Source organism: Pseudorasbora parva, chromosome 15 (genome assembly GCF_024679245.1).
Source record: "Pseudorasbora parva isolate DD20220531a chromosome 15, ASM2467924v1, whole genome shotgun sequence".
Lineage (NCBI taxonomy): Eukaryota > Metazoa > Chordata > Actinopteri > Cypriniformes > Gobionidae > Pseudorasbora > Pseudorasbora parva.
Window position 1 is genome coordinate 40,311,065 of NC_090186.1, and position 121,896 is coordinate 40,432,960.

Here is a 121,896-nt window from a genome sequence, read left to right on the forward strand (position 1 = left end):
TGCGTGGTTTAATCCCAAAAAAAAGGAGCCAGGAATACACTCAAATAGTCTTTTGTTCACAAACAGAATTACACAGGAGAATCTCAGGAGAATAAAAATGTAAACAACACTAAAAGGCACAATATGTAATTTTCACCACTAGAGGTCGCTTATTCAAAAGGCTTGAGGGCTACTATGAGACACTTGTTGCACACTGCAGTCAGCTAGAACCATTTTAGGCATGATAAAACATGGAACTCGCTGAAAACCAGATTTAAACAATAACTGTTGAGCTATATAACAATGATTCGTTTTCTGATGAACGTATACAATCATTTTTGATGAATGTATCCAAACAAACTCACCTGTCTAATAAAACTCTCTGCAAATGCCTTGTTCTGAGATGGTGCTTATGTTTTATGGGGATAATAAAAGGAGTTAGTGGATTTTTACCATTATAGGGTGGTTGTATACATGCACTTCCAACACACATTTATGTTCAAACACCATGTAAAAGTGAATTTTGCATAAGAGTTGCCCTTTAATCCTAAAATTGTACATATTGTGCCTTTAAGCAACAACAATAACCGACAAGGAACAGAACAAAACAGGAAGCACATATACACAAAGTTAACAAGGGAAACATAATGATTGACAGCTGAACCTAATCAGTAACTAATGAGAATAATTAGGAATTAATCAAGGCTAAACTGAACTGAAGCACAAGAAACAAACACAGGAATGAAAAGACAACTAAACAAGACATAATCCTGACCCCAAGGTCATGGACAGGATTTTCTTCAGTATTGTCGGGTGTAGTGCATCAGGGATAAATCAGCCTTAAAACTCCTGTAGTCTGAGCCCGGCTTAAGAGTGTTGAGCAGACAGATCTTTTCGGTGAATCGGTCATAGTCATGCTTTGTGGCAAACACAGCTATTGACCAATCAGCAGCAAGGACCAGAACTATCTGTTTGATAAACTCTGTATAAGAGGCTCCAGTTGTCTTATTTTTTTAGTTTAATATTATTTTATAGAGTTTATATGGAGTTACCAACAATCCTAATGAACATTGTGTTTCTTACTGCAGGTATTTGGGATCATATTTACAATCTGTCAGGGGAAAATCATGGACTCGTTCAATACTCTGGCTGGAAATCTCTTCCTATGTGCCTTCCTGGTGATAGGAACCTTCATTACAGGTGCAGATCACTCAATGCTCGTCTTCCTGACTAGTAGTTCCTCTTTAATCCAGTAATAAGTTGTGAAACTACGTTGTATTTTTACTTTGGTCCTATGAACTATAGTTGCTTTCAAACGTTTTTTTCCTGGTGATGATATTGCTTCTTGGAAAGCATTGTTCATGCTGCATGAGTGACATTATGAAAGGTGTCCTCTAATGTGTCAGTTAATGTATGAGCTATTAAACAGAAAAAACACAGGATTGTGTAAATATAGAATAAGCGACGTTGTTTTGGCACAGCTACAGCCAAAATCATTCAGGGTACAAAAACTGAACCGGATCTCAATCTATTCAGTGATTTGCCTTTCCCATTTATAAACACTTATCAAATGAAGGTAGATTTTAATCAAATGACTGAACTGTTCTCAAGATATAGCAAATTGTTTTAAATGTTGTTTTAAAATGTTATAAAATTATACAACTCATCTTCGCTGCAGTTATTATGACTTCCTAGTTAATATTCAACAAATTTTCCAGGCAATAAAAGTTCAATACAGTCCTTTATATAACATTGATGTGTTCAAGTGCAAATGTAGTGATTTTATATGGAAGAAATGCCAATTATGTAGTGATTGGTTCTCACGTTATGGCTGATACTCACTTAAGGTCTGGTTATGAGTAAATCCAGTGACCACTTCCACCCTTCTTAATCTGGGGCACGAGTCACATTTACATTTACATCAAGGACTTTAACCTTGGCAGTATGAGAACCCTCTCAACAGGAGGCTGTTCAACCATTTACAACGAATGTAAACTGGAGGGAGTTGGTCAGTTGATTTATCTGAAAGATTGGCGAGATATCGTTACCTTGTAGAGCCTCTTCTACATTATCAACACAAGGAAGACACGGGTGTAATAAATATTTTATTAACAAAAAGATAAACAAAAATAACTTCTAAATTAATACCATGAATGATAAAGGAATAAAGTGCATAAGACAGATAAAATACAAGTGAATAAGTTGGGTTTGGCTAAGGCAGTTCTGTTATCTAAGGGAAAGATTAACAGCTGTTTCTCTGAAACTAAGGTGGAAAACCTTATTATGCATCAAACATGATAAAATACTAAAATAAGTAACTAACATCAGCTATATTATCTTTAATGAAAATAATATACTGATAACATACAGTTTTGCTAAAAAAAAAAATTGCATACCCAATGCAGATTCTGTGAAAATGTGAAGTGGGATCAAACAAAATGCATGTCATGTTTTTTTAATAATACTGTCCTGAATAAGATCTTTTACATTGTTTTTTTATATATATTATTGCTATTAAAGCTACATTATGCAACTTTTCCATCTCCTAGAGGGCACCTATTCAAAACAAAGACATAGTTTGATGATGCCAAGTTTGAGCTCAGAATCTTGGGATATGTTGTCTTCTCCTCACACACAGTCGCCCGTGCCATTTCTGCTTTTCCAGCCATGATTAGGAAGTAACGCAGCTCTGTTTATCATATTAGATACATTTAAGTGTGTTTACAATGATGTTATGACGGTACTCTGTGCGTTTGATCAGCAGCTGCTGTGACACTTCTTCACACTTCTAAGACTAAAGCGCTTCTGCTAAATAAAACCGGAGACCGAGGGTAACGCAGATATGACCCATTGACAGGTGACTCCCTCAGACGTCCCGGCTCATTGGTTAAAATAGTAATTCTCTCACAATTTACAAATGGTTGGAAACATTTAGGATAATGTAAGAACTCAGCTGAACAAAATATATAACACTGGCCTGGTGGGTTTGGGATATTTTACTGCATAAATCCTACATAGTGCACCTTTAAATATATTAAACAAGGAGAAATTTGGACGGCATCTTCCTGTTCAGAACGGGGTTTTTTTTTTTTTTTTTTTTTTTTTTTTATTCTTTTTTTTAACAGGATGATATCATCCACATTATTGTCATTTTGTTTAAATATCATTTTAAAACAACAGAAGCAGCAAAGTATGCATGTTTCCTGGAAACCAAATTACAATTTACCTTGATCAATTTAAAAAAAACCTGAAGTAGGTAGACGCAGACGAAGGAACCTTAAAGTGAAGGTTTGCTCTCCTGAGCTTAACCTTGTTGCAAATATCCTTTGGTCCTCTGCCTCTCTGGGCCTTACACTAAGAGCAAAACATCTGCTTTTCTCTCTGGCATGGAGACACAGGGCGTGCTGTAGTAGTCACTGTCTTGCTGAACGAAGACTCTGAATGTAGTGTTTGTTAATGTCTCTTTCCTCACAGACTGGAGACACAAAACATGGTTGCATCTGTTGCTGCCCGAGCTGTAAACTCAGGGCATGGAACCTGTTTCTGTCTCACCATTGCAGGTTGGAGACTCAGGACAGTGTATCTGTTATGTCTCACCCGACACTTATGGGACACTCAGAACTTTGTCTCTCCCCTTAATGGCAATTTCACACTACAGGATTTTAAGACCGGATTAAGCCGATTTGCAAGTCAAATAGCTCGCAGATAAGTTGGTCTGTGATAGGGGACAAATCAGCCAATAATCATCGCTCTGCAAACAAGTAGTACTCAACGACGTATAAAAGAGGCTCGCTGATGCCTCGCAGACAAATATCTAGCATGATGCATATCTGGAGCTGAAAGGCCAAATCGAAATCCTGTGGTGTCAAGTGTTGTGACGAGCTACGGCCAATGAGAGAGCAAGGCATGGGTTGAGGTCACAGGAATAAAGGGCCAAACCACAACACGAGCAAGTCCTGGAATGTGCTGTTCACCACAAAAGTTTTTACTTTCGCTGTTATATCTCAAACTTTTAACCAGAATGGTCTTCAATGTAATTTTAGCCAAGCCTATTGACGGGTCATTATGGATGGGTCATGTGGAATTAAACCTAATAATAATAATAATTTTCTTTTGATTTTTGGAATTAAATATTATCTGGAAATTTCTTTGAGGTTTTTCTTTTGAGATTCTTTGATGAACCCATTAATATTCACAATCGAAATACTGATTGGATAGACTAGAGCTTACAGGTTGCATCAGTCATATCAGTAGATGGTCTGTGAATGTTAAAGCCGTCCTAATGTGTGTCTTTTGTTTCTGTTCTTTATCTCAGCCTGTATTAAGTCAGATCTGCGCAGACAGTTGGCAAACCAGCAAGCACTGGCAGCTGTAAGTATCAATCCAAACCTGCAAAACAGATACACAATTACACCTTCCCTTCACGGCTCCTCCACAGCATGAGCAGAATAACATGTATGTAATATATTTTATGATAGAAAGCAGATTTAAGTTTTCTTGACCTTCTCATGCAGGAATAAGTTCACGTTTTGTGTTTTCTGAGAATGTGATTTGATTTGATGACATTTTAAAACCTCTAACATGTCCTGCAGATACTAGAGAAACGACTGTCGTGTTGTTTCTTCCTCATGTTTCTGTGTTGTGTTTTAACTCCAGTCATTTCGCTCGTGGACTAGATGGTCGTTTTGGTTTGTTAGCTTTTGTTTCAAAGGTTCACAGCAGTATCTGCGAGGGTCCGCTGCAGCTTCTGTGACGCTTTGAACTTTTCATTGTGTTGACATTCCAACCCTGTGATTGGATAATACATGGGAAATACCAGCCCTATAAACACATTTCACACGCTATGTCACGTTCCCTTGGTCCACTCATCCCATTTACATTTAAAAAAATTATTTCCACACTCAAAAATGTTGTTTTTCCACTCATCTCATTGCTTCTTTCCATTCATATACACTACTGTTCAAAAGTTTGGGGTCTGTGAGATTTTTTTAAATGTTTTCAAAAGTCTCTTCTGCTCACCAAGGCTGCATTTATTTGATCAAAAATACAGTAATATTGTTAAATATTATTACAGTTTAAAATAACTGTTTTCTATTTGAATACTTTATTTTATGTAATGTATTCCAGTGATCAAAGCTGATTTTTCAGCATCATTTCTCCAGTCTTCAGTGTCACATGATCCTTCAGAAATCATTCTAATATGACGATTTGCTGCTCAAGAAACATTTCTGGTTATTATCAATGTTCAAAATAGTTGTGGTGCTTAATATTTTTGTGTATACAGCGATTAAAAAATGTTTCAGGATTCTTTGATGAATAGAATTTTCAAAAGAGCAGCATTTATTTGAAATAAATACCTTTTGTACTATTATAAATGACTTTATTGTCACTTTTGATCAATTTAATGCATCCTTGCTAAATAAAAGTATTAATTAAAAACATTAAGTGATAGTGAAGTCCCATCCTCTTTCTGCTTTTGTTCATAACTTCCACTCATCCCACTTTTTCTGCTCATCCTGATTTCCCTTTCCAGTTTTCCATATCCAAATCTGTTTTCCTCTCATCCTGAACAGGTTGTTATTTATTTTTTTTACTCAACCTGTTTCTCCTGTACTAGTTCCTCATCCACACCCCACCCCAATTTCTGTTCCTCATGTTCTTTCTGCTCCTGTAGTTTCATATCTGTTCAAATCTATTCGTGTTCACAGATATGTGTGTGTGCGTGCACGTGTGCGTGTTTGTGTGTGTGTGTCTACAGGCAGCATCGGGCAGGACAGACGTTCAGGTTCACAGCGGGACATCTTTCCTCCCCTCCACGCACATGTGACCAATCAATCACTGCCTGATTTTATTGCTCACTGTGGTTCAGGTATGGGCGGCGCATGTGATCAGCCGCTCAATGATCACACTCAATGAGCTTCGTCTTACTGTCGCTTATAAAGTGATTCAGATGTGAAGTCCAGTGTTAATGTTTTTCGTCTGCGCTATCTGAACGCTTCGCCCTTGAACTTTGTGTGTGGGTGTTAACTTGTTTGGTTGTTTGGTCTGTACTAACATTTATCCTTCATTTAATCCACTAACACACTGACTGTCCTCCAGGGGATGTGTGCATGAAACTGGTTTGATGCCATCAGGGGGCGCTGCTTCACTGTGATCTCTATTACTAATGACGTGTTTTGTGTTTGTAGGGCCATTTGGAAACCAGCACAACAACATCAGCAGCACAAGCTTTTGAAGCCAAACTCTAATGTGATCATGAAGTGGATTTTGTAGCTTTTTGTTGACACTTTTTATATTTTATAATTTGTAACCAGCCATGAATTTTTCAGACTGAAAAGTTATTTTGTGACATTTGAATCAGGATGCATTATGTGTGTTTGTGTGTTTATTTGCATTGTGTCAAACGTCTATAACAGCCAGGGATTGATCAAGCGTGTGTTTTTGTTCATATGCTGTGATCATCTGTGTTTAATTGAATAATCATCTCATTAGGACATATTCTAATTATCAGTTTTTGATTTAAATTATTGTTAACATGTTTGTCTCTCAACGATTTTTCTATGGAAACTTCTAAATATTCTACAATGAAACCTAATGGACTGTGAAATGTTTCAGTATTGTTTGAACTTAAAAGAAACCGAATCCGTTTCCAAATAGAAACCGAAGCTAAATATGCAATGTTGGTTTCCATCTATGAGTTAGTATGTACTGAATAACTGTTTCTGTATTTTTATACAGTGGTTTTGTATTTTGACCCTACTTAAAGTTAATTTGAACAAATTGGAATAAATAAAACAACTCTAACATCTAAAGCACTTTTCTGTTATATTTGTTTTATTTTGAAATGCCAAAAAGTACGATATTAGTAGCATATGTTTGTATGACAGTGTAGACATTAAAGGTGCCCTAGAATTAATTGAAACAATATTTGAAATTGTTCTCTGATATCCATATAGAGGGTATGTGACTTATATAAGGGCAAAAATTGTCCACGGTTTTACAGGTCCATTTCATAAATTGTCCCTAGAATGAAATGGTCTGTTTTTGCCTTATTTGGAAGGGTCATGAAAATTAATGTAGTTCTGCTCTGATTTGCTGTTTTACTGCACGGCAGTGACAGCAAACACATCTGTCAATCATGACAGTGGAGAGATTTTGCATCCAACTTTGTTTGATCCGGTTTCTAACGGAGATAGATTTTGAGGAACAATTGTTTTGAGATTGAAAATGTACGCATTTGAGTGGTAAGTTTAGTCTTTATTTTCAGTAAGACCTGCAAAACGTAATGTCAGTATAACTTCAGCCTAACTTACATCTGAAATGGCATATATAACTTTAACTTTACACATTAACTCAAGGTCAGAAGTCACATCTTTGTTTTTAGCATTGTAAAAAAAAAAAACTTAATTGTAATGTGTCACTGATTTTACAATGATAGCTTCTTCACTACTTAATGCTTGCGGGATATAGTTTGAATTGCCACTTCAGTATCAGACACTGAAAAAAATCATACAGTGACACATTACATTTTGTCTTCAAAGTTGATGTGTTAGAATCAGGGGAAAGGGGCAAGCAAGGATTTGAGGGCTAAATTATGATGGCTAGAGGCCAAGGCTCATTGATGCACGTGAGAGGCAAAGGCTGGCCCGTATGGTCTGATCAAACAGACGAGTAGCTCAAATTGCTCAAGAAGTTTATGCTGGTTCTGGTAGAACGGTGTCAGAATACACAGTTCATTTGTTGCATATGAGGCTGCATAGCCGTAGACCAATCAGGGTGCCCATGCTGACCCTTAACCACTGCCAAAAGAACTGGACCACAAAGCAATGGAAGAAGGTTGCCTGGTCTAATGGACCATGTTTTCTTTTACATCACATGGATAGCCAAGTGCATGCGTCACTTACCTTGGGAACACGTGGCACCAGGATGCACTACATCAGTGTGATCCTTTGGGCAGTGTTCTGCTGGGAAACCTTGGGTCCTGCCATACATGTGGCACGTGGCATGTACCACCTACCTAAAAATTGTAGTCAGAGATGAGACAGACCATGTACACCCTTTCATGGAAATGGTATTTCACCACCCTGGTGGTGGCACTTTCAGCAGGATAATGCGCCCTGAAACAAAGCAAAAATGGTTCAGGAATGGTTTGAGGAGCACTAGTTTGAGGTGTGGACTTGGCCTCCAAATTCCCCAGTTCTCAATTGATTCGGGCATCTGTGGGATTTGCTGAAAAAACAAGGCCTATCCATGGAGGCATCTTACAGGACTTAAAGAATCTGCTGCTAACGTATAGGTGCCAGATACCACAGCACACCTTCAGGGGTCTAGTGGAGTCCATGCCTCGATGGGTCAGGGTTATTTTATCAGCAAAAGGGGAACCAACCCATCTATAGGACCAACACAATATTAGGAAGGTGGTCATAATGTTATGCCTGTGTGTATGTGTGTGTACTCACCTAAAGGATTATTAGGAACACCATACTAATACTGTGTTTGACCCCCTTTCGCCTTCAGAACTGCCTTAATTCTACGTGGCATTGATTCAACAAGGTGCTGAAAGCATTCTTAAGAAATGTTGGCCCATATTGGTAGGATAGCATCTTGCAGTTGATGGAGATTTGTGGGATGCACATCCAGGGCACGAAGCTCCCGTTCCACCACATCCCAAAGATGCTCTATTGGGTTGAGATCTTGTGACTGTGGGGGCCATTTTAGGACAGTGAACTTATTGTCATGTTCAAGAAACCCATTTTAAATGATTTGAGCTTTGTGACATGGTGCATTATCCTGCTGGAATTAGCCATCAGAGGATGGGAACATGGTGGTCATAAAGGGATGGACATGGTCAGAAACAATGCTCAGGTAGACCGTGGCATTTAAACAATGCTCAATTGGCAGTAAGGGGCCTAAAGTGTGCCAAGAAAACATCCCCCACACTATTACACCACCACCACCAGCCTGCACAGTAGTAAAAAGGCATAATGGATCCAAGTTCTCATTCTGTTTATGCCAAATTCTGACTTTAACATCTCAGTGTCTCAACAGAAATCTAGACTTATCAGACCAGGCAACATTGTTCCAGTCTTCAACTGTCCAGTTTTGGCGGGCTCGTGCTAATTGTAGCCTCTTTTTTCTATTTGTAGTGGAGATGAGTGGTACCCGGTGGGGTCTTCTGCTGTTGTAGCCCATCCGTCTCAAGGTTGTGTGTGTTGTGGCTTCACAAATACTTTGCTGCATACCTCGGTTGTAACGAGTGGTTATTTCAGTCAAAGTTGCTTTTCTATCAGCTTGAATCAGTCGGCCCATTCTCCTCTGACCTCTAGCATCAACAATGCATTTTCGTCCACAGGACTGCTGCACACTGGATGTTTTTCCCTTTTCACACCATTCTTTGTAAACCCTAGAAATGGTTGTGCATGAAAATCCCAGTAACTGAGCAGATTGTGAAATACTCAGGCCACCAACAACCATGCCACGCTCAAAATTGCTTAAATTACCTTTCTTTCCCATTCTGATTTCAGTTTGGAGTTCATGAGATGGTCTTAACCAGGACCACACCTCTAATTCATTGAAGCAACTGCCATGTGATTGGTTGATTAGATAATTGCATTAATGAGAAACAGGTGAACAGGAGTTCCTAATAATCCTTGTGTGTGTGTGTGTGTGTGTGTGTGTGTGTGTGTGTGTGTGTGTGTGTGTGTGTGTGTGTGTGTGTGTGTGTGTGTGTGTGTGTGTGTGTGTGTGTGTGTGTGTGTGTGTGTGTGTGTGTGTGTGTGTGTGTGTGTGTGTGTAATTACAAACAGAACTCTCAAATGAGTATACATAAATATTTTAATGCAGTAAACGTTGCAGAAAAGGTGTCAGCATTTTTATGACAGCATTTATAATATACTGTATGTAAAAAAAGACATCTTATTTCACAATTTTATAACAGCATTTAATATATTTTTCAAACTGTATTATTTGAAGTAGCAAAATTATAAAAGAACCAGCAATAACGTCCCGTACACATTCCAAACAAAGTAAAAACAGCGTAACATTTTTACTCAGAGACAAGTGCATTTGAAAGGGCATTTCAGATAAATGAGGCAGCAGTAGCAGCCTGTTTTCTTTGATAGTCTGTTCGAGCTCTCTGTGGTTTGTGTGGAGGTATTTATTCATCATACAACTGCAATATGTTTTCACGTGTTTGTTTGTGTGCTCGTGACTGAAGTCCAGCGTGACGGTATTAGTAATATCAAGTCCTCGTCGTTGGCCTGCTGTTCTAAGGCACCTTCAGCTGTTTGATTGTCTGCAAGTGTCATCGTTACCAACACACAAGCATTTGAGGCACACCTGTCAGAAGAACAACAGGACAAGAATACATCACAGCAATGGAACATCACCTCCGTGGAATGTGAGGAAAGAAAATGGTCTAAATCGGAGTAAGTGCAGAGGAATCATGTGGATTTGTGGACTCTGACAGTCTGTGTTATATTCACACCGTCTTCATGGTCTTTTACACGATACTGACGACATTACGTTATAAAATCTATTGATAATGCACAAGCAAACCATTGTAAAATTGTAAACCGCAAAGTACAGGCACCTCAGTAGATTGTACCACAAAAGAAAGCGTTTTATGAAACCAGCAAATGGAACGATATCTATTTTTATAACTTAAATTATTAATCTCATATTTATATTAATTTCACTTTACAATATGGGTTTACAAATATATATGGAAAATAAATCGCCCCGCTTTATCGCACATCATATAGAAACTCTTATATATTCATATAAGCGCCAGATCATGAGCCAGTCACGTGATGCGATCTGGCTGTCTCATTGGACGTTTCTGTACAAATCTACGCTATCGTTCGACTTGACTCTGCGCTGCGCAGACTGAAATCAAAGTACCGCGAGAGCGATTCGACAGCATGTTTTCTAATCGCTCTCGCGATAATTAGATGGCGTCCCGATCGGTCTGCGCACTGTCTGCGCAGCGCTGCTTTAAACCGAACACACCTTACATCTGAGTTCATTATTGTCCTCATCCTTAAAGGGACAGTTCACTTAAAAATGCAAAATATGTCATCATATACAAACCAACGTCGTATAGACCTTTATGCGGATGAAACAATAACTGGACGGTCTTGGTATTCACTGTAAGTGCTACATCACATGTCATTACAACTTTTAAAAATGTTTTTCAGAATCGCCTTGAAGCCTTGTTTTTATCCACGACAAAATTAAAATGGCGCTGCCCAGGCAAAAATCTATAACATTTTTAGCAATTAAGCAAGAGAATTACACAGGAATGTTCAGAATGACATGAGGGTGAGTAAATGATGACATAGTATTACTTTTAGGGCAAACTATCCCTCTAGTTAAAGCATATTTTTGCTATCCATTGGACACTTTCCCTCTTAACACACTTACACAGTAATAAAAACCTCTTTATAATAACTATTGATTGACATATACATACCAGCACAACCCTTCCTAGAACTTTGATAGGTTCTCATTAGGTAACTTGTGTATTTGTTAGATATTATTGATTGTATTTATCGCTTAAGTTGAACTGTAAAGGATGATTTGGTGTATTGCTTCTTTGAGCACATTTTGATAATCACCCATTACTACTACAGAGATGCTTTAAACACTGATATAATATGTAAAGTAATACTTCAGTGCATGAGAGAAATCATGTCATTATGCTATGTCTGTGATACATGACGTTAGAATTAATTCATTAAGGCAAACTAATATTTCAGAAAGGTAAAATCGTTGTAAATATATTTTGTTGTTGTTGTTGTTGTTGTGTGGTATATGCCCTCTTAATGAGAAAACATGATGCTTTTCAGTATTTTAAAATCACAAAATTCATATCTGTCTCCTTGTTGCTCTCAAAAATGGCAATTATTGATATACAGGTAGTAAAACCTGATGTTTAAGTTGTTTTTCTGCATTTGAACAAAAAAATTGAGTTCTTTCTGAAGCATCTTACTGGCTTCTGGATTATGTATCGTCACATCTGTTCTGTTCTGTCCTTCAGCTCTGTCCCAATAACACTGATAACAGCAGTGAATCAAGCACAATCCGTGATACACCAGCAGGGAAAGATCAAGATTCGGTTCTGGGATGCGTCAGAGTTCAGAAGGTGTATTAAAGTCAGCACAAATACTCAAACCTATGTGTGGACCTTGAGTATTCTCACAGCTCGTTGCCTATTAAAGCAGTTGTTCCTTCTGAGGGTTCTATTAAGGCATCCACTGCGCTGAGATCCGCACGTGAACGTATGTTTGGAAAATATAAGGCAGAATATTAACATCTTTATACTGATATGCGACCTGCAGAAAATGTACTCCAATGCTCCATTTTGAGAATGGCTTCTTCGGGAAAAAGAGGGAGGTCTCTGACCAGCGGCAACCTTCTTTCCACAACAGTTTTTGAGCCACGTAAATCCAGATCTGCGCACGTCTTATAGTGGATGTGTAAAACTCATTTGGGTCCTGAACAGGAGAGCTGTGACCTCTCATCTGTGGGCTCTTGCATTTTGGGCTCCTTCTCGAGGAAAAAGGAAGTTGTAGATCGACGTCACTAGCTGGAACAACCCCAACTGGCCCCTGTGAGGGAACTGTACAAAAATAAAGCAAAGATAATTAATTATCAGATGAAATTTCTATCATAGGTGAAAGATGATATTGCATTCAGAAGAGTCATTATTAGGAAACTATCCATTTTATAATTAAAGTCCACATGAATTGACATTCACAACCCATTTTACTTTAATAATGTGACATAATTCCTTCATTGCTTACATCAGTAGCCTTTAAAAATTACTTAATTTTCCCTGTCAGACAAAAAGTGACGTTGTTTGCTAATAAATCAAGCACAAGAAGTTGACGGCACCCATTGACTTCCATGTTAACTGTCTGGTAGTTACCAACATATTTTAAAATATCTTCTTTTGTGTTCAACAGAAGAAACTCACACAGATGTGGAACAACTTGAGGGTGAGTAAATGAAGGCTATAATTTAACTTTTTGTGTGAACTTTCCCTTGTAAATGATGATGAATGTAAAATAGGGTCAATGTTGATGTCACGTTTGTTTTTTAATGGCGGGTATCTGCCATGAGATGGCGATGTGGCCTCAAGCTTCCCTTAAGACTCCTCCCCCTTCCCTCTTAATCCCCTGATGGACAGTTAAAGCAGCCAATCATCAGTCAGGCCATCTGTGTTGTAGTTCAGCCTTGACTATTGCAGTATGTTGCATAAGCGACCGCTCTTACTGAAGGCATGCAGGATGTAAAAGAGTTAACATGGTGTAATTTAGATGAACTTATTTAAATTATTCTGACCCATATATTCTTAATTGGACTGTCATCTTTTCAAGTGTTTAAATTATTCAACCGCCCTTAGGCCGTCTGAGCTAGAAAATATGAAGTTTCAGGTTTTGATTGTTTCTTAGCTCGTGACGGCAGATTTCCGTTATCTATAAATCTATAATTTGCATGTTCATTAAAACACTTGTCAGTTGTAGCGGCTCAGCATTTCACACGCACAGTGTGTTACTAAAGAATACATTTGAGATTGTGGTCACATGTCTGCTGACGTGAAGTTTTAGTCCGTCTAAAATTAGCCTGCAGTATAAACACACTTCACATCCTCTTTCTGACTCACACGCAAACTACAGCCGGCCTGGGGAGATGCTGGACACGATTTGCAAACTTTAAAACCCTCGATAAATCTAAATTTATCTCTGTTAACAGTCATGTAGACTAGAGGGTGTGAGTTCATTTGCCTGTCTTATCACTTTGGAAATTTGTTAACTTATCTTTATCTTTTTATCTGTTTATCTTCATCTGCTGTTTGTAATTTTAAAAATTTAAGAAAAAATAAATCTACAACAAAAACACTGTAATAAATCCTCCAATTGGCCTATTTACAAGACAAAATGTGGCACTTTTCAAAATTATATATTATTTTCATGATTTACCATAAACATTAATTAAAACAAAATAAATCTTTTCAATAGTCATGCAGTCTTTATAAATAAGTTTGCTTTAAACATCATCTAGTGATTAAACTTCTCCAGCATTTACTAAAAGGTTATTGGTATAATGTATGTATGTATGTTCATCATTTTAAGTAAAATAAACATTTGATAAAATCTAAGAGAACTTGAGTAAACAGGATGAGCAAACCAATAATGATGTCATTGCTACCACTGGGCATTTGCATATACAGCGTTGAAATAACAGTAGACGATGGTGTCATTGCACATTGTGACAGAAACCACTGCAGTGAAACTGCCAACTCTGAAAACCTCATGAAACTCTTTAACCCGTTCATTTCACATCAACCTTGAGGAAAGGAAACAAACTAGTCTTATCTGAAATCAGTCTTACCAGCTGAAGATGCTCCTGCTGAAACTGGTCCCCCATTTCACGCAATTTACGCCCGATCTGAATCTCCACGCTAATTCCCATATCACGCTCGTCTTCTTTTTCTTCTGGTCTCCCTTCGTCGGCCTCCCTTTCTCCAACGTTTTGTGCGCCAGCCGGGACAGGTTCGAACAGTGCAGGAAAGTGTGCCCGAAATCCAGCATTTCCTTTAAGATATGAACAAATATTTGTTATCATATTATATAATTAATAATATTATATATTATATCAAATATTTAAGAATGAGAATCAAAAAAACAATCGTGAATACAGTTTAGTACTTTGGTTTAATTTTTAACTTCAGTTTCAACCAAATTTAACATGCGATCCATGGTCAGTAAATAAAAATGCTCACTATATATATATATATATATATATATATATATATATATATATATATATATATATATATATATATATATATATATATATATATATATATATAGTGAGCATTTTTTATATTTTATATTTTATGTTAGGATTTTATATTTAAGGCCCCAGGTACTAATTTTTAAAAAATAGTTCCTGGGGCCTTAAATAAAATGTCTGGCTCTAATGTGGACTAGTTTAAATTTGTGTTTGTCCATAATACAACCTTATAACCATGAATATGATGCATATTGTGTGTCCCTACCATAAAAAAGTGCTCTTGGCCCTGGAGCCCCAGGGGCCATAGTAAGTGACGCAAGGCCCCTGGATCCACAGTGAGCCCTAAATGCAGTCCTGGCTTCCTCAGCCCCGCAGGGAGATGATGCGTCTCTCCCTGAACCCTGGAAGGGCGCCATATCTCCGTCTCTCACTGAATTCAGGACAGAGCTCACTGTCTGTGTGGATCTGTCTTCAAAGCGTCTGTGTCTGTTAACCGCTCGATGGTGGGCGTCTCTGTTCTCTGAGCTCTTGTTTCTTAGCGGCGTTTCACAGCAGCGAGGAAGCTGTTCCTCCTCCTCATCATCCATCGGCGGAGTCAGCAAAACTGCCCTGAAAAATACCACAGACTGTCAATCTGTGAAACTGTGACAATTCACATGCTGTTCATTTTTTCTGTTTTAGAATATGAGACACCGGGCCTTGTTTCTGTTTTGGTGCAGTGGTTTTGCTTCAGAACCCATATTTTACATTGGATATTAAGTGGCGACCAAACACAATTCGCAAAAATGTTAATGTGCTACAAAAGTAAGCCATAAAACATTTAAATATAATCTTTATTTGTTGGTTTACTACTTTGAGACTGTTGAATTTGTCCCAAAATGTGATAGGATGCGCAGGACATAAACACGCGTGAAGCATGGCGATTTATCCGCCCCTTTTAAAAGTTGGTAAGCTTATGTATTTTCTATCCCAATCCCTGTACAGTTATCATATTACCTAAGCATTTTATCATGTGCATTTAGCATTGTTTTTATTCTCTCTATCCAGTGCATTTTAGGAACACTTGGCCTTATGCAAACACTGACCATCACCCACATTCGCAAGAACAACCAACCATGACTGATGTTTTAGTTATTACATGCATTTTATTTGAATTAACAATGCATCTTTAAGATCAGACAGTAGATCACCACATAAGTGCAACTTCTGGCATCAAAGTGCAGTTAGATGATGACTGAGATATGCTGGTCACGAACAAAACCACAAAACGTCAAATGGCAACATTACAAAGGAGTCTCAAATGAGGGGAAGTCTCCGCCCTACATGTGTTCAAAAGAGTTTTCCCAGAAAACAATACATTTCAAATATGAACCATTATAACAAGTCAGTTTATGAAGTCTGAGAGTTACAGTACAGATGCAGTTACAGTAAAATTGGTCAGAGCATCTTTATGAGTGGATATTACATTTTCTAAAGTAAAATTGTATTAATATATTGATTATCATATGTGACCCTGGACCACAAAACCAGCCTTAAGTCGCACGCGTATATTTGTGGCAATAGCCAACCCAGTGTATGGTTCAAAATTATCTATTTTTCTTTTATGCAAAAAATCATTAGGATATTATGTAAAGATCATGTTCCATGAAGAATTTTTTTAAATTTCCTAGCGTAAATATATATATATTTATTATCCAAATATAATATGCATTGCTAAGGACTTAATTTGGACAACTTTAAAGGTGATTTTCTCAATATTGATATTTTTTTGCACCCTCAGATTCCAGATTTTTTAAATAGTTGTATCTCAGCCAAATATTGTTCTATCCTAACAAAATAGGAATTCTATTTATTCTTATAAATAAGGGGGGAGGGGGGTCAGGCTGAAGACCATCATAAATTACTCTATTACTTAGAAAACCATTTTAGACTGGGCTATAATGTGTTGTTTCAGCAGGGAATACAAACCAAAATAACACATAAAGTAATGACATAGTAAAAACATCACATCCTGCAGCTTCATGTAAATGTCACTTTTTGATATTTCAGATTTATAAATCAGAATCAGAATACCACACTTCAGTGTATTGCATTATGATCTTTATTCTGATATTTAACCCCTTCTTTTACGGATCAAAACACTGAAACTTTGTTTTTACTGACATAAACAGTCTCTTCACTCAGTTCAAAACTACAGAATGAAACTGGAGCAAATGAGTCAGAAACAGGAGACACTCACCGCCAGCGCTTGAATGTGTCTGTCAGTGCTGTTTTTATTCCGCTTTTTGTTTCAGCGCTCTTTTATTCCGTCTTCACTGTGCTTGTATTTACTATCAGGGACTCGCTCCGTTTTCATTCTGCGCCCTGCGCTCGAGTTGTTTGTATTGGACACGAGCGCGCCGACAGTCCCGCCCATCTCCGCTGACATAACATGATATGATAATTAGTCTAAAGGGGGTATCAGACCGGACGGGGAAGCTCAGCGCCGCGCAGCGCCGCGTCTCAGGTATCTCACGTTGTGATTTTGAACAAATTCGCCGCGGACAGGCGCCGAATGCCGCCAATGTGCGTACACTCATTGAAAATAATGTAATTTTAATGTAAATGCTTACAACAATGTAATGTAACGTAATTTAAAAGACGTGGCGCTGCGCGGCGCTGAGCTTGGCGTCCGGTGTGCGACCCCCTTAAAGACGAGGCAGTCACCGGTGTGTAGTTGGTGCCCGAGGGAAAAGGTCAGTTTAGGGTTTGTGTGTTGACTCTGTCAGTGCACGAACGGAGCATTTTACCAATTGTATTTCAGATTAAACGATTCAAACTGTTAATGTTAGTGCCTGTGTTAAAAGAAACACTGGTATATTGAATAACTTTAAAGTGCTTTAAACTAATCAAAATGAGAAAAGCATGCTTCCATTGAGGACCTTTTTGTCACGAAAAGTTTTCCATCTGGAAAATTGCAAGTAGGCTATTTCATTATATTACTGCAGATGTTTAACAGTGATTGATTATTTTAGGAGGACTTGTAGATACATAAAATATAAATATAAAAAATGTATAAATATCATTAGTTTTAAAGCTATTGAGATCATTGAAAAACCTTTGTCCAGCAATTTACATGTCAGGGCGGCACAACTGCAAACATGGCTTTTTTTATTATAAATTGACATGGCAATAACAGTAAACATGATCGTATCATCCAGAGGACCCAACTGATATACTATTGCCACAAGTTTTGGGACGCCTGCCTTTACTAATCCCATTCTTAAAGGGTTAGTTCACTCAGAAATGAAATTTCTTCCATTAATGACTCACCCCAATGTCGTTCCACACCCCTAAGACCTCCGTTCATCCTCAAAGTAGTCCAGATAGGACATCAGTTGGTTAGTTAGACTCTTTTGAAGTGTCGACAATACATTTTGGTCCAAAAATAACAAAAAAAATACGACTTTATTCAGCATTGTCTTCTCTTCCGCGTTTGTTTTCAAGCCTTAAATAAAGAATCAAACGGTGGCGAATCAGCAGATTGATTCGTGATTGGTATCTCCAATGTCACGTGATTTCTGCAGTTTGCCAGCTTGACACGCGATCTGAATCATAACACGGAAGAGAAGACAATGCTGAATAAAGTTGTATTTTTTATTTTATTTTTTGGCCCAAAATGTATTGTCGATGCTTCAAAAGACTTTGATGATGTTTTCATTCCCTTCTGGACGTGTTCCCTTCAGCTTGAATCAGTCGGCCCATTCTCCTCTAACCTCTAGCATCAACAAGGCATTTTCGTCCACAGGACTGCCACATACTGGATGTTTTTCCCTTTTCACACCATTCTTTGTAAACCCTAGAAATGGTTATGCGTGAAAATCCCAGTAACTGAGCAGATTGTGAAATACTCAGACCGGCCCGTCTGGCACCAATACCCATGCCACGCTCAAAATTGCTTATATCACCTTTCTTTCCCATTCTGACATTCAGTTTGGAGTTCAGGAGATTGTCTTGACCAGGACCACACCTCTAAATACATTGAAGCAACTGCCATGTGATTGGTTGATTAGATAATTGCATTAATGAGAAATTGAACAGGTGTTCCTAATAATCCTTTAGGTGAGTGTATATATATATATATATATTGCCAGTATACAAGGCCCATTTTCAGCCTGGGATTCTAATGCCACGAGACCACACCTTTTTTCAACATAGCATACTCAACTTTTTAAGCAAACATTCCACTATCTATTAACAGGCACAGCTGAAAATTGCATATACAAATTAAAAAGTTAAATAAATTTAAATGAATAGCAGACAGCCGTATTCCAGCCAACATTTCCACGTGGGCCCCATAAGGTTTTTGCCTGTAGCCCACCTTGGCACCATATGTGACCCAGGTGAGCCAATATAAGGAACATTTAAAGGGGCCCCTCTTTGAGCCACGATATGGATCCATCATGTGCCCATATAGCCTGACAAGCCAGACCCACATCGAGATGTTCGGTCTAGAAACTCACCATTGACAGCTCAATCCGAGGGGCGGGATAAACGGTTGTCTTTCAAACTCCCTCTGCACGCGATAGGATAGCGCTACACCAACCAGAGCAACGAAGGTGAAGCAGAGCTCGCTGACTGATTAAACATTTGCCGTATCCGGTCGGCTAAACTCCGAACACATCTTCCCTTTTTAAGAATGACTTCAGTGCCGTTCTTTGTTCTTTTCTCAGAGAAAAGCTTAACTCCAAGTCTTCCAGAGTCGCGGTTAAAGCTGATTCGAAAGACCGCCGTTCGCCAGTTTCTGTGTTTACTAGAAGCACGCAAACGCAACTCAGCCGTCGCTATTATGGCTCCGCCCACCGACTCTATACATGATGTGATTGGCCCGTCCATATTGTGAGGAATACAGCTCAGACGTGTATTGAGAGTTCCTAGACGACACTTGCGGGCAGATTGCTGCCGCCAGGGTGCGTCTAGATTTCTAGGCTAGTGCCCATATGGAGCCGATAGACAAATTTATCTGCGTCCCATGTGGATTACCCATAAAATGCCCAAGTGACAGCCCATCAAAAATGTTGGCTGGGAATAAATTCACGTTTTATGTTTTCATGAAAGAAAGAACAGCATGGATTTGAAACAGCATGTACATTGTGCAATTTTATGCAAATGTATTTATTTTTGTACTCACTATTGCTTAAACAGCAATAAAAGAAAGTTTGTTGTAACCCAGCAATAGAGAACATTTTCTGTATATGAGGAATATTTGTCTCCAAATTTAGTTGTCCATGCAAATCATCAATATCCACAGGAAAGTTTGTTGTTTTGTAGTGGGCAAATACGCTGACCTTGATAGCTGCCAATCTTACAAGTTATTATGATCCATTGTGATTGATTTGTACACTTTTCCATTTTCCAAATTTTTGTGCATGCATATTTTCTGCCTAAGCCAGAATTCAAGTGCGCAGTTCAAGTGTGCTTGTTCTAAACGGGCAGTGAGTCACCTGAATATTACAGTCTTCCTCTTCTCATTCGCTTGCGATGACATCATCCTTTCCGACAGCCTTTGGGCTCAGCATTCCTACACACACTGTTGCTGCGCTTCTCAACCGTGAGATTGCAATGGCTAATTTAAAGATTAATTACTGTTCTAAAAAAACTCTAAAAAAGAATGTGCTGATTAGCATGTAAGGAAGTTATTGTTTAAAGTGTCCATGCGAACTTCATTAGTCAGTGCAGGCCAACACATTGCTGGCAGGGATTTTAGTTTGCTGGTTTCAGATGAGGATGAGGTAGAGACAAATCACTGACTAGAGGAAGAGGATTGAAATAGACTCAAAGTGACTCTGTTTCTACGGTAACTGTGGACGGGGAAGTACGAGAGATGAGAGCGAGGCAAAACAAACGTTGGCGCTGCCTCCGTGGCAACAGCTACATCATTGGTTCTTGTTTCATAGTAAAGACCTGTTAAAAAAAATCACAAGAGGCCCAGGAGACACCTCCCTCACAACTGCATGTTGCATCAGAAAGATCCTACAAGAGGAAGAGCAAAACACACACACACAAACACATCACATGCTCCACTTCACTCTACAGCCCCCTCCTTCCTCCCCGCTCTCCCGCCAAAACATCTCAGTGAATAAATCCTGCCTAGAAACCAAACAGCTGACTTCTGCCTCGCTGTGATTGGGGCAGCCCCCTAGCAACGGCGTGTGTTAATTCAGCCAATCGGGCGCTGAGTTTTCTGCACTTTCAACCAATAGCGGGCAGCCCCAGCTTACCCAGGCAGTAACAGTGGCTTGGTAACTGTCCGGAAGAACAGAAAGCAACTGTGATTGGTTAGATCTGTGCTGCGTCCTCATTGGCTGCTCATGACGATCTCTCAGTCATTCATATGTTTTTGCGGCTGCTCTCTTTTGCCCTGAAGGGATACACCCACAGCAGAAGGTCAACTTCTCTCCAAGCTGATTGGCCGAGCAGCAACGTGGACTCCTAGTAACAAACCACAATTGCTAAAATAGGGTGTGGTTAGGCTTCTGTCAGTCATCCAAATGCTAGCCAAACATGATGTTGTTGCTGCCGGTCTGCTCTTAGCAAGAAGTGTTTTGTATGACAAACAGCCCTTCATTAACACACTTTTTGCTCTGGGAGTAAAATTCATACTTCTCATGCTGCTGGTGCAATTTCACAGAACACGATTTCTTAATGTTTGTTCACACATATTTGTATTACTGCAACAGTGTTTGCTTAGATTCGCTGCTAATATTTGCGTAGCATCTGTCAGTTTGGTTGTTTACATTTGTGCTCTCAGAAAGAACATCAACATATTTAGTCTAATTTTAGTTTTGAGCCATTCTACAATATACATATCACATGTTTATGATTTACAACTTCATATTGGAGGTCTAACTGGTCCCGAAAGTGTTCACTTGTCATTCTCTTGTGTTTAAACTTTAGATGCGTGGAGAAAGTGTGTGATTCACTCAACAAGAAGAATGAGTCCCCAGACGAGCGACTGCAGCTCATGAGCACGACCGAAGACGAATGACATCATCGCTGTAAGATTGCATGACATCATGCTTTAAGGCAGGTAGAGGAATATGTCAAATTTTAGTCTCAATGGTCTGGATAAATATAATCAGTTTAAGGAAACAGAAAACAATTAAGTATGTATTTTAGATAATTAGATCTAAAATGCATTGATACAGCAGAGTGCTTTAAACTATAAGCCTGTAAAAGACAGTCACACTTCTAATACATACTTGAAGCAGTATTGTTATTAATTAAAAATACATTTAAAAAAATACAATAAAAAAATAAAGCTGAAATCAAATCAAATGTTTTTTTTAAAACCTACTGACCAACTAAAATAAACTTGAATACTAAACTAAAACGGTAAAAAAAAATATATATATATATATATAAAATTGTAATAAAAGTAATTAAAATATCAAAAGCACATGAAGAAAAAAAGTGAATTAAAAATATTCATAAATGGTATAAACTACAAAAGTAAACAAATAATAAATATTTTTGAAGAAAAAAATATCAGTGTAGAATCCTAGTTATATTCTTCGCTCATTCAGATTAGTAATTATTGTTTGATTTAAGTCACAATATGCCAAATCCAGAGAAATAAATGATTTTAACCAGGACACTGACCTTGCCCATGTGTCGCCTCTCAATGGCATCATACCCGCATTAACCTCGATTTCCGGTTTTATGTTGTAGAAACCACAGAAACGTCAAAGAAACATTAATATATTATGTTTTATTAGACAGGTGAGCAACTGTTTGGAGACATTTGTCGAAAGAAAACAATTCATTGTTATAGCTCAACACAGTTAGTCTTATTGTTTAAATCTTGTTTTCTGGAATTATCGCGAGTACCATGTTTTACCATGCCTAATATTGATCTAACTTACTGGAGTGTGAACAAGTGTCTCAAAGCAGCCGCTGAGCGAACGCACAGAGTAGCATTATAACATAACTTTCAACACACTCAAATAATGTGTCTAATATGATAAAACTTCGCTGCGTTACCCTACCCTACAAAACGATGGTGTGCTTCATCCTTACGTCATCGATGTACACACCTCTACAGAACGTGTAATTCAGAAGCCCCGCCCACCTCATGGAAACACCTCACGCCACCTCATGGAGCTCACGGATCACTAGCCAGCAGCAATAAACATGTGGAAAAAGATAGCAAGATATTATGGAAGAACACAGTCGCTCCACAAGCTTCATAATATTAGGAATGTGTGATACTTCAATTATTTTTAATGAAGTTCCAGCTCACGTGGGGAAGAAAGTTTGTGTGTTCTCTTCATTTCACTGCAGAATCATTTGTAAACAAGTCTCAAGTGATTTGCAGACACAATGTTGTGCCTTCTATATTGGATCTGACAGGAATGGTGTGTTTTCCAGACCTACCAAAACGTACGCTAGTCGTCAGAAATTCTTTCATGATCTGGTCGCGCGCTATATAACTATAACTGTGTGTGTGTGCGGTTCACGTTTATATTGACTGATCCAGCGGGCCATGTAATACAGAAATAATATTCCAATCAATCGCGGGTGGATGAGAAATAAATCATTGTGTTTGCTTGATAAAGACGTTTACGAGCCCTGTGGTCGAGAGAATCTTTGCAGTTGGCGCTTTAATAATCTCTCCCTCATGTGAACTGACAGGGGCATAGATATGCGAGGAGCTAAAGCTCATTAAATATGCAAATCTTATCCAATCTTAGCTGTGGGTGTTACCTCGTAGTCTCCAGTCCAGCACGCCCATCAAAACCCAGCGTTCAGGAGACAGCCTCAAAAACAGTGTAGAAAATAGCCTATTACTTATTAGTTATGATGTTTTTGCATGTAAAAACCACACAAACTTTTTATATTTTATATATTATATAATAATTTTCATTAGTTGACCTCAGACAACACTATAAAAAAAGAAAAAAAGCCAGTTCATGACACCTTTAGTACATTAGCTCATCCATGAATATGATTATTTTAAACCGGCTGAAGAGGTGAAGACTATGGCCTTGTCCCAAATGGCACCTTAAACCCTCACGGTCCTCCTCTGAGTCCGCACTTTCACAGCGTAATACCGCTTTGACTGCCGAGTAGAAGTCCTCTGCATGACTCGCAAACTTGCGGGCTCAGCTACAGTGCGCATCGAAGGCACATAGCAGCCGCAAAGGGGGTCCTCACGAGCACCCTTCTTTAAGCTTAAATGACGAATGGGACACCCTGCGGTCTCGTGGACGCGTGCACGCAATGGCCATTGTATGTCAACAAGACCGAAAGTGCACATGAAGTGTGCCATTTGGGACAGGGCCAACAACTCGCATGATTTCGCAAAATCAAGGCGTCGTACAGCTACGATTTTGTTTTGAATAAGCGACCTCTAGTGGTGAAAATTGCATACTGTGCCTTAAAGGTGACCTATTATGCAAAATTTAAAACATAAATGTGGTGAAAATCCATACACTCTTTTTTTTTTTTTTTTTGGTTTTCGCTCGGAAAACCATCACAAGTTTAAATGGATATGGCTTTAAAATGCATGCAGATAATAAACTTTCATGATGATGAAGAACTGCAATAAATTCGTATTTAAAAAAAAAACAAGCTTCTGTATGCATACATATAGATACATATGTGTGTGTATAGAAAACACTACTTTGGAAATCCCAGAGATGATGTCAACAACAGCAGCCCCGGATCAATGGAAACGTTTCCATCCTCAGCCGAAGCCCAAAGGGAAGATGGTGACAGGTGATGTCAGCAAACTGCAGCCTGGCATCCAATAGGGTCCCATGGGATCTCCTGTGTTGAGCCACCTGCATCCTATAAATCTGTTCATTGAAACCTGTTCATTGAAACAACAGATGTCAAACCACCTTAGTACCACAAATTCAACTGGGCTCTAAAAATAGAAAAGAAAGCAGCACACATTCCTAAAGTGTGAGATGAGCTTTTTTTCAGATGTGTGTTTTGTCATAAGTGTCTCAGCAAATGTCAAACCACAGTTTTTTGTGTGTCCTATAATAACTGTAATCAGTCTGAACGTATTTTGTCGGGTTGGACATTTGTTCACATCTAAAACTTAAAATCTTTTAATGAGGTCAGAACTCAAAACTTTATTTCTTCTTTCAGGACAGTCACTTCACCTCAAAGTGTCTAAAATAAAAATGTTATGGCGTGCTCTACTGGTGAAACCCTGGCACTGCATTGAAATATTACACCGTTATGTTCTCTTTCTGAGGAGACCCCTGTTACTTTATGGGTTTATTAAACTTTAGACATCTTTCTGAAAGTGCATTCCAAAATATATTAACATATATATGTAACCTTAGTTCATAAAGAAAATAATGTGTCAACATATTTCATGTAATAGTTTTTTCAATGATTTTTTCAAGGCAAATGTTTCATAGAGGGAAACAGTTTATCAAAGGGAAAGGAATGACAGGACACAACACTGTTTAAAAAGTTATGTTTTATGAGATGATGATGATAATATGACCATGCTAAGGTTAACCACTGTATCATATTTGATATGCAATTAAAAGTACTCTTAAATTATCAACATGATCAAAACTTTGCTGTAAAACCTGTTGAGTTCAACACTTCTTCTGTATGACTGATCATTAATATTTTTAGCCAGTAAAAAGCCTTTTAGTTGTAAAAACTGGAATTTTTTTTGACCATATAAATATTATCACCAAATTCCATAATTTTTTTTAAGAGTTATTTTTCCACGTCAAGTATAAGCTCTGTAATGATTTGGTGTTGTAATGGCAGCATGCAGCAGAAGGAGTGAGAATCCAAACACAGTTTATTTACATGTATCATCTTAGATCATCGTCCATACCAGGCAGAGGGTCAAGCACATTTAATCAGTCCACATACACAACATACACTCTCCAAGGAGGACTGACAGGAACAGGCAATCCAAGACTCAGGCAGAAATCAAACAAACTCAAGAACTGCTTGAAATGACAACAGAGAATGTAAATAAATAAAAATTAAAACAAGACTTCATAAAGTAAACTGCATTTAAATAGACAGTGTAAACTTAGAAAACAAGACAGTGGGAAATAGGTTCACTAATAATGAGCAGAGGAAATGAAGTCTGGGAATGAGGCAGCCATCTGCTGGTGCCTAAGGGTACCGCAGATAACGGATGTTACAACTCTATATTCTCACTATGACATATAAACCATAAAACCGGATCCATCAAATGTGATACTCAAAATTTTTATGATTTTTCAGTGACCTGAAAAAAAGTTTATTTAAAGTGTTTAAGTCAGATCACTTATACACTTATACAGATCACACAGCATTAAAAAGGAAAGTTCACCCAAAAATCTAATTTTAGTTTAGTTTTTGCCAATCCTCCATTTTAGGTAACATTAATGTGGCTTGGCTTTTAGCTGTGTTCATATCCATAGTAACTTACGCCCACGGCTAATGCTCCAGGGCAGTTTATGTTCTGGATAAGAGATCTCAAACTGAAATTAGACCAATCAGCTGTGAGCAAAGTGACACACCTCCCCCTGTTTCTACTCCACATTAAAGGTCATAGCAAATGGTTTTTAAAGACTAAGGCGTCTGGCTTTTAACAATGCTTATTTATAGTAAAAAAATAATTTAAATGATTTATATATAATTTATGTACACCCCTAATCACTTATACGTGTCGTTTTAATGAATCAATCATTCATTGGCACTTGGTTAAAATTAATATAAATAGTCTAGATAAAGGTCATACAAATAAGCTTTAAAGTCAATACATAAAGCTATAAAAATTACTATGTGATCATAAATGTTCAACTAAACTAGCTTCATAGCTTTTACTTGCATTGACATAGAAAAGAAGAAAAACTGTTCTCTTTCATAGACAGCTCTTTTCTTCTTGCAGTGTAAATTTGTTTAAATTCTTAATATTTTCCAATCATGTATTATCCCGCAGAAGAGAGAAATGAATCTCAGTTGCACTGATCCACAGCATGATTGGCTGTTCACTCCTGAAGTCAGGATCTAAACCTGGGTGGATATAAAGCTGACGATCAGCATCATTGTTAGCCTGACGTGGTCATACTCAATTCTAGTCAGAATATGAGTCTGAAACTGCTCCATTGGGCTGTGATTATGAGGCGTGTTTCAACCATAGACAGTAAAAGAAATGGACTGAGCTATCCCATTGACGTCAATGGCAGAATGTGATGTCAGTATAGGGGCACTCACTTCCTGATGGCTGAGCGAACTGCGCAGGCTCAGACTGAACGTGACGACGTAGATGTGACGTGAGCCTCCTGTCTGACAGCTGTAGGTCTTCTAGTAGATGTGGAAAGTGAAAGCTGAATCACGTTGTTTAAATATTTTCTCCCGTTGCTTTTGGCTCACTATGCGCTTCTCCCCATTCTTCCCCCTTGACTTTATCAGACTTTGTCTCCACGTCCCCCCGACTGTTTCATAGACAGTTAAATATTGCCTGCGAGCGTCTCCTCAGGTCTATACGGTAATTTCTCAACTGTGCGACAGAGTCGCGTTGGTTATGACGCAATCATTAGCCTATTTTTACAAAAACAGCTTCTGCGGGGCGATAGTGTAAGATACAAGGTAACGGAGCCTTTTATGCATTGTCGTGTTTCTTTAGAAATAAACAATGGACAAATGGAGTCTTTAAACGCCTCAGATGTAAAGTTATTCACTGTCAAAGTGACTCAAAAATGAATGGGAGTCAATGGGATGCTAACAGGAGGTGATGGCTTGGTTAGCAATGGCAGCCCCTAGGGGTGGAACGCTTTCCGAGTGCTAGATTACCCCCTTGGTTTCAACCGAACCAGGAAAGACCTCAACTGGACAGACCTTCAACCAATCAGAGCAAGGAAGCGGCGCATTGTCAAATGTCAACAGAGTTCAACTGCACAAAGTCCGCTTTTTCTATGTCCGCGGGTTGAAGCGACTATTATGTGATATATAGACCCATGAGTGCGAATTTTAGCAGAAAAACTTGCCAAAATAACACATTTTACCCCCAAAACACCATTTTTTCCCGGAGAACCCCGCGAGAAGCTATTGTTTAGGGCTAGTAGTTGGCGGATTTTGTTGTAAAAACTTGGCAACCCTGTAATATTCCCCCTTGGAATAAACAATCTTTGCCGGTGTTGTAAAAAAATAAAAGAATTTAATGATACACAGAGTACTTACCCAACATTATCATCATTTTTGAGAGAAATAGTGAAGGTGAATGCATATAACAAGCTCTCCGTTTAAGATTTGAACCTTCATCGTCTAAAGCCCGCCCTGATGATCTCATTGGTCCGAACAGTTTCTGTTCAGGCATAATTACTCCTCAATGGATCGAGTCCAGACCGAACCGCCGGACCTAAAAATGTTGTGGGTGGGGCTAAGTTCGGCTGGCATCCAGGCTACATCATTGTACCCACAAAGCCGGAATTGATTCGTTTGGTTTTATCAACTCAAAACTAATCCTGTAACCCAGAGTTTGTTTAACTGTATACCCTCATGGTACAGGCCTCCGAACTATGGGCTTACTATTCAGCAAGATCATATTTTGAGCGCACAAAAGGGCATTTCGCATAGTTTTGCGGGGAAATGTTCGTCTCACAAATAAGAAAGTATTTCGAGTGAACAAAAATCAATTTTGCATTTAAAATTAGCTTATTTGGATGTGCGCCGACGTTATATTTCACATGTGCAACGTCTCGTTTGCTTGCGCTCCGACACCCACTCTGACTGCTCGACGGCTCGCTTGCTCAACACAACTCAACGTTACAATATGACATAATTCCAGCCAATCAGAGATGAGACTGCTAAATTTTGATAGGCTAGCTTAACAACCTATCACAAGACTCCCTGCATTACTCTACAGCGGACAAGGAAATATACATGGAAAATCTAGTTTAACACTGTTAATATAAAGTTAATATAATATATTTGACATTTATTTCCAAGTTCAAATGTCTACCATTTGACAACACACATAAGTATCTTATTTTTTCTAAATTAGTATCAAATCGTATCAAGTAGATAATATTTCTTCTTACTGATCTTCAAGTTATGTTTAAGTTATTTAGGGTCTCTAATGTTACACATTTTCAGAAATAAAAATGGACAGACTTTTCACCTATATTAATGAATGAATGTGAACAAAAACGGCCTCAGAATATTTAAAAATAAAAGCCATAAAAATAAACATAGAAATGCAATGTAAAAACAGTAAAATAATAATAAATATACTTCATGTCCTTGAATTTATTTAAACAAAACAAAAAAAACATCCATAAAAAAATTATCATTTGATTGTGCTAAAAAGACTGGATTACTCATTTTACATACTATTTAGGATGTATATTGTGCACATTGGAATGCAGGCTTGTTCTTCCTCATTGCAAAAATAAATAAATAAATAAAATAAATAAAAATTGTTATGTGGGTAACCATTACATACAAATATAACATTAAGTGAAGATATTGGGTTTGACCCCAGACACTACTTTGTGGTTTACCCACCGTAAATTTTCCCTTACTGTTATATTTGCTTATGTGTAATTGTTACCCAAATAACTAGGTCTTTTTTGCATTGAGGAAGAACAAGCCTGCATTTCAATGTCCATAACCTACCCAAATAGTATGTAAAATGAGTAATTCAGTCTATATTTTACAGTATTGTACAGTTACAGTATAAGTCTTGTGGCAATGCATAGTCTATGCAAAACCATTCAATGTATATTTGTCATTCTGAGTATATAAATATGATATGACAAGCATACACATGCATACTTTTTATACTTCTTCTGTGGCTGTGGTTATGGGACGTGTTTCAACGGAACCAGGAAAGACCTCACTTGGATAGACCAACAACCAATCAGAGCAACGAAGCGACGTCAACAGAGCTCAAAGAGTTTTCTATGTCCGCGGGTTGAAGCGACTATTATGTGATATATAGACCCATGAGTGCGAAATTTAGCAGGAAACCTTGCCAAAATAACACACATTTTACCCCCCAAACACCTTTTTTTTTCCGGAGAACCCCCCGAGAAGCTATTGTTTAGGGCTAGTAGTTGGAGGGTTTTGTTATAAAAACTTGGCAACCCTGTCTGCACACGCTGGAATAAACGATCTTTTAAAAAATTAAAGAATTTAATGATACACAGAGCACTTACCCAACATGATCATCATTTTTGAGAGAAATTATGAAGGTGAATGCTTATAGAAACAAGCTCTCCATTTAAGATTTGAACAAATATAATCCAAGCCCCTTTGATGGCATGATGATTACGTAACTGTTGATTATCTGTCCGTCATCGTCTAAAGCCCGCCCTGATGATTTCATTGGTCTGAACAGTTTCTGTTTGGGGATTATCACTCCTCTATGGAGCGAGGCCAGACCGAACTGCCCAACCTAAAAAAATTGTGGGCATCCAGGCTAAATGACAGGTGTGTTGGAATAAAATCTGCTGGACGGTTGCCCTCCAGGAGCAGGGTAGGACACCCCTGCTTTAATCATAAACATGATTAAACTGATATCGCTGTCTCAAATATTACACTAAAGTACTTCAAGGAATACAGTAAGATTTGGGCACCACTGATAATGATCATAATTTTAGTTTATAATCTGCTTTTAAAGCAGCAACTTCGTTTGGATTATAACATTTTCATCCTGATGGAAACAGTAACATTTCAGTTCTGAAATAACATGTATTGAATCAACAAAGACAATACAATGCGAGTCATAATAATAACCAAAACAGACAGGTGCAAAAATGTGGGCACCCCAATGGAATTATCAAATTAATATTTAGTAGAGCCTCCTTTTGCTGAAATAACAGCCTGTAGTCACTTCTTATAGCCACTGATAAATCCCTGAATTATGGCTGCAGGTATTTTGGACCATTCTTCCTTGCTAAATATCTGCAGCTCAGTCAGGTTGGATGATTTGCTTTGGATCATTGTCCTGCTAAAATAACCAACCCCGGCATAACTTGAAAATTGTTCTTAAATTCTGCTGGGTGCATACGACCGACAGGGTTTCCATTAACTGGGCTTGCCACACAGCCCCACAGCATGATGGACCCTCCAACTAATTTTACAGGGAGCAGATTCTTCTCCTGGAAAGCTGTTGTTTTTACGCCATACAAAGCGCATCTTAGTTTCATCCGTCCACAGCACATTATTCAAAAATAATTCTGGCTTGTCTGGATGAGCCTTTGCATACCTCAAATGACTGCTTGTTTGCGGAAAAAGACCTTTCCGCATCACCCTTTCATTGAGCTGTTCCTCATGCAAAGTACCCTGGACTGTGAAACGATGTACAGTGACACCACCGGCAGCAACATGTTCTTGGAGCTCTTTGGAGGTGGTCTGTGGTTTGTCTGTGACCATTATAACCCTTCTTCATCTTTGTCTTTCAGATTTTTTCTTAGCCTACCACATCTTTCCTTCACAAGGACTGTTCCTGTGGCCCTACATTTTCTAACTATTTTCTGACTGAAGACAGAGACCTTAAGCCATACCATACCATACCAACTTTATTTGTTAAGCACTTTACAACAACCATAGTTGACCAAAGTGCTGTACAGAAAAACATATATACAATTAATAGCCACTCAATAAAAGCATTCAAAGTAACAAATTAAATCAAATAAATAAAATCGACATCTAAGTGTCAAAAGCCAAAGAAAAAACATGGGTTTTAAGACAGGTTTTGAAAACAGACAGAGAAGAAGCCTGCTTAACATACAAAGGCAGATCATTCCATAGTTTAGGGGCAAATACAGCAAACGCACGATCCCCTCTGAGCTTACGCTTAGATTTAGGCACAGTCAGAAGCAGCTGATCATCTGATCTGAGTGAGCGGACCGGTTTATAAGAGTGCACAAGCTCAGAGAGGTATGACGGGGCAAGACCATTTAGTGATTTAAAAACAAATAACATAATTTTAAAATGGATCCTAAATTGAATAGGCAACCAATGTAAAGAAGCTAAAATAGGGGAAATGTGCTCATGTTTACGTGTGCCCGTTAAAAGTCGTGCTGCTGCATTTTGTACCATCTGGAGACGGGTGATGGAGGACCCACTAACCCTCACATATAATGAATTACAGTAATCCAGCCGTGTAGTTACAAATGCATGGATTACAGTTTCAAACTGTTGTCTTGTCAGAATTGGCTTTATTTTGGCCAGCAGCCTCAAATGAAAGAAGCTTGATTTGACAACAGTCTTGATCTGACTGTCAAATTTAAGCTCTGGGTCCACTTTAACTGTGATACTAGGTTTAATATAGGGTGTCAAGTAGCCCAGTTTTTGCCAACTTTTTGTATCAATCTCCTAATTCATGTTGATGTAGGGTACAACAGGGCTAAAGACTCCTTTGATTTTATTTGCCTCTAAATCACTAAATGGCACAAATGCCATAGCACCTTCCACAACATCCACTTTTCAAGATGCACGTGGAAAATTGTCTGATCTTTTACGGGATCGCAGACAGCACCGCAAAGTTGATTCTGCTCATTAGATCTAATATTTGATGTTTTTAAAAATGTTAAGTTGCAAATAAGAATCGCAAAAAATGTTGAACATATATTGAAACAAGGGTCTTGTTAATGTTAGTTTTGTTCAAGGTAATTAAAGCAACAGAGTTTCAATTATGGAAGAATATGAAGAGTTCAAATGCAAAAGCCTCTAAAAGCCACTTTGGTCAAAAATGAGAAAACGATACTGAGTTCATGTTCTCTGCGTATAGTATACGTTCATAAAATACTTTCACTTCAAACCCACTAAATCCCAGCCTCAGCACATTTAGAAGTAGCGGTACTTGGGTGGAAACCTATACACAGGAGCCTGACAAAATGCTTATTTTATAGAAAAACTTCAGATGGACTTAGAGGCTTTTGCATCTCAAGTCTTCATATAAAAGTATGGCATTTAGGGTAAAAGGCCCCATATTTAAAATGATAATAAACAGCCGGCTGACTTTTCCATTTGTTGGCATGACATGGTTAGATTCAGATTATAGCCTAGGTATCGTATATTACGTTCGGTGTACATTTTGTGTTGTAAATCAGCGTTACAGGAATTCAAATCAACACAATTGAAAGGATGGCCATACATTTGCATATTATTTCATACAATTCTTAAATTCTGCTACACTAAATAATTTTTTTCTGAAAAACATCACTTTATCAAGATTTCTCTAGAAACTGAACGGCATATCACTTTATCTTTTCTATCAAATTATCATGCAGCCTCAGATGTGTGCCCAAACCTGTGCACAAACCTGTATTTGTTTAAATAAAGGTCTAAATGTCATAATGCCCTGCTCCAGTGTCAAATTATAATGCTATCAATATACCTGCAAATGACATATCTGTACCATATATGTTTCAGTTCAACAGAAAGCCTTTTGAAATGTCTCGTAAACTCACAGGTTTGCATTTGTTGGGCTGACGTCCTCTGTGGCAAACACACCTCATTTGTTAAACAGATGATTTACTGTTTATCGCACTGTGAGCTTGACATGAACAATGGCTTCTATTTACCAATTCCCTGTTGAGCATCAGTGGCATGTTTGTGTTTGTAAGACTGAGATTGTATCTCTGTTATTTGTGGCCATCAGCTATACTGATCTTCTGTGGTAACTATGGCAGTGACGGTAAATCATCAATGATGTCAGTGATACTTTTAACTCAACATGAGAGAAAATGCCACAGTTAGTCACTGTAAGTAATGGAAAATGTTACAAACTATGAAATAGTTCCTTGATTTAAAAAGTAAATCATATCAATACAGTTTCATAAAATGAAAAATAAAAGAAGCAAACGGCAAACCAAATATATTTTTTATAAATAAATAAATAAATAAACAATGTTACTTGAAACCAGCAGACCAAGTCAAGTACAAGAAAAAACGAAATCATCTTTTTCACGAAACACACATAATATACCAAGAAATCAAACCACTGTTATTTTAATAAATCATTCATATAAGAGTACAGCATTTAAAATCCATGACTTGTGTCTTTTTTGTATTTATATTTTACTGTATCGCCTTTTTTTACTTCTTTATAGAGTTTATGCTTGCGGTCAACTTTACTACATTAACCCTGGAAAGCCTGCCGAAACTCTTACTATAATCCTCTAACAGAGAGTAAGGATGTCTGCTCATCCCACTGTTCTCCGTTAGCTGGTTTGCATGGAGAGATATGGTTAACAAAAACACAAAACCACAGCGGGAGGGAGGAAATGCTACATGCAAAATTAAGTTCCATCTATATCTGATGAAATGAAACAGTCTTTGGAAAGACTAAACATCTCTTCACCAGGTAAGAAGTTTGTTTCAGCTATCTTAGCAGCCTAGAGGAAAATAACTGCGAAAAATGAATACATTGTATGTATCACTATTAAAATGTTGTATTGTGGCATAACATTTTAAAATCAATTAGGATAAAAGCATCTTCTTAATTTAAAAATAGCCTACCTCAGGTTAATTTGTCTATTTTAAATGACTTTTGACATTGATTTTGATTTGAGAATGTGATTTTGGTAATTTCTTCTTTTTCATGGTATTAAAAAATGTAATTTAATAAAAAAAATTAAAAAAAAATTTTTTTGGCCAAGCGGCTGTCCTAGAGTGATGATATTTGTGACCCTGGAGCACAAAAAAACAGTCATAAGTCTCACGGATATGTTTGTGGCATTAGCCAATGGGTCAAAATTTTACATTTTTCTTTTATGCCAAAAATTATTAGGACTTTTAGGATCATTAAGTAAAGATCATGTTCCATGAAGATATTCTGTAAATTTCCTACCATAAAAATATATATAAATATAAATATATATATAATTGTTATTATATGCATTGCTGGGCTTCATTTGGACAACTTTAAAGGTGATTTTCTCAATATTTAAAATGTTTTGCACCTTCAGATTCCAGATTTTCAAATCGTTGTATCTCTGCCAAATATTGTCCTATCCTAATAATATATACCTCAATGGAAAGCTTATTTAGCAAAATAACTTATTTAAAAAAAAAAAAAAAATTAATAAAGTATCAATAAAAATAAATAACTAATGCTAACTTTTATTATAATTAGTGCTGTCAAATCGATTAATAAAAGATTTTTGTTTACACAACGTGTGTGTACAGTGTAAAATTTTTATGTATATTTGAATACACACACAGATGTATATATTTAAAGGGTTAGTTCACCCAGAAATTAACTAATCGTCTTCCTTATTCAACTTACAGAAAAAGTGTAGCGCCCGCGCCTCTCAGTTCAAAATGCTTACGCTACGTCTGACGACACCGCGATTGCATCAGACCTACGTAGCATAAAGCATTTTGAAATGTGATAGGCACTAAACTTTTTCCATGAATTGAATACAGAAGGTAATCAGTTGAAAGCTATATTTACTTGAAGTGTGAAGTATCCACTGTGTGATGATAGATGCACTTTTATGGACTTCAAAAACGAAGCAACAGTTGACTGCCATTATAAAGCTTTGGAAGAGCCAGGACATTTTTTTTTATATAACTCCGACTGTATGCGTCTGAAAACAAATGTCATATACACCTATGGCTTGAGGGTGAGTAAATCATGGGCTAATCAAATTTGTTGGGTTATCCTTTTAAATATGTGTGTATGGTAAGCTATAATTCGTTTAGCTCCAATTACTTAAAAATGACAGGAAAATGTTGTGCTCTACAGTGCAAAAGCTTCATTCATTCATTTAAAAAAAAAAAAGTATTACTTTGAGTGATTTTCCAAATTGTTATTGCCAGGTTGTTTTCATTTGCATTGGAGTTTAAAAGCAAAGCACTGTGTATTTCATGTTTTACACTTTTCTTCCAGTAGCTCTTCAGATGTTTTTGAGGAACCTGGAGATCCTGTCAGGGATGAAGTGGGGCAACTGTGTTCTCCTGCTCACTTTATCTGCCGCCTTCTGCATATCTGCAGAAGATGGGACTGGACCCTGTACGCCTAACTGTAATAAACCTAATTGTACCAACAGTATACTTAAGGATTTAAACAATGTCATCTACATACTCGGAGCAGATGGTTTCATGGGATACATGAAAACAGGTGATTCAAATCAGACAAAGAGATGTTAATTAAAATACTGAATATAGTGGCTAAATATTACTAATATGTGTTACATTTGGTGACCACATTATTGTTGTTTATTATTTTTTTCATTAAATAGACAATTGCATTAATAATAGGACTGCCACTGTTAACACATTAACGCATGTGATTCATTTAAATTCCTTAAAATGTTAAAATACTTTAACAAAAAATAAATTACAGTACGTGAAGCTGCGTCATTAACGTAATGACCTTTTCAAGTCTTAAACTACCTGCGAAATGCAACAGATTATAAATTTCATATTCATATTATTCATATTATTATTATTATTATGAAACAAAGCATTGGTATTATTAAAATGTACTGTAAAGGAATACAGATGATTTATGATTTATAAACATATAAATGTTGCATTTCGCAGGTATATTAAGACTGGATTTCAATTTTTTTAAATGTACCGTAAGGGAATACTAATATTTTGTATGTTTTAATGTAATGTAATGAAAATAACATGTTTTGGTGAGTTTATAATGTAATGTCCTGATGTCAAAATTGTTACATTATAGGCTGAAGATTTTATTACATTTTGAAATAATTACTACATTATGAACATTTTATTATAATAATAATATAATACTTATGACGTTATGTGTAGTTTTTTTACATTAGATGCAGTTATTATGAGTTGCTACATGGTTTAATCAAACTTTAATCAAAGAGACTAGGGTCATTCAAGACAAATATCCCCTCCAGACATCAGTTTTGGCCACTACTGTGGATCAGAGTGTAATGAATTATTAAAAATAAAATAAAAATATGCTTAGAATAAAGACTCAATGGATTTCTCTATTGAACTCCTAGGATTCATGTCAAAATTTTCTGTTGGAAACATGTCTTAAATAATTGCATAATACTTTCATGTTTAATGAGTTATGTCATATTTTTCCAATAATAAAGTATGTTTATAATTCAATAACCAAATTAATTCAATAAACTAAATCCTTAAAATTATCCCATAATTGGAACCCCTGAAAGGTTCTATTTTATGAAGTGCAGAAATAAATAACCTTTTGCTTTAAAAGTGAATGGGAAGTCAAAGGTTGCTCATACTATACATATACCTGGGGTGGCAAACTCCGGTCCTAAATCCTGCAGAGTTTTGCTTCAACCCTAATCAAACACACCAGAACAAGCTAATCAAGGTTACAAGAAGGCTACAGGCAGGTGAGTTTTATCAGGCTTGGAGATGAACTCTGCAGGACTCAGGACCGGAGTTAACCACCCCTGCTGTATACTATATCATTTATAGAACATACTTTGTATTGGTTGTAAAATATTTATTTAAAAGAAGTACCTAAGGAAGCCATTTCAGACGCAGCTAAAACCGATATATATAGGATGTACACTTTTTTTCACCTGAGATTGAGTTATGATACTTTGATAAGTTACAAGGTCAAAAAGTAAATGTGTGTGTGTGTGTGTGTGTGTGCGTGCGTGCGTGCGTGCGTGCGTGCGTGCGTGCGTGCGTGCGTGCGTGTGTGTGTGTGTGTTTCTTTCAGAAAAAAACCCAAGGAACATCTCGGTTTTCTCATTTAGTACAAACTGTACAGGAAAAACAATATCTACAACATACAGCAGTGGTGGGTCTAAAAGAAATTGGGACTTTTCCTGCTTTGGGCTTTTGTATGAACTGCTTAGCACCACTATTTATGTGGATTTTCTTTAGAAATTCATATGATTTGGTATTTTTCACTAACCTTGTTTTCTATCCTGTTGTTTTGCAGGCTGTGGTGTGAATATATCTAGAAACTCAATATACAAACTCAACATAAGCAGAGCAATTATACCCAAATTTTTCTGTTTAATAGAAGGGACCTGCAGAAATGACACTTGGATAAACTGGATTGCAGGTGAAAAAGAAATATTTAATTGTTCTTTTATTTATTTGGTATGCTTTTAGAGATGTGATAATAAAAACATTTTTTTTAACATGATAACCTGTTCACTGAGTAAAGAATATGACTGAATGTTAATTATTGTGTTAATCATTTTTTTTAATTATTCGTTTACTTCAGAATTTTAAAAAAATATATAATTTACCTGCCCCCGTGTCCTCCAAGTGTAATGATAGTCTACTGGAGGCAAGTTGCAGAACTCTAGTGCAGGTTTAAAAACAAATCGTGAACAAATACAAAATAAAGAAAAGACACCCGTGACCCATGACCAACTCACCAACAGTGGCATACATAAAAATAGGTTGATTGAGCCGAACTGTCCCGAAACTGGTTTGCAGTAATTAATTGGACTTTCCAATGCATCACTAGTTCCAATGCAGCTTCAAAGGGCTCTACACGATCCCAGTCGAGGAATGAGGTCTTATCTAGCGAAAAAATGAAAATCATTCTAACCACAAATGCTCATCTTGCACTGCTCTGCAATGTGCCACACATTACATCACGATGAAAAGGTCACGCGTGACGTAGGCAGAAGTACCGCCCCAGTGATGAGCAAAGACTAATGAGCAAAAACTAAGTCAAATGGCTTTTTTTTTTAAGGTAAATCGATGTCGGATGATTTTATTTTGAAGTTGGAAGAGAAAATTCACTTTTCGGCACTGGGCCAGTACTTCCGCCTACATTACATGTGACCTTTTTCTATCGTGATTACATAATGAGTGCAAGATGAGCATTTATGGTTAAAATTATTTTAATTTTTTCGCTAGATAAGACCTCATTCCTCGACTGGGATTGTGTAGAGCCCTATGAAGCTGCATTCAAACTATAGTGATGCATTGGAAAGTCCAATTCGTTTCCGCAAACCAGTTCTTTTTGGACAGTTTGGCTCAACGAACCGCTTCAAAAAGATTACTCATAGGTTCCTGACGTCATCATGCAACAATGTCACCATGCATTTCTTTTCAAACAACTTTCAAATAAAGTAATCTGTGTCAATGCATATTGAAACTATCAAAGAAAGTGAATTGCATTAGTGCATGGTGCTGTTTATTGCCTTTCATTCACTTAAGTTAATGGTGTTTGTGTGGTCACAGTTTCATTCGCATATCCTGTTGGATATGATTGACCAATATTATATATAACCTACATCTTGGATAAGACTCTTAAAAGTTTTGCACAAACAGCACACATTGTAGACATGCATAAACTATAGGATATGTTACATGTCTTACATGTCTTAAAAACGTATAGATTTCACTTAACAACTTAAAGTACATTCTGCATGCACAGCACTAGACAGAAAAGTTTTTGCAGGTTTTAATAAAATGTTAGTAGTCATATTTCCATTACTTGGTATCGCCAACTCAATCATCCCAATCCTTGGTAAACTCTGTCAGCCGTCATTCTATTCTTTTTTCAGTTGGACGTGTTACTTCGGCTTTTGCGTCTTGACTCATTTACTGAGTCATTTACTGAGTCATTTACTGATCCCAAGATCCCTTTATCTTGACTCATTTACTGAGTTTTTACCCAAAAAGGTTATCAAAAGTTTGTTTGATCCGTTTATAAAGTCCTCAAGCAAAACACATTACTGCCAACTCTTGGTGTTTAAATTGTGTGGGTTTACAGTACAAATGTAACTCCTGTAGTCACATCGTCCACAATTGTGGTTGAATGTGTGTAAGCTCAAACGCTTTGAAACCCATTTACACCTGTATTTAATTCCGTCCACATGCAAGCGCATCAAATTGTAAATGAGGCCTAAATGCCACATACTGATTTTTTTCCTGTATCTTTAAAAACTGTTCAGTTTGTAATCCCTGTAGTTTTGCTCAAAAGTTTTCTTCAGATTTACTGAAATTACATTCATTCACTTTAAGAGTGTTGTTGGTCTTTTGCAGTTTAATGTCTACTGATAAGAACATATTTTTGTTCTCTTTATTGAAGGTTGCCAAAATAAAGATTGTTTTGATGGAAACGTTAGTAAGTATTATCCAAACAAAGTCTAAATATTATATCAGTATTTAAAATGTATTAGAGTGACATCAGATCCTGTTGAAAAAGTCAGTGACAGATTTGTTTCTTCAGGCTTTATTATTTGCATGTTGTACACACTTTGTAATATTGTTCTTTTGTGTGTTGTGTATGTAAGCTTGTAATATGACCTGCCTGAGTCCCAATGAGAAATGTGGTATTGCAAAATATGATTCCAGCTGTAGGGGTAAGAACTTTTTCTAAATCAGATCTTTATGCTTTAATCACTTTTTGATCAGACTAAAAGTGTCACTTAACCACAGGGCTGTGTGTTGTTCTTTATCATTCCATTTTCATTTGTTTACTTTTCATTTTTGTGCTTTTACACAGATGATAATGCAGGTGATGAGAGCAAGGTGAACACTATTGGGATCTCAAATAAAACTGCAGATTGTTTTAAGTGTGGAAGTCCTTTACAAATTCCAAAAGAGGTCAAAATGCCCCAAGACTTGTCAAATAAATTTAATAATACTAAAAACACAGAGACAAATGCTGTGGCAGCTGCGTAAGTACTTCTTTTTTTTTTTCAAACGTACGTGATTTAAAGGGATAGTTCACCCTAAAGTCTAAATTAGCCCATGATTTACTCACCCTCAAGCCATCCTAGATCTATATGACTTTCTTCTTTCAGACATATACATTCAGTTATATTAAAACATGTCCTGGCTCTTCCAATCTTCATAATGGCAGGAATAGGGTCCATTGAGTTTGGGGTAGAAGCTAGATATTTTACTTTAATACATGTTAAATATGGATATCTTTCTTGCCTGGAGCTGTATGGATTACTTTTATAATGGAGAGATGAGCTTTATTGAGCTTTAAATTCAACAGATCTGTCACTGTCCTTATAAAGCTTGAAAGAGCCAAGACAATCTTTTAATATAACTCTGATTGTATTTGTGTGAAAGAAGAATGTCATATAAACCTAGGATGGCTAGAGGGTGAGTAAATCATGAGCTAATTTTCATTTTTGGATGAACTATCCCTTTAAGTCTAGTCAGCTTTTTTAGAGATAATATTGATTATAGGCATCAGGTTATCTTTTAAATTATAAAATTAAATACCATATTCATCCACATCAATCATAACCTGCTGTACTTAATATTAAGGGATGTACACAATTTTTATTTTTTTTATCTATATTTTATTTTATTTCATAAGCAATTATGAGACCGGGGCACAGGGGATTTATCACATTGTTAAACCTCTATGTAGTAACTGCTGTCTCAAAGATTGCAAATTGTACAATTTTCTTTTTAGTTTCCTCTTATCAAAGATATTATCATAACAAAAAAACAATCTATCTTCTAATCTATTGTATCTTTTTCAGTGAGGTCATGAAAAATCTCTCCAGTCTGCTGTCTTTAATGGAGAATTTAACCGTAGCATCTGTATCCATGGGTAGCGTTACAGGGGTTTTAAAGAAAATTCAAAGTCAGTCTGATATCAAGGAGTCCGCTTTTATCCTATTAGAAACTGGCATCCGAGTGAGTGTAACAATGACAAACATATACACATCTTTTTAACTTTGCCTAATGTGATAACAAAAATGTTCCTCTCTTAAAATGTCCCTCAGCACTGACATCGCTTTATGTTTACAGGTCTTAGAGGATTTTTCAGAACTGAAAAATTTCCCCAATGCTTTCACTATTCCAAAGGAAGCCATTCAGCAAGCATTCAACAACACTAAAGGAACAGCTTTTCTGGGTGTGTTCAGATTTCCCAACATGTCAAAGGTATAAAAAAAACACTTGATTTTTGAATTCCTGTATGCAGGGAAGTGTAAACATAGGCCTGTTTCATGCCACACGCAAAGGTACAAGCAAAGCGTTTGCTTAACTGCAAAGGCTGGCTTGCATTTTTTTTTTCATACTGACAGTATGTGAGTTTATCACACTCTGGAAGAGTTATGTTTATATTGCAAAATGTTTAGTGATTATATCATGCCAAACCTGGAAATCTAGTTTTACAATGGGTTTAAATTATTTTAAAATCATGGTGCATCATAACAGAAGGCATTTTTGGCTACTTTTAAATTAGTGATTTTAGTGAAACTGGACATTCTTGAAATGTAAATATAATATAAATAATACCTGTCAAATTTGTGGCTTAAAATAAAAATAAAGTGGGACATTTTGTAGGCATACAAATCCGGATTATCCTGAACATTGAAATGCATGTTTCACTGACAGTGTTCAGAACATTTTTCCTACTGACATTAATCTTATTTAATCTTAATTGTGATGTAAATCACATCATGTTTCTATATAGAAGCCTGATTCAGTTTCACAGAGAGCAATCATAATTTTTTTAAAGGATGAAAACAACAGTACGGTTTTGGGGGATGTTTATGCAATCGAGATGGGGACAAGCATTTCAAATCTGACTAACAACATCAGTTTGGCCTTCAGCAATAAACAGGTAACATATGCTTTAAAAAAAGGTATGTCTAATATTCTAAACAAGTCGGAGTCTTATTTTCTAAAATTTGTATTTATTTCTCTGCAGCGCATGGTGGGAACTCCTGTTTGTAGCTCATGGGATGGGCAAGGTCTGTGATGCGTTTTTGTTTTTAATATATTTATAAAGCCTGAGTTTGAATTAAAGGAATATGGATATGATAAATATCCATACAGTATATCAAGATAATATCTTATTTGGTCCCACTTTATATTAGGTGGCCTTAACTACTATGTACTTTTCAAAAAAAAAATGCATACAATGCACTTCTTGTGTTCATATTGTATTGCAAAACACTTTTGCTGATATTGAGATGGGATATGGGTAAAGTTAAGGACAGGTGTGGAGTGTGACTCCAGGGTTAGGTGTAAGGGAAGTGCCAACTGCAATTATAAATGTACCTACAGAAATTAATTACAGATGTAATTACATGCAGGTGTTTTTAAAATGTAAATGTCAAAACGTATGTAAGGGAATTGATGAATTAATCATTGATTAATTAAAATGTTAGTACAGTTAAGTCCATCTTATATAAAGTGGGTCCTGTTATTCCTGATATACTTTATGGATATTTATATATATTAAGACTTTTAATTGAGTTAAAAAACTAAAGCTTAATAAATCATTTTGTATAAATCTTACTGGAATAAGGGACTATTTTAGTTTTTGTGATTCTTATTCATAAATGTGAGAAAAAGAAATGAAATGGAAATGGTTCCATTTATATTTATACAAAATGTTTTGTTTGGCTCTAGTTTTTTTTTACTATTTAAAATTCTCAATTCATAATATGAATAATATGTAAGGATTATTCAGTTTGATTGATGGTGATTTTGAAAAACTTACAAAAGGGCTTAACATTTTTTAGTGTAGAAATATAGAGAACTAGTTAAAGGAAGTGTATGTAAGATTGTGGCCAAAACTGGTACTGCAATCACTTTCAAATGACTGTAGAGCGGTGTCTCCCCCTCCCTCTCCCTCTGCCTCGAGGTTGCCAGATATGCTGCAGGATCCAGCAGGAACGTTTGTAGCTGCAGCTGTGGTAACTAGAGCAGAGCTGGCAACCCAGATGCCGACTCACTACTGACTTTGTGATAGGTGGAGGGTGGAGGGTGGAGCTTCAGGCCAAAACACAACATGTCAACATTGTGGGTACACGATACGTCCAATTGCACGATCCTTTCACGCGTTTCACGTATGCGCGTAATTACGTAGTAGAAAACGTCACGGTTTTCCTACACTATCAGTCCCTACCAATAAAACACTTGACGTCAAGGCGGCACAACTTGCGTTAACTACAAACAAGTTTGAGGAAACGTTATAGAGTATTTCAAACTGACAATGGAAATGACTTGAAAGAAGCATGTGTGCACAGAAGTTTTATTTAAAAATTCTCTCTCTCACATACACACTCTCCTTTCCTCCCTCTCTCTCTCCCTCACACACACACTCTCTCCCCTTCTTACACACACACACTCTCTCTCACACACACTCTCTCTCTCTCTTTCTCTCTCACACGGTTCACTCTCATTGTGGGGACTCTCCATAGACTTAATGGTTTTTATACCTTACAAACCGTATTTTATATCCCCCTTCACAGCCCTTGCCCCTAAACCTATATCACAGGACACATTCTGCATTTTTACTTTCTCAAAAAAACTCATCCTGTATAAATTATAAGCCTTTTGAAAAGTGGGGACCGCTGGCTGGTTCCCACAATGTAGGTGATCTCAGGTTTTACTACCCTTATGGGGACTTTTCCCCACAGTGTAATATAATCAAGGGCACACACACACTATTTCTCACAAATACACAAACACACACACACTCTCTCTCTCTCTCTCTCTCTCTCTCTCTCTCTCTCTCTCTCTCTCTCTCTCTCTCTCTCTCTCTCTCTTTATTTTCTCTTTCTTGTTTCTTAAAGTCTCCTGGTACAGATATGTGTGGAACAGATTGTGCAGTGCCGTAAATTCTCGCAAAACAGAATTATCGGGTGTGTCTCAATCAGCTCCCTAGTTCAGTAGTCACCCTGACTCCAAAACTAGCAAGCTGATTGAAACGCACCCATCATTTGTGCATGTGTGTTTTCTAAAGAGTCTACTACGCATGCATAGAACGGATTGTGGACTGACAAACATCAACATCAGTTGAGGGCTGCAACAACTTTAAAATGACAATATCCTGCCCAGACTAATGTTTGTCAGTGATATAAGTATTTGAAATTAACATAATTTCTTAATATCTAGTGACATATCAGGGCCATTTCATGAGTCATTGAAATACATTTCTTATATACAGTTCCTTTAAGAGTCTGAATCCTTTAGGCCATGCTGTGGAGCATGAATGTCGATTTCTAATCATAAATCAGCCATGATGTCAATTCACATTCATTCATTCTCTCAACCAAAGTTAACAAGTTTCTCCATTTCATCAGGAAAAAAGCCAAACTGGACAACTGAAGGGTGTATTACTGATGGTAAAGGAGATAACATAACATGTAATTGCAGTCATTTGACTTTCTTCGCTGTGCTTATGGTAGGTTCTCCGTTTCCTTCTGGTGTACAGTATACAAATATACAGTCAAACCAAAATTTATACAGACACCTTCAACATTTTCTCACATTATTTTTCACTATTGTTTAGAAAACGGTAATAATATATATATATATATATATATATATATATATATATATATATATATATATATATATATATATATATATATATATATATATATATATATAACTCAAAGTTAAATGTCAGAACAAATAGAACAAATCTTGATAATGTCAGATAACTTTAATTGAAAGGGATGTAATGAATTACAATCAACCAATCAGCTGTCAGCTGTTAAATTTAAGTACACAATTACCAACTTAGGTCAACCAATGACCAAGCAATGCTTCATTTTGTTCAGTCTGTGGTGTCAAAGGTTGCATTAACAATTAAAGAAAAAACACTGAAGCAGCACTGAAGTTTTTTTTAATCAGTTTTACTGGTAGTCAATGTATGTTTGGGGTATAATATGTCCTTTTTTACTTTATTACATAAATTAACTATAGTATCCTGCACCCATTTGTAAAATAATTATATTTGGTGTCTAAATTATATTTGGTTTGACTGAAAGTTCTCTAGCCCTTTAGATGTATGTGTGTTACCTTTTGTGGTTACTGATTTCCCAAGATTGCAAATGTCCAGACAGACCTGTGTAACTGAACAGTGTTTTAATACAGGCCCCTCCAGGTGTACCCATTTCCCAAAATGACCTCGTCACTCTCACCTACATCTCGTACATCGGCTGCGGCCTCTCCATGTTTTTCCTAGGAGTCGCATTATTTATTCACTTCCTCTTAAGGTGAGACATGATTCTCTGTACCACTGCTCACTCATGTGAGATCCCCAATATGATCTCATAGATCGACAGCATTTGTGTCATAATGTTGATTAGAAAAAACATCATTTTGACTCCTTTTTTTTTTTAATTGCACCTTAACAAATTGACATAATGTCAGCATATGGTTTTCAATAGCTGCCCACAAACATTAGGTGCGTTTACATGGAGCACTGTAATCGGTTTAATAGCCCAATCCGAATGAAAATGCTCCATATGAACGGAATAAAAATGTCCAAATTCGAATGAAATTGTAATCGGTTTGAGAGGGGTGGGAAAAACCTTTTCATTAACCGTTCAAACGAAAAATTTAACTATGTAAACGACCTGACCTGACCTTTTCAGTGTGCTTCCTTATGTGACGTGATAGTGCGCGCCTTCCCCACTGCCCGCGCGCCGCGCTCACACACAGGCTATAATGCTGAGAGGAAAGTTAATTTTTCTGAGGGGTAAACTTTTTATTTCGTAAGAAGTTATGAAGATAATGTTGGCATAATGACACAGACATAGCCTGGCTACATCCTCTCATCTTGAAAGCGTTTGTCCCAGGTACTTTTTACTTCAACAGAGCCTGACAGAAGAATTTATTTTATTCTGAGATGATTACACTTTACAACAAATAAATAGCTTGTATAAGTCCTGGTGGCCTTTGAGAGGAGAGTTGCTATGGCATCCGTGAACACATTTCAGCTGCTGGAGATTGAAAGTCGGCACATGTAGGCTAAACCCCAGATCAGTGTATAACGTCTCATGCGGTCTCATGTAAACAGTCCACTAAATCTTTCAATTGGAATTATTTTAATCGGAATGACAAAAAAGTGTGCATGTAAACGTGGCTACTGTCTACTTTGACCCGCCCTTTAACACTGGAGTTAGGTGAGCCCTAGAAGAGTTTGGTTGGTGTTATTGACATGCCAAGAAGACGCTGTTTTCTGCGCTGTAAAAGCAAATTCACTTTGCATGCACTTCCAAAGAATGAGGAACCAGGCTCTAATTTATATGTTAAAAGGAACACCATTATTACTGTTTGTATTACTGTATCAAGTGCTGAAGAAGAGTCCAGAGCTAAAATTCATAGATGGTAATGGCCTTTTCATTTCCGAGTCCAATCACAACAGGCTAGCCTGTCTGACCAATCAGAGGAAAGCATTCTCTTAGAAAGGAGGCGAATCCTTTATCCAACCTAATTTTGGGAGGTAAATAATGACACAAATGCCAGTAAATTGACAAATGCATATGCAATAAGGTAAGTAATAAAAATAACCCTGTCAATGTATTTTACGTTAATACTGTAGATTGGCCCTATTCACTTCCATTGAAAGTACATTACGGCAACCCAGATTTTAGAACAAAAGAAGGCGAGAAGTAGAAATAAATTACTCATTTTTAGTCAACAATATGCCACAGGTGCTGTGATTTAAACTTGATTTGTACTAAACTCAGAATATGGTGAGTTGCACAAATAAAGGGTTAAAGCTGAAGTAAATCACTTGGATGCAGCATGATCAAAGATAATCTCAGGGTACTGTTGAATTAAAAGTATCAAGGATTTAATTTTTAAAGTAAATGTAATATCAAAGGAATTCCTTAGTTGTGCAACCCACCCTGAAACATTTTTAATTCACAAAGGACGGATCCAAAATACTAATTCCGTGTTTGCATTTTAAATTTCAGGAAAGCGAAGGCCACTAATTCAGCCCACGTGCTGATGAATCTCTTTATAGCACTGTTTCTGCTCAACCTGACCTTCCTGACTAATGAATACATTGCACGTATGAATAGCCACATTGGCTGCAAGGTCATGGCTGGAGTCATGCACTACTCTTTGCTGGCCACTTTCTCCTGGTTTGCGGTGGAGGCTTTACACCTCTGCCTCCAAATGACCAAACACTCAGTCGTCATCAAACATTACATCCTCAAGATCTCTGTGGCTGGGTGGGGTGAGTTTAAAAAACATTTGAATATGAATGCTGAAATATGTTGCCTTTGATCAGACACTCAATTTTAATTTGCAAAAATCCCATAAACCTCAAAGGAGCAGTAAGCAACCACTCAGACTATCTTAACAACCATAAAAGCCACATCCTGGCATCATCATCATCCTGGGATATAATGCACATATAATTCATGTCATATGTTCAGATAAAACAGTAAAGTCTGTTCTAATCTGATATCCAGAATATTGATTCATATAGTACAATTGCATTGTCAACAATTTGTTTCAGTTCCTCCTGCCATTGTTGTCAGTATCATTTTCGTCTTGGGCAAATATGGTGAGCAGAACATACAGACGGAGTCAAGCAATGTAACCATGTAAGTAGACCCAAATATATGATGAGGCGCTATTCTAAAAACATAATGGCAGTCGTACTGCATGAAAAAAATGGATGTACTTAATAAGCTTTAACATTCATGGAAACAAAAAGGTTCTTTAAAGTGGAAAAATGTTCTTCGGATTATTAAAATGTTCTTCTTACTAAGAGAAAAAAATGTTCTTTTTAAGAGTGTTTACTGAAAGGTTCCTTGAGGAACCAGAAACGGATCTTCTGTGACATCATTGAACAAACCCACTTTTGGACCTTATTCTTTAAGAGTGTATTTATCTCCCATTCCATCACATCGCAAAGCTGATCTATTAGATTGAGATTTGGGACTGTTTGAGATTATTTGAGTTTTGTTACATGACATATTGTCGTGCTGGAAGTAGCCATCAGAAGATGATACACTGTGATCATAAAGGGATGGACATGGTCAGCAACTCTACTCTAGGTAGGCTGGCGTTTAAACGATTGGACAAAAAGAGGGAAGTGTGCCAAGAAAATATCCCCTGCCTACACCATTACACCAGCAGCTTGAACTGTTGATATAAAGCAGGATGGATCCATGTTTTCATGTTGTTTACACCAAATTCTGACCCCACCTTGTGAATGCTGCTGCAAAAATCGAGACTCATCAGACCACGCAATGTTTTTCCAAATCTTCTATTGTCCAGTTTTGGTGAGCGTGTGGGAATTGTAGTCTTAGTTTGCGGTTCTCAGATGACAGGAGTAACACCAGTGTGTGTATTCTGCTGCTGTAGCCCGTCTGCTTCAGGGTTGGAGGTGTCAGCGTTCACAGGCGCTTTTCTGTAGACTTTGGTGGTAACGTCGAGAGCTTATTTGAGTTACTGTTGCCTTCCTATCATCTGAACCAGTCTGGCCATTCTCATCTGACCTCTGGCATCAACAAGGCATTTTCTTTCACAGAACTGCCGCTCACTTCTAGAGATAGTTGTGTGTGAAAATCCCAGTAGATCAGCAGTTTCTGAAATACTCAGACCAGCCCGTTTGGCACCAACAACCACACCACATTCAAAGTCTCCTTTGTTCCCTGTTCTGATGCTCAGTTTAAACTTCAGCAGATCGTCTTGACCATGTCTACACGCCAAAGTTGCTGCCATGTGATTGACTGATTAGATATTTGTTAATGAGCAGTTGAACAGATTTACCTAATAACGTTGGAAAATGTTTACTTTCTATTAAATTGAGAAAATATTGTTTTTATACCCGCTGTTAGAATAATGTAGATTTGTGTAAACTTTTCAAATAAAAATAAAAAACACTGTTGTTCTGGAAAATGATGGTCAAATTTAGCAATCAAATTTAGATATTTTTATGATTCACTTGGATATATGTCACATTTTAACCGTCTGCACTATTTTGCCTGCAGGTGCTGGATTTTAGACTCCACTGTCCACTATGCTGTGAACATCGGTTATTACTGCTTCGTCTTCATCTTCACCTTCTCTACCTTCATCGTGGTGCTGCGATGGCTCTCCATTCTGAAGATGAACAAGTTTAACAATGCTGGAAAGGTGAAGCGCTCAGGAACCGCCTCCTTTGACATCACCACCATCCTGGGGCTCTGCTGTCTGCTGGGACTCACCTGGAGTTTCACGTTCTTCAGCTATGGAGGTCTGGCTCTGCCCTCATACTACATATTCACCATACTAAACTCCTTCCAAGGTGAGAGCTTTTCTGCAGAAAAATGTAAATGCATATTTTGCATATACATTTCTCAAAGTGTCTGAAACGGTTTGTTCAAAGATTTAAGGGTTAGTTCACCCAAAAATTGTTTATTGTTTATTAATTACTCACCCTCATGCCGTTGGACACCCGTAAGACCTTCGTTCATCTTCGGAACACAAATGAAGATATTTTTGTAGAAAGCTGATGGCTGAGAAAGGCTTCAGAAAGGCCTCCATTGGCATTCAGTACATTCCCACTCACAAGACCCATAAAGGCACTAAACACATCGATACAAAGTCCATCTCACTACAGTGGCTGTACAATAATTTTACCAAGCGACGAGAATATTTTTTGTGCGCAAAAAAAATCTAAATAATCACTTTATCCGGCAAGTTATTGTCTTCCGTGTAGGTCTCTGATGTGAACTCAAGCGATAGCGGCGCTCCTCCTCTTCTGGGTCATGTATTGAACGTCATATTCTCGCGCATACGTCGAGTTCATGACAATAACTTGCCGGATAAAGTCGTTATTTTGTGCGTACAATACCTATTGTCGTCACATTGTAATATTATTGTACAGCCACTGTAGTGAGATGGGCTTTGTATTGATGTGTTTAGTGCCTTTATGGGTCTTGTGAGTGGGAATGTATTGAATGCCAATGGAGGCCTTTCTGAAGCCTTTCTCAGCTTTCAACAAAAATATCTTCATTTGTGTTCCGAAGATGAACGAAGGTCTTACAGGTGTCCAAGGGCATGAGGGTGAGTAATTAATGAAATAATTTTCATTTTTGGGTGAACTAACCCTTTAGTGCCCTGTCATACACCCGACCCATTGTCAGTCACTAGTTTTTTGCTAGTTTCAGCTTGACACAGTTATAATTTTCATGTCTAGTGCCAAGTTGTTTAAATAGCAAATCCACTTTTTCGCCCATGGTCTGGGGGTTGGTCTGCTGGCCTGAAAACGAGGTGTGTTCAGGCGCATTGTTGGCGTGTTGCTATTTTGAAGAACTGAGAACATCTGCGCCACTGACCAACAAAAACCTGGTCTAAAGTCAAAAGTGCAGTATTTTTGTGTTATTTAAAGGGCGCGTTAGTAAAATGTGCCTATAGGTGGGTGTACAACGCGTGTACACTCTGCTTATACACACAGGGATGCGTAGCAGCATACAAACTTGCCAAATATTAAAAGTAAAAGGATAAATCTCTGTTAAGTCTTTCCTTAAACACTAAACTTGTTTAAAGTATTTATCCGGGTATTATCTTAAAGTATTTATCTTATTTGACCCAAAAAAGCTACAGTTACGTGTTTTATTATGCATTGCAAAACATGCTTAAAAACTAAAAGATCACAGGAAATTTGGGTTGTGCATTATCACAAATAAAGCAATTGACTCGAAGCACAATTACGCCATATGCTTACAAAATCTTTAACAAATTTTAATAATATTCGGATAAAGGTTGAAGTTGTTCGCTTTCATCAGTTGGGCATAATAATGAAAAAATCTAATTTCACAGCATGTTTGTGGTTTATGTTTACTGGAATTATGTCTGCTGACCCACACATGCCTATTATACTATATTCTAATATAGTATTAATTTTGTTAATTTTGTATTAAATGCTTGTGTTTTTAAAGGATTATGCTTGTTCATATATTACGTGAAAACGAACACCCTCTTTGGAGACACAGCGCCTTCAGAACAGAGCAACACGTCTGAAGAAACAGAAAAAACAGAAAACCCATACGAGGAAGACCTACCAACTTCCACCAAAAAGATCATCTGAATGTCGCCTCTGGATCTGTTCATTTGAGATGTCATATTTACATTCATTTGCAGTATTATAATGAATTTTATAGATACTCTTAATTCAGTTCTGAATGGGGCACAACCCTATAATAATATAATCGTGATCTTTTATATAATTTTTTCTTTTTCATGACTGAACTTTTAGGCTGCTTAGAAAAGTTATAGGTTTTTATTATGATACAATGCTACTGATGTACTTTTACATTGTACTTTATGTTCTGTATATTATTTTATGCATGTTTATTTTCTGGGGCAAGATACGGTTAGTAGCTACTGTAATAGGAACGTTTTTATATTCTTATGAATTTTATTCAGATTGTTGTTGGCTCCTTAATGAATTGCTTTATTGCTCTATTTGTTAGTGGCTTTGTATAAAAGTGCATAAATGTAAAAATGTTGACAGTGGGTTGTTATGTTTTATGTCTTTAACATGTTAGCTATTGATTTTGGTAGGTTCTACACAGCCCTACATGTTTAAATTTATGTGATGCCTTTGCTTTGTGTGTGAGCTAACATGTTTTACTGATGATCAGAAAAATAAACCCTGAAAAAAATTATTACATTATAAACCGTGACTTTTTTATTACACTTGAACAAAGTAACCAGGCTAGCCTATAGTTATCAAAACTCCAAATGGTGCCAAACGTGTTAGTATTTTTTTGTATTATACAAAACCCTGGGGGGGGGGGTGATTTTGAACTGCGATAAATATTGAAAATGCCTTCACAAATCGGTTTTCAAAAGAAGCGGATTGTGCGCTTATGAAACAGCATTGACGCGATGACGTCATGTCATCGTTGACGTGTCCTGACGTCGGCACGCGGGAAAATTCAGATTGAGCAGCAGCAGGCAACAGCAACAGCGGGTGAGTGACAAAAACAATAATCACGACTTAAAAGGTTTAAATAATGTAATAATTACACGTCTACGTGATTACTCTGACACATTTATATGAACTATAGCGTGAGAACATGTTTCTGTCGATGAGAGCGTTATAGGATGTGTGTTTGCGTTCTGTGGGATTTGTAACACAGACTGATTAACTTAAATGTATATCCTTCTCTGTGGGGGAAATAAAGTGTAACGTACTAGCTTTAACGGACAAATAACTCATTATTGTTTCACTAGTTTAGTCTGATTCGTAGAAAACAGTACTGTCCGATTGTGATGCCATGATACTTTTAATAATACCATGGTATTCTCAGCGGTACCTTGGCATGCTATGTTAAAAATATGCTAACGTTATATAGCAAAGTGCTGTGGTATTACCATCACTGTACGTATTTGCACTTGTTTTACCTTATTAATAACCTAATTAGTTTTACCTAATTAATCTAGGTATTTCAAATAATTGCTTTATACATTTTCAAAAAAAGTATAAAATCGTCGTTTTATGTAAATCCTTAGTGGTTGGAAAATGCAATAAAACATTGGTCAAGTTACTAATCTTATGTTTAATATATGAATTCGGTTACAAGTTACAACTATATAAGGTTTAGGTTGAAATTGTAAACACAGCGTATCACTAAATTCCTTTAGCTGGTAATGTGTTATGAATTAGCTTTTTTCATATACCAGCGTAACTAGTTATATATGTATTGTGTGTGTGTGTATGTATGTATGTGTATGTATATATATATATATATATATATTATATATATATATATATATATATATATATATATATATATAATATATATATAAAAATATTTAATTTAATGTATAATGTGTGTGTTATGGAGCAGTAAATATGGCTATGAGAAATGCATCTCGAGTGGAGGTGGAGGCTGAGGTCGAGGAGGAGGAAAGTTTTGGGCCACAACCAGTTTCCCGTCTGGAGGTATGACTGCCAAACCGGATATAAACACAAACACGGTTTGAATGGATATTGATGATGATGATGATGGTGTTGTAAATCTCTCTGCAGCAGTGTGGCATTAGCAGCAGTGACATTAAGAAGCTGGAAGATGGTGGTTTTCACACCGTGGAGGCCGTTGCGTATGCACCCAAGAAAGAGCTGCTGAACATCAAAGGAATCAGTGAAGCTAAAGCCGACAAGATCCTGGTGAGACCTTGGTCACAATTTGCTGCTTTTCACTGTCAGGCAGGGCCAATAGCTTCAGACCTCAAGCTGCGAGGCTAAAACTAAGCTGCATTTCTCCTTTTGCGTCAGTAGCCATGCAGCCCTAAAACTCCCCATTAACCACATAAACATTTTACACCTCCATAGAACAACATCTCATCACACAATCCCACTATATTAGGCAGCATGGAGCTAGCTGACTGAAAACTATATAAAAATAGAACATACTTATTCAGTTTATTTATTTGTGATCACAGGAAGGGCATCTGCCATAAAACCTCTGCCAAATCCAGTGTGTGTGCGCAGATGTGTGTGTGTTTAATTTTATAATCACAATGGGTTATATAAGTAGCCCATCAAATCGGATTTGGAGTTTTTCAAACACTGGCTGGTGTCTGAAAGTGAGTTGAGCTGAAAATTGTTTAAAATCTCTTAAATTTTAAAAAACGTTAGCTGGTAGCCTGGTATGATAACATGGGAAATGACCAGCGGTGTTGACCGTCTCCTCACTCAGATAAACTCCATCTTTGTTCGTGAACACTCCTGGCCCACTTTGGACCAAGGTATTCAGTCGGCCAAAACCCCCTGGCTATTGGCCCAGAGGAAGGCCCGATCAAGCCCCAGAAGGGACATTGGAAACACGACTGGCCCTGACACGAATTAGCATGCTTGCAGTGGAAACGCAGCTATCTCATTCTGTGTTAGTGATTTGAACAAACCTCTAACCCTTTAACCAACAGACAGAGGCTGCTAAGATGGTTCCCATGGGGTTCACCACAGCGACTGAGTTTCACCAGCGCAGAGCTGAAATCATCCAGATCTCCACAGGATCCAAAGAGCTTGATAAACTCCTGCAGGGTGCGACACTGTACTGTCTGTCAGAAAATAATACACGTTATACTGTAATCACCTGATTGAATCTTTCTCTGTCTGTGTTCTGCAGGAGGAATCGAGACCGGATCCATCACCGAGATGTTTGGCGAGTTCAGAACTGGAAAGACGCAGCTGTGTCACACACTGGCCGTTACATGCCAGGTAACACTTATTTTATTTGAGAAAGGCTGCAATGATTTTCTGACCATGTCAGAAATGTAACTATTGTCTCAACTATTGTCTCACAATTCAACTATTGTATCTACTGACTAGCCAATAAAAATCCAACAAAAGTGGCATAATGATCAACGCTTCATGGCGCTAAAGCTTAAAACTACTTTGGCATGCTAAGTTGGCCTCTTTTTCCTAGCAATGACCGTGTCCATATTCTCCTCTTTCGCTTCCTCCTTTTTTTCAGTCCAAAGTGCAATTCATCTCGCTCTGTTTGTTTACCACTAGTACATGCTGATGACGTTTTATTCTTCTATATTAACTTGCGTCGTAGATTGATTCAACAGGTGTCATCATCATACATGTCGTACTCAATATTATTAGATCCATGTCATACAGTGTGATCTGTAATGATCTAGGCGGGCATTAGAAGAAGACATTACCGTGTGCATCTTGAAACAAAACAATGGCACTGATATATTTGAAGATATGTCAGTGCAATTCAGTTAAAACAGCTCAAACATTTTATTCTGGGATATTAGCTTAAGTCTTGTCTGGCATTTCTGTGTTAAAATAAGATTAAAATCGCAAACTTATATCCAGTATTTTAACCCCTGTTAAACTCAATAACCGTGTAAAGCTGGTAAACACAGTAACTTTGATGTGAGTGCTTTATGAAAGTATGAGCTTTGCATTTCAGCTGCCCATTGATCAGGGTGGTGGGGAAGGAAAAGCCATGTACATCGACACAGAAGGAACCTTCCGTCCAGAGAGACTGCTGGCTGTAGCTGAGAGGTCAGTCGCTTTCTAAACATTCATATGAACCATAATGTGCAAAACACTGAACCGTGTTTGCTGTGTCAGGTACGGGCTGGTGGGCAGTGACGTGCTGGATAATGTGGCGTATGCCAGGGCCTTCAACACGGACCATCAAACGCAGCTGCTCTATCAGGCCTCCGCCATGATGACTGAGTCCAGGTAACACACACGCATCCAGCCAGAAACTGACTCCAGACTGTCTGCACTCGCTCGACGTGCTGAAATATTCTGAATCTCTCTTCAGATACGCTCTGCTGATCGTAGACAGCGCTACTGCACTTTACAGGACAGATTACTCCGGAAGAGGAGAGCTGTCCGCCCGTCAGGGGCATCTGGGCCGATTTCTGCGCATGCTGCTCCGTCTCGCTGATGAGGTAAAGCAGCTGTTCAGATTTTATTAGAGGATTTTTTTCATTTATTATATTGTAAAATGTCTCTTTTATAATGTTTTATCTTAGAAGAATAAGACGATCATGTGTATATATTTTTTTAATTTAGTAATACCCTGTAGAAGCAGCATAATATTAATGCTGGTGCTGGTTTTAAAAAGTTGTCAGAATACACAGTGCGTCGCAGTTTGTTGTGAATGGGGCTGCATAGACGCAGACCAGTCAGGGTGCCCATGCTGACCCCTGTCCACTTCTTAAAGTGGCAACAATGGCCAGTGAGCATCAGAACTAATCCACAGAGCAATGGAAGAAGGTGGTCTGATAAATCACGTTTTCTTTTACATCACGTGGATGGCCGGGTGCGTGTGCGTCGCTTACCTGGGGAACACATGGCACCAGGATGCACTATGGGAAGAAGACAAGCCAGTGGAGGCAGTGTGATGCTTTGGGCAATGTTTTGCTGGGAAACCTTGAGTCCTGTCATCCCTGTCATGGATTTTTCTTTGACATGCACCACCTAACTAAACATTGTTGCAGACCATATACACCCTTTCATGGAAACAGTATTCCCTGGTGGATGTGGCTCTTCCAGCATAATAATGCTCCTGCCACAAAGCAAAAAAGAATGGTTTGAGGAGCACAACAATGAGTTTGAGGTGTTGACTTGGCCTCCAAATGCCCCAGATCTCAATCCAATCGAGCATCTGTACTTTATAATGCATTATATCTCTTCATAAAGTAATTCTAAATCAAGTTAAAATGCATTATAATATCTGCAGATTCCATGTAGTATCTGAAATCGGTTTGTTTTTTCATGCATTTGATTGCATTTACTTTCTAAAGTTGTAACCAAATGGTTAAGTAGTATTATAACTACAAGTGATTTATCAGTTTGCATCATGTTTTAAGTGGCAATCCTAGTCCTTTATTAGTGTCTTGTATATGACGTGAGCTCATGTATATATGTGTGTTGTCGTGTTTGTAGTTTGGCGTGGCCGTCGTCATTACTAACCAGGTGGTAGCGCAGGTGGACGGAGCGGCCATGTTTTCTGCAGATCCCAAGAAGCCGATTGGAGGAAACATTCTTGCACATGCATCGACTACTCGGTAAAACTTAGCAGAGGATGATGATGATCGTGGTGTTTTTTGATGTGTACTTACGCTATAGATTAATAATGTCTCTTGTGTAGATTATACCTGCGGAAGGGTCGAGGTGAAACGAGGATATGTAAGATCTACGACTCCCCGTGTTTGCCTGAGGCGGAGGCCATGTTTGCCATTAATGCTGATGGAGTGGGAGATGCCAAAGACTGAAAGGGCATCGATCAGAGAACAAACCTGCACTGCTGTGAGCGATATGAGACCATCAGTCGGAGAAAAGACTCCTTTAAAATGTGTTTAGTCTGGAATTATACTTTGGGTACAGAAGTATACCCTTGAGAGTGAAATACATGGTTTATTTACATGTGCAGATTGACGGATCTGAGTGATTTGAGCTGGTGTAATTATTTGCTCTAGTGTGATGTCAACCTCTATTATTTGGTATTTACATATTGTTATATTTGTATGTTTTGTCTGGACTGAAACTTTTTCTTGTACATAGACTACTCATAAAGCGTTTTATCTGTTAAACTAATAAAAGTGTGTTTGTTTCCATCTATGGGATCAGTTAACAAGAGAAATCATTAAAATAGATGATTGGACAGCAAAAATACTGATATAATTGTGGAATTTTATTGACAATTTTAAGGAATTCACTTCAAAATTAAATCAAACAAACCTAAGGCATTTTGTAATTTATTAGACAGTTAATTTCACAGCATATTTAAATATGAAAAACTAGGAATGATCGGTTACCTTCATCTTTTTTTAAAGGAATAATGCAGTCTTTTATGTAGGAAGGAGATATGTTAACAATAGTGAACTATTTTAATAAATATTTAGATTTTCTTCACAATACCAAGGGAATTTATACATTTTAATAACATCCATTATAAACATTAAATAAATAAAATAGAGCACATATTTGATGAAATGTAAAAAAGATTAGATCCCGCCCTAATGATCTATACTGCTTGTTGATAGGTTAGCAGTGCTGTCAATCAAAGCCTTTAGCTCCTCCTGTAGAGCAGCGCTGTCAGAATCCTGAGGAAACAGAAAAATCGATCTGAGAAACTTGAAACTACAAGAAAAAAGGTTACATGAATCCAAATGCTACTAAGAGTCTGAATGGCCTTCACCTCATTTGCCCCTGCTGGTGTGCTCAGAGATAACTGGACCCAATTTCTGGCCTCTGACATGTTTCCAAGCTCCTTATGACACTGAAACGGAAAAGGATATAAAATGCATCTTATTCCAGTTAGATTTTTTTTATGCAGTTCTTTCACAAAGGGTTAAAGACGTACAGGTCTGGAATGGCATCAGGGTAACTGGCTGACACCAAGTGTAATTTTCTAGGTGAACTGTTCCTTTAAGGGAATGACATGTCCTGAAGGATAAACCCATTACCTTTGCGATATAAAGCCGGACCGTTTTAGAGAATCCTGGATTTAACTCCTCCGCCTAGAGATCAGACAGTCAGAAATATCAGCACGTTTGATGAAGCTGTAAATCTCAGATCGTATGATACTGATCCGAAGACTAGCAATCGATACCTTGAGGAAGTTCTCCAAAGCTTCATTCAGTGAGGATGTAGGAGGAGTTTCATAAAGTGTGGCGGCAGCTTTTCTCTCCAACCAACCCAGAGAGCTCACCTACAACACACACAAACCGTATGAGGGTTAGAGAGTGGTTTACATGCATCCAAGGTCAAAAAACACTTTCATATTTTTTACTTTATACTTTGCTCATAATATACACAGCAGCATCAGCTCTTTTCACACAGTGTCTGACTTGTTCCAGGCAGTTCTTTCTTTTGGGAGACAATAACTTCGAATGTTTGCAGATCATTTGCATTCACAAACAGCTATATTATATGGGAAAAAGATTAACTGCGACTTTTTCCTCAGAATTACGAGTTATGAAGTCACAATTCTGATGATATAAACTCACAATAGCATGATATAAAGTCAGAAATACTCTTTTCGTTTTATTTTTTTAGTGGCGGAAACAGCTTCCATAATATTTCATATTAAATGATAAAGCACAATAGGGGCATGTTAAAGGGTTAGTTCACCAATAAAAATGAAAATTCTGTCATGAATTACTTACCCTAATGTCGTTCGACACCTGTCAGACCCGATTGACACCAATGTCATTTCCTCTCAAGACCCATAAAGGCACTAAAGACGTCGTTACAAAGCCCATCTCACTACAGTGGCTCTACAATCATTTTATGAAGCCACGAGAAGAGTTTTTGTGCGGAAAAAAAACGTAATTACGACTTGCATAGTGATGAGCCGATTTCAAAACAAAGCTTCGAACCGTTATGAATCAGTGAATCGATTAATGATTCGGATCGCGTGTCAAACTGCTGAAACTGTGTTCTGAAGATGAACGGAGGTCTTACGGGTGTCGAATGACATTAGGGTAAGTAATTAATGGCAGAATTTTCATATTTGGGTGAACTAACCCTTTAGTTATTGCTGAGATTGTTGGCATTGTTTGAGCAGTCTGAACTGACCTCTAAACACCAGCGGCCGAGCAGGTAGAAACAGATGGGATCATCGTCACGCAGAGCCAAAGCTCGATCCAAATGCTCCTGTCAGAACATCCAGGAACAAACACAGCCATTAAACACACGCCTGACGTCAATGAAGGAAGACCCTCGTGTTGATCTGAAACTCTGGTAAAGCATCACCGGCTCACCTTCAGTACGCGGCCGCTTTTCAGTTTCCCGTGAATGCTCTCGTACTGTGAAGACAAGCGCGCGAGGACGGCAAACCTGACAGAGCGCAACAATGTGTCGGAATTACAGACATTAAAAATCATCTCATACAGTGCAGGTGAAGGGTATGGAAGCTTGTCTTTTCCACAGAACAAAGAAAATTAAAAAGGTAATCACTTATCTCATAATTATTATTTTCGCAATTGAAAGTTTGTCTCACAATGCTGATTTCTTTCCTCTCAGAATTCCGAGTTAGTCTCAAAATTGTGACTTTTTTTCTCACAATTTCAATTCACTTTTTTCTTGGAAATCCAAGTTTATATCTCACAAATCTGACTTTCTCGCTATTCATATATTAAAAAGTCTGAATACAGAGAAAAGTTTTATTTACCGTTTTATTTTTGTATTCTGCGACAGAAACAAGCTTCCACGAAGGAAAGTGTGTATTGTTTTCATACCACTTGTGACAGTCTGCACTCAGTCCGTTCCTCATCAGCGCTGCCTCGGCTTCATAATGACCTGAAGTGTCAAAAGGTCAAAGGTCAGTGCATTCAGTACATTATGTGCTGCGTTCCGAATCATAAGGTCCCTACGGAGTGTTTAATGCTCCTCAGGGAATGTTTTCTATGCATTTGCAGTGACTTTCTCACAATGCAGGACGTCAGGACGTGTAGTCCGCTTCCAAATGTGTGACCTGAGGGAAACGGCATGTAATATTTCCTCACCTTGCTCTGCGTAGCTTCTCTTGTCTTCTCTGTTGTCTGTCGTCTCGCACATGTCTGTGTAAGCACGAGCCAGTCGCCACATAAACTCCATGTTATCAGCGTACTGACACACATGCACAGAGAAACACAATTTTTATTTCAGTTGATATAATTGAGCTTTATTTTTATTGGTGTATCATTTCAAACATTATTTTGTGAAACATTTTGTTTGGACAGTGTAATTATGCTATCTTTCTTTTAAAATACTTGCTTTGAATTTTTTTATATTACAAGAATATTGATACGATTTAATTGTTTATATGTTAAAGCTACACTGTGTAACTTTTTAGTTTATTCTTAGCTAAAAACACTTAGTTCTTTCAAAAATATATGTGCTCATTAATGTATATTTACTTCTTTCGAGTAATAAAGTATTCTCGTAAATTTATAATATGCCTTTGAAAATACACACGGGTGAGGGGTTCGAATGCCGGTCGCCATGTTGCCCCTCCATCTTGAAAGTACATTAGCCAAAGAGGGACATACCCGTAAATTCAAGCTTCACCTTTCACATTTTAACACTCGATGGCACCGTGTCGAATGTGAAGAGGGGGATTGCCGTGTTAATCTTGGACTAAATCGGCCACCGTAGGAGTTAAAACGAAATCAGAATTGAGAGGAACAGAAACTAATATTCACTGGATGGTCATATACCTTTACACCGCTAGATGGGGGAAAATATCACACACTGTAGCTTTAAGATTTTTAAAAAGGTTTTTTTTTGTTTTTAATATTTAAATACTATAAAACATGGGCCAGTACGATTTTCGTACGATTTTGAAATAAGTCTCTTATGTTCACCAAGGCTACATCTATTTGATAAAAAATATAGCAAAAACAGTAATATTGTGATATATTATTACAATTTAAAATAACAGTTTTCTATTTAAACAAGGGCCCAACTTTATATTAGTGGGCCTAAACTACTATGTACTTACATTCAAAAATAAGTACAATGTACTTATTGTGTTCATACTGTATTGCTAAAACAGATTTGCTGATATTGAGGATATGGGTAAAGTTAGGGACAGGTGTGTTGTGGGTAAGTTTAAGGGTAGGGTTAGGTGTAAGGGAATTGTCAAAACTGTAATTACAAATGTAACTACAGAAATTAATTACAGATGTAATTACATGCAGGTATTTTTTAAAATGTAAGTACAATGTAAAAAAAAAAAAGTACATTGTATCAAATGACTAATTACAATGTTAGTACATAGTAGTTAAGGCCACCTAATATAAAGTGGGTCCAAATCTACTTTAAAATGTACTTTAGTCCTGTAATCAAAGCTGAATTTTTCATGATCCTTCAAAAATCCTTCTAATATGATGATTTGAGCTCAAGAAACATCAGTCCCTCACCAGTGGTCTGTTCTCCATCAGCAGCTTGAAGCCCTCTGCTTTTTTCCCAGAGTCCCCTGCATGCAGCAGATCACACTGGGCGAGCAGGAGGGAGACTTCAGAGATGGGAATGTCCGTTAAAGTGTCCACCATTAGCCCGACGTCTTCATCATCATCTTCCTCATGCTGCGAATCCTCCTGTCGCAGCGTGAGCACCGTGGCGCAGCTCTGCTCTTCATCCTCATCCGAGTCTCTGCCATCGTCCTCGCCGTCTTTATCCGTCTCGCGATCCGTCTCTCTGTCCGTGTAGTCGGACTCGGCGTTGGAATATGCCGTGGAGTATCTGTGGGAGAGCTCAATTAGTGAAACGAACACAACCTCGAGAGCTGCACAGCATCCTGACTAGGGTTGGGTACCGAAACCCGGTGCCAATATAGCACCGGTACCTATACAACCGGTATGTACTGGACCGAATCAGAACGCAGATTTCGGTTCCTCATTTTGGTGCCATTGAACTTGCTTTCGCGCTTTGGCTGGCGTTTAGCTAATTGCTAATTGATTCATGATTCGGATCGCGTGTCAAACTGCTGAAATCACGTGACATTGGCGATCCGAATCATGAATCAATGCGCTGATTCGTGGCCGTTTGAATCTTTGAGGTTTGAAAACAAACGCGGAAGAGAAGGCAATGCTGAATAAAGTCGAAGTTTTTGTTATTTTTGGACCAAAATGTATTTTCAATGCTTCAAGAGATTCTAATCAACCAACTGATGTCTCATATGGACTACTTTGATGATGTTTTTATTCCCTTTCCGGACATGGACAGTATAGTGTGCATACACTTGGATACGCTCTCAGACTAAATATAAAATATCTTAAACTGTGTTCTGAAGACGAACGGAGGTCTTACGGTTGTGGAACGACATTAGGGTGAGGAGTTAATGACATCAATTACATTTTTGGGTGAACTAACCCTTTAAATAAGGCCTATTGTAGTTGGGTTAGGTGTATTAGCTTTTACTGTGAATTTAAGTAAATTGTGTTTTGTATCTATTTATATATTTAAGTATACTTTAAACTTTTAAGAAGAAAAAAAATCAATAAAAAGCTATTCTTTAATGTCGTCCACTATCGTTTTGTGGGTTCGGTTCAGGCACCGGTACCGTTTTAAAAGTACCGGTTTGGCACCTGAATCGTAAAAACCCACACGATACCCAACCCTAATCCTGACGTACTGTACAAACATCGAGTGTGACAGCCGCACGATGACACTGTGACTGTGACATACCCGACCTCGCTGTCATCATAGAGACTGGCGGCCCCGGCGCTGGCGGTGAAATAAATGGAGCTGGAGCTCATGGATTCAGAGCGTTCCCTCGGCATTAACATCCGCCGCCGCCGCGACCTCTGACTCTCCTCCACAGTCTTCCTGAAAACAGAGAGACTCGGATGAGACAAGTGAGAGTCAGAAGAAACAAGAGAGAGAGAATAAGATGAGAGAAAGACGAGAGAGACTCAAATGAGACATAGGAGTCTGATGAGACAAGAGGGAGACATAGATAAGACAGGTAAGCCTAAGAAGAAAAAATGTCAATGGAGACTCAAATGTGGCAGAAAAGTCTGATGAGACAAGAGTCTGACGGGATAGTAGAGACATGCAGACAAGACCAGTGAAAGTCATATAAAAAATAAGAGAGAGGAGGGGAGAGAAAGTGAGCTGAGACAGTGGAGATTCAAATGAGAAAAGAGTCAGATGAGACATGTGGGAGACTCAGATGAGACAAGTGAACGTCAGAAGAAACGAGAGAAACGATAAGATTAGAGAATGGAGACAAGAGACTCAAATTTATCAGAAGAGTCTGATGAGACAGAAGGGAGACATAGATAAGACTAGAGAAAGTAAGACACAAGGAGAGAGAATTAGAGGAGAGACAGTCAGATGAGACAATGGAGACTCAAATGAGACATAAGAGTCTGATGAGACAGCGGAGATTCAAATGAGAAAAGAGTCAGATGAGACGTGTGGGAGACTCAGATGAGACAAGTGAAAGTCCGAAGAAACTAGAGAAACGATAAGATTAGAGAATGGAGACAAGAGACTCAAATTTATCAGAAGAGTCTGATGAGACAGAAGGGAGACATAGATAAGACTAGAGAAAGTAAGAAAAAACGAGAGAGAATTAGAGGAGAGACAGTCAGATGAGACAATGGAGACTAAAATGAGACATAAGAGTCTGATGAGACAGTAGTGACACTCAATGAGACCTGTGAACTTCAGAAGAAAAAAACGAGAGAATAAGACAGGAGGAGAGACTCGGATGAGACAGGACAGAGAGTGTGAGATGAGACAAGAGACACTGATATTAGAAAGGCTCAGATTAGATGAAAGAAAGTAAGAAAAAATGAGAGGGAGAGTAAGATGAGGCAACAGGGAGGCTCAAATGAGATGAGGTGATGGAGGAGAAGAAACACTGATCACCCACTTCACATCTTCAGCGATGGTGGTGGAGATGTCCTTCAGACCCTCACGCAGCTCTGCAATCTCATTTCTCAGACTGGACACGCTCTTCATCACCTCGTCCAGAGTCTTCCTCAGCTCCACATGCTGCTCAGGAGGCAAACCCCTCACTGCTGCAGAAAGAGCTGCGGCATCTACTGAACACACACACACACACACACACACACACACACACACACACACACACACACACACACACACACACATGATTGTTTTTGTGAAATGTGGGGACATTTCATAGGCGTAATGGTTTTTATACTGTACAAACCGTATTTTCTATCCCCTTACACTGCCCTTACCCCTAAACCTACCCATCACAGGAAACATTCTGCATTTTTATTTTCTAAAAAAACTCATCCTGTATGATTTATAAGCAGTTTGAAAAGTGGGGACATGGCTAATTCTATATTCTATCTAATATTTCACCCTCTCATTGTAATACCTATGTCATACCCATGTCATTATACACACTTGTGTCCTCATATTTCACAAAAACATGCCCCCCCCCCCCCCCCCCCCCACACACGCACACACAAAGAGAGAGAAGCTCATCAGCATGTGTCTAGTGTGCCAGATCATATTTTCACGTGTGATATACAATGTTTTGAGTGAAAAGGAGAGTACAGATGATGATGATGAAATGATGTGTTGGTCCATACCTGCGTCATTCTGCAGTCCAGCGCTCGTTTTGTGCATCAGCAGACGGCGGCGGTTTCTCCGCCTGAGAGCCTCTTTAATGATCAATACTGCGATCAGGCCTGTACTGATGGTCACACTAACACCGAGACCGATCAGTGCGTTCCTACCGAGCCAGCTCATCGTTTCCTGTCCTTAAAATCCCCCTGAATCCTCACGTATCAGTACACCTGCGTTTCTCTCGCGCGGATCGATCTCGCTGTCACTTTTTTCATATATAATCTCATGATTTAAAGATATAAACACAGCTCCGGCTCATCTTCTCGCTCTTTGTCATTTAATTAAAGCCTAAATATCCGAACCGCATCAAACTCACGCCGTTTGACAGCTGAAAACATGCGTGTTTGTGTGTGAGAGAAAGCGAGTGTGTATGTGGGCGCATTAGCGCACCCTGGCGGACAGGAGGAGTGACGTAAAGGTCAATGATTATCCAGTCTAGTACAGATCACAATGACATTATACAAAATCATTGACATTGAACAAGAAAACAACAAAAAATCAGGGAGAAATTAAAAATACGCAAGTAAAACAAAATTATGTAGATAGACTACAATAATAATTCATATTAGGGGCCCCTGATTAATAAGGTGTCTGGGGTGGAGAATTATTATTATTATTTAAAAAAATTAATTTAAACAAGTGTACTATGTTCCTATAATCTTTGTATCCAAGTTGTTTTCAAAAACGTTTTTATCATTTTCTAGTATATATATATTCATTTACATATTTATTTATTGTTGTTGATTGTTTTTAATTCTGTAGCACTTTGAGATTTTGTTTAATATAAAGTGCATTATAAATAAAATGTATTATTATAATATATATATTATTATAATATTTTTTTGGTGTGTGAAAATTATTGTATTATATATATAATAAAAAATATTCTGTATATTATATATTATGTTATTATTCTGTGTATATATATATACAGAATAATAACATAATATATAATATACAGAATATTTTTTATTATATATATATAATACAATAATTTTCACACACCAAAAAAAGATTATTCTGTCGAGCTGAATAGGCTGCGCATGCGCAGTATGAATAGACAAGCCGGACGCGAGGCCTAGTAACAGCAAAACTCTTCCTCTTTCTTATTTGTCAATGCTCTATTAGTTTAAATCACACATTCATCTTGAAAAAGCAGCACACAAAATAACTATGGAGATCGGAACGGAGATTAGCAAGAAAATACGGGTAAACCCTTTCCAAAGCGATGCATTCGGCGCTGTTTAGCGTGCTAGCTTACCTTCATAACATTTGTTCCAGTGTATGTTTGCTGTTGAGTGCGTGTGTACATTATTGCTCGTTTTTTGTCTTTTATCAACGTTTCTCTTTTATTAAACGTGTTTGAAACGTTTTCTGTATTTTAAAATAGAGGGACGTTAAGGAGTTTGTTCAGGATGTTGTTGTGTGTTTTGATATATCTTCACTAAGTACCATAGTGTGATTTGAAGGACTTTTGGAGTAACTTACCATGTTATTTGATCCTATTTACCATGTTCAATTTTAAAATGTTATTGTCATGTTATAGCGTTGTACAAAGGCACCAACATAGTGCTTTGCCAATGCTAGTTTGTTAACTTATTTATTGTGGGTCTGTTTAATATTAATGTATCGGTGCAGACAATGCTTTTCATTTATTAATTGTCTCATAATGTTTTTCAGGCCGCGATCAAAGGAAAGCTGCAGGAACTCGGAGCTTATGTGGGTAAGATCTCACATCAGTCTAGTTTTCAGTTTACATCAACTGTCTGTATTGTGTTTTCATAGTTATTTGTAGAGTGTTTGCTGCAGAAAATAAATTGAATAGAACATCTTGTATGCAAAACAGGAAGTTCTGTAAGTCTCTAGTGAATCAGATCGAAATGACACTTAGATTTTCAGCCTTGCACCTTGACTGACACGACAGAAACTTTATTGCAAAGAGATAATCTGCCTTGTCAAATAACAATAGTGTTCATGAACAAGCAAAATGAGTAGCATTAAGTAAAATAATTGGGCAGATTAAACTGGGAAAGTTTGATACTGAGAAAATGTTATGAAGCGACGAGAATATTTTTTGTGCACAAAACAAACAACAAATAATGTCTTTATTCAACAATTTCATTCTAGCCCTTGTCAGTCTCCTACGCAGTTAACATTGTAAATCACTTTACTACCGTTCTGTGTCTTGAAATTGGTAATTAAATTACTGTCTTTAGAAGGGTCAGATAGTTCTCGGATTTCATCAAAAATATCTCCATTTGTGTTTTTAAAATGACAACAGTTTAAGTTTTGGGCGAACTATCCCTTTAAATTAGCAGTAAATTCCTCCATGTCTAAAAATGAGGTTGTGTTATAACTGTATTAAACAGTTTGTGCATTAATATGATGGTTTACTGGATTAATCATTTGACTTTTGTCTCTGTCAGACGAGGAGCTTCCGGATTACATTATGGTCATGGTGGCCAATAAGAAGAACCCGCAGCAGATGGCGGACGATCTGTCCTTGTTTCTAGGCAGTAATACCATCAAGTTCACCGTATGGTAGGTGAAAGTCTCCCTCTCTAGATTGTGATGTTTGGTGTCTGTATCAATTATGCTCATCAAGCTTATTTGATCAAATACAGTAAAAACAGTAATATTGTGAAATATTATTACAATTTAAAATATATTTTAAATATAAACTTTAAAATTGATTCCTGTGATCAACGCTGAATTTTCACCATCATTACTCCAGTCTTCAGTGTCACATGATCCTACAGAAATCATTCTAATATGAAGATTTACTGCTCAAGAAACATTTCTTATTATCGATGTTGAAAACAGTTTTGCTGCTTAAACCCAGTAAAGCCAAGGTTAAAACAACTTTGTGTGTGTGTTGTAGGTTACATGGTGTTCTGGACAAGCTGAGATCAGTTGCAGTTGGTATGATTCCTGTTGGGGGCGTTGTTTGCACTCACATCATGTGACTTGTTGCATCCCATAGCGCATATTTTTGTGTTAACTGTTTTTCTTTTGCAGAGCCCACATCTGTCAGTCCACCCGTTGTGCACTCGGAGACGAGCATCCCGGTTGAAAGCAAAAGGAGGGGGGCGGAGCCTCGCGCTCTCGCCGTTTCCAGCTCACGCTCTGATAAGGTGGAGGGCCGTGTCTCGAGCTCCGCCCACGAGAACCGCACCAGGTATTCTCACGAGTGGACCGGCGAATCGCTGTGAAATTCAAAATAAAATGAATATTGGGACATGACATGCCATCATTCTGAAACTGGCAGACATGTTTTTATTTCCTGTTAACCCTTCAAAATAAAAGCTTGATTGTTTATAATATAAATGTTACAGGGCTCTAGACTGCGACCATTTTTTGATAATGTGCGAGTTAAAATTTCACACGGTCGTAATGATGCGAGTGCATAGTGCTGGCGCTGATCCAGAGACGGACATGCTCAGCACTTGATGACAGCTATTCAATGTTTTCAACCACATATGGTTTCACACATTTAAACACACAAGTACTAGCAAACCAATACATTTATAGTTTGTAAAATACACAGTGATGTCTGTTTAAGCGGCAATAGCATTACATTACAACGTGATACATTCAGATACACATTGTGTAAGTAACTATAAAGTTTACTCTATTCTTCTCCCACTTTACCGGCCACTTACTTTCATGTATTTCAGGAGAAGTGGATGAATAACGTGTTGTAAATCTGACAGATCCGAACCTCTGAACCTGCGCAAACTAACATGGCGACACTCATCACGCATTATAGATCAACTAACATCATTATAATTTTCAACAACAAAACACGTTCACTTACATGTATTTAAGAATCAAAATATAAGGTAGTTAATGACTTTGAGGAAAGAGAGTACAAATTATGATTTTTTTTAATGCAGATGCACACATGCCCAAAAAACACTCACTGTAGAATGATTCATGTATCTTTTCGTGTCGCAGACAAACAGTGAAAAATTGCAATGTGTTTTTTTCTGATACATATATATTTTTTAATTTGACTAAATCATGATTACAAACTCACCAGTTTTTGTGTTTTACAGTAGGAGAGTCGCTTCTGAAAGACCCTCCAGACTCACATCCGCTGTTAAACCTCTGATGGAGGCATCGGCTGAAGCTGTGATTGACATCAAGCCTGACCTGGACGATGACTTCATTGGCTATGACCCCCTGGAGCAGAGCTTGACCTCGGGTCACACACAGGCTCTATACAGCCGATCGGCAGCAGAGAGGCCTCGGCCGGCGGTGGAGGCCTCCAGACGGACGGCGGGCGCTTACAGGTCCACGGACGTCACGAGAGGTCAGGAAAGGTCAGGGTCCAGCCATGGGCGGGGCTACAGGAGCTCAGCAGAGAGCAGCAGGGTGAGTGAATTAGAGCTCTGCATTTATGCCCGAGCCCAACTGGCCCCAACTTTTTTACGCCCCTAGGGCCGGGCTTTGTGGACAATTTTCACATCATACCTAAAACGTGGGCCAGGCTTCTGCCTTTTTTTTTAGGCTTCTCCTTTGTTTTATATTTATTTTATTAATTAAAAGGAACAATGAGATGTGCTGCGCTGGTGGAAACATGAGACCATAATAGTTTACGCGACTGTCAAGACATGGCTCGCACAGGGCTATAGTCCGTGCTGCAGCAGGCGTTTCTTTAGCGCAGCTGCTAGAGTTATGGCCTTTTTACAACTGGTTCCTTCATTCGTTTTCTCTGACCAGGTATCTATCTGATTGCGAAATGACCAGGAGTAGGCCTAAATGCCTTCTGAGATTCGTAGCCTATTTAATTCTGATCACTCAAACAAACCATTTCAGAAGGTGGAATGAAAGCATTTCAGACGAAACCGGACAAATGTAAATGTATCTGGTTGTTTAAACCACATGTGTAAACTAAACGGTTAAAAAATAAACGTGTGAACTTTAATTTAACAAACAAAAAAATAGCTCTAAACATTTTTCTAAATTAACTTAATAAAGAAACGAAACAAAATAGAACTACTTTGACATTAAAAAACAAAACTGAACTATTTTAATGGCTGCAACAATGTAAAAAAAAAAACACAGGCTCCAGACGGTCTCGGGGCCGGGCCGAACTAGGGCCTAGATTTGATGCCCGTGCAGCGCTCTAGGGTGACTTTCGATTCATTGAAAGCATCGGTTCAGTCCCGTGCCGATGCTACAGCTCATCGCCTGCTGTGTGATGTCATTCTGCTGGCAGGATTTGTACCGGAAACGAAAGGCACCCGTGGCCAGTTCAGTGGTTCGGGTTCACAGGGGTCATGACCGCGGGCAGGAGGCTGAAGATCTGGATGAGGAGGAGGATGAAGACGAGGAGGACTATGGCATGGCCAGCAAAGTGTCTCTGCCTTCGAAACCGGAACGCAAGTACGTCCCTCTGAAATAATGGAAAAAACATTTGAAATAGAGATGTTTTCAGATGTTATTGCCAAAATTGTTTGTTAACTCCTTACAAAATTGTGTGTATTTTACAGGCCTTCTCTCCCACTAGCCAAACAAGCCAATAAAAATCTGATCCTCAAAGCAATCTCAGAAGCTCAGGAATCCATCAACAAGACTACTACATACACAGGTTATGCATATGCATTTAATATTATATTATATATAATAGTTTTAACTCAACACAGTGCATCTATTAAATATTCAACTGAAATTATAGAGAGTTGATCTGTCTGTATCAGTTATTATTTATAACATTGTCCGTAGCTTATTTATTTTTATAATTCTCTAGTAATGTATTTGTGTTTTTTTGTATTGCTATTTAGGTCAAATTTATTTTAATTTCAATTTTAAGTTTTTATATGTTTGCCATTTGTAAGTCAGTCTAAAGGAGTTTTCTTTCGAGAATGAACACGTCAGAATATTCATAATATTCATAATTCTCATCCAAGGCATAAGCAAAATAATGGGGCAGGGCCTGGTTGAGTTGAGTTAGGCGATGTCCACACTATTTTTCTCTCCGTTTTGGCCTTCCATCCACACTGAGATAGCGTTTTAAGTCACTGAAAACGTATCGTTTTGAAAACGCTCTCCAAAGCGGATACATTTGAAAACGCTGTCTTCACGTCGTAGTGTGGACTGTGAAAACGGAGGCTTTTTAATACAATGATGCATTTAGTCATGTGATGCAGTCATATGTCCAATTCAGGCAAGATAGTAAATGACATTGGACAGCAGTTGTTTTGTATGCTTTTTGTTTTGACAGCCGTGTTAAATATTAATGTCAGTTTGTACATACTGTTAAAAAACATACTGCCTTTTCTCGACATTGCCGCAAAACTTCAAAGAGTAAATAAACGATTAGCGGAAATGACGCAAGTCAAAGCCTCTTGGATTTGCTCATGCGCAGTACGGTGTAAGCGTTTTCAGACGTTTCAGTGTAGATGAAATTTTTTGGGAAAACGATTGAAAATGACGAAAATTTATCCGGATTAGTGTAGACGTAGCCTTAGTAGTGTGTGTTGAAACTCACGGTTATGGTAAGGGGTGTGACATTTCCCAAACAACTTGGAAGCTGTTGACTAATCACAACACAATAGTCCAGCCGACCAATCAGAGCACATTGCACTTTTCCGAAGGAGGGACAAGAACTAAACAGAGCGTTGCAGACAGACCGGAAAAAGAGGAACTGCAACTGTGTAAAATATGGGGATATGTTTTTTGAACACTCAAGCATGAAAACCTATTTTAGTAGAGCCGAAAACATAATCAAGCTTCATTTTTAGCTTCATTTCAATTAACACAAATGTTTTTAGTAGTTCTAGTTAATGTAACTTTGGTCCATGTTCTCATGTCCAGTTCCCCAGCGGCAGACGGTCCCTGTAGCGCCACGGACACGTTCGGCCAGTGACGAGATGAGTATGGCTGCAATCCGATTGGTCCAGGAGCACCTGCATGCTCTCACACCCCAGGACACAATGCACAATAGTGAGTGTCTGTTGCTTATAGAAATATTATAGTGCGAAGGAACTGGAAATCAGACTACACAATTCTTTCTTTTCTGTGTTGTACAGCTCAGTCCAGAGCTATAGCATCTCGTCTGCAGTTGGAGCTTCCAGAGGAGGACAGCCAAGAGCGGATCAATGACTACGGTGAGAAATATAAACTCCTTTTGACCTCTTAATAGCAAAGTACATCTTAATTGTACTATGGATGTCATTCAGTCACATTCTGTGATGCTCAGTAGTCTCATGTAGCCTGTCCACAATATGCAGCTTGAGTGAAAAACCACTCGTAAATCCAACATTTGAAGCCACTAACCAATTTGTTTATGTGCCATTTAGTTATATGAATATACACTACCAATCATTTTTTATTCAGCAAGAGCCCTATTCGAATCCAGAATGTCAGTGTTTTTCTCCCACCACTCACGTTAAAATCACAGACCGAATTACTTATTGTTTTTTGACAAACACCACGTGCTAATTTAATTGCCGTCCGAATCCACATCTCTGAGTTTTCAAGAAAAGATTGCTTCAAAATAAACTGTTTATATCCTTTTTGACCACAGCGGAGCACCATATCGTTGTGCTTCGCTGTAATATGAATGCATTTTAAAAGATCTAGCTTACACTTTTATTACTGAAATGCTGGAAAGTATTTACAAGAATAACTTTTCATTACCACTAAAAAGAGAAAAAGAAGAAAAAGATGTGAAATGAGCCATTATTATGGCAGTAATGAACGTTATATTTGTTAAATTTGCAGCATTCTATGAACTTAATTTCACTCATTTCCACATTTTAAAATCCATCTTCCTATTTTTAAACAGGATATTTAAATCATTAAATAATTCATAATTCCCTATTATTAAATTAAATATGCTTTTATTCTTATTATTCCAAGCATATTAGATTTTTTACAGCAGACTGTCAGTAGACTGACCACGTGAGCAGTGAAACTGCTTTACAAAACTCGCATCTCCACCGTGAATAAATCACCATCTGAATGCACGAGTTTTATCACTGAGCTGGCATGCAAATGTATTTTTACAGACGTCCACATGAGAAACAATTGCCATTCGAATAGGGCTAAGGATGCATTCAATTGCTCAAAGGTGACAGTAAAGACTTCTAAAAATCTTTCAAATAATTGCTGTTCTTTTGACCTATTTAAATCTATCAATAAATTTTTTCAACATTAATAATAAGAAATAGTTCTTGAGCAGCAAATCAGCATAGAATGACTTTCCAAAACATAAAATGACCACATACATCCCCCAAACTTTGAACTGTAGTGTACTAACTCAGATTTGTGGCTGTTTTGGTTCAGAGCTGCAGGTCTTAGAGGCGGCGAGACTCAAGGCCCTGGACACGCGTTCATTCATCGTGAGGAAACCAGAGCTGGAACAGACTCCACCAGTCAGGAGCAGACTTACCCCTGTCAATCAGAACGAAGACCCGCCCACCACGTCCAGAATGGTGCAGCCCAGGTATGACAAACAACATTCAGATCCATATATTTATCCATATAGTATTGTTCAAAAGTTTGAGGTTGGTAATATTTTAATGTAGAATGAAGTCTCTTCTGCTCACGAGGCTGCTTTTGTTTGATCAAAATACATTAAAAAACAGTAAGATTGCAAAATATTATTACAATTTAAAATAAGTGATTTCTATTTGAATATATTTTAAATTGTATAGTTTTTTTTTCCTACTATGGAAGTCAAAAGACATTTTTTTTTGGTGAACTATCTGTTTCATTTCATAACATGACAGTAGTGTACTGACTCATATTTGGTTAATTTCCCACACAGAGAGAAAGCGGAGGTTACGGGTGGCTCGAGTCCAAAGTTCATTGTGACATTGGATGGAGTTCCCAGTCCGCTAGCCAACCGCACCGATCAGGAGATGGAGACTGAGGACGAGAATAACGCAACCTCTGACCTTCCGGAAAATAACAGACCCAAACCTTCCATCCACCTCAGACTCGGCACTGACTTTATAAACGCTGACGGTAAGATGAAGAGACTCGTGTTTTGGCGGTCTTGTGTCTTGTACCGCAGTAACAGTGTATATCACAATACGGTTATTTTTTTCTGCTAAGAATAACCCAAATAAATGTTTTATATAACACACAAGTTAGAATTATTGTTTATAATTTTTCTGTGGTAATTGGCGCATTATGCCTGCTTAATTTTTTTAATACCAAACCTGGACCGTTCTTGTAATAAAGTCATGTGACTTATGATTTATTCTAGCTGTAGTCAACATTGCTCTCCCTTTTGTGCCCTGCTCATCCTCATCTCTGTATTTCTCCTGCAGATAGAGAGATGAATGAGGCAGAGGACATGGACGTAGAGCAGGTTCAGGCTAAACGACAGAAACTTCCAGAACGCTGCAAGTTCTGGCCTGCGTGCAAGAGCGGAGACGAGTGTTTGTACCATCACCCCAACACACAGTGCAAGTGAGAACATATTATAAAGAGGCCATATTATGCCCTTTTAGAACGGCTTGATTTTGTTTTTTGCTCTACTAAGAATAGGTTTTCATGCTTGAGTGTTAAAAAACTCCTTTCCAATATTTTACATTGTTGCAGCTCCTCTCTTCCCAGTCTGTCAGTAACGCTCTGTTTAGTTCCTGGCTCTATGAAGCCCCTCCTTCCGGAAGGCACAATGTACTCTGATTGGTCGGCTGTGCCAGTGTGTTGTGATTTGTTAACCGCTTCCACTGTTTGGAAATGTCATGTAGTTTCATTACACTACTAGCCATGGGCATCAGAAGCAACAAAAAATTGTGAGAGGGTCCTCTCTGAGTAGGGATGTCAACGATTAATCGATGATCGATTAATTGTCGATAAGACATTTGATCGATAAGACTTATCGATCATCGATTAAGCAGGGTCATGCGCGTGCGTGCGGCTCAAACGCGAAACGGGAGGAAAAATGAAGCGAGTGTGCCCGGTTTCTATTTGGGACCATTTTACAGCTGGAGTCACACCTTCATCATGACTGCAAGTTTGCATGTGCATTCGCAGCCTTTTGTTTTGTACAAATGTAAGTTGTAATATTGTGCTTATTTTGTGCAGGCCTATCTATAGCTGATTTATCTCATAAGGATGCATTTGGTTAATAATTAACGTTAAAGGCGAGCGGTAGTAAAAGCGTGGCTGTGATCAGCTTCAGCGTGCAGCTCCAACAGCAATGCACAGCTTATAATGACTATGATTGGGACTGTCATATCACACAACATTAATGAGAACACCACTGTAATAAAACATTGTGATTGTTAAGTATTTAGGTTTATTTGCCGTGTGTTTCATTGCGTTGATCCAGGAAGAGCGCGTGCACAACATGGTTCTCGGTCACGCACTCTGACTCGCGCATGTAACTTGGTTAAAGTTCACTTGTGCATTCGGATCAGATTGTGCAGAAGTAATTTGTAATATTACATTTATTTTGTAACGTTACATATCTGATCAATCATATAGGATGCGTTTCTTTAAGCGAAATAAAACGCAATAACAGATGGCTTCAGTCAGTGATGGCTACCGGTTTTCATCCAGTGCTTCGGCTTTAGCGCATACAGAGCAATGCATAATAACGATGATTGGGACAGTCATATTATATAGCAGAAATGAGAACACTATTTTAATAAATGGTTGTAAAGTCATTGGGTTTAGGTGCCGTGTTCAGAGCGTTGTTCCAGGAAGAGCACGTCTCCCATTCTGAAGATGAATATCAGCAACTCAATTCAAGTTCACTTGTACATTCCCATCATTTTGTGAAGATATATAATTTGTAATATTTTGTTAACTTTATATAAATCTGATTAATCTCATATAGGAAGCTTTTTGTTGAGTTAAATAATGCGCTAACAAAGAGCTTCAGTGTAACTTACCAGTGCTGATTCAGCGCATCCGCTTCAGCTCGCGCAGTTCAAACAGCAACGCACGACTAATAATAACTATGATTGGGACTGTCACATTACATAACATTAATGAAAACAATATTTTAATAAATCCTTTTGAATTAATTGGGTTTAGGTGACGTTTCAGCACGTTGTTCTTGGAAGAGCGTCCACTCTGAATAATCAGATCTGAGGCGGCGTTCGTGTTGTATTACAGGTTATATTTGGTTATTAAATAAGTCATTTAATTAAATTATAAATAACATCGACTAGTTTTACAATCCCATAGCTCTTTGTTTAGATAAAAAATCCCTCTCATTCATTTGGTGAACATGGTGTTTTGAGCAGCATTTGCACATCCTGTCATGCTGTCGGCTATAAGCCACTGCTGTGCACGCATATTTTAGTAGCCTATTATGGTTAACGATTAATCGATTAATTGATCGTTAATTTAAACGACGATCGATCATGGGAATTTGTAAAAATTGACATCCCTATCTCTGAGAAAAGAATTACTGGAGTAAAATTAGATGCCATTACATTAAGTACATATACATCTACGGAAAACACAGAATCAATGACAGTGTAGGGGTAAGACACATGGCATCAAGTTTTGACGTAAAATGACCCGAGGTTAACTTTTTTTGCTGATCTTGCTCTAGTCCATTTTTCCATCACATATCAGATCGGAAAGGCATTTATTAAAATATATATAGATATAAGAAAAAATTAGAAAAGTGAAAATAAAGCATCTGTGTTTATCAGCTAGGCTTAGGTTAACAGGCGTGCTGAACTGGAGATGATAAAAGTGAGTGGGTCCAATATCATAGCACCCATGCTACTAACTCAACTCAACCAGGCCTCGCCCCTTTATTTTGCATGTGCCTTGGCTGGGAATTATTTAAACAAGGAATATTGTTTCATAGACCGCTTTAGTCCAGTTGGCTTGAGCAGTACCCATTGGACTACCAGCACAGAAAACCTTCTACTGAAAAATGTTCAATGCATTTTGTATCAAATCCACTGCTTTAAACAATATATTTCAAGACCATTGCAGCATCTTATGCCATGAGTACTAAGACTCGAATGTGAACGTCCTCCAAGAAACGTGATTAAACTATCTTAATTATACAGGGCTTCCTATAGTTCTCCCAAAAATGAAAATTACCCCTTGATTTATTCACCCTCAAGTCATTCTAGGTGTATTTGACATTCTTCTTTCAGACCAATACAATTAGAGTTATATAAAAAAAAAATCCTGGCTCTCCCAAAGCTGTATAATGCAGTGAAATGGCAGCCCAAAAAAGTGCTTCTATTCATTATAAAAGTAATCCACACGGAAAAATATCCATATTTAAAGCTGCTGTCCGTAACTTTTTGCACTCTAGTGGTTAATAAACAGAACTGCATGCGTCTTGCGGAAGAACATTGCAGCCGGATCTACTTCTCTCTGTTTATGTCTATGGCTGATCACGCAGGGACTGTGCTCCTCCGCAGCGTAACCTACCAGTCTGACATGAAATAGTCCCAGTATAAACACTTATTTGTACCCTTAAGTGTACCATAATGATTCAGGGGAAGACAACAACACGGTTTGGAAAATGTATTTATGTTGTACATTCTCATTATATAATTTTTGTAAATCTTGAACACAAAAAAATAAAGCGTAACTGGCATAACCTATGCCAATTTCTGCGCAAGTTGAATATGGAAGGCGTTCTGGTGGAAGCTGGATATTTTACTTCATAACATTTAATTCATGGTAAATATGGATTTTTTTTTTTACATGCATGTATTGATTCACTCCAGAAGGTCTTTATTAACATATAAGTCAAAAAAAGACTTTATTGGACAAAGCAACAAAGCCGAGATGCCTGGAGAACATCTGACCATATCACTGACCAACTCACACTTTTAAAACAGTTTAATAACCATTGATCTCATTTGCAGGTGCTCTTCTCCCTTTTCTCTTCCTGGAATCTACCCAACACTTTCGCCAGTTGCTTCATTAGTCAGCTAGCCTGTTATCTTTGTAAGGGTGGCTGACTGCCAGCTAGTCAAAACATATTTTGATTGTCCCACAAAGTAATTATTCAGTGTTTTGCCTTATTTTTTATCAAGAGAACATGTTGAAGGCCATGTGAACCAAAAGGGCAGATGCCAACCGCAACCAACCCAATCCCGTTCTTTCCCGTGTGACTTCTTCTCTCGTTCATGTAGACCATGAGGCCTTCAAAACGCATCTAGCTTTTACAGTATTCAAGCTACTTGTTTTCTATAGGATAAATAAAATATTTCACCACTACTTATGCTATGACAGTAATATTTTTGTAGTAATGCTTATTATGTAAATAAATGCATTGTTTTTTGTTGTTGCAGACTGTTTCCCAACTGTAAGTTTGCAGACAAGTGTCTGTTTATTCATCCAAACTGTAAGTTCGATGCAAAGTGCACCAAAGCAGACTGTCCGTTCACACACGTCAGCCGAAGAGTCAACGGCAACCCTATAAGAACAGGTGTGTAAGACAAAAATAAAGTACATGGGAATGTGTTCAAAATGGCACTTTGGCACAGGTGCTGACGTTTGACCTTGTGACCTCTGACCCTGTAGCTCCAGCTCCAGCTCCAGCCAGCAGCGTGTGCCGTTTCTTCCCGGAGTGTAAAAAGCTGGACTGTCCGTTCTACCACCCAAAAGTGAGTTTTACCACAGCCTGTTTCACTTTGAGGGATGTATTTGTTTATGTTGAGTATAATAACAGTCTCTGAAATGTCAGTGAATCACAAACTCAAAGCTGAAACCTAAAGCTGAAGTAAACATTTACACATATTAGAATGATTTCTGTAGGATCATGTGACTGAAGGCTGGAGTAATGATGCTGAAAATTCAGAAATAAATGTAAAATTAAAGAGATTTTTTTTTTTCAAATATATCCAATAGAAACGTTATTATAACTGTAGTTTTAATCATATAAATGTTGGTGAGCAGAAGAGACTTCTTGATAACACCTCACAATAAGGTCTCATTTTAAGGTGTTACCAACATTAGTTGATGCATTAAATGACATTAACAGTGAACAATAGATTTTTTACAGCATTTATCAACCTTATTAATCTTAGTTAAAGCTGCAGTCCACAACTTTTTTGAGGGGTTAAAATGAGTGTCATTTTGATGGCGGATTGTAATCCAGAAAGGTCCAAACGACATCAGTGACAGCTGGAGATTCAACCGAAAGCAAAATATTAGACTGTACAGAAATTAAAATCTACAGGTAAAGCTAACACACACTAAATACATGAAGTCACACAATGCTGATGTTGTTAACAAACATTTGAGAACAAAGTATAACAGTAATAATAATCTGTACGGTGTGATGTGATATGAGCGAAGCGACTGTTAGATTTAATCGCCTATTTTTTCTCAGTTGGTTAGAACAAAAATGGCACAAGTAACTTGTTCAGAGGACATTTTCTGGTGAATTCTTATTTCCGTTGTACTTCCAAGACATAGAATCTGTGATTCTGAAGTACAGTATCCAATCAAACACACACACACATCGTATCCACACACTCCTCAAAACATTAGATTCATCCGCACTGAGGAGCCGCTGGTGCACGACTCATGTAAAGATGATTCCACAAATAACTGCAATCGCTGGTTTCAAACAGAGATGGCGACAGAGAGGCAAAACTTATGGACTTCAGCTTTAAGAACCAAATTTGCAAAGTCATTTTCTCAAATTCATTTCTCTTTTATCAAAGTAAATATTGAGATTAACATTAATAAATGCTGTAGAACTATTGTTCATTGTTAGTTGTAAAGTTATGAAAGAGAGTAACTTTTGTAGAAAATATTTTATTTCAAACTTTTAACTGATACACAAGTCAGCATTAAATCTAAATTGAGTTGTTTACTTATCTTGAGCATGTTATTCCAAATTTGAATGTTTTAATGCAGGGGCGTAGCCATCGGGCGGGCCCGCCCACTATGATAATAGGCCCCCCCAGTTTATTATACAAATATAATAATATTTGTTAAATAAGTTGTTTAAATTAACGTAATTCCAAACTTATTATAACATCTCAAATACTGAAATAAATAAAATGTTTTTTACAGTCTATGGTTTTTGCATAATGCTTGATGAGTTTGATTGACAGCTGTGTTAGGCAATTGTCAGGCTGTCTCATGTGACGCGGCTCGCACCTCTGACTTCATGAAGTGTTTACCTGTTCACTTAGCTTATAGTTAGCAGTTGTGTGATAGAGAAACAGCAGCGCTGCAAAATTTTATAAAAAGGGGGAAATTTTTTTTGCATAACCGCAGTAGAGATCCCATCCATCCGGCCGCAGGTAATGTTGAGACTTTTCAATTCCAAGTTCATTCTGTAAAGCCGGGAACACGGCATTATTTTTTATCAGTTATGATAGGGTCCCCTACACTTATCAAGGTGTGCGGCACTGTTTTGATGCAGTTCAACCTGCGGTTCGAATCCGCCTTTTGCCGAACTCGATGTACTTCCTTTTCTCATCATATATCCGATCGGAAAGGTGTTTATTTCAATAAAAATGAAGAAAATATTTGAAAAGTGGAAATAGTGTCTAACATTGCTCATGTTTTGTATGTGGACAGATACTATTTTGTAGCTACCCCCCATCACTAGGTTAGCTATCACCTCGCGTGAAAGTGCCCAGGCCGCTCACTTTTGCCCAGGCCCGACCAAAAATCAAATTCTGCCTACGCCACTGTTTTAATGTGTTTTGATTAGACGTATTTGTTCCTACGCTCATCCCTTTGCTTTTCCTTCAGCCGTGTAGATTTGCGGCGCAGTGTAAGCGAGCAGACTGTACTTTCTTCCATCCAGCTGTGGCCGTGCCGCCCAGAAGTGCTCTGAAATGGACCAAAACACAAAGCAGGTACAGCGAACTCACAGGAGACCGCAGTGAAGCGTTTGAATCAAACTTCTGTAACACTTCTGTTTCTTTCCCCACAGTTGAGAAACTCAAGCGAGTGATCACGACTGAGCTGCCGTGTTTCTACAGATCATGCAGAGCTTCCCGTCTCCTCACATCATCTGAACGTTTTTGTTTTGCGCCCTCTACGTTTTTTGATTTAATTTTTAAAACAAGTGAATTTTATAAAAAGCAACTTTCTGTAAACTGTTTGCAGTATATTTTTGGTGTATTAAATGTCAACAATACACACAAATATGAATGTTGTCTTTACTCCATAAACATGTAACGGCGTGGTAACGTGCTTAAATATTATTCACACACACTCATCTCAGAAGTTTTGAATGCCAAAGCGTGACACAAACATGCGAGTCAGAGATTCTTTATTTTCCAGACTAAAGTTCATGATCTTCAGGGTGGTAAAGTTCACTCATCAAACGGTAAATGTACGACGGAGCGTTTCCGCCGATGTTCGAGATGAACAGTGTGATGAGTTCAGGAGGGACGTAGTCGAAGACCGGACAGTGAGCGTTGACCTTAGATAAGATCTCACCTGGAAACAGAAATTGCATTTCATTCACCATCTTAATGGAAACCGCATTTCAAGAGGTCATGTAATGCTATATTAAAAGGTCATTGTTTCGTTTTTTGGGTGTACTAGAATGGGTCTTAAAGGGTTATATTTCCAGAAAGGGAATAAAAACATCATCAGAGTAGTCCCAAGGGGGTAATCTAGCGCTCGGAAAGCGTTCCACCCCTGGGGGCTGCCATTGCTAACCAAGCCATCACCTGCTGTTAGCATCCCATTGACTCCCATTCATTTTTGAGTCACTTTGACAGTGAATAACTTTACATCAGAGGCGTTTAAAGACTCCATTTGTCCATTGTTTATTTCTAAAGAAACACGACAATGCATAAAAGGCTCCATTACCTTGTATCTTACACTATCGCCCCGCAGAAGCTGTTTTTGTAAAAATAGGCTAACGATTGCGTCATAACCAACGCGACCCTGTCGCACAGTTGAGAAATTACCGTATAGACCTGAGGAGACGCTCGCAGGCAATCTTTACTGTCTATGAGACAGTCGGGGGGACGTGGAGACATGTCCTGGAGACTAGTCTGATAAAGTCAAGGGGGAAGAATGGGGAGAAGCCCATAGTGAGCCAAAAGCAACGGGAGAAAATATTTAAACAACGTGATTCAGCTTTCGCTTTCCACATCTACTAGAAGACTCACAGCTGTCAGACAGGAGGCTCACGTCACATCTACGTCGTCAAGCTCAGTCTGAGCCTGCGCAGTTCGCTCAGCCATCAGGAAGTGAGTGCCCCTAGGTTGACTTCATTATTTCGCCGTAGACGTCAATGGGGTCGCTGTGTCCATTTCTTTTACTGTCTATGAGTAGTCCATATGTGACGTCAGTTGGTTGATTAATACATTTTGGTCCAAAAATAACAAAAACTACAACTTTATTCAGCATCGTCTTCTCTTCCGTGTTTGTTTTCAAACCTCAAATAAAGATTCGAACGGTTATGAATCAGCGTATTGATTCATGATTCGGATCACGTGTCAAACTGCTGATGTCACGTGACATTGGCGATCCGAATTCTGAATCGATTCACTGATTCATAACCGTTCAAATCTTTGTTTGCGGATTGAAAACAAACACATAAGAGAAGACGATGCTTTTATTGGACCAAAATGTATTTTCGATGCCTCAAGAGATTTTAACTAACCAACGGATGTCACATATGGACTACTTTGATGATGTTTTTATTCCCTTTCTGAAAAGGGACAGTATACCGTACATACATTCAATAGAGGACGAGAAAGATCTCGGACTAAATATAACATATCTTCATTTGTGTTCAAAAGATGAACGGAGGTCTTACGGGTGTTGAACGACATTAGGGTGAGTAATTATTCAAAGAATTTATTTTTGGGTGAACTAACCCTTTAAATTGTAGAAGGTCAAATTAAGATTTTTTAAAGCCTGAATATCTTAAATTGAAGCATAACGTCTTAAGTTCAATATCATGGCATTAAATAAGGGCCTTATGATTTGTTCTTTCATAAAAATGGAACTTACTTTTGGGTGATTAAATCGGGTCAAAACATAAAGAGATAGTTCACTCAATGAAAAACAGAATCGGGTCAAAATTACACTTTAAAGGGCCCTAAAAATGAATTTATTTATTTATTTTAATAAATTGCTGTAAAATTATGTTTCAAGATTTGATCATTTTTCCAATCGAAGAAAATGCATGAAAACATTCCCACTAAGGAAAAGGACAACATTAAAAAGCATAAAATGGCCTTTTAACAAAAAACAAAAAAACAGATTTGCTACTTATTTTTGGGAGCTTTACTTCACCCTTAAATTAAATGTGTAAAATTGGAAATCATTTGTTAAAACGATTGCAGTGTGTCATTACCTTCAGTGAAGGGAAGAACTTCGTGCGGTGAAACAAATTTGTGAAACGTGTCCTCCTCGTTGGGAAACTACGACAACAAAGCCTTGAGTTAAACCTCGAAACAGCATCTGTTATCTGCTGACTGAGTGTGTGGAAGTGTGTGTGGTACCTGCGGAGAGAGCTTGAACATGGGAGCGCACACGATGAGCGGAGTCGAGTGATGCTTCGCGGCCAGAGCCAGTGTGTGTGTGCCATTAAGAGCCCGCAGACCCCCGTTAGCCAGAACCGTCTGTGTACCGATGATGACCTGAACAACACACACACATCTCACATCATTTACAAGGCTCCAATCATTCCTCAAGAAGCCAAAGCCTGTGTATTACTAACATGAAACAAAATAATGTATCTGATAATATGTGATTCTGGATAATTATTATATCTTGAATATTTTACTGGTGTATCAAGCCTCAGTCCTTTATTTCACCTTATTGACCCTTGACATTACAGCGAAAATGGCAGCGTCTGGGATGACCGTTGTCTCGATGTCCTCTCTGGAAAGACTTGTGGCCATTTCATGCCCCTGATGGACAAAAAGGAGTTCATGTGAGTTTAGTCAAGTTATTTACAAGGACCTGAAAATGACACAAAAAAAACAAATACACACTAAAATACTAAAAACCTAGTAAAATATACATTATGCATTTATTAATAATGATATTTAATAACTTAATATGATGTAATATACATTAAAAACATTTAAATATATTATTTTATTATAATTATGTATATATTAATGACAAGAACTTAATAATATATTAATATTTAATTGTTTTTATTATAATTACTTCATTATCTTAATCATTTATATCATTTTACAATATAAATTATTAAAAAATAATAATATAAACTTACATAAATGTTTTAACAGGTTATTATGTGGTTAACTATATATGTTTTTGTTTATATTAAATAAAATAATCATTTTTAATGTTAAATAATATAAGTAATTATATTATGGACAAACATAATAATTATAATGTGACAAATATCAAAAAATAAATCATATATTTTTATACATTTATATAATTATATATTTATATAAATATTATTTATATTATAAATTATATAAATATTCATGATTAAATTATTATTACTTTTATCAATAATTATAATGCTTTATATTATTTTACAATATTATAAATTATATATATATATATATATATATATATAATCATTTATGAAACATTTATAATTATTATCATTGTGTATTATTGAAAATAAGCTAATAATAATAATATTTCAATGTTTTTATTTTTTAAATTTTATTTTTTTCATCAATAATTATAAACATATTTTATTTTATATTAGAATACATATAAATATTATATATTAAATAATGATTTAACATTATTGCAAGGTATAATGAGAGTGTTGTTCTGTTCTCCCAGTATTGAGATATCTTAGTAAAATACAACTAATGCAAGCCTGGACTCACCTGACAGAAGGGCGCGCACTCTGCCACGATAACATGGAACTTGCGTTTCCGCGCCGCGTCCTTCAGGAACGCTTCCACCGTCCTGGAGCGGCCGATGGTCATGATGACCTCGTTGGAGTGGATGTGTTCCAGCGCCTGCATGGAGATGTTGTCTGTGGTGCCCTCTATAAACACACACAGTTCATCAATTATACAGTCATTACCAGAACATATCGTTTCTTACACTACTGGAGGCTCACCCAGCTCGGTCAGCAGCTCGTTGATGGCTTCAATGACGTTGGCTTTGAGATGAGCGAAGTGTTGCCTGAAGTTGTCCTCGCTGGACCCTCCGGACGTCAGCAGCTTGTGCAGAGATTCCTGCTGATCCGCCTCCTCGCTGCTGCCTCTGGACCTGAGGAGGACAGGAGGATTCACAGCTCACCTACAAATTTACATTCTGGTATGTATCACGTTCATAATAAACCTGTATGATAATACTTGTAAATTTCTTTAAAGCTACACTATGCCCTCTAGCGGTTGAAGCATAAAACTACAACAACTACTTGTCTGAATATTGTTTTGATGATAATGTGAGTTGTGCTTCAGCGCGGATGTGCTCATGGTTACAGATGATCGCCTTATTATCAGTTGTTGTGGCTTCAGCTGCATATAGCAGTGGACTGACCTTATTTTCTTTATTTACAAATATGCATTAACATTAAAACAGACGGATTATGTAAATATGACGTTTCCTGGGAAATCTTGGGCCTATTGCACAAAACTAGGATATGGGATTAAGCCGGGATAGCTTGGTGATCCTGGCTAAATGTATCCGCTAATATACAGTTATCGTTTTTGGTGTGAGTGTGCCTTCAGGGTACATTTACACCACAGTACTGTACTAAATTTTGCATACAGATGACAAGATCACAAAGAAATCCTGGCTTAATCCCTTATCCCAGTTTTGTGGAATAGGCCCCTGTCCCGGCTACTAATATAGGGGTCTAATGTAAGCAAATAGGTGACAACTGCTATGTGATTATCTTTCCAAATATTATGTTTGTACTGCAAAGTTAACAGTCTGTCATCTGTGATGGGATTTGATGGAATGGCTCATAGTACTTGATAGTTCAGAAAGAGACAACCGACTTTAAAAACGAAAATCCAAGAAATATTCAGGCATTCAAACTGATGGAGAAAGATTAGACCAAAAAGCTTTCCTTATCCAGTGGCTCCCTCTATTATAACTCTCATCTGTCATTCACGTTGACAAAATGCTGACAGTTTATTGGCTGGCCATATTTGTTCGTTTGTCAGAGTGATTTTTAAAGAACACGTTACATTGTACAACTTTAAAATACAACTTGCCATTCGCTTCTTCAAGTTTAATATATCAAGTCAAGTCACCTTCATTTATAAAGTGCTTTTTACAATACAGATTTTCTCAAAGCAGCTTTACAGTGATAATAGGAAATGAATGGAAGAGATTGGTTTGGCTGTACAGCTGCACTAGAAAAAGTTCTATTATTATAGAATACGGGTTATTTTGGACACAGCCTGAGAGTCTCACCTCGCATATTCTTCTCGAATAATCTTCAGCACCCTGCGGACCATGTTCCCGACGGTGGTCTCGGACGGCTGCGCTGCTGTCATCCGCCTGCCCTCCTTCCGTATGATCTCCATCAGCTCACCTGAAAAAGGACACCAGAGACTTTAAGATCCCGTAAACCAGGGGCTTTCAAACCGGGGTCCGGAGAGTGCTAAGGTGTCTGTGGAAATGTTTAAAGGGGCAGGTTGCATGCGATTTCCCTTTTATAACTTTAGTAAGTGTGTAATGTTGCTGCTTGAGCATAAACAGTATCTGCAAAGTTACAGCGCTGAAAGGTCAATGCAAACGGAGATATTGTCTTTTAAAGTTACAGCAGTTTATTGCCTACAAAAACGTCCGGTTTGGACTACAACGAGCTTCTTCCTGGGTTGGTGACATCATAAACCCTCGCTAGTCTCCACAGATGTGACTTCTGCCCGTAATGGAAAGGGGCGTGGCTCCTGGACAACCTGTGCTTGGCACTTCAGCCAATAAAAATACAGGAAACTACATTTGGCCATCTAACCAATCTAAGACCATTGCGTTTTTCGGAGGGATGGGCTTCATAGAAGCAGGAAGCAAACGAGCCGCTCAAAGGACAGTGGAGACAGCGGTGTGGAATAAAGGTCAAATATGAGGAAAATACAGTTTAAAAAAAATGTTATACTGCGCCCCACAAAAACAACCAAGCCTAGGAAAAAACCACGGAACCAACCCTTTAAAAATGTAAAAGTAGGCTAAATGTAAAAAATTATAATAATATATGGATGCACAATATATCGGCCACCATATCGCAATCGGACGATATATGTTCCTTTTTAATATGATCGTTATCGGCCAAATACTAAAGTTTTGCCGATAAATAATGGATTATTTCCTTTAGCTGAGATGCTTCAGATGCGCTTTTCGCCATTATGGTTTGAATTGCTTGAAATATGATTGTAATCACTTCAAAAAGGAAAATACAATTAAGTGCAACCTGTGTAGTGCAAGTCTGTCATACATTAAAATTATTATGAGATTGTATATTTGTGTGCTTTTAAATGGTGAGATTTGGAATCTCTATATGAACAAATACAGCTTAATTTTATTTTAGATATGAGGATAGTCATATCTCGGGATCCCCAGTGACAAACTAAAAAATACACAATGAATGATGTCATAGGACAGCAAGATTTTATTTGTTTGCAGTTGTTTTTATTAGTGTTATTGTTGTAGTTGATATGTGCTGTGGGCTTATGTATCAGTATGTTTTGTATTCGGCAATGGGGGAAAAATACAACCAGTATCTGGACCAACACATGTTTTACAGTCTATGGAAACAACACTCGTGTTGTCACTCACCGGCGTTGTTCCAGCGGGCCTGAGCGGTGATTCTGCGGAGTAAAGAGCTCGTTTCTCGGGCAGTTTCCGCGGAACCCCGGAGGGATCCTGCCCCGCTTCCGCAGCGCTTCAGCTCGGACAGAAACGACTCGATGCGCTCGGACAGATCCGTCTCTTTATCAGCGCCGGGCATTTTTACTTGCGTGTCAGTAAAACGCTTATTCAGATCGAGTTTCTCACATAGACTGACAGCTTCAACACTCGCGGAACCACAGAAAGCTCCTCCGGGTCGTGAGCGGTCGTGTGTCCTCCGCGCTTCTTCTTCTTCTGTGGTTGAACGGCGATCAGAACTGTGTTGTTACAGCTCCACCAACCGTCCATCCATATCAACACTTACTATCATGCAAATACCCTTTTTTTTTTACAGTCTAAATACCTACAGTGGTAAATACCTATATATTATATCCAGCAACATTATTTGCTAAATAAATAAATACTAATGAATATTATCACTAGCCTGACAAGCCAGACCCACATCAAGATGTTTGACATTTGCGGGCAGATTAAATTTGCTGCTGCTAGGGTGCGTCTAGATTTCTAGGCTATATTATCACGTTTCCAAAGGTACATTTGCTATTAAAACATGCTAAATAAATAAAAAAATAATAAATATTATCACGTTTCCAAATGTACATTTGCTATTAAAATATGCTAAATAAATAATAACAAATATTATCACATTTCCATATGTGCATTTGCTATTAAAACATTCATTGTATGATTCTATGATTCAATATAATATAATTAATGTTTTTATAGCAAATGTACATGTATAGCCTGAACATGTATATTAATCGAAATCAGCTAATACAATAGCATTCTTTAAAAAAGTATTATTTTATAATGGGATTAAATACATTAAATTAGTTTTTTGCATGTAAAATTTAACAAGTAGCCTTTTGGAACACTGTGCACAATACACTGTATGCTATTTACCATTTTAATATACAGTATACTGTTATGTGTTGTATACTGTATGATTATTATACATTGCCATTCAAAAGTTGTTGTTTTTTTAAGTACAGTCTCTTATGCTCACAAAAGGAGCATAAATGCACAAGAATACAGTAAAAATGGTGAAATTTCATTACAATTTAAAATAAATCTATTTTAAGATTTAATTTATTCCTGTGATTAAATCTTAATTTTCAGCATCATTACTGAAAAGTTATTCATTGTCACGTGATCCTTCACAAATCATTCTAATATGATGATCAAGAAAACATTTAACACTCTATGGAATCAAATGCAATCAATTAAAACAAAAAGTAATTTTATTGCTTTAATATTATTCATGTCATTATGATGTTCTCACAAAAATGTATCCACCAAGTAGCCTATTAGAATATTATGCATGATGCAGTGTTATCATTTTAATACGGATATGTGGCTAAATAAAGCCTGTATCTGTAATTATTATATATGCTGAACTTTTTTAACAGTTAAATTGCTTTATTATTGACAATTTTCATCTTTATTAAAAACATGTGGATATATTGGTTAGAATAGTATACACCTATCAAAGATTATTTTTTAATATAGTTAATTAAATTCAGATTCTCCCAGTCATGTCTGAGTTTACATCACAACTTAATTCGTTAATAACTGACAAACACTCATAATACTTTACTAACAATTTTTATTGAATGACAAGCCAATTATATTTCTGAAATCCACTTTCACCAAAATTAATCAGAAGAAAATCATTGCTGTTGAAAAAGTTTGAACACTGGAGCAAAGAATTAAATCACTGGTAGCAAATAATAAATCTGATTCAAACCTTCCACCCAGGACACGTGTAACCACTATTCCATAAAAGCATTCGAAAAGAAGAGCAAATCCATTACTGAAAGTCTAGTTTGATCTGTCAAATAGGGAGATCCTGTAACAAATCAAACCATTAAAGAAACCAGAGTTGATGATGGCATTTACACATCTTTAACCTCAAGCCCACTGCAGTTCTGTTGGATTGAACATGAATTCAGGCTGTGGAGAAACTAACAACGACTAACAATCAACAAATAAAGACTTTAATAACAGATGAACTCAGGCTTTCCCATGAACAAACTAAAATGAGAGATTCCCCCCCCCAAAAAATAAAACTACTTTAAAAAAAAAAATTAGTACATTTCTCAAAGTCAGAATGGAATATGTCAGCTGAAGCTCTGATGTGCGTTCGCTCTGTTCACTTGCAGTGAGTGGGACTTCATTTTGACAAAATGGCTCTGCATTTTCAAACACAAGTCTTTTACACTTGTGTTTAAAAGACAGCTAAACTCATCAGTCCATGAGAACTTCGTGACTAAAGGCTGACACAATCATTCTATCCTTCCAAATAATAATTACAGCAATTATTAACACAAACATTCAAATGAACGACAGATGAACACGGTTTCTCTCACAGAAGCGCATCTTTTATCAGTTATAGGGGCTTGTGCTGTCATTTAGTATAAATACAAAACAAAAATTGAAGCCGAAAAATATTGAAAGGGTGTTTTCCAAATGATACCGAGCAAGCTTGTATCAAAAATGTACACGCACTGAAAGACAATTTGGCCGTCAAGAATCAATTGCTTCCCAGAGATTTCCCTGATGCACGTCCACTCCCGATAAACTCCCGAAATGTGTAACTTCAGGTCACCTGTGGCGACCGGAACGGATCGCCGAGGCAAAGCAAATGTCAGGGGCCGGAGGTTCTGATGTCAGGAAGTAGTTCTGGGTCCCTGATTGTACAGGCAGATTTTACTCAATGAGCTTCTTGGCCTTGAAGAAACGGCGCAGGTAGAAGACCTGCCACGTGGCCAGCCCGATCAGACAGCACATAGAGAAGATGCTGAAGTACAGCACACGTGTGTTGGTGGACTCTGCAAAACATGACAGGACTTCAGAAACTATTCATACACAAAATACTGCATGTACATCTATAATGGTTCATTTAGAGGCCACTTTTATGTTGGTCTGCCCCCTAATAATCACCGAGAAGGCTTAGTTGAACTAAATTTGATTCGTCGTTTATTTGCAGAAAAAAACTTGCCAGAAAAAGACAGACAGTCAATCCATGAGGGACAGATCGTTAACGGCGGGTCATTGTGGTAATTAAAGTATCTCAGGCAGGAAATCCAAACGTTCCCCTATCTATAAACCTCAAATAGGGCTTATTTAAAACATGCAAGTAGTAGCAAATGAACATGGCCCCTCACTTTAACGCCAACCTAGATAAATGAGTGATTATTAGGCGCATATCCAAGTGTTTGTGCAAAGTGGAAGTCAAAGTATAGTGCGCTTACTGCCATTGACATGAGGCGCCAGCACAATTAATTAAATATTTAATTAATTACTACTACTACTACTTTAACCGTCGTTTTTTGGCCATACAAATAAGAGTTATACATCATTCAAAACACTGTGATCTATTTTTATTTGCACAAACTCACAATAACAACAACACAGTGCTTTTGTAGGATGGGCTTTCTGACGTCTCGGTCTCCGGGAACAGGAGCGCTTCAAAAAAATGGACCGAGACTCAAAATATAGGTTACTTGCCTCACAGACATTAGAAATATGCTTGAAATGTCTACCTTTAAACAAACCAATTCAAATAAAAAAATGAATATGCTCTAATCATGTAATCCGAATGAAAGGTGCATTTGTCTCTTAAGGTGCATCCATTTCACTGCAGAGATGAGAGTCTGCAGCCGACGCTGACTCATATAACACTAGCTTATTAATTAATAATTAAAATGTCTCCATAATCATTACTTTTGCCTGTGCTTTTCAGCAAGCTTTGAGTGCATTTAAACATGGAATAGGCTTTATGTTTTGCGTATAGTGCTCATTATGGTTTAGCATCTTTCCCCCAGTATACATTTAAGAACTTAAATTGCGAACTTAAACATGCGATGCGAATAAAGGCTTGAATGAACGACTAATAGTTGCCTATAAAAAGCTTTAGTCGGGGGCAGCCCTTGATTTTTCCAATCTTGCTCAGAGCTGGAACTAAACTTCAGTGGGTTGGTTCTTACCGTTAGTATCTCTCATCTCCTCCTCTCTCTTCTTCATGTAGGCAAAGTCATTGACAATAGACTCAGAAAGATCCTCCAGCCGACGGAGCTCCACCTCCAGGGGCTTCAGTTTCTCTACCTTGGCAATCTGACAAAAAGCGGCACCATCAGAATGACTTCAAACCAACAGCTACAAATATGACGGTAAAATAAGGTGTAGATCATTTCCAAATGCAATGTACGCTACCGTTCAAAAGTTGGGGCTTTAAATGCTTTTTTATTTTTATTCAGCAAGGATGCATTTAATTAATCAAAAGTGAAAGTACATTTAACATTTATAATTTTATAAAACATCTATTTCAAACAAATGCTGCTCTTTGAACTTTCTATTCATTTAAGAATACTGAAAAATGTTTCAGTTTTCAGAGTATTAAGCAGCAACTGTTTCCATCCACCTATTATTATGTGCATTAATATATCGCATTACAAATGCTGGATGAAATGCCAAGATGTGCATAAATTCTGAAAATGCACAAACAAAGTATGCGCTTAATTGAGATATACAACTTTATTCTAAAAGACATACATTTACCAAACAGAAAAACTACTTGTGTGACTTCGCCTCAACGGAGTCTGTCACCAGAATGATTTGGTTTAATTCCCTCCCACAAGCGTCTCACAAACATCCAGCATCCAAATGCAAGATAACATTTCGTCTGTGCGCTCTGAGACGCAAGTCATTAATGATGGAGGAAAAAGAGCCAGAGTGGCTTCCCAGATTAAAGCAACATTCATTTTTATGTGTGATATTTTGTGCCAATTTCCAAGGAAGTGACCATTTTGTTCTCCGTGGAATGAAAAATGTGCTTTATTCTCAAAAGTTTTATGCAATATTCCAGTTTTGCTCAAGTTAAATTTGCAGCTTTGAATGAAAGCATAGGTATTGATTACCAGAAATGTCTCTTGAGCAGCAAATCATCATATTAGAATGATTTCAGAAGGATCGTGTGACACTGGTGAAAATTCAGCTTTGATCACAAGAATAAATTACATTAAAAAATATATATCTAAAATGGAAAAGTCCTTTTAAACTGTGGTAATATTTTGGTAGATTAAAGCAGCCTTGGTGAATGGCAGTGAAGTCTAGACAAATTATATTTAAAAAAAACTAATAAAAATCAGCTCATGTTAAGCATGAGAAACCAATGCAAACAAACCTCTTCGTAATTTTTGGCCTCAACACCATGCTTCATGTCCAAGTTGATCTGTTGGTCAGGAACTCTTCCAGTTCCTAAAACAAAGAAAAATGTAACAATCGTGCATTTTGAAATTATACATCATATCAGAGCTAATTCAGAATCAGATTTTCAATTCATCTACCATCATAGTACCACTTTAAGCTGAACATATGTCAGCCAAGGGCCTATGTTTTTATCAAGTGCATGAGTTGGAGAAGTCTGCAGGTTTGTGAAACACTTACCCATAGGTGACTTGCTCTCGAAGCACACCTCAAACATGTCGTAGTCCTCTGTAGTAAAGGCAAACTTGCCTTTGGTTGCATCTTCCTTCACATAGAGGATGTGTCCAGAGGAGTCTGTGATCTAACAGGGTTACAACATGCGACATTCAGTCAAAGCCAAACAGAAAACAAATATATGATACATCTACACGTTTATTTTATGTTACGTTAAGGTCAAAAAGCCAGAAAGGCAACCAATGTGTTATTATATCATAATTAAATCGAATGCTACACTGATTAAACGAGTTTAGTTAAACATTTGTACACTGACATGTATATTATAAGCTTCAATACTTTCTCTGTAAATGGCAGTAAGTTACAGGTAAGACTGACGTGTTATAACTAGTGAATGAGATCCAAGGTAAACACACTTACTACATCCGCGTTTATTATTTTCTCACTTTATATAGCTAAATAAAGGCTTAATATCGTTTACCTACGTCATTAACCAGCTTAATGTTACTAAAAATGAAGTTAATTAAACCACGAAATCACCGTCCAACCAGGAAGCGCCATGTAGCACTAACACAAGGCCTTGAGTTTTAAACTCACAGAACCGCCACAATCATCACAGATTAACTGAAAACCTCAGTCAACCGTAATGGAATAGGTTCTTATAAGAGTAACATTTGTTTGTGTGAATATTTAAATCGCTAATCCTGTAGATGTGTCGCGTGACGTCACCTTCAGGTTGGTTTTCGTGTTCGGCTGCTCGCTGATATCGTATTCTCCGGTAACGAGCACGTCTTTGTGGATCTCCTCCCGCAGACACTTTCTGCTGCGCACCGGCAGGTAGAATGAAATCGACACGACGGAATGAACGACAAACAAGAGCGAGATAGAGAGCGAGAACAGACGGAACCGCGCCATGACGAGCTGATCGCTCCACTACTGCAGGCCCGGGTCGAGGTGCGCACTGCGCATGCGCACGCTTCAATTTTGCGCACGCGCACTGCCTCTGCGAGGCTCTGTGTGTCGAGAGCGCCAGCTCGTGGAGATCCAGGGTGTCGCGCAGACGTCTCTAGAACACGTTGCACAGATAAAAATGTTTGTACTTGTACTAATTGCTTGTACTTTTTGACATGTTATGGATTCTGACGCAAGGTCTGAAATGTGCACGGACTCAAGGCCAAATGCCCTCGTATGTGTCAGAATCGAGGAAGACAAAATAATGCTCATGAAGTCCTTTTTATGTATATTTTTTTAACATATTTTGCTCTATTCTATTTTATTCCAGGTCTGTCTGGTCATGTATTTATCGCATCAGCAGTTACTGTAACTTAGCTGGGAACTTTTGAGGTGAGTGCTGTTGCTCATATGTAGCCCTAGTGTAAAAATTATCTAATATATATATATATATATATATATATATATATATATATATATATATATATATATATATATATATATATATATATATATATATATATATAAAATAAATTAAACTTTAAAAACATGCACCGAGCATGAAAACAACACTGCCAACAAAGTTAAAGTGGTTTATTAAAATATATGATTTTTTTTTAAAAAAATCTAATCTATGAACAGTGCTGGGTACAATTTGTAGACGGTTAGCGTACTATGGAAGCTTATGTTCCCGCCACAAAATAAAAAATAATAAAGGTAATTGCAAATTGCGACTTTTTATCTTAGAATTGCTTGTTTTTCCCTCAGAATTGTGTTATAAAGTTATAAAGCGCAGTTCAGAGGGAAAAATACAGACTTTTTCTCAGAATTGCACGTTTATAACTTTAAAACTCTCAATTCTGACTTTATATTCTTACTTTTTTCTCGTAATTGCGAGATAGAAACTCACAGTTGTGTGATTAAGAAGTCACAATTATCTTTTAAAACGTTTTATTTTGGGCGGAAACAAGCTTCCATTGATTACTGTTTCCAAACAACACGACACTTTTACGATAATATAATCTGATTACTTTTAGATTACTTTTGACCTAACTCGTTTATTTGAATAGGATAAAATATGTATATAAAGTACACACACACACACACACACATATATATATATATATATATATATATATATATATATATATATATATATATATATATATATATATATATATATATATATATATATATATGCCTTTCTTTGTTATCAGCAACATGAAGTGCATTAAATAGTATTAAATTATGTCAGGGTTTGTGAGTTTAATTAGGGGGGGGGGGCTATTAAGTATAAATCATTAAAAAAAATTCAAAACACAACAAAATATTTTAAAATAAAAACTATCAACACAAAACACTACAAATATTTTAAAAATATAGATTTCAAAAAGACAGACATCAAAGAACCATGAACTTAATTGTATTTATTACTAATATTGTGAGAATAACGTGATCATGTATCTGATTACGAGTATTTTAATAAGTATATCCAGATTACATGTATCAGTACCCAGATCTTGACCCTTGAACATTATTAGTTACTTTTTTTATTTGTTGATTGAATAAGTAAAATCTATAATGTAGTTTTGTTTTTGTTTTTTTCATTTAATGAATTAAATTTATGTATACGAAATAATTGACTGCACTATTATGGTAAACTATGCTATACTCTATTATGGTTAGAAAAATGCCCTCATATAAATACCCTTGAACATCAGTTTATGAGAAAGTCATTCAGTTAAAGCTAAAATTTGCAATATATATAAAAAAATTCTTTATTTTTGATCTCCTTGGGAGAGGTTTTGTCATTTACACCATATTGGCGTCCTGCTCAGCTGACATTTGACTTAACTTATTTGAAGATTTGAGCATCAGTCAAATCTGTATGATATTGAGCATTGCTTACATACTGAAAATCAACGAAATAGGTCCTTGCTTTAAAGCCAAGCCTTTGTGGACATTAGTTCATGCACAAGCCTGATGTTATGCAATTATATACAGACAGCTGCTCATACTTATTACTGTATTATGATCTCTGGGTGAAGGGTTGTCTAGTGTAAAAGGATTGTGACATCTATAAGTGGAGACCCTATAGCAGCTGTATATATGTGTCTGTATCTAAACAGTCAGCCAATCTGCTTGTGCCTTAGCTTGGTAATTATCCACCAGATGATGCAGAAAATGGCGGCGATCCAACTGTGTGTCTCTATCAGTGAGGGAACAGTGCATTATGGGCTATCTTTAGCCTGGATTCTCTCTGCTTTTTTTCCCTATTCTCCTGCTTTTTTCTCCAGCATACGCTGCCTGTCTGTTTCCTCCCCTGGGCTGCAGCATCGACGCAGGTCGGCGTCACCGTGTTCTAATTTTACTGCTGTTGATGCTGATGGTGAAGCCAGCGCACCTGCTATTTCTGTCTCTGCCTCTCTCTGGGATCTGCCAATTGTATTAATAGACAGGGAATTATTACATACTACGTGATTTCACGTCAGGGCCATAATCTCACTGACTGGCTGTGTCTGCTGCTGGAGATACACAGCGCTTGGAGCCTTACCAATGTTTAACATTTTATTTAGTCTTTTGCAACTGCCTTTTTCCCGTCAGTATCTCTTCATCCCTTGTTTTTATATACTATACATTATGAAGTATCATTTTAATAGCCACTATGACGTAAATCAGCATAAAAAGCAGCTCATAGAAAGGAAGAAGTTCCTCATGTTCTTGAGGTTCAACAGTCACTTATTGTTATGTGCGACCGCGATAAGCGTGAAAAGGGAAGGAAGTGACTTCTGCGTGATGGCGTGGTTGCGTCACGGTCTCTTACGCACATGAACAACATCATTTCCGCTGCAGTTTCATTGGGCTGAAATATAACACTGTAGATAAAATAATGCAAACTAATCGTAATGGACTCTGGTTATAGGTTTAAATGAATCTTGACACAGGAATTATTGAGATTCATTGATTTGATGTTTATCAGTACTACTTACGTCTGAACCAGAGCAGAACACAAAAGCACAGATTAAACATTAATAGGACATTATCTTGATGCCCATTCACCATTAAGGTGTGGTTTAAAGGGCGTAGCTCATTATGAGGCCAAAGTATGACTATGAAAAGATTGTGATACTAGTCTGACAGACACACTACTGGTCAAAAATTTGGGTTCAAAACAAAAGTTTTTTTTTTTTTTAATAAGTATTTTCTACTCACTAAGGATGCATCTATTTGATCAAAAATAAAGTCAGTAATATTGTGAAATATTACTGCATTGAAATATATTTATTTAATTTTTATTAAAAATGTTCCTGTGATGCAAAAGATGACTTTTGAAAACTGTTTTACTCCTTTATATTTTTTTGTAGAAACTGTGATGCACTTTTCTAGAATATTATAAATATCTTTAGTGTCTCTTTTCATCAATTAATCAATCCTTGCTAGATATAAAAGCATTTATTTCTTTAAATCAAATATTTAAAATCTTACTGACCCCAAACGTTTAGTGCAGTTGAAATATTTTTTCAATAAATCTTGTCTGTGATTGGAAATGTGCAGGTTACGGTAATAAGATATATCACGATACTAAACATATTGTTAACGTGGGCACTTCAACATACCGTTATGGTATAAATATAAATATGGTATAATATAAATTATTTATTTCTAATTATTTACATTTTTAGAATGCATTTTAAGAATATCTACTGTTTAAAATGCACCACACCGCTGTCTGCATGAAGTATAAAATTTCATTAGTTAACATAAACTGATAATAAATAATATTTATAAAGCATTTATTAAGCTTAGTTAATGTTTTATAACGCATTATTAAAATCAAAAGTTGTAACTTATTTAATGGACCTCAGCTGACATGAACTAACAATGATCAGTTGTATTTTAAAGTTAAGAATAACAACTTATAACAAATGTAGATTAGGTAATGCAATAACTCATGTTAAATAAGTAGACCTTATGGTAAATGGTTACTTTTCTTATTTTTGTAATATTTAAAAAATAAAGCGTATTAACCCTGTCAAGAGTATGACACTTTTTTTCACAACTTATTGATATACCATGATAAAAGCTTCAGCGATTATCGCAACATGAAGATTTGATACCGTCACATGAAGTGAGCTCACAGTCACACAAGCAAATCATTTTTGTACACATTTAATATTTATTGTTTCTAGTTTTGCAAACAATTCGCAAGTTCACATTTCAGTACAAAAATAAAAATCCCATAAATTAAAGAGACTACGTTTTCACAGAAAACTTCATACTTGGACGTTAGACCATTTAATACAATGGTTAGGCAGCACACATTTGAGTAAATAAAATTCACACATTCAGAAAATCAACCGTAAAGTCAAAACATATTAGTTCTCTATTGCTCAGAACACACTAATACAACAATTGAAATCTAGCACCAGTAAACTAAAAAAAAAAAAAAAAAAAAACTGTTATTAACATTAACCAGATCATTAATGCAAAATCCGTTAATCCATGCTTATCTTGCTACATTTGGCAGGCATATATGGTTCAGATAAATATAGGAAGCAATCATGATTGCTTGATAAAGTCAGTTCCATAGCCCTGCAATGCCTTTTTAGATCAAGTTGTGTGACAGAAATATAAATTCTAAGTGTCTTTAGTAAATGTTCAAAGAGTGAGGAGGGTTGGGGAGTTCAAGGACTCGGATGAATGCTCGTTGCTGCTGCTGCCCCTCCGGTGCGTCGGCCCACAGCTGGGGAAGACGTCGTTTTCTGGGTAGGTGAACATAAAGGAAGACGTATAGGTGGTGCAGGCCGGAGTGCAGGTGACCACAGGTGTGCAAAGGGGCTCCAGGTCGTTGTTAGCGGGTGTGTAGAGCGGCTCCCAGTCTTGAGTGTACATTGAGTTAGAAAGGTCCACGTCGGGGACAGAGCGAGCCGTCTCCAGCTCGGCTTTGGCCAAGAGCTCCAGAGACTCCTCCAAGGTGGGCTCCAGGTCTGAGATCCTCAGCGTGGAGCTGAAGCTGTCGGTGGAGGTTGTGCTGGAAAACAGCGAGCTGCTGGAAGAGGTTGTAACCGATGCGCTTGGTGAGGAGACTACTGAGGTAGTGACGCTGTGGATTTCGGGGACCGAATCGGTGACCATCATGGGCGAGACGGACGGCTCTGGGAAGCTGGCGACCGTGTCCCCGGGGATCTTGCAGATGGGTTTGTGTGCAGCGAGGATGAACTCTAACCTCTCCTTCTCTTTGAGCAGGTTGGCGATGTCGTTTTGAAGAACAGATTTCTCATCCTCAAGTTGGTCAGTTTCCTGTTACAGACAAAAGCAAGTACCGTCAGACACTGGACTTTCAATACTTTGCATACACGAAGCAACAGAGATCTGCGGAATACTTACAGCTTGCAGCGTATCAGTGAGCTCTCGTCTACGGTTGCGGCATTTAGCAGCAGCCATCTTATTGCGTTCCCTGCGGATTTTTTTCTTTTCTTCCTCCTCTGGAGAAAGCTATGGAAGCAAAAACACAGACATTTTACTTTCTGAACTTTTCTTACACACAAATGTACGTTCACTGGCTGGTCAATCACGAAAAACAAAGTCAATGCGTTATTTACCTGTTCAGCTCGGGATCTCTTGTTGGACTTTGTTCCAGTGACCCTCATTTTGGGGTAAGGGTTCGGGTTGTAAGTTCGAGCTCCACCGTTGGATGGCGCAATGGATGAAATCATGGGCTGAACCATCCACTGCAGGTCCGGGCAAGAAGAGATCGCCGTGACAGTCGGCACGAAAGAGGCACTTGAGACACTCAGATCTGTGAACTCCTAAAATGTAAAGAAGAAATCATTTAATATATGGCAGTAATGGCACATATTACATATGACTGATTTATAAGATATTGTAATATAGCCTAGTTTAATTTTTATTTATAGGAAGGCTATTCGTTTTTTTATTCGTATTCCTTATAATATGACTAAAATATAATTTAAACTCGAGCTACAGTAAATAAACTACCAATAAATCATCCTTTATGATGAGTTACAATTCTACATCAGTGAACTCAATAATTATAGCCGTCAAATTTACCTGATTCTGGCTGAGCGGGTAATACCCGACGCTCTCGCCGCTCGGCGACGCCGTGCTGCACCGGGAAGACGCGTCACCGTCGGCGTTAAGGCTGGTAAACATCATCCTGTCAAAAGTCGAGAAGCAAGAGCTATCCAGCGCTAGTATATCCAGAAAGTTAGAACGGTTTAAAGGCCTTGAAATCTGTTAGTTCTCCGTTCGTCTGTCGTTCGTATCCAAAGTTTGACTGCCGCTCTTCAGGGCTGCGGGGTTTATATGCGAGTCTGCGACTGACGTCAGAGAGGGCGTAGCAACGGACTTCTAGTGATTGCATAGAAACGTTAGGAAAACACATCTCCGGGAACGCATTTTACTGTTTACACGAGCGATACCTCATTAATAAAGACGTATAAGTTCATAAATAACAAAATGCTTGCAAAAACGTTGATAGATTAAAATTTTGAGCGAAAACGGAGTGGAATACATGACCTTCCATAGCAGGGTATCCCACGACGTCATTTACCTTATATGGAAACATCCTGAACGGGCGGAGCGCTGATGGGAAACACTCTGTGCAGTCTAGCGACAGTATTATGTAAAGAGACTTCGAGAAGACTTCATTGTTTTTAAAAACATTTTTTTGTTGTTGTTCACAACCATATTTAATCATACTATCATCAGTTCTAATGCTACGGTATTATTATATTGTATAAATACATTTTACAATTTAATGATATGCAAGTTAAAACTTCTTGATAACCTCAAATACTTTCAAATACACGTTCAGACAGTGTTCATCTGCTGGCACATAATGTTGTTAGATTTCATACTTTTCCACGAAGCACACATGAACACACAAGGCATTCACTGCCTGGGGTAATGTTCGTACCTTCCGCAATGAAAGGCGTGTCCAATGACGGAGAAGTAGCATTCAGACACGCAGATTTCTATTGAACTGAACTGCCTTCGCACCTTTAACGAGGGATTCCTTTAATAAAATGCTGAGTACGCTTTGTGTATTGCATCACTGGACCAATAAATAATCACATGATGTAAGATTTTACACATATAGCCTAGCCAACATTTAAAAAACGCATGTTCATTACATTTAACATGTACTACATACGTTATATATTATCAATAATAATAATAATAATAATAATAATAAAAGATAAATATAAATAAAATATTTTATTTTTGTGAGAAATCAAAGCAATGAGGCCACTCAATTTCAATAGCTAATGTTTGGATTGTTAATAAACTGCTTCTGTTTTGTCTTGTTTTATCAGGCTAATGTTCTGCCATTGGCCACGGTAAACATGACTGAAGGTGGTTTGTTATTGATTAACAAACGAAAACAGCTCAATCAGCGTTCCCATGTGATGTCACATTTGACTGCCCTACTTCTGCGTTCGTGTTTTTGTTTGATCTTCCGCGTTGTCATAGCGACGACCCTCCCACTGACGTCACTGACACACAATCCGAGCCTCTGCAAAAGTTTCGCCTTTCAACAACGAAAGTCCTCTATCAATATTAACAGTAAATAAACATAATGCTTTGATTATGTAGGCCTACATTTTAGGTGTAGCAAAAAAAAAAAAAAAAAAAAAATAAACAACCTTTATTTATTTATTTAACTGGAAAATGCAACTGCTGAGCACTGGCTCCGGGGTCATTCCACAGATACCTTTCCACTTCGAAAATGTGGTTATTTTTAAAGTAAGAATGTCTTGAAGTGTTAAGCAGTTACACTTACAGTTGCATTATGTCATCTCAAACTTCACATAGGCTATGTTTATATAACTTTGCCTTTTAACACAGTTGACAATTTTAGTTTATTTTGCCATTCCTAGCTCTAGGTCATGTGCTTTTAGACACTTTATTCCCGGCATCACATATCCTATTGGAAACAATTAGATGTTTACCGCTAACAGAGAACCTTGTGATTGTTTAATAACACTGTGACAAACATATAGCCTATAATAAATAAAAAGTGCTGAAAAAAGAATATCCTTGAAGAATATGCTAAAGATGGTGTCATCAAAAAAAGATGTTAAAAAACGTATTTTTTAATTTTTAATTACTGTTTTGTGTGTGTTTACATTTACATTTATACATTTTGGCAGACATTTTGTGTGTTGTACTTTCATTTGCTTGTTCTCTTATTTAAAGTTCCTTGAGAAACTGTTTTAAAGATACAATGTATTTATGAAAATCTAGAAATCCATAGCCTATAATATGCATAACTATGTTTTTCAGTGGTTTATACAGACCTTACATAATGAACCGTTATTTTTTTATTATTACCTTAGAATGAGCCATTTCTATAGGATCTCCATACACCGCAGGCCCCCTTACAGTGAAACTGCCATTTTGTGCCATTGTGTTTCAGGAGCCCTACACCGACAAACTTCTCTTCAAACTTCTCTTTGTCACTCTCTGTGATCTCAGACTAATACATTTTTATGTATTATTATGAGTTAGAAACACAGGACTCAAAATAGGTCATGGTGAAAGAAGACAAATAATAATAAAAGTTAGGCCCTACAGGAATTTATTATTTTATTAATATTTTGTTTTAATTAAAATAGCACTTAAAAAATAACTGGCTACTTCTAAAATGTTGTTGATAGGTTTCCGTTGTTAAATAATGTTGATTTCGCGGAATGACCCTCCTGCCTCGGCCCTGTTCCGTTCATGAGGCTCACAGATCAGAAACCAGGGGCGGATCTGCCGGGAAGCACTTGGCCAGTGGACAGAAGGGAGGCCCCGCTCACGCGCCCTCATGTGAAAGCAGGATTACCTCATCTGAGCTATGAATAGAGATTTTCACACAGGTTATGGAGAAGAACAACGCCGTTTTCTTCCAGTTCAAGTGTTCATCAATGCATACAAAGCCTTTTTTTTGTGCATATCCATAACATGATATACAGAATAATATCAGTTATGAAATAGCCAACTTTCATTAAAAGGGCTAAAAACACATAGTTCGGTATTTTGGGAGCTTGGCGAATATGTCGTCATAAGAATGTCATTGAATTAAGTGTGATATGATAAAAATAGGCTGTGCCGCAGTAGCTCTGCAGCTAGAGGCTCCACACCGGATATGCCAAATATGGTCAGGACACGCGGCTCTGTGATTGGCTGCTCACATTAGCGACAGGGTTGTTGCTGGAGCTCTCTGAGTGGGAGATCCATCATTCTAATTGACATGGGATACGAAAAATCACGGTTTTTTAATAGAAAGGGCGCGGTTGGAGAATCACAACAATCAGTTATATTGCTTAATTCTTGTCAATTTGCATACTCGATTGATGATGGCAAATGCACTGTCAATACCTCATAATTACATCCCTCGTGAGACAATCACGCACCTGCAGATGAACCGTCTTTAAGATATTAGTCATGAAAATCTCTATTATATGCATAAATCATAACCTCAGAGGAATGCAAAAAACAGACTGCAAGCAAGGCACGTAAAATGACGTATGTTCATTCACGTGAAAGCTGCAACGTTAGCCTTACTTAACCAAATAACATGAGTTTACGTATGGCTATTACACTTACACTTTATTTGAATGCATAAAATGTTAAATTAAAATGAGTACCAGGGATTTTTGTGAAATGCCGTATTTATATATATATATTTATATTTGGCTCGTGCTTGACTGTCTCCCCTCCGGATCAGTGGTACAGTCTCACAGATTTCATTCATAAAAATCTGCCTCACTATAAAGAGAAGCAGCGTTGATGGCTGGTGCCTCCTAGCGTAGTAACCTCAATCTAGATTTTGAAAGAGAGAGAGAGAAAAACCTGCAGAATAGCATTTGTTGACATTAGTCACATATTGATCTGGTTCCCAGCATCTCCTGGAGCGAGCTATAAGTGATGCCTAAAACCGCGAGTGTTTCTCAGGTGTCTGCAGAACAGCTGCTGCACACACCAGCTGCTGACATGAAGGATACGCAGGTAATCAATTGCATGTTTACCTAGAATCTAACCTAAATGGACTATGTGATTAATTATGCATGCTTATTTGATGATCTAATATTTCTTGACATTTTTGATGCAATTTGTACTAAAATGCAGTTTTGCTATGAAATATAAATGATGGACACATTTTCATTTAATTCTCAGAAGACCGGTATTCTGAAGGATGCTGATGCTCCCTTTGTTCCAACGGTCACTGCTGTTGCTTCAGCTCCAGATCTCAAGTGGATGGTCCTGTCGACTGACATCTCTTCAGTGTCGCCCTGTAGACACGACAAACCACAGAGCTCATCTCACTCCACAGATGCCAAACCGGCTCGAAAGACCTTCACTGGCCGGAGAAAGGGGGTGAAAGATCAGGTAAATACATGTTGTTTTAAGCTGTTACCTCTAAGCTTTGCATAGGCTATTGATTTGTGTTTAAATGCAACTGGTCTTTCTGGAGCATTCCACATTCAACTGACTGTAGAAAACACTTCAACATGTATTTACATCCAACTACCTTTAATTAAAAAAAATAATAATAATAACTCTAGAAATAAAGGTTATTCATTGGCATCTACGGTTCCATGAAGAATCTTTAACATCGATGGAACCTTTCCAATGAACAAAAGATTCTTTATAGTTGAAAATGGTTCTTAAGAGACTGGAATGTTCTATACATAAAGAAAAAAATGGCTCTTTTAAGAAATGTTCATTTAAAAGGTTACTAAAATCAAATCTTTGGCATTGTAACCTTAATTTTTAAATAAATTATATGCATAAAATATGGATTTTGTGTACATTAGCTGTCACCCAATTATGTTTATAAACCACAGATATATGTCGGCATTAGCCATTAAATAAACATTTACAACCTGCATTTAGCAATAATTGCCTATATGAATGTTTTTTTCCTTTCAGCTTTCTCCAGAAGAAGAGGAGAGGAAGAAAATCAGAAGAGAAAGAAATAAACTCGCAGCCGCCAAGTGTCGAAATCGTAGGCGAGAACTAACCAACAGTCTCCAAGCTGTAAGTTAACAAATCACTGTAATCTCATCCAGAAAATATGACTTTGTGCATGATATGACTATAACCTGCATATGTCCAGGAAACCGATAATCTCGAGGAGGACAAAGCAGCTCTGCAGTCCGAGATTGCCAATCTGTTAAAGGAGAAAGAACGGCTCGAACTCATCCTTTCTGCTCACGAACCCCACTGTAAACTCACGGAGGAGAGGGCGGCGGAGACCGAGGAACAAACCCCAGCCCAGGACGAGCAGACTCCAGCTCCCACCGCCTCCCCTCAGCAGGCTGACCCCACCAGCACTGCGATCTTTGGGGACTCTGACGTCCTTCTGTGTTCCAGTGCCGAACTGTGCGCCGCTGAGGCAGAACCGTACATCGATATGAGGGATGTGTCCATGGAAGACATTAGCAACGTGATAGACAGCGGCGATGACATGGATCTGTTAGTGCCAGATATCGACCTCACCAGCTCTCTGGGCCTGAGTGAATGGGAAACCCTGTACATGTCAATGGGCGGCGGGCTAGAACCTCTCAGCTCGCCTACATGCAGCCCCACCTGCAGCAGCACCAACGCTGTGCCCGTCTTCAGCTTCAACAGTGCAGATGTGGAGAAGCATGACACTGGCAAAGAGGGCAAACCTAATGCAGCCAAAGAAATCTTGAAGACTTTATGAAGGTTCTGGGACATCACTCTTAAAAATAAAGGTTCCAAAAGGTAGAACAGTAGAACTTTTTTAGTTTTCCCAAAGAGTGTGTAGAACATTTGAATAATGTATAGAACTTTCGTGCAATGGAAAGGTTCCGTGGATGTTAAAGGTTCTTCATGGATAAGAACCTTTATTTTTAAGAGTGTGATATTCTGAGGATGAAAGCGAAAACCCCTCAGAATAATGCTTTAATAAATGAGTATGACATGTTCAACATTTACACACACACACACACACAAATTATAGGCTATATAGTGAATGCTGTGCAGTAGATGTAATGTGATCTCTACATCCAGTGAAGCCACTATAGTCACTATTTGTTTCTTCCAGATGTTGACATTGTTGAATATGTTGTTCATCCTGTGAAAGACATGCTTTCATGCACTTTTGTACCAGTAGGTACATGTAACTGTATCAGTTGATGTGGTGATGTACAGTGCAGTCCGTTACACCATGTCTAATTGTGTGACTAACTGTTTTTTTGGTATTGTCAAAAAAATGTAATCCTGACCATGGTGGCAAAAAAAATCATTGCTTTTTTTCTGCTTCCTTTTCTGTGGTCTGGCATGTTTCTAATAAACAAAGAATTAATATTACGATTAGCAAATTTGTGGAAGGTTGTTTCTTTTCTTTTATATCAGAATGAGGCTTCTCCTTTTTTTTTTTTTTTTTTGGTTAAAAAACACATTTGAAGCTCTCATTTGAGCACATTCTTTCATTTGCATGCAGTGTCTGCGAGGAATAAAAATAAACATTCACCCATGTCTATTATTTGACATGATCCTTTCCCTGATATTCGCGATTCTTATATTTATATGGTTTCTGTGCAACGAGCTTCACCCACAACGATTTGTCGATACCTAGTAGGTTGTAGGTTGTTGTCAGTCACGGTCGGAACGTTTCTCTCTACGCCTGGGACGCAACGTAAAGCGTCTGACGTCACTGCGTATTTGCGCGCCACGCATTGGACTTCCGTTTTCCAAATTTGGTAATGAAAATGACATGTTTTTCTATGTCTCTATGGAAACAGTAGAGTCCTATTTCACCAATGAAGGTTTCCCGGAAGATCTAGTAGAGTGGGGAGCGGAGAGAAGCTCTCGGTAGGTCACGGGGATTTATGGGTTTTGTATCCCAAACGTTTCTATAGAGTTGGTTTTGGTATCCAGCGCAGATTTTGAACATTTAATGCATTAATATATAACGTGAAAAAAATGGACACTGCTCTGTTGCAAAAAATGTACTAATATAATTATCAAGGAAAGGCTAAATGTAGCCTACAAGTGTAGCAACTACCGTCAAAAGCAATGTACACAATTAACTTTTAAACGCATGGTTTTAAATTAAGAACAATTTCTAAGAACTACATTAACTGTGGAACTGTTTGCAGTATGCAGCGAAGTCGAAAAGTTATGGAAGCTTGTTTCTGCCACTGAATTAAAAAAAACTTGAAAATTTCCCACCTCAGAATTGCTTGATATAAAAGCACATTTGCGCGTTATAAAATCAGAATTTTTAATTTCAGAAAAGCCTTTATAACTCGCATTTCTTTTATATCATCTCGAATTAATTGGGAGAAAAATGTGAGTAAATTGGTTTATTCTGTGACGGAAACAAGCTTCAAAACTCTTCTATTTTGCATTATATGTTGCAGTGGTTTAATAATAGGCTATTTACATTATTATATTTTTAGCTCAACTATTTGAGTGAAAAGTTGAACTGAAAAATTCACTTGATCAGTGTCACAGATTTTAACTGATAAACTTAAATTACACAATTTGCAGAATCCTTCAATATATATATAGGCATATATATATATATATATATATATATATATATATATATATATATATATATATATATATATATATATATATATATATATATATAGTTCACCCTTAGCAATAAGGTTTAATTTGTTAACAACTATATTAGTTAACATCAACTAAGCATGAACACAATTTCTACAGCATTTATGCATTGATTTATCTTAAATATTAATTTCAACATTTGCTAAAACATTTTTAAGATCAAAAGTTGTATTTGTTAATATTATTTAATGCTCTGTGAACTAATATGAGCAACTGTATTTTTATTAACTACATTAACAAATATTAATAAATGTTGCAAAAGTAAGCTATATTGTTCACTTTTAGTTCATGTTAGTTTATTACCAGATGAGACCTTTGTGTGTGTGTGTGTGTGTGTGTGTGTGTGTGTGTGTGTGTGTGTGTGTGTGTGTGTGTGTGTGTGTACATAGGCCTATATTTTCTGAAGGATTCTATTTCTTTATTATTTCCAAATAACCATTAAATCGTTGATCATTTATAACCTCTTCAATAACTGCTCATGTTATAGCATGCCTCGGTGTTCAGCCGTATCACTGATCTCAACACTCAGATATGAGCAGGTAAAACTCTCTTTCCCCACACAAACTCTTCAAACATAGAGACAAACTCACTCTTGAAAGACATAACACAATTACAAAGTGTTCTTGGCACAGACACAATACAAACATTTAATGTAGGCCACTCTGTTAAAATGTAAAAGGATAAAAAGGGAAATAAACATGAGTTATTTGGCCTGATAGACAGATGATGGCGAATGATCAGTCTATTCATGTTCAGCTCTGGATTAGTCAACGTGTGCGACCGCTAATGATTCAACTGGCCGTATGAAATTGATGTCCCGATGGACTTCTTCTTTTTCCATGATTCAGTTTTTTAGCATATAGTGAAGTTTATAGTCAGCCGGATGTCTGGTGACTCTGATTTTCAGCACAGCTTTAGACTTTTCTTCCCTTACATTTGACTTGCAAATGTTTAGATGTGAGTGGAGTTCATATTTAAATCCTGATCATTTGGGGGATGCAATACATACAATGCCTTTGTCATTTGGTTGAATGATACTTTAAGAGAAGCATAAAGCATCTTGCACAAAGCAACTTTTTCAGAAAAGCAAAGACATTATAAACCCACTATAATTTTCTCGAAAAACTCTTTTGCAGATAAGCAATATGAAAGCGCACCATGTATGCTTCCTCTTTTACTGATACTGCAGCATTATCTGTTTAAGTGTGTGAATAGTGAATAAATGTGCATGTCTTTCCCATTATATCATATTTCCAGGGTCGGAAATGGGTTTGTGTTGGGAATGACGTGTGGTTGCTGCTCAGTCTTTATCATTGTCTATAGTTTATTAATATGATCATAAAATGCAGAAGCGTGTACTCAGCATTGCTCATCAGGATCTGAATATGAACAAGGAGGAATTGAGCTCTAATCATGTCTGGTGGTCACGTTTCATGCCATTTTTACTTTTTATCCTTAACATTGAGCATATTTCTGCAATTTCTGCGCTTGTATGTGATAAATCTTTAAAAAGAGTAACATATTGAGGTTCTTGTGCATTAAATGGAACTTGAGACTGAAAAATCCATGCATTATGAATCTTGATGACTCCTCTGATGATACAAAAATGCTGTCGGATAATAAATGTGGAAGAGGAAGTTTGTCTGTGTGTAAGAGGTGAGGCACAGAGGTGATTTTGTCTGCGGTCTGTCTGTATATTTTAGTGCATGCCAGTGCAAAATATCCAGGAAGCAGTCGGCTGGATGTATTTAATCATATACATACATCTTATTAGATGATTTTCCCTCTCATGTGCCTGTGGGAGTGATATCAAGCAGTCGCTCTTTCATCTTTGCAAAGAAAAAAGTTGTTGAATTTGAAAATTATTTTATTATTTGAAATGAAATCAGTTACGTAGAACGGCGGTCCGTTATATGACCAGAGAATGTCGTGATTGACCAGTAAAATATTAAAAGAGCGATGTAATAAAATGATATATTACACACTAGAAGAAAAGCTTCTATAGAAGCTTAACAGGTTCTGTCAGGCACATCATATATCGAGCCTTTTATAGGGGTTCCCATTATGAGATCAATTTATGGATTTAGTTTTAATGAATACATTTTGTATTAATTCAGTTTCATTTTTAATTAAACAAACATACTTCATCACTAAAATGTAAACATTTATATCACTAGAAAAATGTTTAACTGTTAAACATAAAAGTATAATGCAATCATTTAATGCATTTTATATAGAACCTTTTTGGAATAAATGGTTTTTTAAAATTGAGCCAAGAACCAGGGTTCTAAAAGTCATTGAACCTTTTTTTTTTTTTTTTTTTAATAAATTGTCTGCAGTAACATTTAAACACTGTAACTTAAGGCGATTGAGTGAGAAAGTCAGTTATAAACTATATGCTGCTATGACAATTTTGCCAAAACCTTGCTGCTATTGCATTGTGAACGAAAGGCTGTTTTTAAAGCGACGGTACCCATTGACTTCATAGCATGAAGAAAAAAATACCATGGAAGTTAGTCAATGGTAAACTGCCTGGTTACCAACATTCTTCAAAATATATTTTTTTGTGTTCAACAGAAGAAAGAAACAAACAGGTTTGGAATAACTTGAGGGTGAGCAAAACATTTAACATTTTTAGGTGAACTTCCCTTTAAGGAAAGGAAATTGTTAAACATCAGGAGAATGAGTGCCTTTAAAGGCTGTATATTTTCTCTGGGAGGCATTAGATCAGTGTTTGCCAACCGGGGTACCGCCTGACGTGAGCAGGGGTGCCATGTAAAAGGTGCCGGGACGCACTTAAAGGCCCACTGAAATCAAAATGTATGTTTTGTAAAATGTATGAATGACTGTGTTAGCCTTAAAGTTATGAATAAGCTGGTATGTTCCAAAACAATGACAATTTGCATTTAGGAAATATGCATTCAAAATTTACAGTCTCTCACTTCCGTTAAACGAATCTCAGATTTTGATGACATCATCGCAGACTTCACTTTCTCGTCAAATCTTCTGTCCAATCAAAATGCTCTCTAGAATCTAAAGCCCACCCTCTATGCTGCTAAAGCTGCGGCTGAAATCGGTCAGTTGTTAACATTTACTAATTTCTACATGGTGAAGGTGATGGCTTGGTTAGCAATGGGTGGTACCTTATGGGTACCTTACCCTATGGGTGGTAGGACCCATAGGGTAAGGTCGCTTTTCGAGTGCTAGATTACCCCCTTGGTTGTAATTTGAAAATAATGCTTTATGTATGTTTCTGTCGATGGATACACAGGCTGGCTCCTCAGTTATACACAATAAAACGAAAGCGATAATAAAAGAAAAATGTTGGCAAAACGGTCACTTTGTAAAAAAAAAAAAAAAAAAAAAAAAGTTCAATGCATGACTGCCGTATGTCCGATATGATTAGTCATTTTTTCATCATCACCCGTATGTAGTGCTAGAAGACGCGAGTGAGAATTTGCACGCTGTGAGATGATCTCTGTGCACCAGTCCAAAGCGTGCACACGTCTCACAGTGCGCAAGTTCTCTTTCAAATCTTGTGCTCGACGGACAAACTCACACAGAAAGTATGTCAACATGTCCATCTTGATGAGTATCTAAGCAGACAGTCTGAATATGCCTTAAGTGAACTTTATACAGTCGGGAAAGACGACGACTATCCTTCCATTAGCTCTTAAAGGGGCAGTAGCCTTTACTGCTGTCTGTCAAACAAAAGATAAAGACATCACTCACTGCTCTTGAGTGAATAGCTTTTGTAAGTTTAATAAGGATTATTTTTTAATTTAAACAGTTAAATAATCAAATGTAAAATAAACAAATATTTTACATTTGATTACTTTATTACATTTTTCTACCTAAAAACTAATTTTACACCTACCTGAAAAGCATTGTTTATTTTATTAGTATCTTTGCTCGTGCTGCTGCTTGTATTTAAGTTAATTGTTCTAATTTTCTTTATTTTTATTTGTCCGTAGTCTTTTTCCCCTGAACATATAGTAAATACCGAACTGTACTGAAACCGTGAGCCTAAAACAGTGATACAAACCAAACCGTGAGCGATCTGTAGACCCCTAGCGTAACGTATGCGCAGAAAATTTAGAAAATTCTCAAAGGGTGCCATGACTGAAAAAAGATTGGGAAACACTGCATTACATAACAAAATATCAAAGAAGTTGCCTGTATCTGTGCTTCTCTCATAACAAACTTGACTTTTTAGTAACATTTTTTACACTTGGCCACCTCATTTGCATGTTTTATTATTTTCTATTATATTTTGAGATAAATATTTTTTCTTTTCAAACGGCTTAACATCAAAGGGATTGTGTATGTGTGTGTGAATTGAGTTTCCCTCAGGTGTTCTCAGAGCAGAGGAACCGCAGCTGCAGCTCACACCTGCGGCTCAACCACAAACTGTCAACAGAAATGTATCTTCATTCTCAACTCCATATTTGTTATTTGATCAACTTTTGAGAGGTTTTCTGCTTGGAAATGTGTACTTGGGCTGTGTATAAATGCCATTCGTTTGAAATTTTGTTATATAATGTTATATAATAGTTTTGATATTTGATCAATTTGATGTTTTTTGTGCCAATTTTGTAAGAATGACATTGAAACTGAGCATATCTTTTGTGACTGTAACTACTCATAGTTATTCTCTCAGTTTTACAGCAAATTGTCCCACATCAACATCCATGTAAACCCCTTAGCTATATTTAAAGCTATTAAACAAGTTTAATACTCTCTCAAATGAAAAAGCTATTACTGTAGCCTTTTTTTCATTGAGTTAAATGCCTCGTAAATTTATATTTTACCCCTTGTGTAGATGTGTTTATTTATACACTATTATTTTATTTATGACAGAGTTAAACTGTCAGAACAAATTCATTGTGATAATGTCAATATAACTTTGATAGAAAGGGATATAATGGATTACAAAATAGGTACAAAATACAATGTGTGTGTGTGTGTGTGTGTGTGTGTGTGTGTGTGTGTGTGTGTGTGTGTGTGTGTGTGTATACATACACACACACACACACATATATATATATATATATATATATATATATATATATATATATATATATATATATATATATATATACAGGGAGTGCAGAATTATTAGGCAAGTTGTATTTTTGAGGATTAATTTTATTATTGAACAACAACCATGTTCTCAATGAACACAAAAAACTCATTAATATCAAAGCTGAATATTTTTGGAAGTTTTTGTTTTTAGTTTTTAGTTTTAGCTATTTTAGGCGGCTATCTGTGTGTGCAGGTGACTATTACTGTGCATAATTATTAGGCAACTTAACAAAAAACAAATTTATGCCCATTTCAATTATTTATTTTTACCAGTGAAACCAATATAACATCTCAACATTCACAAATATACATTTCTGACATTCAAAAACCAAACAAAAACAAATCAGTGACCAATATAACCACCTTTCTTTGCAAGGACACTCAAAAGCCTGCCATCCATGGATTCTGTCAGTGTTTTGATCTGTTCACCATCAACATTGCGTGCAGCAGCAACCACAGCCTCCCAGACACTGTTCAGAGAGGTGTACTGTTTTCCCTCCTTGTAAATCGCACATTTGATGATGGACCACAGGTTCTCAATGGGGTTCAGATCAGGTGAACAAGGAGGCCATATCATTAGATTTTCTTCTTTTATACCCTTTCTTGCCAGCCATGCTGTGGAGTACTTGGACGCGTGTGATGGAGCATTGTCCTGCATGAAAATCATGTTTTTCTTGAAGGATGCAGACTTCTTCCTGTACCACTGCTTGAAGAAGGTGTCTTCCAGAAACTGGCAGTAGGACTGGGAGTTGAGCTTGACTCCATCCTCAACCCGAAAAGGCCCCACAAGCTCATCTTTGATGATACCAGCCCAAACCAGTACTCCACCTCCACCTTGCTGGCGTCTGAGTCGGACTGGAGCTCTCTGCCCTTTACCAATCCAGCCACGGGCCCATCCATCTGGCCCATCAAGACTCACTCTCATTTCATCAGTCCATAAAACCTTAGAAAAATCAGTCTTGAGATATTTCTTGGGCCAGTCTTGACGTTTCAGCTTGTGTGTCTTGTTCAGTGGTGGTCGACTTTCTGCCTTTCTTACCTTGGCCATGTCTCTGAGTATTGCACACCTTGTGCTTTTGGGCACTCCAGTGATGTTGCAGCTCTGAAATATGGCCAAACTGGTGGCAAGTGGCATCTTGGCAGCTGCACGCTTGACTTTTCTCAGTTCACGGGCAGTTATTTTGCGCCTTGGTTTTTCCACACGCTTCTTGCGACCCTGTTGACTATTTTGAATGAAACGCTTGATTGTTCGATGATCACGCTTCAGAAGCTTGGCTATTTTAAGACTCCTGCATCCCTCTGCAATATATCTCACTATTTTTGACTTTTCTGAGCCTGTCAAGTCCTTCTTTTGACCCATTTTGCCAAAGGAAAGGAAGTTGCCTAATAATTATGCACACCTGATATAGGGTGTTGATGTCATTAGACCACACCCCTTCTCATTACAGAGATGCACATCACCTAATATGCTTAATTGGTAGTAGGCTTTCCAGCCTATACAGCTTGGAGTAAGACAACATGCATAACGAGGATGATGTGGTCAAAATACTCATTTGCCTAATAATTCTGCACTCCCTGTATATATATATATATATATATATATATATATATATATATATATATATATATATATATATATATATATATATATATATATATATATATGTGTGTGTGTGTATGTGTATGTATGTGTATATATGTATGTATGTATGGACTTTATAGTCTTTTATATTCGTTATTGTTATAGTTATCATCCTGAGTGTGTAAATAGACCTTAAGAGAATACAATCTTTAGTGTTTATTTTCTTAAGTCTATAATATATCTATAATAAAACTTAATATCTTAAGTTTTTTAATTGTTTTGTGATTGCGTAGGCCAAGAGTTTTAAAAATGGGTCTATATTTAATACTGTGTGTGTGTGTGTGTGTGTGTGTGTGTGTGTGTGTGTGTGTGTGTGTGTGTGTGTGTGTGTGTGTGTGTGTGTGTGTGTGTGTGTGTGTGTGTGTGTGTGTGTGTGTGTGTGAGCCTGTTTATGTGGTTTATGAGGACACAAATTTGTATAACTACATGGGTATTACACTGGTATTACTCTATAAATGTGGTTTATGAGGACATATCAAATGTCCTCATAATTCAAATGGCCTTAAAAACATACTAAATGATGTTTTTTTGAGAAAGTAAAAATGCAGAATGTTTCCTGTGATGGGTAGGTTTAGGGGCAGGGGCAGTGTAAGGGGATAGAAAATACGGTTTGTACGGTATAAAAACCATTACGCCTATGGAGAGTCCCTGTAAACCACATAGACCAACATGTGTGTGTGTGTGTGTGTGTGTGTGTGTGTGTGTGTGTGTGTGTGTGTGTGTGTGTGTGTGTGTGTGTGTGTGTGTGTGTGTGTGTGTGTGTGTGTGTGTGTGTAGGCTATAGTCTATCAAATAATAATAAAACTAATTTAAATAAATAGATAATACAGTATCTAGCTATAATAAAATAATGTAACATAATAGAAATCAAACATTTTCAAAAAAATGTCATAAAATGAGTTCAAATATATTTCTCACATCTCGTATTTCTTGCAGATGGGAAAATATCCAAAAATAGCTTGATTGTTTTTTTCCGTGGGTTGAGTACTGAAACTTATTATAGTGAGATACATAATATGAGCTCATTCAATTGTTTATGTTTTGATGGGATATCCCGCTTCACACAGGGAGTCCTGCGCTGCTGTGTTGTGTTGTTCTCGTTGCTATGGGCGGAGCTTAGTAACTCTTTATTTTTATTAAACGTCTGCTGGATGGCGTCACGCCGCGGAGTTCCGCATTCCACAGCGCCCAGCGATACATAAACGCGCTGATGCAACGGGAACAAACACACAAACGAGCTGAACGGACGAGCAACCGCCAACTCTCTCAGCTAAACAAGTAAGTGCTTTATTTTGCTGCCATTTTTGTACATTCACATTTGACAAAAGCGTGCACAGAAGAAAGGAGTTGAATTTGACGAGGCAGAAGATGCGTTTAAAAGGTCGAACGTAATGTATTCAGCAACTGCTGCACTTTAATGCAGTGACAATAAGATGAAATAAAGCCTCGGGAAGAATAATATAACGTTCATGCATCTCTGATGTCTTAAATGTTTTTTTCTCGGAAACACGGGTTATTTACTGCACACTAAAGTACATTATGTACACTGTGACCGTTGGTTCAACGGTCAAATATGGACAAACCCGACCGTTGGGTTTAAACATTTCATTTAAAAATTTAAATCAACGGACTTGAGTTTGTCCCTATTTGATCCAAATATGTGTTGAAAAACCCAGCGTTTACTCTGTCTGACTGTAGTGTTTTAATCCAGGTTTTTTAGGTGCATTCATATATTTAAAAAATAATGATAATAATAATAATTACAGGTTTATTATTATAGAAGGTGGCAATATAAGGTATTAATCTAGCATTTTATATCAGGGGTCTCAATAGGGCCCCTGAAAAGTTTGAGACCCCTTGTTTGAATGGCTAGATAGAGAGTAACATTGGCAGCTGACATGACCTCCATTTAAAACTATTCTGCAACAACATTTTCATATGCTTATGATTGTTTACATGCTTTATTTGTACTTTAAATTAATTGGTCACACTATAGGGTTATTAAAGTCAACTGCAAAAGTATTGCTCATGATAACTAAACTTGTTAACCAATGAAACCAAATTGCAAAGTGTTACCAAATGACTTTTTTTTTTACTTGAGTCACTTAATGATTCACTTCTAAAATGTCAAAATACAATGAAAGACGAAAAGACTAAAACCAAAACCCATGCAGAATTGTTGCAAAAACGCAATTTTGTTTTCAACGTCAAGTTTTTCTTGCGAATCATGCAGAATGTATCCAGTCGCTGCTGCGAAACATGTTCGACTGTTACATAATCCTGTAATGGCCTTTACAGACAATTCAAGAGCTGTTTTAAGCCTTAGTTTGAACATGCGTAGGTGTTGTTTTTGCTCTTGGGAATCTTGAAGTTTCCCTATAACTCTCTGAGAAGCAGATTTACATGCACGTTTACAGCGTTTGTGTTCCTCTTATGGAAACTTCAGTATTCTCGGTGACTTTCCACTTTCAACACACATTATCAGTGCTTATTAAACTTATTCCAAAGCAAAAACTCTTCTTAAACTTGTTAAAAGCTCAATAAATAATACAATTATATAATCAGTAAGTTATGGTAGCATGTGGTTTCACATTGCTTTATCAAAGTTATACGAGATTCGACTATATGCTTTTAAGGCACTTTAATATAAGTTGAAGTAACTTAAACATCCTTAAAAATTTAAGGCAGCAGCTTTTTAAGATTTTTATATTAAAATATTCAAGAACCACTAGAACAAAGTTAGATATATTTTGTTGATGTGTACTTGCATTATCCCAAATGTTTCCAAGAATGCTTAAATCTAGATAAATAAGTGATTTTAACCAGGACACGGATCATGCGTAGCCTATGAAATACCCGCATTACCCTCAATTTCCGGTTTTATTTTGTAGAAAACACCAAAGAAACATTAATATATTATGTTTTATTAGACAAGTGAGCTACTCTTTGGAGACATTAATCGACAGAAAGTGAATCATTGTTATAGCTCAATACAGTCAGTCTTATTATTAAATCTGGTTTTCATGATGTACCGCGAGTACCGTGTTTTACCATGCCTAATATTGATCTAGCTCACGGCAGTGTGAACAAGTGTCTCAAAGCACCCGTTTAGTGAACGCACTGAGTAGCATTATAACATAACTTTCAACACACTCAAATAATGTATCCAATATGATAAAACAGCACTGCTTTCATACACGAGCAGAAGAAGCGGAAGCGCTCGTCTACAGCATAATAAAAGCTCCATGAAATCAAGACGTCATCAAGCTACGCCTTAAATAAGCAACCTCTAGCAGTGAAAAATTACGTATATTGTGCCTTTAAAGGACAACTCCCGTGAGAAATGAGCCTATGAGTAATTAACACATGGTTACCGAGTAGATTGTTCTCTGGGATGCGTTTTCATGAAAATCGAATGTAAAAAGTTTAATCTCTAAAAACAGATTAGTTTATAACGCGTCTATGAGGCACAGAGTACGTGAAATTAAATCGCTAGTTAATACCACTAACAAGGCTCAAAATAGCTTCACACTACCACAGCAGCGTAATGAGGGTCCCTACATGCAAACCGAAGCATTGAGATCTTTGTATGAGTACAAACAGTTTAATAAGAAGATACTTTATAAAGACAGTGCATTGTGCGTATACGGACAGGAGCCATCTTGGAAAAGAGTCTCGACGAGTCGAGCCACGAACGCTGTGCTAAGTGATGAACTGTGACTTGGAATCTAATATGGTCCGTTGTTTCCGGAAGAAAGCACTGAACGCAGCAGAGAAAATAAATAAATAAAAATAAAAATCTCCATGTAATTAGATTTCACAAACTTAATTCCTATCGACCAGCTCACTTAGCACAGCGCTCGTCGCTCGACTAGTCGAGACTGTTATCCAAGATGGCTCCTGTCCGTATATGCGTTATGCACTGTCTTTATAAAGTATCTTCTTATTAAACTGTTTGTACTCTTACAAAGTTCTCAATACTTTGGTTTGCATGTAGGGACCCTCATTATGCTACCGTGTTAGTGTGAGGCTATTTTGAGCCTTGTTAGTGGCATTAACTAGCGATTTAATTTCACTTACTCTGTGCCTCATAGACAAGCGTTATAAGCTAATCTGTTTTTAGAGATAAAACTCTTACATTCGATTTCATGAAAAGGCATCCAAGAGAACGATCTACTCGGTAACCATGTGTTTATTACCCCTAGATTCATTTCTCACTGGAGTTGTCCTTTATATGAATGCCTATTGCATATGCAGTTTCACTTCATGCACGGTCAGCAAAAATAATGAGCTATCTTTCTCTTTCTTTTTTAAGCAGCAATGATGCCTGGTCAGATCCCTGATCCTTTGGTCACGGCCGGATCTCTGCCCAGCGTCGGCCCGCTGGCTGGCATTCCCGCCACCACCCTGACGGACCAGCTCAAGCTGGCAGAGCTCTACAGCCTCGGTGCGGTTCTGTCTCCTCTCATCCTCAACAGACACGCCAAGAGAACGTTTGACGACATCGATGGTGAGGTGAGAATTGAACATGAGTTTTAAGAGCTCCACATATTAAAGCCCAGTTTCTGAATACGTCTGCTAGTTCAAATCTGCAGAATTGCAAATTGCAGTTGTGAAAATTGCAACAGTTTGAGCGAGCAGCATATGTGCGATAGTTTGAGAAAGTGAAAGTGATGTTCTATTGTTTGTGACTCCTCTGAAAGTTCTTTAACTCGCTGGTCAAGAGCGACACCTGGTGGACACCATTGTTTGTGTCAGATCATTACATGCCGGATATCTTTTGTAAGGTTGCTCATAGGCTGATGTTTACACTAAGCAGACGGTTAAACTAACACACTTGAACTCTCTGACCACAGGAAGGTGACGATGATGAGCGCAAGAAAAGACGGAGAGAGAAAAATAAAGTTGCGGCCGCTCGCTGTCGGAACAGAAAGAAGGAAAGAACCGACTTTCTCCAGAAAGTGAGTGGGAAATTCACTAGAATATCAGAGTTTGTCATAAAGAGGCAAAGAAAAATTAGTAAAACTTTTTTACAGTGTTCTTGTTATAAATATTACTGTTATTAATGATTGACGCAGTGGGTAGTTTGTGATATTATTATTTTGTCATGATTTTATTTTAAAATATTTCAGATGTAGTTTTTTTATTAAAATATGTAACTGTTTATTTTTATTCATGCCATTTTTATGTTATTATTTGTCATTATTAATTAAGAGATTACATTGAATATTTGTTTTTAAAATTAATTTGTCACATTGTAGGACTTTAAAATTAACTAGCGAAGGTAAAACATCATTAAAATGCAATGTTATTTAATATATATATATATATATATATATATATATATATATATATATATATTTAAAACGTCATTTTTAAAAATTTGATACTTGCATATTTGTTATGCATGCCATTTTGATGCTATTATTTTGTAATTATTAATTGAGAGATTTTATGGAATGTGTGCTTTTTAAAATTAATTTGTCAAATTGTATAACTTTTTAAATTTAGTGAAGATTAAAACACCCAGACATTTTATTTAAAATATTTTATAAAAATATAATAAAAATCTGATACTTGTGTAATTTCTATGCATGCCATTTATGATACTACAATATTTTATTTTATTTTTCATTTTTAGCGTCATCATAAAACTATTTAAATGAACTACTTAAGGTAAAAAAAAACATTAATAAATCATAATTATATGTTAAAAAATATTTAAAATGCCTTTTTTAAATAAATGTTTTTAAATTTTTTAATGCATGCCATTTTTAGGAAGTTATTATTTTGTAATTATTAATTCAGGGATTACATGGAATATTAGTGCTTTTTAAAATTAATTTGTCACATAGTAAAACTATTTTTAAAACTATAGTGAAGATTAAAAAAATATATATTTTATTTTTATAAAATGTATTCAAAAAGTTGTATTTAATGGGGGAAAAAATCTGACACTTATGTAATTTCTATGCATTCATTTTTTGCCACATTATAAAAGTGAAGGTTAAAAAATTTACCTAAAAAATAAAGATATTTATTAAAAAAAAAAAATGATGTATGCCATTTTTATATCAATAGAGAGATATATGTTATGTATAAATACCAGAATTGCCACTTGAGTTCTCAAAACCTTTGTAAATAACCAGTAACATGAACACTTTAAAATAGTGTGATTGGATCATTGTTTTTGTCGGATGAGGCAGTGTAATTAACCGAACGCTTTTTGGTCGGTCCTCTTAGGAGTCGGAACGGTTGGAGATGTTGAACTCGGAGCTGAAGTCTCAGATCGAGGAGCTGAAGTCTGAGAGGCAGCAGCTCGTGGTGATGCTTAACCTCCACCGGCCCACATGCATCGTCCGCACAGACAGCGTCAAAAGCCCCGAGAGCGCCGCCGAGCAGTCCGACTGAACCGAGACCAGAGGAAGTGTCTGAGAAAGATGATGTTCGGCAGGACGATTACTGCAAGTCTACAGACTGTCCGTGGTCTGGGATTTCTTTTAAAAAGACCCGACGTCCTTTCAGTGTCAGTTTCACCATGAAGACAAAAGGGGCCAGATTTGTATGGACATCAAACCAACATCCCTGAGGTCAGCCAGAAGCTCTCCGACGTCTGACAGCGCTGAGCTGTGCAGAGTCTGGTGCAGCATCCGCCAGGAGATCGGATTGAAACGTGACGTTCTCCCAGCAGCCTCCAGATGGCGCTGTATGATAAACCGCACTGTTCACCGACGCTGGCGTCTCCATGGAACGATTGTTTACATTTGTTTGCATTGACAGTCAATTGTATATTATACTCTTGTTTATTGTATATCATTTTTTTTATTGTGCCATCACATCATGTGGTGAATTATGTGCTTTATCCTCAGGGTGTCTGTTGAACGGCCACTTTTGTTACTACATAATGTTTCTGTTACATGGAGCACATTAAAATAAAGCCTATTTTTCAAATACAAGTTATGGCTATTTATTGATTATTTTAAAAAAATCTAATTTTAAAATATTATATTTTGTAAGAGTACATTAAAATAATGCCTATTTTTCAAATACTATTTATAGCTGTAATATTTTTAAATATTTGTATTTATTATTTTATAAGAGCATGTTAAAATAACGCCTATTTTTCAAATACTATTTATAGATTTAATATTTTTAAATATTATATTGTATTTATTATTTTATAAGAGCATGTTAAATAATGTCTATTTTTCAAATACTACAGATTTAATATTTTTTACTGCAGATTTAATATTTTAGTTATTTTCAAATGTTTATGATACTTTTTCTTATTTTAAAATATATTTTATTTCTTATTTTATAAGAGCATGTTAAAATAATGTCTATTTTTTTCCAAATCCTATTTATTGATTATTTTTCAAATATCTATTTATGATACATTATTTTAATATAGTTTATTTATTTATTAAACTTTTTCTTA

General features: G+C 37.3%; 11 protein-coding genes across 22 annotated transcripts in view; 6 read left to right on the forward strand and 5 right to left on the reverse strand.

Annotated features, from left to right (window-relative positions):
• The window catches only part of flvcr2b (FLVCR choline and putative heme transporter 2b), a 23,739-nt gene extending 16,948 nt beyond the window's left edge, over positions 1-6,791 (forward strand). Inside the window, exons 8-11 of one of the 2 annotated variants that reach the window (XM_067418074.1) lie at positions 1,068-1,179; positions 4,295-4,350; positions 5,738-5,848; positions 6,168-6,791. In XM_067418074.1, the coding sequence (XP_067274175.1) occupies positions 1,068-1,179; positions 4,295-4,350; positions 5,738-5,806 (237 nt within the window). In that variant the 3' untranslated portion in view covers positions 5,807-5,848; positions 6,168-6,791. The remainder of the gene's footprint in view (positions 1-1,067; positions 1,180-4,294; positions 4,351-5,737; positions 5,849-6,167) is intronic. The other variant, XM_067418075.1, reaches the window with a different exon arrangement.
• Positions 6,792-9,795: 3,004 nt separating this feature from the next.
• On the reverse strand, positions 9,796-17,178 carry bmf2 (BCL2 modifying factor 2). Its single transcript, XM_067418083.1, has 4 exons — positions 17,021-17,178; positions 15,047-15,390; positions 14,377-14,579; positions 9,796-12,601 (listed from the first exon to the last, which is right to left on the reverse strand). Exons 2-4 carry the CDS (start codon positions 15,366-15,368, stop codon positions 12,500-12,502), a joined length of 627 nt encoding a protein of 208 aa, XP_067274184.1. The 5' UTR covers positions 15,369-15,390; positions 17,021-17,178; the 3' UTR covers positions 9,796-12,499.
• A 98-nt stretch (positions 17,179-17,276) lies between these two features.
• adgrg11 (adhesion G protein-coupled receptor G11) lies at positions 17,277-52,081 on the forward strand. 6 transcript variants are annotated; one of them, XM_067418077.1, is made up of 19 exons: positions 17,277-17,516; positions 21,718-21,846; positions 33,861-34,114; positions 35,645-35,875; positions 37,439-37,519; positions 37,664-37,789; positions 39,782-39,817; positions 39,987-40,055; positions 40,199-40,373; positions 41,199-41,355; positions 41,470-41,604; positions 42,185-42,289; positions 42,377-42,419; positions 44,763-44,863; positions 45,562-45,683; positions 47,394-47,659; positions 47,945-48,032; positions 49,428-49,723; positions 51,360-52,081. In XM_067418077.1, the coding sequence occupies exons 3-19, from the start codon at positions 34,075-34,077 to the stop codon at positions 51,506-51,508; spliced, it is 2,220 nt and encodes a 739-aa protein (XP_067274178.1). In that variant the 5' UTR covers positions 17,277-17,516; positions 21,718-21,846; positions 33,861-34,074; the 3' UTR covers positions 51,509-52,081. The 6 variants fall into 6 exon arrangements, with proteins under 6 accessions (XP_067274178.1, XP_067274181.1, XP_067274177.1 ...); XM_067418080.1 differs by having other exon boundaries at positions 21,718-21,818; XM_067418076.1 differs by lacking the exon at positions 17,277-17,516 and adding an exon at positions 17,542-17,741.
• A 206-nt stretch (positions 52,082-52,287) lies between these two features.
• On the forward strand, positions 52,288-57,527 carry rad51 (RAD51 recombinase). 2 transcript variants are annotated; one of them, XM_067418086.1, is made up of 10 exons: positions 52,288-52,396; positions 53,277-53,371; positions 53,459-53,596; positions 54,355-54,472; positions 54,558-54,649; positions 55,359-55,453; positions 55,523-55,636; positions 55,722-55,851; positions 56,852-56,973; positions 57,057-57,527. In XM_067418086.1, exons 2-10 carry the CDS (start codon positions 53,282-53,284, stop codon positions 57,178-57,180), a joined length of 1,023 nt encoding a protein of 340 aa, XP_067274187.1. In that variant the 5' UTR covers positions 52,288-52,396; positions 53,277-53,281; the 3' UTR covers positions 57,181-57,527. The 2 variants fall into 2 exon arrangements, with proteins under 2 accessions (XP_067274187.1, XP_067274188.1); XM_067418087.1 differs by lacking the exon at positions 52,288-52,396 and adding an exon at positions 52,411-52,430.
• A 136-nt stretch (positions 57,528-57,663) lies between these two features.
• rmdn3 (regulator of microtubule dynamics 3) lies at positions 57,664-65,390 on the reverse strand. 2 transcript variants are annotated; one of them, XM_067418084.1, is made up of 12 exons: positions 64,972-65,390; positions 64,278-64,449; positions 63,083-63,223; positions 61,816-62,137; positions 60,418-60,520; positions 60,151-60,211; positions 59,674-59,749; positions 59,489-59,566; positions 58,521-58,619; positions 58,375-58,428; positions 58,107-58,187; positions 57,664-58,011 (listed from the first exon to the last, which is right to left on the reverse strand). In XM_067418084.1, the coding sequence occupies exons 1-12, from the start codon at positions 65,129-65,131 to the stop codon at positions 57,925-57,927; spliced, it is 1,434 nt and encodes a 477-aa protein (XP_067274185.1). In that variant the 5' UTR covers positions 65,132-65,390; the 3' UTR covers positions 57,664-57,924. The 2 variants fall into 2 exon arrangements, with proteins under 2 accessions (XP_067274185.1, XP_067274186.1); XM_067418085.1 differs by having other exon boundaries at positions 64,278-64,446; positions 64,972-65,389.
• Positions 65,391-66,057: 667 nt separating this feature from the next.
• zc3h14 (zinc finger CCCH-type containing 14) lies at positions 66,058-81,082 on the forward strand. Of its 2 annotated transcripts, none has more exons than XM_067418090.1 (17): positions 66,058-66,217; positions 66,689-66,731; positions 67,435-67,549; positions 67,890-67,930; positions 68,027-68,186; positions 69,067-69,385; positions 70,233-70,399; positions 70,507-70,604; positions 71,831-71,959; positions 72,046-72,123; positions 73,304-73,463; positions 73,788-73,987; positions 74,296-74,437; positions 78,259-78,395; positions 78,491-78,573; positions 80,684-80,790; positions 80,868-81,082. In XM_067418090.1, the coding sequence occupies exons 1-17, from the start codon at positions 66,182-66,184 to the stop codon at positions 80,869-80,871; spliced, it is 2,019 nt and encodes a 672-aa protein (XP_067274191.1). In that variant the 5' UTR covers positions 66,058-66,181; the 3' UTR covers positions 80,872-81,082. The 2 variants fall into 2 exon arrangements, with proteins under 2 accessions (XP_067274191.1, XP_067274190.1); XM_067418089.1 differs by lacking the exon at positions 66,058-66,217 and adding an exon at positions 66,260-66,314.
• Positions 81,083-81,192: 110 nt separating this feature from the next.
• On the reverse strand, positions 81,193-87,932 carry eif2b2 (eukaryotic translation initiation factor 2B, subunit 2 beta). Its single transcript, XM_067418091.1, has 8 exons — positions 87,644-87,932; positions 86,282-86,402; positions 84,972-85,123; positions 84,733-84,896; positions 83,722-83,817; positions 83,407-83,544; positions 83,259-83,325; positions 81,193-81,379 (listed from the first exon to the last, which is right to left on the reverse strand). The coding sequence occupies exons 1-8, from the start codon at positions 87,813-87,815 to the stop codon at positions 81,222-81,224; spliced, it is 1,068 nt and encodes a 355-aa protein (XP_067274192.1). The 5' UTR covers positions 87,816-87,932; the 3' UTR covers positions 81,193-81,221.
• A 1,372-nt stretch (positions 87,933-89,304) lies between these two features.
• tmed10 (transmembrane p24 trafficking protein 10) lies at positions 89,305-94,136 on the reverse strand. Its single transcript, XM_067418095.1, has 5 exons — positions 93,887-94,136; positions 93,164-93,284; positions 92,901-92,974; positions 91,705-91,831; positions 89,305-90,546 (listed from the first exon to the last, which is right to left on the reverse strand). Exons 1-5 carry the CDS (start codon positions 94,070-94,072, stop codon positions 90,425-90,427), a joined length of 630 nt encoding a protein of 209 aa, XP_067274196.1. The 5' UTR covers positions 94,073-94,136; the 3' UTR covers positions 89,305-90,424.
• Positions 94,137-94,482: 346 nt separating this feature from the next.
• Positions 94,483-106,469, forward strand: si:ch211-153j24.3 (protein c-Fos). 2 transcript variants are annotated; one of them, XM_067418093.1, is made up of 5 exons: positions 94,483-94,501; positions 104,023-104,128; positions 104,297-104,509; positions 105,053-105,160; positions 105,240-106,468. In XM_067418093.1, exons 2-5 carry the CDS (start codon positions 104,048-104,050, stop codon positions 105,828-105,830), a joined length of 993 nt encoding a protein of 330 aa, XP_067274194.1. In that variant the 5' UTR covers positions 94,483-94,501; positions 104,023-104,047; the 3' UTR covers positions 105,831-106,468. The 2 variants fall into 2 exon arrangements, with proteins under 2 accessions (XP_067274194.1, XP_067274195.1); XM_067418094.1 differs by lacking the exon at positions 94,483-94,501 and having other exon boundaries at positions 102,790-104,128; positions 104,300-104,509; positions 105,240-106,469.
• On the reverse strand, positions 98,263-100,414 carry fosab (v-fos FBJ murine osteosarcoma viral oncogene homolog Ab). The gene is made up of 4 exons (XM_067418092.1): positions 100,181-100,414; positions 99,712-99,918; positions 99,497-99,604; positions 98,263-99,409 (listed from the first exon to the last, which is right to left on the reverse strand). The coding sequence occupies exons 1-4, from the start codon at positions 100,283-100,285 to the stop codon at positions 98,768-98,770; spliced, it is 1,062 nt and encodes a 353-aa protein (XP_067274193.1). The 5' UTR covers positions 100,286-100,414; the 3' UTR covers positions 98,263-98,767.
• A 9,109-nt stretch (positions 106,470-115,578) lies between the features above and the next one.
• On the forward strand, positions 115,579-121,414 carry jdp2b (Jun dimerization protein 2b). 2 transcript variants are annotated; one of them, XM_067418097.1, is made up of 4 exons: positions 115,579-115,736; positions 118,774-118,973; positions 119,315-119,419; positions 120,702-121,414. In XM_067418097.1, exons 2-4 carry the CDS (start codon positions 118,779-118,781, stop codon positions 120,867-120,869), a joined length of 468 nt encoding a protein of 155 aa, XP_067274198.1. In that variant the 5' UTR covers positions 115,579-115,736; positions 118,774-118,778; the 3' UTR covers positions 120,870-121,414. The 2 variants fall into 2 exon arrangements, with proteins under 2 accessions (XP_067274198.1, XP_067274199.1); XM_067418098.1 differs by having other exon boundaries at positions 115,586-115,736; positions 118,777-118,973.
• Positions 121,415-121,896: the final 482 nt, after the last annotated feature.

Bases quoted from the DNA above. Each gene is read 5' to 3' on its own strand.
- bmf2 (XM_067418083.1), bottom strand. From the start codon at position 15,368: ATGGATGATGAGGAGGAGGAACAGCTTCCTCGCTGCTGTGAAACGCCG. The intron at 14,580-15,046 runs GTAGGGACACAC...CATATCTTAAAG, and splicing joins GCCAAGAGCACTTTTTTATG to GAAATGCTGGATTTCGGGCA. The intron at 12,602-14,376 runs GTAAGACTGATT...ATTTTTGTACAG, and splicing joins AGCAGGAGCATCTTCAGCTG to TTCCCTCACAGGGGCCAGTT.
- adgrg11 (XM_067418077.1), top strand. From the start codon at position 34,075: ATGAAACAGTCTTTGGAAAGACTAAACATCTCTTCACCAG. The intron at 41,356-41,469 runs GTGAGTGTAACA...TTATGTTTACAG, and splicing joins TATTAGAAACTGGCATCCGA to GTCTTAGAGGATTTTTCAGA. The intron at 49,724-51,359 runs GTGAGAGCTTTT...GTGTTTTTAAAG, and splicing joins CATACTAAACTCCTTCCAAG to GATTATGCTTGTTCATATAT.
- rad51 (XM_067418086.1), top strand. From the start codon at position 53,282: ATGGCTATGAGAAATGCATCTCGAGTGGAGGTGGAGGCTGAGGTCGAG. The intron at 53,372-53,458 runs GTATGACTGCCA...ATCTCTCTGCAG, and splicing joins AACCAGTTTCCCGTCTGGAG to CAGTGTGGCATTAGCAGCAG. The intron at 55,637-55,721 runs GTAACACACACG...ATCTCTCTTCAG, and splicing joins GCCATGATGACTGAGTCCAG to ATACGCTCTGCTGATCGTAG.
- rmdn3 (XM_067418084.1), bottom strand. From the start codon at position 65,131: ATGAGCTGGCTCGGTAGGAACGCACTGATCGGTCTCGGTGTTAGTGTG. The intron at 60,212-60,417 runs GTGAGGAAATAT...TTGACACTTCAG, and splicing joins GAGAAGCTACGCAGAGCAAG to GTCATTATGAAGCCGAGGCA. The intron at 59,567-59,673 runs GTGAGCCGGTGA...ATGTTCTGACAG, and splicing joins AAAGCGGCCGCGTACTGAAG to GAGCATTTGGATCGAGCTTT.
- zc3h14 (XM_067418090.1), top strand. From the start codon at position 66,182: ATGGAGATCGGAACGGAGATTAGCAAGAAAATACGG. The intron at 70,605-71,830 runs GTTATGCATATG...TCTCATGTCCAG, and splicing joins CAAGACTACTACATACACAG to TTCCCCAGCGGCAGACGGTC. The intron at 71,960-72,045 runs GTGAGTGTCTGT...TGTGTTGTACAG, and splicing joins CCAGGACACAATGCACAATA to CTCAGTCCAGAGCTATAGCA.
- eif2b2 (XM_067418091.1), bottom strand. From the start codon at position 87,815: ATGCCCGGCGCTGATAAAGAGACGGATCTGTCCGAGCGCATCGAGTCG. The intron at 83,818-84,732 runs GTGAGTCCAGGC...TTTGTCCATCAG, and splicing joins AGTGCGCGCCCTTCTGTCAG to GGGCATGAAATGGCCACAAG. The intron at 81,380-83,258 runs GTAATGACACAC...TTCTGTTTCCAG, and splicing joins AGTTCTTCCCTTCACTGAAG to GTGAGATCTTATCTAAGGTC.
- tmed10 (XM_067418095.1), bottom strand. From the start codon at position 94,072: ATGGCGCGGTTCCGTCTGTTCTCGCTCTCTATCTCGCTCTTGTTTGTC. The intron at 92,975-93,163 runs GTAAGTGTTTCA...TCTTTGTTTTAG, and splicing joins CGAGAGCAAGTCACCTATGG to GAACTGGAAGAGTTCCTGAC. The intron at 90,547-91,704 runs GTAAGAACCAAC...CATGTTTTGCAG, and splicing joins GGAGATGAGAGATACTAACG to AGTCCACCAACACACGTGTG.
- fosab (XM_067418092.1), bottom strand. From the start codon at position 100,285: ATGATGTTTACCAGCCTTAACGCCGACGGTGACGCGTCTTCCCGGTGC. The intron at 99,919-100,180 runs GTAAATTTGACG...TTTACATTTTAG, and splicing joins ACCCGCTCAGCCAGAATCAG to GAGTTCACAGATCTGAGTGT. The intron at 99,410-99,496 runs GTAAGTATTCCG...TGTCTGTAACAG, and splicing joins TCACTGATACGCTGCAAGCT to GAAACTGACCAACTTGAGGA.
- si:ch211-153j24.3 (XM_067418093.1), top strand. From the start codon at position 104,048: ATGCCTAAAACCGCGAGTGTTTCTCAGGTGTCTGCAGAACAGCTGCTG. The intron at 104,129-104,296 runs GTAATCAATTGC...TTTAATTCTCAG, and splicing joins CTGACATGAAGGATACGCAG to AAGACCGGTATTCTGAAGGA. The intron at 105,161-105,239 runs GTAAGTTAACAA...GCATATGTCCAG, and splicing joins TAACCAACAGTCTCCAAGCT to GAAACCGATAATCTCGAGGA.
- jdp2b (XM_067418097.1), top strand. From the start codon at position 118,779: ATGATGCCTGGTCAGATCCCTGATCCTTTGGTCACGGCCGGATCTCTG. The intron at 118,974-119,314 runs GTGAGAATTGAA...CTCTGACCACAG, and splicing joins TTGACGACATCGATGGTGAG to GAAGGTGACGATGATGAGCG. The intron at 119,420-120,701 runs GTGAGTGGGAAA...CGGTCCTCTTAG, and splicing joins GAACCGACTTTCTCCAGAAA to GAGTCGGAACGGTTGGAGAT.